This window comes from Trichomycterus rosablanca, chromosome 16 (genome assembly GCF_030014385.1).
Source record: "Trichomycterus rosablanca isolate fTriRos1 chromosome 16, fTriRos1.hap1, whole genome shotgun sequence".
Lineage (NCBI taxonomy): Eukaryota > Metazoa > Chordata > Actinopteri > Siluriformes > Trichomycteridae > Trichomycterus > Trichomycterus rosablanca.
Window position 1 is genome coordinate 12,159,976 of NC_086003.1, and position 137,182 is coordinate 12,297,157.

At 40.0% G+C, this 137,182-nt stretch overlaps 2 protein-coding genes across 2 annotated transcripts; both read left to right on the top strand.

Annotated features, from left to right (window-relative positions):
• The first annotated feature begins 10,824 nt into the window (after positions 1–10,824).
• Positions 10,825–87,178, top strand: pdlim4 (PDZ and LIM domain 4). The gene is made up of 7 exons (XM_063011267.1): positions 10,825–10,993; positions 41,998–42,149; positions 63,001–63,085; positions 73,760–73,953; positions 75,829–75,983; positions 81,262–81,391; positions 86,431–87,178. Exons 1-7 carry the CDS (start codon positions 10,901–10,903, stop codon positions 86,633–86,635), a joined length of 1,014 nt encoding a protein of 337 aa, XP_062867337.1. The 5' UTR covers positions 10,825–10,900; the 3' UTR covers positions 86,636–87,178.
• A 15,949-nt stretch (positions 87,179–103,127) lies between these two features.
• LOC134330357 (prenylcysteine oxidase-like) lies at positions 103,128–117,333 on the top strand. Its single transcript, XM_063011450.1, has 6 exons — positions 103,128–103,520; positions 108,093–108,299; positions 109,201–109,375; positions 109,958–110,169; positions 112,118–112,258; positions 116,307–117,333. Exons 1-6 carry the CDS (start codon positions 103,415–103,417, stop codon positions 116,969–116,971), a joined length of 1,506 nt encoding a protein of 501 aa, XP_062867520.1. The 5' UTR covers positions 103,128–103,414; the 3' UTR covers positions 116,972–117,333.
• The last annotated feature ends 19,849 nt before the right edge of the window (positions 117,334–137,182 follow it).

Below are 137,182 nucleotides of genomic sequence, written 5' to 3' on the forward strand. Positions count from 1 at the left end.
CCACCTGAGTGCCCGCCTCTTTTTTTTTAAACATATACACCGATCAGCCATAACATTAAAACCAGTGGTGTATAGTAACGAAGTAATAATACTTCGTTACAGTACTTAAGTAGTTTTTTGAAGTACTTGTACTTTACTGGAGTATAAAAATTTTCGGCAACTTTTACTTTTACTCCACTACATTTTCTAAAGAAATTGTGTACTTTTACTCTGTTACATTCGCTGTATGTAAATTCGTTACTCGTTACTACAGAATGAAGGTAAATGATGTGAGATGTGTGACGGACTGCACGCTGGTTTGGTGAATCTGCACGTGTGAGTAAGACGGTGGTTAAACACATTAATGCGCATGTGCAAACGTTCTCTAAACGCTATCGGAGTTTTCTAAAAGTGCATCGTTCACCTAAAGACACGCAAATATGGAGAGTTCAGAAGTCCAACACACTGATGTAAGTTAACAATGATTAACAAAGTAAAGCTGCAGAATCAGCGTTTTTTAATATTATTAGCATTAACATTGTTCAGATATCTACCTACCATTTTTACCTATTACATTCGAACCACAAATAAAACGTTTCATAAATCATTACATTTGTTTGGAATTCATTGACTGCAAAACTCATGAAGACACGTCCATTATTTTTAAAAACTCACCTACAGACAGATATATCCTCAGATAACTTCTGTATTAGACCAGTAGAGGAGAGATTCATGGTGCTGAGGAACATGCAGCACATCTTTAACCCTTTAATGATCTCAACAAGAACTCAACTTATCCAACTTATTATTAATGATTTTTCAGCTGTTGGCTTCAAGTTAGAAATGGTGTTTTCTTAAAGTAAGAATACCAATATTTTTTTAGTTTAACACTTGCCATTCAGTGAGTAGATACAGCCCAAAAAAGATTATTTAAATACAGCTTATTTTACTCAAATATTTTGATTTAAAATAATGGTTGAACAGATCATTAAAGGGATAAAAGTGCCACACGTTTTGTTAAACTCTCTTGAGTTTTGCTTTAGATTAATTATGCCAAAATTATTTTTTTTTGTTATTGTAATATACTACCCAAATAAAAAAATGGGACAGTATAGAAAATGCAAATAAAACAGATGCATCTTCCATTTACATCGACTCACATTCTAAAAACGCTGGAACAGGAACATTTAGGGCTCATAATAAGTTAAAAAAACAACTAAATAATGTCATGATTTCAAACAGGTAATGTCAACAGTTGATTATGATCATGAATTGGCACAAATCATGTTCAGATGAAAGGAAGAAAACTCTTCTAGACCTTCATCTAGCGCTGTTGACTGGATATATTTTTGGTTGGTGGACTATTCTCAGTCCAGCAGTGACAGTGAGGTGTTTAAAAACTCCATCAGCATTGCTGTGTCTGATCCACTCATACCAGCACAATACACACTAACACACCACCACCATGTCAGTGTTACTGCAGTTCTGAGAATGACCCACCACCCAAATAATACCTGCTTTGTAGTGGTCCTGTGGCTGTCCTGACCATTGAAGAACAGGGTGAAAGCAGGCTTAAAAAGTATGTAGAAAATCTAATGGACTACAGTCAGTAATTGTAGAACTACAAAGTGCTTTTATATGGTAAGTGGAGCTGATAAAATGGATAGTGAGTGTAGTGTAGTGGCTGATCGGTGTATATTGCCTAAGCAATAGTTAGGGGTCTTGCACAAGGTCCAACAATGGCAACCTGGCAGTTGGCTTGAACCAGCGACCTTTTGACTACTAGTTTAGTACCTTAAAGGTGTTTTAGCCTTTCATTTTACAGGTGTAAAAATAATTCTACAAAATAAATAAATTGTATGCTTCAAACTTTGAGGCAACAAGCTGGGAAAGGTCCTGGTTATGTTCCTAGATATGGTTTTACAAGTTTGATGAGAACTCCAGTGGCCTCTACAGCACCCTGATCTCAACAAAACTGAACACCATTGAGATCATTTGGAATGTTCATTGTGAGCCAAACCTTCTCATCCAACATCAATGCCTTACCTCACAAATACTCTTTTGATTGAAAGGGCACAAATTCCCACTAACACACTTGTTAAAGCTGCAAAGTAGAGGGAGGGGCAACCCTTGCTTATCACCCTTGCTTTTTTATTAGCACACAAAGCCTGTTTAGCTTAAAGAAAAGAATTGTAATCCACTTCCTGAATCACTTTCTCAACAGTGCACTAACATGGCCTTGAGTCCCCCGCAGCCATTCGTCTGTTTACTTTCACCTGGATACCAACATGTCACTGTTTGCACTTCAGGTAAAAAAAACCTTCCTGCTTAGATTACATTTGTTCTCAGGACGAAACTTGCTGGGCACACCCTCCTCAGTCAGCTATATGTAAGTGTGTATAAAAATGGCTACAGTGGGCTTTTGAATGAGTTTAAAATATGGATTTAAAAGCTATTTTATTGGAATTTCATGCAGGGTTGAAGGGTTCATCTCTATCATATGCCCTTGATATGTGGACAAATGTATCTTTCATTTACCAGAACGAAAGCATTATTTCTTCTAATCCCATATCTTAGCTTGAAAGCTGAAAGCAGCGTATTGGCTGCATTTGTTGTGCCTTATTTAGTGAATGGATATGGGAGCATTTGGGACCACACTGGGAATTCTTCCATCCTTGTGAGTCAATACTAATAAAAATTTATACATTTATGCATGTTTATAACCCCAAAAATGTGCAGAAGCAAAAATCTGGTTTACTACTGTTATTAGACATGCAATTAATAATATTTTGGGTTAAATTATCAGCTAGGTTGTCAAATTCTGATTTCAAACATGTTATTAAAATGTTAGTTTGTAAGTAGTCTATTAGCCTGCTTTTTAAATCCATTTGTGCTTGTTTTTTTTAGATTTTACTCTGTTCTTCAATGGTCAGGACCCCCACAAGACCACCACAGAGTAGGTATTATTTAGGTGGTGGATCATTCTCAGTACTGCAGTGACAATGACATGGTGGTGGTGTGTTAGTGTGTGTTGTGCTGGTATGAGTGGATCAGGCACAGCAGCGCTGCTGGAGTTTTTAAATACCGTGTCCAATCACTGTCCACTCTATTAGACACTCCTACCTAGTTGGTCCACCTTGTAAATGTAAAGTCAGAGACGATCGCTCATCTATTGCTGCTGTTTGAGTTGGTCATCTTCTAGACCTTCATCAGTGGTCACAGGACGCTGCCCACGGGGCGCTGTTGGCTGGATATTTTTGGTTGGTGGACTATTCTCAGTCCAGCAGTGACAGTGAGGTGTTTAAAAACTCCATCAGCATTGCTTTGTCTGATCCACTCATATCAGCACAACACACACTAACACACCAACCAAATATAATAATACCTACTCTGTAGTTGTCCTGACCACTGAAAAACAGCATGTAAGGGGGCTGACAAAGCATGCAGAGAAACAGATGAACTACAGTCAGTAATTGTAGAACTGCAAAGTGCCTCTATATGGTAAGTGGATAAAATGGACAGTGAGTGTAGAAACAAGGAGGTGGTTTTAATGTTATGGCTGATCAGTGTATTTCTCCAAATGCTGTAACAAAGTTTCCTTTCAATGATCATTAAAGTAATCAATCAATCAATCATTCTTTAATAAAACAGACTCATTTTATAGTATAGGGCACATCTACAATGAATTTCTCTAATCTTATTTATTGAAACATTTGAGACAAGAGGTCCAGCTACATTTTTTACCCTGAATAATCAGTGTTCTATTACAGCAAAAAAAGTGTGTTTGTGAGTTAGTAGTTTATGCAGAATTTGATTGTCTACGATTGACTTAGATTATGAGACTTATTTAGAATTTATGAGTAATACATTTCTTTTAAAGTTGTTTCAGTTGTTTCGTAAATTGTAATTGTAATTTTAGATGCTTTTTAATTGGTTTAAATAGTGCCAAATGGTCATGCATAGCAAAGGCCATGGGGGCCACCACTTTTAGATCATATAGCCAGCCATATAGCCAGTCATCATAGAAACAAAATAAAACTGTAATCCGTCAGGTTTTTACTGTTTAGACTGAACTGTGGATCATTATGACCGATAACTGGTATCATTGGTACAGAGTCTTAACGTCAGTCTTTTTAATGACACCAGTGTAGTGTTTTAGAGATTCAGAGCCTTGATAAAGTACAAAGAACTAAGAACACAACAATGCCCAATTTGCTTCTTATCTGATGGAGAGGTAATCAAACACCACTCAGTAAGGTCCATAAACACATGGGTTGACATGTTTGGTGTGGAGAATCTCCAGTCGCATGCACAGAGCTCAGGCTTCAAGCCTTAGAGATAAACTAAACACTTCACGAAGGCTCTTTACTAAGGGAAAACAAATTCTCAAAGACACCCTCCAAAATCTTGTGAAAAGCATGTCTAGAAGAGTGGAGGCTGTTAGTGACATAAGGGGGTTAAGGGCACAAATCCATATTAATGACCATGAAAATGGGACCTCCAGCAAGCTCATGTTCCACATTGTTGGACATTTAGTGTAGCTAAAGCCAGATTTTACTGCTGCAGGCAAAAGCAAATCATAAAAGCATTTGTAACAACTCACAGCATTGGATTTTTAGACATTGTTAATACTCCCCACTAGTTACATGCTTAAAACAAAGCTGCATATAATGACATCCCAAACTTTAAGCCAACCTTTACTATGGCATAGACACAAGGCTACTTACACACCTATTGACTATTCCACATGCCCCTAGTTTTCCTTACATATACTTGCTTATAACTCTTCCATATGGTGGGGTGATACAGTTAATGTTCCCTTTCTGATGTCCTCTGGTCTTTATCACACTGAATGATTTAATTCATTCATTAATTGTCTCTTTTCCCACCACTTTATCTTGGTCAGGGTCATGGTGGGTCTGATTCATTGGCCAAAAGGTAGAAAACATCCCAGGCAATCCATTACAGGTCAGGCACACACACAATTGGCCTGACTGCAAATCTATGGATTTGTAAGAGGAAACTAGAGCTTTGTACTTTGTACATAAAGGACCCTTGCTGTCCAGCTGGGTAATCGAACCCAGGCTCTTCTTGATGTTAGGCAAAAGAGCCACCCACTGTGCCACCGTGCCCCCTAAATGACTTGAGATAAAAAAAAAACATAACATGACATAGCATAAAGGGAATTTACTATAATTAATAATAATAATTATAGGAAGAGGTGGCAGTGTGGCTCAGTGGGTAGCACTGTCACCTCACAGTCAAGGGTTCAATTTCCAGGTGAAGTGGTCCGGATCCTATGTTCCCCACACCATGTAGGCATAGGCTCCGTCTAGGTGCTTCAGTTTCTCCTCAGAGTCCAAAGGCATGCAGTCAGGTTAATTGGAGATACAAACTTGCGTGTGTTTTTACCCCATGATAGACTGGTGATTTATGATTTATTTATCATTATATGGAGCATATAACAAGATTATGTTGGCTATCCCAAGGTGCAAACAGTTAAAGACAAACATAAGAGTGCAATAGTGCAGACGGACATTCAGACATGTAACAGACAGACCATGTGATACGTGCAAGGACAGACAATAGATTACAATAATTACAATGATACACCTATAGCAGCAGTTTGACCAGGAGACACATTGTTGCACACTGTTCAAACAGCTACTATGTTGTGGGGTTATTACTCAGTAAGCTTATTTGGTTTTGCATATTTAGTGTTCTTATGGCCCATGGGAAAAAAACTGTTCGAGAGTCTGGTGGTCCACGTTCTCAGTGACCTGTAGCGCCTGCCTGAGGGCAACAGATCGAAGAGGTGATGTGCTGGGTGGGAGGAGTCACTGAGGATGGCTGAGCACCATCTGAGGCAGCGGGAGCCGGAGATGTCCTCCAGTGAGGGCAGGGGGCATCCAATAATTCTCTGGGCAGTGTTGATGACCCTCTGCAGTGACTTCCTCCTGGTGACGGTGCACCCAGCATACCATGCAGTGATGCTTGGTATCACACTTTCGAAAGCGGCCCTGTAAAAGGCCGTCAGCAGCCTCAGGTTCAGTTTATTTTTCCTCAGGGTTCGTAAGAAGTACAGTCGCTGAATTAGACACACCGCGACCCTGAATAGGATAAAGCAGTGGTAAAACAGACAGTTAATGAATATATAATTATAGAGTAAAAGAGTTACCCAGTTCTATTTATTTATGGAACAGAGTTGCAATAATTGCTGCCTTAACTTCATAACTGGTTGCACTACGTTAAGACTAATTTGATATTAGTCTTTTCATTGGGACATTCTAGCCTACTCTGTTTTGCAGAAATGTTTGAAATCACACTTATGCCTAGTTTACACTACACAACTTTTGCCCTGATTTTCGCTCGCCAACTGGTCGGCGCTAGATTTGCTGACTCGGGAGCAACTCGGCATTCGCTCGGCGATCGAAACTTGGCTCTCGATTGCTATGTGTGAACTGCTCAACAACTCGATCCGAGCGAGAGTTACATGCGAGAAGCGAGATTTCTAGCATGTCAGATGTCTGGATCTGAGTTGCCCGACTGGCAATGAGTGCTATGTCGAACAGCCAATAAGAATGCAAGATACGGTGTGGGGGGAAACGCAGGGGAGAAGTTGTAAACAGGTGGGACAAGGGCATAATATAGTTTATAGTTATCAGAAAACATCGGAACACACACAAGTTTTACAGTATTTCTGACCTTATCGTTCTCTACAAAACATAACACCAACGCTGCATTGCAAAAAATATTTATTAATCTCCAACTCACTTTAGAACAATCCAAGCCAAATCCACCCAGATTAATTTATTTTCTTTTTGTTATTACGCTGCACATCAGCGCACTAACTTTGATTGCTCGCTACTTGTTGACATGCATTTTTTGAACGTGGTATTATTAAACCCCTCGTCACTTCTCGCGTTTGTTTTCGTGACAAAACGTAGTTTGGGAGACCAGAGAAGCTCGCCTGCAATTCCAGTTGGTGATAGATGGTTTAGTGTGAAACCCCCTATCGTCGATCAGCCGTGTAGTGTGAAATACACACTGACTTGAAAGAATCCCGATCCAGTTGTGTAGTGTGAACTGAACAGCGACCTGACGACTTGGAAAGACGTGTAGTGTGAACTTGGCATTAATAAAACCCTATCTTCAGCTTAGAGACTGACAATCCTACAGTCTCCTCAATAATCTTTGATAGAAAAGTAAAATTCATTTTCCATAATGGCACATTGTTGCAACAAAGCAACCCCACACCATCACACTAACACTGCCATGTTGGACTGTTGGTTTAATACTTACTATCAAATGCTGTACTTGCTTTTTACCAGACCAAAGCATCAAATTAAAGCTCCAAAATTCTCCCTAGAGCATTATCCAAAAGGTGGAAAAATCAGACAAGCAAGTTTTTAGTTAGCAGTGGTTTCCTGCTGCTAATGTCTCATGAGATGCATTTTTGAACTTCTTTCATTTTTTGAAGCCATGACCATTGACCCAGAACAAGGCTAAAGACATCTGCAGTTTTGACCTTCAAAATTATTTGTCTCTAAGGCTTTTAAAGAATTTCGCAGACCAGCCAATCATGTGTAGATTCACTATTGTTCTACTTGTCTTTTATTTGGTGTCCTTTATATGGCTAACTTATTGGCTCTTACTATTGTTCAGTGACATCCCTGTGACATAGATATATATGGTAAACCAAGCTGTTTCCTAGCTTTTCTGGTATTTCCTACAAGTCTAACACATTGTTACTTTAAAGTGACAGCTTAACTTTAACAATAATTCAGGATGAGTGTGTGTTTATTCTGCAGAGCTGGCTAATATTAAGTTTGTCTGTGTTAATAATAAAATTTTGTGATGATTAAGTAATCGAGGGAATAACAAATGAAACTTGTAATTTGTTTGTTTTGTTAATCCTTAAATAAATTAAATAAATGATTTATATAATGACATAAATTAATTCAGTGTTGCAGATTTGCAATAACAACGAAAATACCAATATGGTCCTGGGAACACTTAAATCCATAAATGTTTTTTTTATCCTTGCCCTAATCTATGCCTTGCCGCAATTTGATCTCAAAGATCTACAGACCGTTCCTTAGACTTTATGACTTGTTTTTGTCCTAGCAAAGCAATGTTAATTCAGTGCCTTTATAGTTCAAGTTGTGTGCCTTCCTAAACTATGCCCAATTCATTTGACCATGACCCTCCCCCTACAGACACAGTCCCGAATCTCAGACCACTGATCCATCTGAGCACCAATGGATGCTCCAAAGCCTACAGTACTAATTCATTACATGTCAGAGAGGGAAACATGAATGACAATGAAAGTATCTACAAATAATCCTTGTGTACCTGTTGATTTATCCACTTCTGGCTAATACTGTTTACTGAACGACAGAATATGATTCTGGATATACTACACTACACCACTTATGCCTTGGATAAGTGCAGCGATGAGTGACTTGGCTTATTTACATTTGCAACTGTGTCATGTCTAAACATAACATTGCCTCTGTTCTACCAAGGGCTTGTTTTTACCCTAAAGCCCTAAAATGCGCTGATTCATCTGATTCTATTTTTATTACATTGTAGACCCATTGTTAAACATAACTGCCATATGCTATGATTTTAAAAAGATTTTACTACCGTCATCTCATAATGTGAGTGTAATAATCCTATAAATCTGCCTTTAGGAGGCTTAATATATAAACCAGATGTTTTTACACCAGGCAATCATTCAAATTGTTAATTAAATGTAGTAAATTGTTTTAATAAGTAATATATGAATAGTGCTGTTCCTACAATGATTATACCTATAAATAAGGCAGGGAAAGTGGTCTACTTCCATATTAAAAGGCATGACATGTTTTGGTTCTTTTTTTAAGCACTGGTGGAAGTTATGAGTCTGAGGACACATGAAATATGTGGAACGTTTTTTGTAAAAATCTGTTTTTCTCTTGCAGTGATTCGTGTTCAGTTTTTGACACTGACTACGGTTTTCTTGGAATGCTTGGAGTGCAGGAGCTACAAACTGGAAATGATAAAGTGTGGAGAGTGCCAAAGATTACTTGAGTGGTGACCTGCTTTTACCTCAGGATAATAACAACATACAGCTGAAATGAATGTAAATACTGTTTAATGCTGTATGAATTTTGTTGAAAGTTGTTTTATTGCTGACTAAATGCTAAATAGTAAAATAGCTAAAGTTAACACTTTGTCAGTATCAAACTGCTTTAATTTTACTCCTCTTCAGTCTTTTGAGACAGTAGTCATTACATATGTGCTTGTTTTCTTCTCTGCTTTATTGGAATTGTTTAGGACGAACAAAACGTTATTTTTTATTGACCAATTTAGTTAGTAAGCATGTATAGTAACACACCTTATCCAGGGTGTCACACTGTTGTAGGTTCAACACCGTTCCATGGCTCACCAAAACATTAACCCAACTGTGAAAGATACTGGTTGGGAGGTAAGTAGCATCATGGACTGGGGCTGCTTTGCTGTCAAAGGGGCTTTAATTTTTCTGGAAAACGTTGGAGAAATAGTCTATAATCTGATGCCCAGACCTTAATTTAATTGAGTAACATTACTGGTACATTTTCTTCTTGATGGGGTGGTACCTCAGTGGTACAAAGTCTGAGACGTAGTTACATAAACACATTTGTATTATAGATACCACCTTTTAGTACTTCTATTTCTAAGGTCCTGTAAGTTAATATATACAAATGATCACATAGTCTACCTTTCAAACTTGGACTGTAAATAATTGATCAGTGTGTTCAAAAAGACCTAATAGAGAACAGTTTTGAGGTGTTATTAAGGCAAAATGTGTAAGTCTGACCTGAATAAAGAGCCGACCACATACATAATTAATGCAAATTAATGCACCGATTCCAATTGGTGATTCTTTCTAAACTGTTAAGATTTACAATAAACCGTTTATTGTATTATTATTATTAATAATGATAATAATAATAATAACAATAATAAAAATATGCACTACATTTGGCACAATAACAATTTATTATTATTATTTGCTAACAACGCTGCTAAATAATTGCGTCAGAGTCGAGTCGAGAGTCAACTTTCGAATATTAATTTATGCCTATTCAAATGTTTTATACTGTTTAAAAAATAAAGTAAAAAGTCACAAGGTATAAACGTTTAAACATGGCATAAAAGCTCTAAATCGTGGAAAACACTGTGGTTGTTTAATGAGTAGATTATAATTAAATAAAGCCTGTGATTCATTTGTAGTGTGAGTCGATTCCTCAGAGTTGTTAAATGAAAGAATTGTTCAGTAACGCACGAATAACTATTACATAACTGTTAAAACTGTATATTTACATTATATGATAGACACACATGTTAATGTTTCTGCTGCGGTTTAACATTGCTTATCTCTCTTAAAGGATTTAAATCAGTTATCAATTCATCATTCATTTATTCGTCCATTTATTCATTCATTTATTTAGTCCATAAATCTTTAATCATAAGCAGTCATCAGGTAAAAATATAAAACGCTTTATTGTGCAATCTTAGTCTATAATCCATTTATCACGTAAAAGCCTAGGTATTTAACTGCGTCTACTTCACACGAGTCGATTCTTAATGTTTTAAGCGGACGACTCAAAAGAGCCGACTCTTAATGTTTAAGGGGACGACTCAAACGAGCCGACTCTTAATGTTTAAGGGGACGACTCAAACGAGCCGACTCGTTCGCGAACTGCATCTCTAGCATGCCCGCTCTCCTCTACGTGTATGAAAGGGGCTGTAGAGTTCAGCTCCTCCTCATTCATCAGGTTCGTCTTATTGAAACATAGAACCGACCGAGAAAGGAGAAACACATTGTCCACTTTCTGTTAAGTCGCTGCAAACTCCTCTCACTCTGTGTATCGGATAATTGTATTGGTCAGTTATGCCCATAACTGTAACTTTGAACGGACCCTCGCCTTGGGGTTTTCGGCTCGTGGGCGGACGGGATTTTAGTACACCGCTGACCATTTCGAGGGTAAGCGTTCATGTGTTTAATATGATATTTATTATATTTCTTCAACTTTTTATTTTGTTGCTTATGAGCAGAAATGAGTTGGTTAGTTTAAAACGTGCTTGCTGAAGGAGCGTGTCCGTTAGGCTTGTATGTTTAACCTGAGTCAAATATTGACCAGCAGTTTGAACCGCATGTTCATTTACATTTACATTTACATTTACATTTTCAGCATTTAGCAGACGCTTTTATCCAAAGCGACTTACACAATGAGCAATTGAGGGTTAAGGGCCTTGCTCAGGGACCCAACAGTGGCAACTTGGTGGTGGCGGGGCTTGAACCGGCAATCTTCTGTTTACTAGTCCAGTACCTTAACCACTGAGCTATCACTGGCCTATCATTTCTCGTCGTTGCTTTCTTACTACAACATAAACACAGTTACATATATTTACTCCTTAAATTATATGAGGTATGTAGAGAATTTGTTTTAAATTGAAGTGTTGTTTCTACTAATACCTTCAAAATAACAACAAAATAACAACGTCTATACAGTAGGCTACGTTTACAACCCGGTGTTCCATTCAACCGAAATGAAACGGTGTTACTCAGTTCTGGTATAACAATAACTATATATGAATTACATTCAAGTAAATAAAACAAATAAATACTTCTGCAAATCTCTAAAAACACTAGATAATCATATCAGTCTTACATTTTATGACGTTTTGATGGCATTTGTTTTTGTTAATCTGAATCTATGCTGTGATTAAATGACCTCAGACTGTATGACCTTATGATAGAAATAAGATTAAATTATAGCATAAGATCATAAGACATTTTCCCACAGCCAGATGTAGTTTTCATACAGACTTCTTTGTATTTTTTTTGTTGTCATTATATCCAGATTTACAAAACAAATACCACTTTGACAGCTCCTTTGTATTTACAAAAGCTAGAAACAAAGTTTCACTCAGATCAGTCCTAAACTTTCTAGTGAAATGTACTTTATGGAGTAGAATGGAATGCCTTTATTTGTCATATATACATATACACATGTAAAGTACAACAAAATTCTTTCTTTGCATATCCCAGCTTGTTTGGAGCAGAGAGGGTTAAGGGCCTTGCTCAAGAGCCCAGCAGTGGCTGCAGTGACCTTACTATATGTTTGGGATTGTTGTTCATGTTGTGTAGAAAAATAAAAAGATTTAAAATCTCTGGTGGTGCAGCAGTGTTTTACGCTACCCCACCAGCGCTCCTGGTTAGGGCATCTATACAGACATGATGGGCTATGTCAGACAGGAGATGGCCGAAGCCCTGCGATGGATTGGCACCCTGTTAAAAGTATTCCTGCCTTGCACCCAGCATTTCCAGGTGAAACTGGACCTGCCGCGACTGACCAGGATCAAGTGCTTGATGACAATGAAATGAAAGGTTGCATTAGTGTTTGTTTTACTTATTTAATGTTAGTGTTTTAAAGTTAGAGTAACAGTTAAATGTATGAAAGACTTGCATCACAGTTTGCAATGTACTGTAGAATACATTGTATATAAATCATACCTAGATCAAGACTCATGCAAAATCTTCTCCTCTTTGTTCTCTAGAAAAGATGACAAACAGTTTTACGTACAGCTCAATAGTAACTGTATTAATCAGATCCAACTCCGAATGTACAAAGCACTTATTTTATATTTGGAATTTCTGTTTGTGTGGTTGTGAACGAAGATGAAGAGAGGGAGTTTACAGTGGTATTAGTTTGTTTTTGTTTACCTGTAAATATTCAGTATAAAACTCATATTAAGTCAGTTTTATGTGATTTTTCAAATGGAATATAAAGCAACAGTTCTCCTATATGGTTGAGTTTATTATTTACTTAAATACAAAGAAATATCACTGCAATCTGTTTGTGTCTACTTTCACTGTATTATACAACCCAATGATAAAGTTAAACTGTTTGAAACATTGTCACCCTTATGTACATAATTATCCCATTATATACAGAGCCCCATGAGTTTACTCTATTCTGAGGACAAAAAGAAAGAGACAGTTTGCAGTGGTATTTTTACTGCCCTGGATGTAAATACTACAAAGCTCATGGCTGTATGAAGCATTGTAATGTAAAGAGCATCGTTATGTACACTGATCAGCCATAACATTAAAACCACCTCCTTGTTTCCACACTTTATCAGCTCCACTTACCATATAAAAGCACTTTGTAGTTCTACAATTACTGACTGTAGTCCATCTGTTTCTCTACATACATTTTTGGCCTGCTTTCATTCTGTTCTTTAATGGTCAGGACCGCCACAGAGTAGGTACTATTTGGGTGGTGGATCATTCTCAGCACTGCAGTGACACTGACATGGTGGTGGTGTGTTAGTGTGTGTTGTGCTGGTATGAGTGGATCAGACACAGCAGCGCTGCTGGAGTTTTTAAATACCGTGTCCACTCACTGTCCACTCTATTAGACACTCCTGCCTAGTTGGTCCACCTTCTAGATGTAAAGTCAGAGACGATCACTCATCTAATGCTGCTGTTTGAGTTGGTCATCTTCTAGGCCTTCATCAGTGGTCACAGGACGCTGCCAACGGGGTGCTGTTGGCTGGATATTTTTGGTTGGTGGACTATTCACAGTCCAGCAGTGACAGTGAGGTGTTTAAAAACTCCATCAGCATTGCGGTGTCTTATCCACGCATACAGGCACAACACACACTAGCACACCACCACAATGTCAGTGTCACTGCAGTGCTGAGAATGAACCACCACCCAAATAATACCTACTCTGTAGTGGTCCTGGGAGAGTCCTGACCATTGAAGAACAGCATGAAAGGGGGATAACAAAGCATGCAGAGAAACAGATGGACTACAGTCAGTAATTGTGGTTCTATATGATAAGTGGAAACAAGAAGGTGGTTTTAATGTTATGGCTGATCAGTGTAACACTGCACCATTAGATCTGTTGAGTCATTTTTCCAGCACCAAAATGTGGAAAGTCAGTAGTGTTCCAAACATTTCTTGGCCAGTACAGACTATTCTTCTGTGTTTTCCAAAATGAAGCTGACACCCTATTGTCTACTTATTCTATTAAGACACTTTATGCTGTTTTTCCTTTTAAATGGTCATCAGTCTATATAAGCACATTGAGCATAAAGAGTTACTGACGATCAATCTAAAATGAACTCATATTAACTGTATGGCAGAATGTTATCTACATCATATGGTGACGTTACTGTTGTAAAACGGGAATTAAACAGCAACAATGTGACACCCTTTGTTAAGCCAAAAGCTGTTTGGCGTAAATGAAATGCTGATGCAGAATGAAACAGCTAAGCTTCGTAAACCCTACAATTTTCTTTCCCATTGTGGTTGGTGAAAACAATCCCAGTCTCAGTAAAAAAAAATCTACTTGCAGTTTCAGGTCTGGAGAAGAGGAGCTTTGCTTCTTGGTTCTCAGTTGTAAGAATTAACCTACTGACCTAGTGTTCATGGAAAAGTCAAACCTTAAGTCTGGAGTGTTAGTCCGAACTGCCCCAGAGGGACCACAAACCAGTCACTGAGGTAGACTCAGATATTTACAATGTTTATAAGGAAAACAATCTCAGTACAGTTTATGCTGGGGAAAAAATGTCTGATACACGTTTTTATGACCTGGAACTGTTTGGTAAGAGTCCTTTATTTATTATAAAAATTTGTCTTATAGTCATAATATAAAAATAAAAATTTGGAAATAAACATTGCATACTACAACATGCTATAAAAACATTCATTTATGAATGTATAATTCATTATTTTCTACTGACCATCCAAAATCACTAGTAGTATTCTGTTATCTTGCACAATTTGGCCCCCTGTCTATGAAGAGTTAAAAGAACCCATCGTTGGACCAGAACTAATTAGACATTTCAGTAGTGGAGGACTATTCTCAACACAGCAGACACGATAATGGTCTATTGGTGAGTGCTGTGTTCTTCTAGCTCCTGTGAGCTTTGTGTGCTTCTCCCTCATCATTCAGCTCTACATGAATGCCATCCTAATCCCCAGGGTTGTGGTGTAACTCTACACACTTTCTGTAGTGATTTAAGCGTCTCGCTTACTCCCACTTCACTTTTAGACTGATGACATGTATTAAATTACTCCGTTTTCAGAATGTAGGATTTAAAAGCAAGGAATTCACTTCACGTGGGAATTCATTCATTCATTGTCTGTTTTACCACTGCTTTATCTTGGTCAGGTTGCGGTGGGTCTGAATTATTGGGCAAAGGGCAGGAAACACCCTAGACAGGTCGCCAGTACATCACAGGCACACACACACACACTTAGGGCCTTTTTTTTAGTAGCTCCAGTTAGCTTGACTACACGCTGACTCACACAGACACAGGGAAAACATGCAAACTCCACACAGAAAGGAATTGGCTTCCAGTCTGCTGGGTGGGAAAGACCGGACTAAGGGATGGGGTTGTCAGTGCTGTGTAAGGACCTTGGTTGCCTAGCGTGCTTGTACAGAAGTGGAGCAGCGCAGAGATCAGGGCCGTGGCTCTCCATACGCGAAGCCGACCTCACGCGTATGGGAGAATGAGAAGGAATTGGTAGACTGCGAACACATTGGACGGAGTGTGTGTCAGGCAAACTGATCAGCCATAACATTAAAACCACCTCATTGTTTCTACACTCACTGTCCATTTTATCAGCTCCACTTACCATATAGGAGCGCTTTGTGGTTCTACAATTACTGACTGTAGTCCATCTGTTTCTCTGCATGCTTTGTTAGCCGCCTTTCATGCTGTTATTCAATGGTCAGGACTCCTAGGATCACTACAGAGCAGGTATTATTTGGGTGGTGGATCATTCTCAGCACTGCAGTGACACTGACATGGTGGTGGTGTGTTAGTGTGTGTTGTGCTGGTATGAGTGGATCAGACACAGCAGCGCTGATGGAATTTTTAAACACCTCACTGTCACTGCTGGATTGAGAATAGCCCACCAACCAAAAACATCCAGCCAACAGCATCCCATGGGCAGCGTCCTGTGACCATTGATGAAGGTCTAGAAGATGACCAACTCAAACAGCAGCAATAGATGAGCGATCATCTCTGACTTTACGTCTACAAGGTGAACCAAACAGGTAGGAGTGTCTAATAGAGTGGACAGTGAGCGGCAGCGCTGCTGTGTCTTATCCACTCATACCAGCACAACACACACTAACACACCACCACCATGTCATTGTCACTGCAGTGCATAGAATGATCCACCACCCAAATAATACCTTCTCTGTGGTGGTCCTGTGGGGGTCCTGACCATTGAAGAACAGGGTGAAAGCAGGTCAAAAAGATATGTAGAGAAATAGATGGACTACAGTAGGGCTGGGCGATTTTGCCAAAAAAAAAAAATCTCGATTATTTTAAAATTATAACCGATTGTCGATTACGATTACGATTTTTTTTTTTTTTTTGTATAATGCAATTGAAATAAGACTTAAATTTCTTTTTTTGCATTGTAATTTAAAAGACTGCAGAAGTGCAAAAATAGTAACAGCACCACCTATAATTATCCTTGTAAGGGACTCAAACTTTATAACAATAACGATATCACAATAATTAAAACAAAATAGAAATCTAAATTATCTATATGCTTTATAAGAACAGCTCACAAACAACTCTTGTTTTAAATATTGTGCAGCAGAACCACCTTACAAAAAGTTCTTTACAGGTTTCTTAAAAGGAACACAAGCCTGTACTGTGCTGTTTCCACCACTAAGTGAGTCTGTATCAGTATCTACATTGGGGGGCATCAAGTAATCACTCAGCTCAGCTTTTGTCCTCTTGTGATTGGGGGGTGGATGGAGGGGGCCAGTTCTGCTTCTAACAATATGGACTACAAATCCCAAGCTCTCACGGACTGTCACGTGACTGTCACATGTCCCGGTCAGCCAATCCTGATCGGGCTCACTGTCTCCGGAGTTTTGATTCAGTTCAGCGGTGTTTGATTCAGTGAATCTTAATTAAACTCTTCTGTTTGTGTCTCATTTTGCCGATCATGTTTGCGCTCTTTATTTCTAAATCTAACCGTTACCGTGTATAATCCTTGTTGTCTTCCGTTTACTGTTTTAGTTTATCCACTTGTTTTGGACTTTACCTGATTTTGTACACTGTTTTTGCCCTTTTGATATTAAACTTTCTCTGATTTATATTACGCGGGCGTCTGGTCAGTTTCTGCCTCGTGACATGTTGGTATTTTAATTAAAATATAAAGTATGTAAACAATCACGATTGTCACATTCTAACATCGGGTGAAAACGTTCATGCGAATTAACCGAATTAATCGTGAAAATCGCCCAGCCCTAGACTACAGTCAGTAATTGTAGAACTATAAAGTGCTTCTATTTGGTAAGTGGAGCTGATAAAATGGATAGTGAGTGTAGAAACAAGGAGGTGGTTTTAATGTTATGGATGATCAGTTTACACCCTCCTTGGACGCCGTTGGGGTCCCCAGCAGCGGATTGGCTACGCTAAATTGGGAGAAAAAGGAGGTAAAATACTCAAGAAAGGACCAGGGAATCGAACACAGGCCTTTTTTGCTGTGAGACGACAGCGCTACCCACTGCACCATTGGAATTCAATAAAGCCATAGTGGTAGCGCATGGTATTAGCAAGTAAAAAATATTACAGATTTTCTTTGTTATGCTGGCCTTCCAATTTTAGAGACCTTAAAAGTAAGACATTATTTTGACCTACACACTTCTAAACACCTCCAGGTAGTTATTTCTACCCATTGATGACCAAACCGATGCTATCTGTTTAAACAGGAAGACATCTATTAAGCAAAAACTGTAAAACAAAACAGATGTTTCAGTACCATATTTAAAATTCCTGCTTTGCTATTAACTGTGCACCCAAATTTCTCCCCAATTTCTTCCTTAGTGCACAGAATTGGATCCAACGTATTGTGCCATACATAGAGCAGTTTGTAGCCAGTGTGAAGTCAGTTAGGATTCCCTCAATTGGCTCTATATTAGCTAGAGTTGAGTGGGCGGCACGGTGGCTCAGTGGGTAGCACTGTCGCCTCACAGCAAGAAGGTCCTGGGTTCAATCCCCAGGTGGGGCGGCCTGGGTCCTTTCTGTGTGGAGTTTGCATGTTCTCCCCGTGTCTGCGTGGGTTTCCTCCGGGTGCTCCGGTTTCCTCCCACAGTCCAAAGACATGCAAGTGAGGTGAATTGGAGACACTAAATTGTCCATGACTGTTCGATATAACCTTGTGAACTGATTAACCTCTTGTGTAATGAGTAACTACCGTTTCTGTCATGAATGTAACCAAAGTGTAAAACATGACATTAAAATCCTAATAAACAAACAAACAGCTAGTTTAGCAGTGTTAAACTGAAAATTAGGGACTGCATTTGTAATGAGGCAGGTCATCAGTGGTGATGTGCCAGAAGCTACAAGGTAAAACAAACATAAAAGCATTGGCCAAAATGCAGCCTGCAACAGGGAAAGTGGATAGGAAAGGGATAGCATAGACATTAAAACTGGTTGTCACAATATAGCAAGCTGGTGAGACCATTTGCAACAATTTAGTTGGAAAACGAGGACAGGAAAACAAAACCCTGAACAAGCAATGCATGTGCAGAACCCCACCCGACCAAGTGACACAGCCTTAGCCCAGAGTGAGTTTAAAAGTAGGGTTCAATCCAGAAAAGGGCCATCATGCACCCTCTGGGGCAGCTCTCACGGCGTCTCTTGTGACTCATGCAGAGTGCTACAATACGGCTGAGTTCCCAGAAAAAGACAAAAGTGTGTTAGCAGAAAACCAGACCAGATTGAACACGGCATCATGGTTCCAAGCGAAAACGAGTTTTTCAACAAAGGAACCGTGACAAACAGAAATACTGCCACCTGCATAGAATTAACGCTCAGTGAGATGCAGGTTATAGTCAGTTACGAGGAACTGAAATGTCAAATTGCCTCCATACCGCTCTGCCAGAAATATTTGGCAGGGCAGGAGGACATAATGTGTAACCAAGCTACACTGCCAATCTGTACAATATGTGGGCTCTTTACACTTTTTGAAATTTTAGCTATGCGTTTTTTCCTTCTCCCAATCTAGTTGTATACAGCAGTGGTCCCCAACCACCGGTACCAGTCCACGGGCTATTTATTACCAGACTGCACAGTAAGAATAAATAATTAGAGATTGCTAGAAAGGCAGTTTCACTGCTTCTATTTTGGGTGTTATTGTCTTATTGTCACCCCTAGGTGGGAGCAGCGTCTCGTTGCTGCAAAAACAGCTCATTTTACATCTTTTGTGAGGAATATTATTAAATCGTCTCTCCCCCGCCGGTCCGTGAAATGATATCTTATATGAAACCGGTCCGTGGTGCAAAAAAGGTTGGGAAACACTGGTACACAGTTACCCTCCTCAACTGCTGCAGACCCCTACCCTGGCCGAGAAGGGCCATACCTAACACATGCCCCCCCTGACATAAGTGCAGTTGACAACTGCTTCTTTTTACCTGCACAAGGTGTACCAGTGTTGTGTACGGGGAGTCACGCACTGCGCTACATTATTCTCCATCTCAAACAGCCAGCAAGGCCTTAGCTGCAGCAGTGATGAGGAATTCATCCAGCAGATGTCAGCCAATCATGTCTGTGGCAGACATTAACGTCAAGTGTAGGTGCCCAGCTGGCGGGCCGTTATACTTTTAAGAACATTGACATCTATGTGGTGGCTACAGCAGCTAGACATACATTTTTGTCTATAGCTACAGTACAAAAATAAAATGCAACAAATGAGTTTCTGTATGTTATAAAAAATTAACTGCTTTAAAAAGAGGGGTTTTACACTTACTACTGGCAGCATGAATGGGAAAATCAATTAAATTAATTAAATTAGGTTTTTTAATTCAGGGTAAAGTAATAGCAATTGACTCCATTCTGTAATAAAAACATGATGAAATAAACACTCTTAAATGTTTCACTTTATTACAATCAGTTTATGTTTACTTTTATTGAGCTATAATACCAGAAGACAACAAGTCTAAGTCTTTCATGCCCAAGAAAATTATATTTTATTTACCTCTAGTTTATGTAACAGTTCCTTTATGGTCAATAAATCCTTATTTTATCGATATGACTGGAGTGAGGCAGTGTATGTTTCATTAAATAAAATAGACAGATCAGCCATAACATTAAAACCACCTCCTTGTTTCTACACTCACTGTCCATTTTATCAGCTCCACTTACCATATAGAAGCACTTTTTATGGCTACAATTACTGACTGTAGTCCATCTGTTTCTCTACATACTTTTTTTAACCTACTATTCTGTTCTTCAATGGTCAGGACCCTCACAGAGTAGGTATTATTTGGGTGGTGGATCATTCTCAGCACTAGAGATGGGACGATCGATCGGCTATGAATCGGTATCGGCCGATTTTTAATCAAAATATGCTATCGGCGATCGGCGATATTTCCTAAAAGTAGCCGATCCGATCGTGTGATATATAAAGACCACGTTAAGTTAACAGCTCAGTGGATTGATCCAGACTTTGAGCTACGAAGCGCCAACCATCACATCACCATTCATCAACCATCGTACAGAAACCATCGTGAAAGCTCTTCATGACCTAAAATAACATCATTAACATACGATGTAATTTTGCTGATTGTAATATTTACTTTAAATAGATAATTCAACCCGGTCACATCTGAGTCGATTCTATCAGCACATTATATAAACTCCTGGTTCACTTTGGTAAATCGTAAGCGGTTCTTACTTGTGATGTAGATGAGAACAGAAAACGTTACAGAGCCAATCGGAGGCAAAAGTTTATTCATTAGCAAATTCGTTAGTTCAGGATCATCTGCTGAACTTTTAGGATCAGAACACTTTTAGCTCCTTAGACGGAACGAGTCTGACGGTCGGTTACAGATCTGTGGTAATAGCAGTTTAATTAAGCTTTTTAATTAAGCTTTTTAATGTAAGAGAGTCACACAGAATGTTCTGTAGTAGCTGGTGTTTATTTAAAACCACGACATTTAATTAATAACAGTAAACACGGAGAGATAACTGAGAAGAGAAACTTACACTTCACATAAAAACGAATCAACTCATGAATCAATGAATCACTTATAGCGATACTGTGAACAAAGCGTCTCTTCTAAAGGCACAAACACACACACACGCGCTGCTCTGGTTTATCTTCACTGTGAGGCTCTTTTTAAGTTTATTTATTTTATTTACTTCTAAACCCCCCCCCCCCCCCCCCCCACCCCCCGATCGGAATCGGCTATTGGCCGATGTCCCTGAAAGGAGATCAGAGATCGGAATCGGTGCCAAAAACCCCGATCGGTACATCTCTACTCAGCACTGCAGTGACAATGACATGGTGGTGGGGTGTTAGTGTGTGTTGTGCTGGTATGAGTGGATCAGACACAGCAGCGCTGCTGGAGTTTTTAAATACTGTGTCCACTCACTGTCCACTCTATTAGACACTCTTATCTAGTTGGTCCACCTTGTAGATGTAAAGTCAGAGACGATCGCTCATCTATTGCTGCTGTTTGATCTTTTAAACCTTCATCAGTGGTCACAGGACGCTGCCCACGGGGCACTGTTGGCTGGATATATTTTTGGTTGGTGGACTATTCTCAGTCCAGCAGTGACCGTGAGGTGTTTAAAAACAACATCAGCGCTGCTGTGTCTTATCCACTCATACCAGCACAACACACACTAACACACCACCACCATGTCAGTGTCACTGCAGTGCTGAGAATGATCCACCACCTAAATAATACCTGCTCTGTGGTGGTCCTGGGAGAGTAACAAGGTATGCAGAGAAACAGATGGACTACAGTCAGTAATTGTAGAACTACTTAGTGCTTCTATATGGTAAGTGGAGCTGATATAATGGACAGTGAATTTAGAAACAAGGAGGTGGTTTTAATGTTATGACTGATCAGTGTATAACTGCCAGATTATCAATTTTTTTATTACATTTAACATAATGTTACAAAAATTCACTCACAGTCTCATACACATTTTTATTCAGTACATTTACACCGTTCCCACCACTGAAATAAGCATAGTTGAGAAATTTTGGAACACTTTGTTATTCCCGTGATAACTGAAATAGCTGGCTAGACGGGTTCTTCATCACTTATCTTCCCTGAAACGTAATTCCCCCTCCTGTATTCACTCTTTTTGCTTTTTCCTGTGAAAGTCACAGTGCCAATTTACTGCATCCAAACTTGTCCTCTGCTTGCCCTGGCTTAACATAAATAATCATTTGGATACCCTCTGCAGAATAAATAGAACAGAACACAGGCCTCCTCTGACAGCTTTGAATAGCATTTCCCACTTACAATCTTCTGCTGTTTAGCCCATGTAGATCCAACAATGCTGCAGTGTATGGCCAAAAGTATGTGGACGTCTGTGGGCAAGCCGTAGCCTAGTGGTTAAGGTACTGGACTAGTAATCAGAAGGTTGCTGGTTCAAGCCCCACCCCTGCCTGGTTGCTGCTGTTGGGCCCTTGAGCAAGGCCCTTAACCCTCAATTGCTCAGACTGTATACTGAAACTGTATACTGAAACAAATCGCTTTGGATAAAGGCGTCTGCTAAATGCCGAAAACGTAAACGTAAACGTCTCTTATAATTGTAATGTTTAACCAGACCTATTGCTGATAGGTGTAAAAAAATTAGATGTGCTACCAACTCTGTGGCAACAGTTTGGCCCCCTTGCATTAAGTGTGGCCTGCACTCCTGCTAATGCTCTGAGCATATAAGCAAGTAGCTGGGGATCATTGGAGACTATTTTGATATGATGTGGTCATATGGGGTGTGGGGTGTGGGGTTTCTTGCTCATTTTGTCAGTTTGGTCCAGTTAGCTTGTTTGTTCATGTTCATGTTCTTGTTCGTTTATTCTTAGAAGTCTAGTTCAGTCATGTTCATGTCTTGTCCTAGTCTAGTTTGTTTATCTTTGTTAATGTATGTTTAGTGTTTAGCATTTAGTTTAGCTTTAGTTAGGTTCCTTGTATGTTTAGATTAAAGCTGTGTGATATGACTAAAAAAACTAATATCTCGGTATGCTTTTGAGAAGTGGCGATATACGATATGATATAATGTAAACTTAAAGTACAGTGGCAGACCACTGCCTGTATTTTAGCTTATGACAGAATTACATTGTTTATATTTTGTATTATTACAGGCTATACTTGTATTAATATTAACAATATTTATATTAAACAAACCAGCAGAATCTCACAATCACATTTATGCTGTCCGCTTTACTTTAAATAAATGAGCATTAAAAAAAATCCTGAAAAAGTTCAGTATTTAATAATGCTTTGCTATCATTGCAAAATAAAAGCGCATGTTAAACAACCCAGATCAACCACACAGCAGCATAAAATCATAACCGCTGCGTACCTGAGCTTCTGTTCCTCAAATTGCGTATCAAATTTATTTCCGTGTGTTGTTCCATTAGGGATATAATCACCTTGTTTTTCTTCTTGAAGGCCACCTTATATGTTTCCAGAATATTTCCAGAATATATAAATACATTTTCAACTGTGTTTATCCTCCTATAGGGTAAAAAACTGAAACCAATGAAGAGGGAGATTGAAATTCTGCCCAAAATCTGAATTCGGAAGCTCTAATTGGTTTATACATCTGTTTTTCAAGGCTTGAACCACGAATGAATCTCTTTCACAAATTAACTGATTAATTTGTGTAAGCATAACGAATGACTCTTTACCATAGATAAGAGCACAGCTCCCTGATTTGATTCCAGTGAATAATTCGTTTGAAAAGAGTCGTTTCTGACTCTTTACTCAGTGATTCAGTTTGCATGTGTGTGCGTGCCATTAGCATTTAGTTTAGCAGTTAGCTTAGCAGTTAGCATAGGTCATGTGGTTGTCTTGTGTACCACGTCTTGTTTTGTTCTTACCAATAAATGTTTGTTTGACATCTCTGCGTGTGTCCGCCCCCTCTTGTTTCGTCCTAGCCCTAATACCTTACACTGGCAGTAGTTGGGCTTGAACCACTAATTATCCACTGAGCTGCTGCTCATGGAATGGACTATCCAACAAGCTCAAGGTCAGGTGTCCACAAACTTTTTTTCTACATAGTGTATTTGCACTTGTGTATTCATTTAACTAGGAGAGTCTTCACGTTTTTTTAGTAAAACACAAAATAAATGTCACATAGTGAAGTAGCAGAGAGCATTCCTGGTTTAAAAGGATCTGTGTTGCATTTACTTTTATGTATAATCATCTTACCTGTAACTGACAAGAACAAAGTACTTGTTTTTGTTCTTAACGGCCTATCAAAGTGGTTTTTAACCTGTAGGCCAAGACGTAAATTCCTTTAACCACGGTGACCTGTAACTGTTTCGTTCAACCTTAGAAGTAATGGCACATAAAACTGTTTGTGTTACTGCATTATGGCTGTCACTGGATACAATTTAGATGCAGGTATATTGTTCATAGCATTTACAGTAATCATTAGCATAGCAAAGTCCATGTACCTTGAAATTTAATTTGGGTAGTAAAGTAGAGTTCTTATTTCACCTTATTTATAAGGACATTAAGAGGCACTCTCTAGGCATGGCTGCACAAGGCACATTTTAAAATCTCTGTTTTTGTGGTTGTCAGAAGCTACATGCACAGGTTTCTAACTCCATGTGTTATAAATTGTAAATAGATGCAAACAATTATTATGGGTTTAGAAAACGTGTGGGTGTCACAACAATTCATGAGCAACTTTTGAAAGATATACTACAGATCTTATGAGATCATGTCTGGGTCCACAAGAATAAAGTGAGTGTATGCTTGCTAACATACACTTTACTGTTGTTGTAACTGTAGCAAAGATGAAATCTTCAGAATTGATGGTGATAAAACAAGTTTACAAAGAAGACTTACATGGACACAGGTCAAATATTCATCTTCTTACTGACAGTGACCAGATGTCTTTATATAAACTGTAATGTTAGGTGCCATTAGCTATTAAAATGCATTATTTAAACAATTGCTGTTATTTGGAAACCCAACAGTAAATAACATTTGAATTTGTAGATCTACTTCTTAGTCAGTGTCTATGTTCCATATAACTAGGTAGGGCCTTAGTTATACACTGATCAGCCATAACATTAAAACCACCTCCTTGTTTCTACACTCACTGTCCATTTTATCAGCTCCACTTACCATATACAAGCACTTTGTAGTTCTACAATTACTGACTGTAGTCCATCTGTTTCTCTGCATGCTTTGTTAGCCCCCTTATATGCTGTTATTCAATGGTCAGGACTCTCCTAGGACCACTACAGAGCAGGTATTATCTGGGTGGTGGATCATCGTCACCACTGCAGTGTTACTGACATGGTGGTGGTGTGTTAGTGTGTGTTGTGCTGGTATGAGTGGATCAGACACAGCAACGCTGCTGGAGTTTTTAAATACCGTTTGAGTTGGTCACCTTCTAGACCGTCATCAGTGGTCACAGGACGCTGCCCACAAGGTGCTGTTGGCTGGATATTTTTGGTTGGTGGACTATTCTCAGTCCAGCAGGGTTAGTGAGGTGTTTAAAAACTCCATCAGCATTGCTGTGTCTTATCCACTCATTCCAGCACAACACACACTAACACACCACCACCATGTCAGTGTCACTGCAGTGCTGAGAATGATCCACCACCCAAATAATACCTGCTCTGTGGGGGTCCTGGGAGAGTCCTGACTATTGAAGAACAGCATGAAAGGAGGCTAACAAAGCATGCAGAGAAACAGATGGACTACAGTCAGTAATTGTAAAACTACAAAGTACTTCTATATGGTAAGTGGAGCTGATAAAATGGACAGTTAGTGTAGATTGAGGTGGTTTAAATGTTATGGCTGATCGGTGTAGGTCTGCCTTCTTTATGAAGGATGCATCCAGTCGTGCGATGAAATGTAACCATAACATTATTAGTATGTTGCTTTCAAAACACACTGATTATTCATTTTGGCACTAAAGTAAAAGTATAAACATGGCTTTATTCCAAAGACATAATGAATGCCATTAGTGAAAGAAAATCACATTTCATCACTAATAATCCGTAGCACAAAGGTTTTGGTTTTCATTAGTTGTTTACCATTACAAACTCTTCATTACAAATATTAAACGTTTTTCATATTTTAGTAGCTTTAGTTTTTTTGTTTTTTTTTTAGCTTGGAGGCTCATCATGGTCATTATCTAAAGCAGGCGTCAGTACGCCGGCACACAGGGTCAAACAAGACATATGCATAATTGGAAACAGGGAAATACAAGGCAAAGGTCACAACCAGGGGAGTCTCAGAAAGAGAGAAAACAAGCAACTAGGAGAAGATTGTTCAAAATTTTCCCATGAAAAATCACAGCAGAACTCTGAAAACACAGAGGGTTCAAATACACAGATTGATAGTAGGAAATGAGACACAGGTGAACACAATTTATGGAAAGAAATGCAAACGAATGACAAGGTCCAGATACAAGACCCACATGGCTTAGTTCCATCTGTACCTAGATGTTGTCTTTAAACACTTTCAGATACAAAAAAGTGTTACGATAACTTTTAAAATGTAATAAAAGTATTGATGATGTTAACATTGGGTCTGAATATTATTTACATACCTAAGTAGTTCATCCCATCCAGTGTTGATCTTCAAGAGTCCCTGCGTCCTCTTCCCAGTTGGGTTTGTTCCAATGTTTTTCTCTGGTGGCCGTTGTTTTTCTGCCACAAATAGTGATTGGGTTATTATGGGGCTGGGGTTCTGGTACCGCCCAGCCCTCCCTTATTTTGCAGCCCATGCTTTGGACCGTCCTTGACTAAATTCTGCAGGATTGACAGACAGTACAAGTCAGATTAACAAACATAACACCGCTAAGCTATAACATTAGAACTCCCCAAAATGTGTTTGGGTCTAAACAGTTGCAGGCTTTAACGGTCTGACGAATCCTATTTTTCCCAAGGTCATGTAGACAGCCAGGCACTTGTACTTTGTTTACCCACTGAAGACATGGCAGCATACACCGATCAGCCATAACATTTAAACCACCTCCTTGTTTCTACACTTACTGTCCATTTTATCAGCTCCACTTACCATATAGAAGCACTTTGTAGTTCTACAACTACTGACTGTACTCCATGTTTCTCTACATACTTTTTTAGCTTGCTTTCATGCTGTTCTTCAATGGTCAGGACCCCCACAGAGCAGGTATTATTTAGGTGGTGGATCATTCTCAGCACTGCAGTGACGTGGTGGTGGTGTGTTAGCACTGCAGTTTTTAAATACCGTGTCCACTCACTGTCCATTCTATTAGACACTCTTACCTAGTTGGTCCACCTTGTAGATGTAAAGTCAGAGACGATCGCTCATCTATTGCTGCTGTTTGAGTTGGTCATCTTCTAGACCTTCATCAGTGGTCACAGGACGCTGCCAATGGGGCGCTGTTGGCTGGATATTTTTGGTTGGTGGACTATTCTCAGTCCAGCAGTGACAGTGAGGTGTTTAAAAACTCCATCAGCATTGCTGTGTCGTATCCACTCATACCAGCACAATACACACTAACACACCACCCCCATGTCAGTGTCACTGCAGTGCTGAGAATGATCCACCACCCAAATAATACCTGCTCTGTGGTGGTCCTGTGGGAGTCCTGACCATTGAAGAACAGCATGAAAGCAGGGTAAAAAAGTATGTAGAGAAACAAAAGGACTACAGTCAGTAATTGTAGAACTACAAAGTGCTTCTATATGGTAAGTGGAGCTGATAAAATGAACAGTGAGTGTAGAAACAAGGAGGTGGTTTTAATGTTATGGCTGATCCTTAAAAATCAAGGAGGAAAAAACAAAGGGAGAGATTCAAGAGCAAATAAAAGAAGCAGTTTGGCACAAATTAATCAGCTACTTGATCCTTTGGCAAGATGGAACCCAAAGGCTTTAATGCAATAAAAGTTGTCACAGCAACCATAGAAGCTCAAGAAAGAAGAATCTGTGTCAACTGGAGATTGCTCAAGAAAATATTGCTTACAAGCTGGGTCAGAGAAAACTAAATAGATAGTAGATTTGGAGTCAGAGGTTAGAGTATTTTACAGCTCAGCGAATGTTGTAAAGTGCAGCTCTAAGAATATTTGCCAAGTTCTGATAACCAGTACTCAACTGTTATTAGTCAAAGGTTCATCGTCAACTTATAACAATGCATACAAATGTTACACACACTGAATTTCATTTCATAAAGGCTTTTGGCATTATTGCATCCAAAGTTATGTGGCAGTGATGTAGAAAAAACATTAGCATTTACAATGATCTTTTTAACCAAAGTTTAATATTACTTAATTACTCTGGCAGCGTGGTCTTCCTACAGTAGATGCACCTGAGAGTAGGGATGTAACGATACACTCTACCCATGATGCGATGCGATTCACGATACTGAGTTCACTATACGATTTTTTCAATGAAATTGAAGACTAATTATGACAAAGTTTCCTTTTATTATTTCTCTTAAAAAAATAAAATACAATACTGTATTTGTTCTTATCTTTTATTTATCTAAACTTTAATTCTGAGGTAGGTACAAACTATGCAAAACAATGCTGCACATTCACTGTTTGTCTAAAAAAGAAACTGAAATAAAATTTTAAAATGAACCTCACATACATAAATGAATAATACAAATAAAGAGAGTATCCTGCTGCTCAGGTGGCGCAGCGGTAAAAACATACATCGTTTTGAATCTTGGCTCTGCCTGCCGGCTTAGGCTGAGCGGCTACATGAATAACAATTGGCCTGTTGTTCAGATAGAGGCGGGATTAAGCCGGATGGGGACTCTCTCTCAGACTAGTGCGATTACGACCTCTGCTGGCTGGTTGGTGGCGCCCGCACGGAGATGGGAAAGGAGTGCGGTAGAGGGTGTGGCTTTCTGTACACAGCGCTGTACTGCACTACACTCGTCAAGTGTAGGTGATAAGATGTTCGATTGCTGTGCACGTGTCGGAGGGGGCGTGGAGCAGCCTCGTCCTCCCCAATCAGGAGCAGGAACCAGCATTAGTGAGAGGATGATTGACGGGCACAAATGGGATGCACTAAAGTGGGAGAAAAAAAAAAAAAAAAAAAAAAGTATCCTCACATAAATAAATTTGGCTGGAAAATTTTGAACCTGGCAACCCTGTAGTGACGTCAACCAGGCGAGGTGAATAGAGCCAGTGCCCTCTGCTGTTTAAAGTAAATATCTATTCATTACACATGTAAACCGATTTGAATCGTTACACATGTGAATCGATTTTTAACTGTCTTGTGGTGCATCGTTACATTCCTACCTGAGAGGCATGCACACATCAGCATAACACCATACTGGTAACATACTGTGTATGCACACCTAGGGGTGTCAAATTTTTATCTGGCCAAATTTGATTGGAGCACCGATGCAATAAAAGTGGCAGTAAAATATGTGCGAGATGTCCAGCTTTGCTCCTGATTCACATATGAACTGCCAGCTGTTGAAAATGAAGTCAATTAACCTTTTAACCGACAGTGTTAATCAAACAATAGTCTCTGTGTTGGTAAGGGGTTAATTGATTGATTATTAACAGCCCTACTCATTACTAGGGATGCACCGATCCGAAATTAAGATCGGATATCGGTGCCGATATTACCAAAATGATATAGATCGGGTATCGGATAATTAGGCCGATCCATGGGGCTGATACGCTGCCTCAGTAGAGAGGATTCTAATAAGTCAATATTATTCGAACGCGCTACTTAGACAGTGCTTCCATCGGGTTTCGCGTTTAGCATCTTGCCATTAAAACCAATGAATTGAGGTAGCACAGCACGCTAACGTCAATATAACACCTCCCTTCAGGTACCGATAACGGTTAGATTTCCTGACAAGCCCGAACTTGCAAATAAAAACACTCACAGGTTAAAAATCAGTAATATTTTATTTACGTTTGATAATAACTCCATTCGTTTGTCCGCCCCGTCAGCCATGTTTATTTTTCTGTGAGAGAAAGAGAGAAGAATTCGAACAGCCTCCTTCTCGGGAGCGCGCACAGGATGACGTAAAATGCGTCTGTGTAGAGAGAGAGCTAGCTTTTCGAACACACCCTATATGTTGAATTGCACTAGATGTTTGCTTGTTTACAGTGTTTGATTACTGATTGTATTGTACCAAGGTATTCGTTTATTCTCAGGTTCTTCTTCCGCTGCTAGATTTTGAATTACTGTTTACACTACATATTTAAAAAATAAGATTGATTACTGTTTGTGTAACTACTTCAGTTTCAGCTGATACATTTAATTTATTTTAAAATATTTGAAGAAGTTTGCCTTTTTTATTTTGAATTTGAATGCTGTGCCAAGGTCCTGCACAATTGTTTATTATTTTATTGACAAATAGCAGTTCAGTACATTTATATCTGTGTTAATTATATTTTGTTTTGCAAACTTAGTAATGTTTAAGTCAATCCTGATGCCTTAAGTCTTTCCCACATGATAAAGTATACGGTTTATTAATTCAACAATGGTATCGGATCGGTATCGGGTATCGACCGATATGCAAAGTATATGTATCGGATCGGTATCGGAACTGAAAAAGTTAGATCGGTGCATCCCTACTCATTACATCTACAGAATATGTTGGTCAGAAACCACATACAGCTATACTAAATAGCATGTCAAATTAGTGCACTGTTGGTGAATCGAGTACTGATCTGTAAGTACAGAGTATGTGATCAGACACAGCCGATCAACGTTTCGTCATATAAGCCTACCAAACTAAGCTGTATTAGAGAGACATTTGAGTTCAACTTGCCTGGCAGATAGAATCAGCTTAAAATTGTGTAACTAATTGGATCCAGGGCAGCATGGTGGCTCTGTGGGTAGCATTGTTGCCTCACTGCAAGACGGTCCTGTGTTTGATTCCCAGGTGGAACAGAGCAAGTCTTTTCTGTGTGGAGTTTGCATGTATTTCATGTGTCTGTGTGGGTTTCCTCCAGGTGCTCTGGTTTCCTCCACAGTCCAAAGACATGCAGTCAGGTTAATTGAAGTCCCACTAAGTATGAGTGTATGTGCGTTTGCCCTGTGATAGACTGGGTATTTCAGACATAGTATTTCATATTTAGTTTCTCCTCTCTTCTGTTTGTGTTTTGGTGTAATATTTGGAGTTTTGGACCCATATGTTTTATTTAAATTAATCATAACACTGTCTAACCCTCATGTTTAGTTATTAGTTTATTTTTTATCCCTCTGTAAGAGCTGTTTTTGAAATATAGGAGCATACATGACTAATTGGCAACTAGAAAAACACTTTTTTAGTTAGTCATCTATTTTGCAGTAATTAAAGCTGGAAGCCTAGTGGGTAGAGCTTTGGGCTATCAGTCAGAAGATTGTCGGTTCAAATCCAGCCTCTGCTATGCAGCTACTCTTGGGCCCTTGAGCAAGGCCTATAACCCTGTCTGCTTAATTTCATTTATTAATAAACATCCATTCCTGCATTTCAGGCCTGCAACACATTACGAAAAAAAGTTGGGATGGTAAAGCATTTACCACTTTGTAAAGCTGCCATTACTTTTTACCACACTTAAAAGACAATATGGCCCTGATGATACCAAGTGATTTAGTGTTTCAGCTTTTATTTTGTCCCATTCTCCTTGATTCTCTTGATTTCATTTATTAATAAACATCCATTCCTGTATTTCATGCCTGAAACACATTCCATTCCTTTTCACCACACTTAAAAGACGTTTTGGCACCGAGGATACCAAGTGATTTAGTGCTTTTATTTTGTCCCATTCTTCCTGCAAACACGTCTTAAGATGTGCAACAGTACGGAGTCGTCGTTGTCGCATTTTTTATTTTAAAATTCTCCACACATTCTCTATTGGGGACAGGTCAGGACTGCAGGCAGGCCAGTCCAGTACCCGTACCCTCTTCTTCCACAGCCATGCCTCTGTAATGTGTGCAGCATGTGGTTTTGCATTGTCTTGTTGAAAAATGCATCTTGAAGGCAGCATATGTTGCTCTAAGATCTCAATGTATTTTTTTTGCATTAATGCTGCCATTACAGAAGTGTAAATTACCTTTGCCAAGGGCACGGACACAGCCCCATACCATGACAGACCCTGGCTTTTGGACTTGTTGCTGATAACAGTCTGGATGGTTCTTTTTGCCTGTGGTCTGGAGCACACAGCGTCCTGGAATACTGATTCAGCTGACCACAATACACATTTCCACTGTGTGATGGTCCATTCTAGATGCCTACGAACCCAGAGAAGTTGACGCCGCTTCTGGACATGGTTAACATAAGGCTTCTTTTTTGCACAGTAAAGGTTTAAGTGGTATTTGTGCATGTAACTCTGTATTGTAGTGCTTGACAAAGGTTTGCCAAAGTAATCCCTCACCCATGTGGTTATATCAGCATCAGCTATTGTTGAGTGGTGGTTCTTGATGCAGTGCCGTCTGAGGGAAGGAAGATCACAGGTGTTTAGCTTAAGCTTGCGCCCTTGGCCTTTACGCACTGAAATTCCTTCAGATTTCTTGAATCGTTTAATGATATTATGCACTGTAGAGGGAGAAATATGCAAATCCCTTCCAATCTTTATTTGAGGTACATTGTTTTTAAACATTTCACATTTGTTGATGAACTGGAGATCCTCTGATCATCTTTGCTAATCAATGACTCAGCATTTCCTGGATGCAGCTTTTGTACCAAATCATGATTCAGGGCTCTAGAGTGCGACCAATTTGGTCGCACATGCGACCTAATTTCTCAATGGTGCGACTAAAAAAAATCTCAGGTCGCACCGGTGCGACCAGGCTTCCGAAGGAAAAAAAACAGACACACATTAGGCCAATAACATGGTCTAAACCAGACCTGGGCATTGTACGGCCCGCGGGCCACATCCGGCCCGCGAGACATCCCCAACCGGCCCGCATGAGGTTCGAGGCAATTAAAAATTAGATGTAAATAAATGTACATCAAACATGCAGTATAACAGGATTGATTTTGACGGGAGCGCTGTGTCTTTAAATATCCGTAAATTTCGTTTTCGTGTGTGCGAGTGTATCAGCTTCACCGTAATGCGAACACAACTGAGTGTGACTGACGGTGGAGTTTTTAACAAGACATGAACTTCCGAAGTATTTATTTACTGAAGTCAGGTGTAAAGCTGTTTAACGATCACACTTTAGGCTCTAAATCGCTGTTGCGGTACTAAACAGAGAAATACAACAATATGAACGATCGTCACACCTGAAGCTTCTCTATCTAAACTGCAAAAGCAACAAAGACTTTTTATAAAGTTTAACACATCCAGAACTGAAGCAGTTAGCACCAGCTTTGTGATTTTAAAAAGAATATCCAACAATAACAAAGGACTGAAAAACAAATGTGGTAATTAGACTCCAAACAAAATAGTTTAAAAATCTGCACATTTGTTCACATTAGTTTTTTTGCTTTTTATTTGTTTAAATAGTAAAATAATGTTGATGTTTTTTCTCTGCCTACTTCTAATTTTCTGATTGTAACATCTAAACATTAACAGCTTATTAGAACTGCACAATTTACTGCTTCTCATAGAGTGGGCAGTTGTAGCCTAGTGCTTAAGGTACTGGACTAGTAAATACAAGGTCGCTGGTTCAAGCCCCTCCACTGCCAGGTTGCTGCTTTTGGGCCCTTGAGCAAGGCCCTTAACCCTCAATTGCTCAGACTGTATAGTGTAACTGTAATGTAAGTCACTTTGGATAAAGACGTAAACGCTAAATGCTGAAAATGTAATGTAAATGTAAATAAAGAGATCAAATTAATATTGAGCAGAATTAAGTTCACCTTATTGGTCCGGCCCTCCACAACAGTCCCAGTTTCTTATGTGGCCCCTTGGAAAATTTAATTGCCCACCCCTGGTCTAAACCAATCAGAGATAGTGAAGGGCGGGACAATATTCTAGCGGCGATATGTAAGCAACATTCAGCTCAGCCAATCAGAATGCAGCACCAGGTTTATACACGTGCGTTCGGATGTTCTGCAGTTAATTTAGTTTTGTATATGAGACTCGCTGGATGTCCCCAGAATGGAAGTTCGGATTCTGGAGCTAGGCAGTCTAAAGTGTTGTAATGCTCACCGAAGTCCTGACTAAACAGTTAAAGTGACTCTACCCTGTTGTGTGCCTTTATTCCCACACCTCCACCACCGCACAGCAAAAGACCCGCAGCATCCCCACCGGACAGCGGCTAGGTGAGCCGACCCTCTAGTAGCAAGTGGCTAATGCTAGCGAGTAAAAGTAAAAACGCAATATTTTCGTTAATAAAATATAAAAATAACTAAAAGACCATAATATATTAGAATACATGTAGTCAAAATACACAGTGAGTGCACCGCAAGCGATTTTGGGAATCTGTAAAAGATTCAGTAAAGCAGATAATATAATGCACTGCATTTAAGATTACACTAACACTCTAGAGCCCCATACACACACACACACAAACCCACACATACAGTATATATATATACATAAAATAGGTATTTTGTCCAACCCCTGTATATATATATATATATACATAAAATTTTAAATATACACACGCACATAAATAGATATACTCACATACATACACATTTACTCTATTATTATAATTTTTATAAAAAATAATTGCTATAATTAGACTATAATACTATAATTAACTGTAAAGAGCATGGGAAGACCATGGCCAGCAATAGTGTATTTGTGACTGGTTCTAATACATTTTGAATTGAAAGGCTGAAAAAACCCAATGCATCTATAAAACACATTACATGCGGCGATAAATGCACTGCCCGAGTGTCCCCCTCTCCCCACTGCCTTTCAGCGGCAGGCAGTAGCAAACAGATCATCAGACGAGGCCATGTTGACCAGATTGTTAGTTAATTACAAGTCAATATTGCCTGTATGGACAGTGATAAAAAAGAAAAAAGAAAAAAAGTGAACCTGTAAAACTGCGGTGTTAAATGCGATGCAGTCCAAAATTTGGGTGCACCTAACTTTTGTGCTGGTGCACCTAAGAAAAAAAGTTAGGCGCACCAGTGCAAAAAGTTAGTCTAGAGCCCTGTGATTACAATCACCTGCTGACATAACCTGTTTAAAATCGCATCATTATTTAGTTTTTTCACCTTATTACTAGCCCTAAATTGCCCCTGTCCCAACTTTTTTTGGAATTTGTTGCAAGCCTGAAATGCAGGAATGGATGTTTATTAATAAATGAAATGAAGTTGAGCAGGTAAAACATGAAATATCTCAGGTTCAAACTGTCTGCAATCAAATAATAGTCAAAGTAAATGTAAGAAACACTGCATTTTTATTTTATTTGCATTTTCCATTCTGTCCCAACTTTTTTGATTTGGGGTCGTAGAAAGGCTGCGTAATGCCAAAGCTTTGAATTAAATTTGCATAATTTTTTTTGCAAACAAACTCCTAGTTCTTCTTCCTCAAACCATGAGAATTAAGCTAGAACAAAACTGAACTAAAAACCCACAGTGTAGTAATAAATCATGCCATTCTGGTTTGTACCAATAAATAAATTTTTGCAAGTTGTCAGATAGTCATCATTTTCTTTCTTCATGCTACAGGCACAGTAAAGCAGACGGTGTAGTTTTTTCAGGTTCATAAAAAACTATGCAAATTTTCTGGCATTAAACATCCATTTCTTCGATTCAGAAAACAGCCAAACTTACTGCTCTCTTTTTAGAATATCAATTAGAAGGTTTTAATACTGTAAAAACAAGTGAAAACTGAAGAAAGAGTTCATGTAATGGCAGTCAGTCTATGTACTAAGACGTTCTTAGCGTGTGGAAACAGCTGCTTTGTGGGTGGTAATTATAAGGTGAAGATGTGACAGGATGGATCGTGGTATCTCTGTTAAAGGCTTCCAGAGCTTTATCAGCTCACTGTTTTACAGTGGCATTGTTTTCTTGGCACAAAGGACGTTGTATAATGGCTACACAGACATTTTAAGAAGGCCTTATGTAAACAGCTTGTAACCAGGACACCACAGTATGCAAACAATGTGATCTCCGCCTGAATTAATTCTAAATAACATTGACAGCCAGCAGTAATTCTGTCAATGAAAAATAAAATAAATAAGATTTATTAGTTACTTGTTTTTCATTGACATAATAAAATACAGTACCAGCCACAATCATTGCCACCTCTGGTAAAGATGATTAAAAAGGGTTATTAGAAATTCACCATTTGGTGTAAAAAATTAGAAAAATCAAAGACCTCATAAATAACTAATTACATGTGCCACAATCTTTGGCACCCTTGCATTTAATACATGAACAACTTCCTGTTGACAAGAGAACAGCACTTAGTCTTCTTATATAACTAGGGCCCTACTAAATTCACTGTGCTGGTATGAGTGGATCAGACACAGCAGTGCTGTTGGAGTTTTTGAATACCGTGTCCACTCACTGTCCACTCTATTAGACACTCCTACCTAGCTGGTCCACCTTGTAGATGTAAAATCAGAAACAATCGCTCATCTATTGCTGCTGTTTGAGTTGGTCATCTTCAAGACCTCCATCAGTGGTCACAGGACGCTGCCCACGGGGCGCTGTTGGCTGGATATTTTTGGTTGGTGGACTATTCTCAGTTCAGCAGTGACAGTGAGGTGTTTAAAAACTCCATCAGCATTGCTGTGTCTTATCCAGTCATACCAGCACAACACACACTAACACTAACTCAAACCACAGCAGTAGATGAGGGAATCTGACTTTACATCTACAAGGTGGACCAACTAGGTAGGAGTGTCTAGAGTGGACAGTGAGTGGACACGGTATTTAAAACCTCCAGCAGCGCTACTGTGTATGATACACTCATACCAGCACAACACACACTAACACACCACCACCATGTCAGTGTCACTTCAGTGCTGAGAATGATCCATCACCTAAATAATACCTGCACAGACTAAAGAGAGATGATCACGTGTGTCGAGAAGCACACTTTATGGAATCTCCAAAGGGACAATATATCTTCTAACTTTGGATAATATAGAACAGAGACTTTTAAACCATTCCTCTTTACAATTCTCTCAAAGTCACCCAGGGTCCTAGATCCTCTCTTGTGCGCACTCCTCTTTATCTCACCCCACAGGTTTTCTACAGGGTTATGATCAGAGAACTGAGATGTCCATGGCAGAAGCTTGATTTTGTGTTCAGTAAACTTTTTTGGTGTTGATCTGGACATGTTTTGGATCTGACCCATGGTACATGCTACATGGAGTTTGTGATGTCATGTACTTTACAAAGGTTATAGTGACACTTAAAGGACAAACGGCCCCACAACATCACAGACACTTCACCATGCTTAATAATGGCTTGGCCATCAGGTTATTTTCAGTGCAGCCATCCGTCTTTTTACACCAAACCCACCTTCAGTGATCATCAGACCATAAAACATGCTTCCAGAGTCCCAGCAGCATTTAGCAAACACCAGGTGCTTATGTTTGTGGTTAGATGACAGGAAAAGCTTTTTCCTGGCAAAGGTTCCAAATATTCTGTTGGCATGGATGTGACATCTGATAGTGTTTTTAGATACTTGTTGACTCCAGGATGCTACTTTTTTTTTTACTTTTTAACACTGATACCTCTCCTGCCATTTTTCCCACTGTGTTGAGGCAAATAACCTTGTCCTCATCCAGTAAGTTTGTAACATTGGTTGACTGAAACTTTTTTGATTATTGCCCTAGACAAGTAGCTATTTTTCTAACCATTCTGTGACTTATAAAAGTCAACACACTTTTCTTGTAATGACCCCCTTGCTGTATAGATCAGTACCATGCCCGGATCAGTATTATAGAACAGCAGGAGGCATGGAGGCACAGATAATGACAGTGCAGGTTTCTTCAATCTGCAGTTTCTGCACCTTATTAAGTGTTAATTCGCTGTAGCTGGGGAAGACCTTTATTAATGGGCTCAGTTGGCCTACTCATCGTTGGCCTATTGACTCATTTCCAGTGTTTTGCTGATGCTGAGATGCTTGTCTTTGTCTCTATCCGGTTCTTTTTGATCTCTGGAAACTCACCCTGTGGTCTTTTTCGTTTTGAATGTTTGTCTAAGGAGATTGCATGACTGTGTGCTTGATTTTATACAGCAGTTAGCAATAGGTGAGATTAAAACACTTAACTCAACATATTTTTGACCATATATTTTATAGAAATGACACAAAAAAGTCTTTCTTTCAGCTTGCAAAATAAATAATAACTAATTTTAAGCTAATACAAGAGAGAGACAGTTAACTGTTCAGTTTTTCCAGATATGGATGCATTCAAGTCATTGGGAAAGAGATTAAAATATACTACAACCATTATTTCAAGCATTACATGAGTGGAATTCTGCACAGTACAAAATACAAAGACACTATCATGCCATGACCTCTTGTGCTAATTTACACCAAAGTGGCAGAAAAACTGGAAACCAGTCTATTACTTGGTAGGTTCCCCAAGGGAGTATAGCACTACAGAAATACGACAAGGCATGGACTCCAGGAGCTTGTGCAAATATTCTGTAGGCAATAAATACCATACTTGCATACTTGTATGCACACAGCTCACAATTCTGTTGTATTCTGAGGTGTAGGATTTCTGTGTTCCAGAAGTAGCATATTCAAGGATCTCTGTGAGATATGATGGCTTAGGCGGGAATGACAAAACCACAAACTCAAATGAGTGTTCTGTCCTGTTGGACAAAGGCCAAAACCAATCAGAATGAATGCTGGACATGAATGGGTGTAACTCGCCAGAAAGGATGCACACATAATGTTCACCTGTCAGAGACATACTGGGCTTCCATGGAATACCAGCTAAACAAACCCCATACCCTTATGGAGCCACCGCCAGCCACTACAGTCCACTGTTGTACCAGTTTGTTGACACTTGGCAGTTTTTCAGGCATTAATGTGCAAATTGCTATACCGTGATAAGTGAAAATTCTAAGACAAAGGTTAAAAGCTAACAACGAACTAGGTTAATGTCTAAACTAATAAATAATACACAATATTAAAGACTAAGCTAAATGATATATTAAATAAACAAACTAACAAACTAGGAAATGCTAAAGATTAAACTAAGGTTGACTATATACTGTAAACAGGCAAAACCAACTCTAAAAGGCTATACTAAATGTTATGCTAACGCCAAACTAACAGAAGCAAAAAGGACTACACCAAATACAAAACAGAGAAGCAAACATATAATCATGAGCATATGGATGAAGCAATTCTGTGCCAGGAGGATGAGGTGGGGATGATCAGGTGATGGGCCTTGTAGTTTGTTACAAATATGTCTTCTTTTTTTCTAACTATGGGTGAAGTATTGCTATAAATACTGTACATTTTTTGCTTGTGAATTCTGAGTGCTGGAACAGACGTGTTAATTCTGTCATCCGATAAACAGTCTTGTTGGGAGGCGTGGTAATCCTGTCTCCCTGTCAATCATACGACGCCATCCGTTGCCTGGGAGCTCATGTCTATGGATGAGGGCGAGTTAATGCTCTTCATTTTTCATGAGCTATATCTTGAAAAAAGAGAGATTACTTCATTTGTCTTGCAGGGGGTACTCTGTGGGTGGAAATGTATTTCATTTGTCTCTAAACTGAGTGTAAAATATGGGTCTGATCGTATTTGTTTTATTTATTGTATAAATAGCTCAATAAATAAATATTGAGCAGTGATAGCTCAGTGGTTAAGGTGCTGGACTAGTAATCAAATAGTTGCCGTTTCAAGCCTCACCACCGCCAAGTTGCCACTGTTGGGCCCCTGAGCAAGGCCCTTAACCCTCAATTGCTCAAAAAAATGTGTTCAGTCATAATTGTAAGTCGCTTTGGATAAAAGCGTCTGCTAAATGCCGAAAATGTAAATGTAGCCCTACTAGCTTTTGTTAAAAGGTGGAACACAGTGAAAATTACCTTTACATTTAACAACCAAGAATACACATGTGATCATTTTATGTTAGAAATATAAAAATCAAATTGGCTACATTTAACAGTACTCGTGATGTACAGTACATGGACTGTCTTCTAATGTGTCGGAAAAGGAATTTAAAACTTACTAAAATTAGTAAACTTAGTAAGATTATTTAGTAAAAAAAAAGTGGAACAGTTGCAAATTGAAAGCAAATATTTTAGATGTTATTTTACTGTTTTACATTAAAGAAATGTGGAAGTCTACCAAACAACTTTTTTTGTGGGTTCACATTAATGTTTTATGGTTTACAAAACAGGTTCTCACCACTTTTAAATAAAACATTTATGAATTGATTTGTTCTTTCTTAATGTAAAATATTTTGACATGCCTCTTTTGGCATAAGCTGTGTGGCTACAATAATTGTAAAAGTATTTCCTGCTGAATTACAATTTTACCACAACAGTAGTGCATTGCTTGGAAGTATAACAATATAACAAACTGACTGTACTGAGCCAAAACTTTAGGATCAGCTTGTTTTTGGGGAAAAAAAACATTGGATTCTACAAACTCTATTTTCAAAAGAAGTTGGAACATTGTGTAGAATTCAGTAAAATGAAGTCTCTATGATGTATTTATTCTCTTAAGCTTTTATTTAACTGACAATAGTTTAAAGAAAAGATTTCCAATATTTTTACTGATCAACTTCACCTTTATTTGTCATATGTTCAGGTGTACAGTACAATAAAAGTATTTTTATCGCATAAGGGCCATGCTCAAGGACCCAACAGTGGCTGCATGGCAGAGCTGGGATTCATTTACATTTACATTTTCAGCATTTAGCAGACGCCTTTTATCCAAAGCGACTTACAATTAAGACTGTATACATTGCAAGCAGTTGAGGGTTAAGGGCCTTGCTCAAGGGCCCAGCAGTGGCAAGCTGACAGATGTGGGGCTTGAACCAGTGACCTTTCAGTTAATAGTCCTGTACTTTAACCGCTGGACTACCACTGGGATTCAAACTCTCAACCTTTCAATGATTGCCCAAAGCTCTAGCCACTAGGCTACCACCGTCCCAAGAGAGGGAATTATAATTGGGTATAAAAGTAGGATCCACCAAAGACTTAGTCTTTACAAGCAATAATGGGTCATGACTCACAACTTTGTGCCAAACCTTTAGGAAATATTTACCAATCTTTCCAGTCTTTCACTGTCTACTATTCATAATATTGTGAAAAGATTTAGGGAATTTGGAGAGAACTCAGTCTGTGTAGGGCAAAACCAGAAACTATGTACCACATAGGCTCAGAGGTACCTCAGAGAACCATTGTCACTTAACATACAAAAAAAACCATACAATGAGAAAGCCATACATCAATTCTATGCAGAATCCCCTCTGTTCCCAAGCTCATCTTAGATGGTCCTAAAGACAGTGGAAACATGCTGTTGTCAGATGAGTCCACAGTTGTTTTTGGAAAAAAACGGACCCTAGTTCTTGGTATGGGGGTGCATCTGTGTGAAAATACCATTGATGTGGAGGCGTGTATTGGTATTTTGGCGAGACAAATGTGACCCAGTGGTTTATATTTAACAACTTTTCTCTATTAAATAAAGGTTCTAATGAATTAACAAATAAAAGATTTTAGTTTTTATTGCATTTTTAGAGAGTGTTCCCACTCTTCTGGAAGGGGGGCTTGTATTACTTTTTTTTTGCTGAGAAATTGTACAGTGGCTTTGAGAAGCTAAAAGGGAAATACATAAAAAAACAATTGTAACCTAATGACTGAAATATGGTGAGCTAATGCATATTGTTGCCAAAGGTAAAACAGTTTTTAGCCTGAGAAATCAATTATCTCTCCTCAGGTAAAAAGTTCAAGCAGAGTATCAGTTACTGATACTGAAATTAATCAGAATTGACACGACGGAATTGCGCAATATCCACATCTCCCATAATCACTGTGCTTGAATGTTTTTCAATTCAGGTATTGAATCAAAGGCTCGTTTATAGTTACTGCAGCTATGGGCTTAAGGCTCAGAGGAGTTAAACAAAGATGTGGCATCTCTCCTGTAACTCAACTTTCTTTTTGTTTTTTTTTATAGATAACACCGGGAAGTAAAGCAGCTCTGAGTGACCTGTGCCCCGGAGACACAATCTTGGCTATTAATGGGGACAGCACAGAGTCTATGACACACATGGAGGCCCAGAACAGAATCAAAACCTCCACGAAGCAGCTCGTCTTAAACATCAGCAGGTAAATAATCCTAAACTAGTCACACCAATATTAGGTCAAGTTTCTGTAATACAGTGGCCTCACCTGATGATCTTATTTTAACATTATGTTTTACACACTTTGGTTACATTCATGACAGGACAGGCAGTTACTTTTTACACAAGCTTCATCAGTTCAAGTCTTTAATGTCAAACACAGTCATGGACAATTTTGCATCTCCAATTTACCTCACTTGCATTTCTTTGGAAACCAAAGCTCCCGGAGGAAACCCCCTTAGACACGGGGAGAACATGCAAACTCCACACAGAAAGGACCTGAATTGTTCCACCTGGGAATCCAACCCAGGACCTTCTTGCTGTGAGGCAACTGTGCTACCCACTGAGCCTCTGTGCCACCCATCTGATGATCATGCTGTCGAAAAGATTTCTATGAATGTCTTTGGGAATTTGTGCCCATTTAGTTAAAAAAAAAGCATCGGTCAGCCACTGATGTTAGCCACTGATATTAGACTTATCATTTATTACTTACCATTTACTGAGTATCATGTACTGGCCAACACTACACTTCTCCCTAGTCTCGTCCCCCTCAACTCCTTTAGATTAGAAATGTCTCTTGTATTTATTGTAGGTCTTTGTATTTATTGTACTGTTTTTTATCTGCATTGTGTATGTTGCATTGTCTTGCACTTGTGTTCTGTGTTGACAGTAAAGCCTCTTTTGAGCTTGATCTTGACAAGAAGTCAAGATGTAAAATGGGGTTAAAGTCTGGGCTCTTTGCAAGGCACCAGAGGTCCTCCACACCTAATTAGTTAAAACAAATCTTTACAGAACTTACTTCATGCACAGGAGCAGTCATGCTGGAACAGGAAAGGGCTTTTTCCAGGGTAGCTGAAATTTCTTAATCTAATGTAAATTGACATGAATGAGCCCGTTGTGAGGCTTTAACTGTGTACAATTGTTCAAACACAACCTTGTTCTTAACAACTAGTTTCCATATTCTGGCTATGTGTATTTAACAGGAATATTCCTCAAATGACCCCTTAGTGGTTGCTCTAGTGAAGAAATGAAACTGAATCTAACAGTAATCCCATTCCTTTTTTGTAAATATTGCATGTTTCATAGATCACGTGTAGGAACCACATTACCATATTTGGTATGTGTTTTCTGACCAAGCTATCCTCTGCACATAAATGTACCTTGACCTCTCAGGACCTCATATATCACACTCAGACACCAAGTCATACTTTCACATAGCAGTACAATGTTTCACAAAGACTAACATCTCACTGAAACTGAAAAGTCTGGGGCTGTACATCCCTGACACATCCATAGCAAACAAGTGAGCTTTCATTGTGCCTCTTATTTAGACACATATACCCGTAATCAGAACCCATTATTATTTAGGCAAGTCATACACAAATCTACCAAGCAAAATTTTATTTATTTCATTAGCATTTCATTTTCACTGATTGCTTTATCCTGGTATATCGGGGTCGTGGCGGGTCTGGTTTTGCTGGGAAACACTGGGCTCAAGGCAAATATAGCCTGGACAGGGTGCCAATCCAACCCAGGGCTCAGACATAGTCTATCATGTCAATCATAGCGAAATTGACCTCAAGCGCAAATTGTATTTATTTAATTTTTATTTTATTCTCCAGTTTTCCGGGAATCACTGGGCGCAGTGCAGAAGGCCAGTCCATCACAGGACCTTAAACAGTTCAACAAAAGTTTAACATGCAGTCTGAATCAGACTCACAGTCACAACTAGCTTCATTCTTATGATTTTATTGTGTAATAGTAAGCAAGCATAAACAACGGGTTTTTAGAAGTAGTCACCACAAATTAATTTTTATACTATGCTGCAAAGCATTGTTGATAATTACAGTTTTTAGATGCCTACGGTAAGAAATAATGAGCTACTTGTAGCAGTTAGGGCTGTGCGATATGACTAAAAAACTAATATCTCAATATGCTTTTGATATACCAAAAGTGGCGATATACAATACGATATAATGTAAACTTAAAGTACAATGGCAGGCCACTGCCCGTATTTTAGCTTATATTGTTTATAAGTTACCTTAAAAAGACAAAACACTGTAGTTCTGATACATTCTGACAGAATTGTGTTCATATTTTGTATAATTACAGGCTGTATTTGTATTCATATTGACTATATATTATATATATTGACAATATTAAACAAACCAGCAGAATCGTACAATTACATTTATGATGACCATTTTACTTCAAATAAATGAGCATAAAAAAAATCCTGAAAAAGTTCAATATTTAATAATATTTTGCTAGCAAAGTGAAAGCCACGGTAAACAGCAGCACTGCAATCCACACAGCAGCATAAAATCATAACCGCTGTTTACCTGAGCTTCTCTTCTTCAAATCTGTATCGGTGTGTTGTTCCATTAGGGATATAATCCACTTGTTTTTCTTCTTGGAGGCCATCTTGTATGTTTCCCAGAATATTTCCAGAATATATAAATCCATTTCCAACTGTTTGTCCTCCTAACTAACATCGGCTTTTGCGGTTAAAAGCTGAGACTTATACAACAACTTATACGACACTTATACAACAACAAGAGAGAGATTTAAATTCTACTAAAAATCTGAATTCGGAAGCTCTGATTGGTGTATACAGCTGTTTTTTAAGGCCTGACCCATGACTGAATCTCTTTAACAAATGAACTGATTAATGGAGTTGTTTACGCATGACATTTTAATGAAACAGAGTGAGCAAATGAATGAATCTTTACCATAGATAAGAGCACATCTCCCTGATTCGATTCCAATGAATAATTTGTTTGAAAAGAGTCGTTTCTGACACTTTACACAGTGATTCAGTTTGCACTGCATTCTGCGCAGTGCTTTTGTGCTGTTTTAAACGTTATCAAATGGTAACCTGTGTATCCTAGGCATACTTGATATATCGAATATGGTCATTTTCAACATAGTGTAAAAAGTAATATCAAATATATCGATATTTGCGACATACCGCCCAGCCCTAGTAGCAGTGTTAAATCTTGATCCTGAGGTAACATGGGTCTCTCTGATGGACTCCTTCATAATTCACCTCCTTCATAATTTTTTTTATTTATTAAGATTCAAGTCAGGGACTTTCAATCAGTCTTGTTTATTTTTGGCTTATTGTTTAAAACCACTGTTTTGTTACGCACATCTTCTATCCAAATTTAGTTTCTGGGCCAAGCATCTCAGTGTTTGGTTTGGAATGTAGGGACTGAGATGATTGTGTTGTAGTTAATTGCTTCTGTTTCTTTGTGTAACTATTGTGAAATAGTTTTGAACCACATGCTAAATGCTTTCACTAAAATATGCACATACACATTGTCTGAAGAAAAACAGCTGTAAACAGCAATCCCACAGTTTTTCTAAAACTCATCCAACTCTGAAGAAGTTTAATTCACAAAACACGAACAATGTGTTCAGACTTACATGGAAAAGCCCAGTGTTTAAAGCGAATATTTAAATATAGAATTACTATTTTCCCTTAACTGTAACATTGTTTAGCTCCAATTCACTGTTACTTATTTTTACCTCCTGTAGAGAGATTTCTTCTAATATTAAAGCATCCTCATGGTATTATTTTCACATGCTAAATCTGAACTTACATTCAAATGGGCATGTTATCTAGTGATCTTTTTAGAACTAAGGGGCTGAGCCCAACTCCTGAAAAACAACCCCACACCATAATCCCCCCTCCACCAAACTTTACACTTGGCACAATGCAGTCAAACAAGTACCGTTCTCCTGGCAACCGCCAAACCCAGACTCGTCCATCGGATTGCCAGACGGAGAAGCGTCATTCGTCACTCCAGAGTCCACACTGCTCTAGAGTCCAGTGGCGGCGTGCTTTACACCACTGCATCCGACGCTTTGCATTGCGCTTGGTGATGTAAGGCTTGGATGCAGCAGCTCGGCAATGGAAACCCATTCCATGAAGCTCTCTATGCACTGTTCCTGAGCTAGTCTGAAGGCCACATGAAGTTTGGAGGTCTGTAGCGATTGACTCTGCAGAAAGTTGGCGACCTCTGCGCACTATGCACCTCAGCATCCACTTACCCCACTCTGTCATTTTACGTGACCTACCACTTCGTGGCTGAGTTTCTGTCATTCCCAATCGCTTCCACTTTGTTATAATACCACTGACAGTTGACTGTGGAATATTTAATAGCGAGGAAATTTCACGACTGGACTTGTTGCACAGGTGGCATCCTATCACGATACCACGCTGGAATTCACTGAGCTTCTGAGAGCGACCCATTCTGTCACAAATGTTTGTAGAAGCAGTCTGCATGCCTAGGTGCTTGGTTTTATACACCTGTGGCCATGGAAGTGATTGGAACACCTGAATTCAATGATTTGGATGGGTGAGTGAATACTTTTGGCAATATAGTGTATGTGGTTATAGTGTGTAACTATACCATTTTAAGTGCACTACTTAGACACACTGCCTTTAGGAGGCATTTAAACTTTATTTCCTACTAAGTCTTTGTTCCCAACCTCTTTTAAGCCCAAATTACAGACAGACTTTCCAGACCTTTTTACTGTCATAAAAAAGTATGGTCAGGCAAGATAAAGCTGTCTGGGGTTTCATTCCTACCTCAAACTACTGTCTAAGTTTATGTTTCCCTTGTCTCCTTGTGGGTATTCTGGTTTCCTTTCACTATTTAAAGACATTGAAGTGGGTGGGTTGTCTACTGCTAAGTATGTTAGTGAATGGGTAGTGATGCTATCTAAGGGATTGATATTTCTGCCTCGTTCCTAGTGATTCTGGAGAGGCCATGATGACACTAATAAAGATGACTTGGTAACTTACTTAAATAATTAAATATGCTGGCTGAAATGATGAGGAGAATTCACTGTATTGCTTTCAAAGAATATTGGTGCAATTAGACCTCATGTTTTAGATTAGATTATATTTTATGTGCAGAGTAATATATTGTACTACTATACTTATAATACTACTAGTCTTAAAGTACAAATTCCATTTATGTACAAGCTGAGCAACTTAATTGTATTTTGAAACTGTAAACACATTTTGAATTTTATGTCTAGTACAGACTCAAAAAGTTGGGACAGGGGCATGGACACTGTTTCATCACCTTTTCTATTTTGTGAATTGAAAGGTGATCATTTTACTTTTTGCTTCTTAAATTATGCACAGGAATTCTGTATCTACGATGCCACAAATTATGCAGTGTGTCTAGAATAAGGCCTGGCATTGTCTTGTCTAGGAAAAGCTTATGGCAGGATATGTCTCTCTTAAATCCAGTGCCTTCTAAAGTATGTGTCTTTGCCCCAGTGGTCAAAGTGTCATCAGTGAACATCTGTAATCACTGATGCACGTTCATACCATGACAGATGTTGGCCTTTGCACCTCATTGATTTAACCGGAGGGTCATTTTCATCTTCATCTAGTTTCAGGTTGACAATGGTTTTCTGAAGTACATCTGAGTTTGTGTGGCTATATTTAACAGAGTAGCATCACTGCATGTTTTGCATGCAGTGCCATCTTAGGGCTGAGGTCACACACATTCAACTATTTGCACAGACTGAGATATATATATATATATACAGTGTATCACAAAAGTGAGTACACCCCTCACATTTCTGCAGATATTTAAGTATATCTTTTCATGGGACAACACTGACAAAATGACACTTTGACACAATGAAAAGTAGTCTGTGTGCAGCTTATATAACAGTGTAAATTTATTCTTCCCTCAAAATAACTCAATATACAGCCATTAATGTCTAAACCACCGGCAACAAAAGTGAGTACACCCCTTAGTGAAAGTTCCTGAAGTGTCAATATTTTGTGTGGCCACCATTATTTCCCAGAACTGCCTTAACTCTCCTGGGCATGGAGTTTACCAGAGCTTCACAGGTTGCCACTGGAATGCTTTTCCACTCCTCCATGACGACATCACGGAGCTGGCGGATATACGAGACTTTGCACTCCTCCACCTTCCGCTTGAGGATGCCCCAAAAATGTTCGATTGGGTTTAGGTCTGGAGACATGCTTGGCCAGTCCATCACCTTTACCCTCAGCCTCTTCAATAAAGCAGTGGTCGTCTTAGAGGTGTGTTTGGGGTCATTATCATGCTGGAACACTGCCCTGCGACCCAGTTTCCGGAGGGAGGGGATCATGCTCTGCTTCAGTATTTCACAGTACATATTGGAGTTCATGTGTCCCTCAATGAAATGTAACTCCCCAACACCTGCTGCACTCATGCAGCCCCAGACCATGGCATTCCCACCACCATGCTTGACTGTAGGCATGACACACTTATCTTTGTACTCCTCACCTGATTGCCGCCACACATGCTTGAGACCATCTGAACCAAACAAATTAATCTTGGTCTCATCAGACCATAGGACATGGTTCCAGTAATCCATGTCCTTTGTTGACATGTCTTCAGCAAACTGTTTGCGGGCTTTCTTGTGTAGAGACTTCAGAAGAGGCTTCCTTCTGGGGTGACAGCCATGCAGACCAATTCGATGTAGTGTGCGGCGTATGGTCTGAGCACTGACAGGCTGACCCCCCACCTTTTCAATCTCTGCAGCAATGCTGACAGCACTCCTGCGCCTATCTTTCGAAGACAGCAGTTGGATGTGACGCTGAGCACGTGCACTCAGCTTCTTTGGACGACCAACGCGAGGTCTGTTCTGAGTGGACCCTGCTCTTTTAAAACGCTGGATGATCTTGGCCACTGTGCTGCAGCTCAGTTTCAGGGTGTTGGCAATCTTCTTGTAGCCTTGGCCATCTTCATGTAGCGCAACAATTCGTCTTTTAAGATCCTCAGAGAGTTCTTTGCCATGAGGTGCCATGTTGGAACTTTCAGTGACCAGTATGAGAGAGTGTGAGAGCTGTACTACTAAATTGAACACACCTGCTCCCTATGCACACCTGAGACCTAGTAACACTAACAAATCACATGACATTTTGGAGGGAAAATTACAAGCAGTGCTCAATTTGGACATTTAGGGGTGTAGTCTCTTAGGGGTGTACTCACTTTTGTTGCCGGTGGTTTAGACATTAATGGCTGTATATTGAGTTATTTTGAGGGAAGAATAAATTTACACTGTTATATAAGCTGCACACAGACTACTTTTCATTGTGTCAAAGTGTCATTTTGTCAGTGTTGTCCCATGAAAAGATATACTTAAATATCTGCAGAAATGTGAGGGGTGTACTCACTTTTGTGATACACTGTATATATATATATATAATGCATTTTCTCCCCATTTTCCTCCCAATTTAGCACATTCAATTTGTCTTCCGCTGCTGCCTCTTCCGACATGTGCACAGCAGTTCTCTTCTCGCCCCTGCATTCTGCACAGGCGTCTCCTCTGCCAATCAGGGTCCTTACGCAGCTTATAAAGATCCCACTCACCCACACATAGTCCAGTCCTCACCCGGTGGCCAATTAGTATCTGCTGCAGGCACTGCCAATTATGCCCGCCAGATGTCGCCCAGCCAATCGGTGGCAACGTTTCGAACCAAGGAGCTCAGAATCTCGTGCTGGTGTGCTAGCGGAATATCCCGCTGCGCCAACTGGGATATTTTTCTGGATTCCCTGAATCTTTTTACAATATTATGTACAGTAGATGGTAAACGATTTAACACAGTAGCCCAACTGCTTTGCATGCAGTGCCATCTGAGGGCTTGAGGTCACACACATTTAACTATTTGTACAGACTGTTACTTTTCTGGATTCCCTGAATCTTTTCAGAATGTTATGTACTGTAGATGGTAAAGTTTGGAACAAAGGGGTTTTTGCAATGACTTTGGTGGATCTTTCTTTTATACCCAGTCATGATACTTTGACCAGTTATTAATTCACCTGCATATTGTGGAATGTTTTAAAATGATGTACCTTAAATATTCTAAAAACTTTTCACTTATATTTTGCCCCTGATCTAACTTTTTTAAGTATATTGCAAAAATCCAAATAATAATGTCTACTATGGGGGCTAGAGCTTTTAGCTACTCTGCCCCACATCTCTGGAACTCTCTCCCTCCTGACATTTGCACCATTGATTCTTTCCCTAGTTTCAAAACACGCCCTAAAACGTACTTCTTTAAACTTGCCTATCCTTAATCTGTGTAATTAATTATGTACTGATGTTTATCTATAAGTATTGTAAGGTGTCCTTGAGTGTTTTGAAAGGCACCCATAAATAAAATGTATTATTATTATTAGGGCTGGCACCGATCCGATACTCTGTATCGGTCTGATATTGGCCCAAATCACTGAATCGGAAATCGGAAGGAAAACAACTTGTAATCCGATCTGGTACTGTTGCTTAATGTAAATAACACAATGTAAATAACACTTAATTTAAATAAGGCCATTGTTTGTGTGTAAAGCAATTAACACACGAAGATACAGGGGTTGGACAATGAAACTGAAACACCTGGTTTTAGACCACAATAATTTATTAGTATGGTGTAGGGCCTCCTTTTGCGGCCAATACAGCGTCAATTCGTCTTGGAAATGACATATACAAGTCCTGCACAGTGGTCAGAGGGATTTTAAGCCATTCTTCTTGCAGGATAGTGGCCAAGTCACTACGTGATGCTGGTGGAGGAAAACGCTTCCTGACTCGCTTCTCCAAAACACCCCAAAGTGGCTCAATAATATTTAGATCTGGTGACTGTGCAGGCCATGGGAGATGTTCAACTTCACTTTCATGTTCATCAAACCAATCTTTCACCAGTCTTGCTGTGTGTATTGGTGCATTGTCATCCTGATACACGGCACCGCCTTCAGGATACAATGTTTGAACCATTGGATGCACATGGTCCTCCGGAATGGTTCGGTAGTCCTTGGCAGTGACGCGGCCATCTAGCACAAGTATTGGGCCAAGGGAATGCCCAATACTTATATGATATGGCAGCCCAAACCATCACTGATCCACCCCCATGCTTCACTCTGGGCATGCAACAGTCTGGGTGGTACGCTTCTTTGGGGCTTCTCCACACCGTAACTCTCCCGGATGTGGGGAAAACAGTAAAGGTGGACTCATCAGAGAACAATACATGTTTCACATTGTCCACAGCTCAAGATTTGCGCTCCTTGCACCATTGAAACCGACGTTTGGCATTGGCACGAGTGACCAAAGGTTTGGCTATAGCAGCCCGGCCGTGTATATTGACCCTGTGGAGCTCCCGACGGACAGTTCTGGTGGAAACAGGAGAGTTGAGGTGCACATTTAATTCTGCCGTGATTTGGGCAGCCGTGGTTTTATGTTTTTTGGATACAATCCGGGTTAGCACCCGAACATCCCTTTCAGACAGCTTCCTCTTGCGTCCACAGTTAATCCTGTTGGATGTGGTTTGTCCTTCTTGGTGGTATGCTGACATTACCCTGGATACCGTGGCTCTTGATACATCACAAAGACTTGCTGTCTTGGTCACAGATGTGCCAGCAAGACGTGCACCAACAATTTGTCCTCTTTTGAACTCTGGTATGTCACCCATAATGTTGTGTGCATTGCAATATTTTGAGCAAAACTGTGCTCTTACCCTGCTAATTGAACCTTCACACTCTGCTCTTACTGGTGCAATGTGCAATTAATGAAGATTGGCCACCAGACTGGTCCAATTTAGCCATGAAACCTCCCACACTAAAATGACAGGTGTTTCAGTTTCATTGTCCAACCCCTGTATATTTCAACAGTGCCGTTTATTGCCACTCACTCTTGATGACATCATTAACATGTGCCACTGATCTACAACTCATCTGCAACAGCCATTCATAAATTTAAACACAGTGATCTACTTAAACTTTTAGCATTTTAAAAAAATCATCTCCTACTACCACATCTAAAAACACTGTTTAAACACAATAAAAATCACTTTATAAATGATAAATTGCTCACCTGAAATAAAGAAAACCTTTCTTGTCCCGGCTTGGAGATCTCTCACATCCTCAACGATTAATCCATTAGTGTATATAATAGTGTTGAAATAAAACAAACTACACCGTTTCCCATTTGTCCTTTTAAAAATCCGGCAGGGTTTAATAATAAGCGCGCTTTGGTTTTTAATAATCTAAAAACGTGACAGAACTTTAACTGAAAATCTCAACTCAATTCTAATTGGTCCATCGCGTTTGATTGGCATCCACATCTTCCAATTGTAGACACTTTTGTTAAACAAGCCAAAAATGCTGCTAAATGTTCTGTGTGTAAAAGTTAAAATAAAAACAGCAGTTTTGCAGAAGTGTGATGTTGTAGGTTCTATATTTATTCCTTTAGAATATTTGTTTCACACTCTGAGCATTGTTATTTAGATAGCTAGTTTAACCATGGTGCATTGAGACATGTATTATTACTGCTTAGTTGTTTGAGAGGAGAAATTACGGTATCGGATTGGTATCGGTATCGGCAGATACTCAATTTGCAGTATCGTTATCAGACATAAAAAAGTGGTATCGAGCCAGCCCTAATTATTATTATTAATAATTTGTTCATATTTACAAAACACAATCAAGTTGGTCAGCCAAAACATTAACATTTCTTTTACTTTTGTCAGTTGTTTTGTCACTTCTTGTTTTTTACTGCATTTTTCAAAATATCCCATCGTTTTTAAAAATAGGGTTTGTATCTTTTTTTCCATGGATTTTTTCAGCCTCTGTGCTCAATTATGGCTGCTTGTTCATATGATTATTAATAGTGTAGACTATTATTCATAAGCACATTTTTACAGTCTTTTGTCACAACCTTGGCGGCTTTTGCAGCTAACCGGAGAAAATGATTCTCCACAAATTCTTACCAGAACTGAGAATGGACCTTTGAGTTATTTTGGAAACCACTCTGTTTCAAAATCCAGGAATGTGTTACTAATACTTTGTGTCCCACACTCAAGAGAGGGGAAAGCAGCAGTGGGTCAGCATTTTTGTAGGGATGAGGTCATGATTTTAGCTTGACGGCTCCATTTCCAAAAGAGCTTTTATATCACCTCTCAATGCAACAGTGCTTCGTCATGTGCTCTTCGTTTTCTGTGACTTTCAGACAATCCATCTCCCTGACTAGTCCCCTTTCTCAATCCTCAATTTCCCCTCAGTGTTCCCTCTCTTATAATTTAATTCACTTAGGAAAAAATTTGTTTGCGAGGAGGCAGATGTCACACAATAAGGACGTTCTTCTACATCAGTGGCGCTGTTGGAAAATCTGTTGGCTCTCCAGTGAGTGACTCATAAGACTTGGAACATGAAAATGCAGTAGCGTAAAGAAAAAAGACAAAACAAGAGGACAACACTGTCCTTCTGAGAAGTCGATGACTCCCAGATGAGAAATCAAAAGTGTGGGTTTAAAGCAGTGAAAGGCCACATAGTGAGATAGCTAGATAGCAATAAATAACTGAAAGAGCTTTTCACTTACATTGTGCAAGACTTATCTAAGAAGTTGTGAAACCAGTAGAAAGGTCACAGCTGGGCTGTTGATGATACTCTAGACGTACTTGCTAGATGCCAAATTTTGGAACATCAATAAATTTACATTGAACATTATTCATATTCAGGCCTTCGGTGCATACCTGCATAGTGTGTGACCTATTAAAATGATGGAAACTACCCTGCATGTACCTAATATCTAAAAGTATTTCCTGTGTAGCCTTCTTGAGAAATAAGTTGCTTTCATTTGTTATTGATCTTTAACAAACAAATCGGCCCAGCATAATATGACTTAATAAAGCGGATTGCATTTAATGGGTTAATATTGTTGGTTCTATCATTAGCACTCACCAGTAAGTGTAGAGCAAAAGTGTGGACAATTCTTACCACCATTTATTTTCTATTTTTACATATAATGTTTTTTAATATCCGCATCAAGAATTGCAGTTCTATCAATAGAACCAACCACTTGTATCATGTTTAAACAAAGCTTGGTATCAACATTACCATTCATTTCATTTTCATTAACCGTTTTATCCTGCCCAGGGTTGCAGCAGGTCTAGTTTTACCAGGAGACATCAGGAGACATAGCCAATTATGTCTGTGTTGTGCCTGGCTGGCTGATAGCATAATAGGCCGCTTTTAGTTTTTGTTCACTGACTAACCATCATAGTGCAAAATCACAAGATCAGCTTTCAGCCTTTTTATAAGTGCTTTCCATAGCCAGTCACGTTTGCCCAGATGTAAGTGTTTAAACTGCCAGTCAGCATCGGGACAGATACCACAGTTTACAGTCTGCAGTACCCTATTCTTATATAGTCAAGCAGAGCTTCAGAACCACAGAGCAACCCACACCTCTGCAGCTGTTTCTGAGGCGTTGCAGTGCCTGCTAGGAATGGAGTGACTTCATACACTGATGGCGAAGTTTCCACCACGAGTGGGTTCATAGTGGCTTCTTTGTCTTTATGTCTGTTTGGTTATAGTAGTAAATGAGTTGGTGGTGACAGATGGTCAATAAGAGTTGCTGTTGTTCACTACAGATGCTGATGTTCTGAGGGGTCACAAAAAAGGATGATGTGATGTCACTGACCTTTGCAAAACCTACTCCAAATAATTCACATTTTGTAGATCAAAAGCTATTAAATGTCACCTCATACACTTATCAGCCATACCATTAAAACCACCTTCTTGTTTCTACACACACTGTCCATTTTATCAGCTCCACATATCATATAGAAGCACTTTTACTGACTGTAGTCCATCTGTTTGTGTACATGCCTTTTTAGCCTGCTTTCATGCTGTTCTTTAATGGTCAGGACCACCACAGAGCAGGTATTATTTAGGTGGTGGATCATTCTCAGCACTGCAGTGACAATGACATGGTGGTGGTGTGTTAGTGTGTGTTGTGCTGGTATGAGTGGATCAGACACAGTAGCGCTGCTGGAGTGTTCACTCACTGTCCACTCTTACCTAGTTGGTCCACCTTGTAGATGTAAAGTCAGTGACGATCGCTCATTTATTGCTGCTGTTTGAGTTGCTCCTCTTCTAGACCTTCATCAGTGGTCACAGGACACTGCCCACAGGGTGCTGTTGACTGGATATTTTTGGTTGGTGGACTATTCTCAGTCCAGCAGTGACAGTGAGGTGTTTAAATTTCCATCAGCGCTGCTGTGTCTTATCCACTCATACCAGCACAACACACACTAACACACCACCACCATGTCAGTGTCACTGCAGTGCTGAGAATGATCCACCACCCAAATAATACCTGCTCTGTGGTGGTCCTTTGGGGGTCCTTGTTTTACTTCAACTGCATCAGCCTTTGAGAATAAAGACATTGATTTATTGATGCGCTAATACATGTACTGAGAGTCAACAAAGTAATGGAAACCCATTACAATAGATTAGACATCAAACGTCTTTAATCCTTTTTGGAATGCTGTCATACAACTGGATTATCTGTGGTGGGATGTTGGACCAGGAGGAAAGTCTTCCAGCTTTTTATGGGATTATGAAGGTGAATATCTACTTTTGGGATCTGCTCAACACAGTTTGGTCATGTTTACTCCTGTGAGGTTTGACATAACATGCTAAAACAGTTGGTATGGTGACTCAAAAATTATGTTTCGTATTGCCTGGGTTAAAAATGGGCGGCACGGTGGCTTCGTGGGTAGCACTGTCACCTCACAGCAAGAAGGTCCTGGGTTCGATCCCCAGGTGGGGCGGTCCGGGTCCTTTCTGTGCGGAGTTTGCATGTTCTCCCCGTGTCCGCGTGGGTTTCCTCCAGGTGCTCCGGTTTCCTCCCACAGTCCAAAAACATGCCACCAGGCTAATTGAAAACACTGAATTGTCCTATAGATACCTAGCCGCTAGATGCACAAACCAGTGCATTGTAGTGCCAGTCCCAAGCCCGGATAAAATAGGGAGGGTTGTGTCAGGAAGGGCATCCGGCGTAAAAATTGTGCCAAATCAGAGCCGACCCCACAACCGAACGGGACAAAAGGCCATGGAAAAGAAGAAGATTGCCTGGGTTAAAAGACCACAGGGGCAGAATAGTATTTCAACTTTAAAATTAGGAGCTGAAATATTCCTTTTAAGCCTAAATATTGCTTTTAGATCTTTTTAAGCCCGGATCTAAGGTTTAGCTAGTATATTGCAGTAATTGACATTAATGGTTTGCTTCAACTGCATTAGCCTTTGAGAATAAAGACATTGACTTATTGATGCACTAATACATGTACTTAGAGTCAACAAAGTAATGAAAACCCATTACAATAGATTAGACATCAGAATATATTTAATCCTTTTAGGAATGCTGTCATACAACTGACTTATCTGTGGTGGTCTTCCAGCTTTTTACAGGATTATAAAGGTGGATATCTAGTTTTGAACCTGCCTTACTTTAATAACATTTAAATCTAATGATTAGGAGGTAATTAAAGACACTAAATTTAACAGCTCTTATTCTATCAGTGTTTGTGGAGACATTATGCTGAAAGGGCACTTGGGTGGCACAGTGTCTGTTACACTAGCCCACCAAGGCTGAGATCTAGGTTTAAATCATGGCAGTGTTATCGGCCAGCCGATTGGCTGTGCCCTTGGGTATACAGGGGTTGGGGGAATGACTGGGGGATACCCTGTCCAGGTATTCTTGCCTTGCGCCCAGTGTTTTCCAGTGGAACCAGACTTGCCACAACCTTGACCATGATAAATTGGTTAATTAAAATGAAAAATCAATTAAAGATCATCCCAGAATACACAGACTGTATGAAGAAAGAGTGTTGGGTCTTGTACATGACCTTATATCTGTTTACTGTTATATGACCATGCAGTGCATTCACTGGACCTCAGGATTTCCACATGATGGTTGTCAACAACATTTAAATCTCCAAAAGGTTTTTTAATTAAATTAAAATCTCCTGACCACAGCTTATTATTATTATCATCATCATTCTCAGCACTGCAGTGACAATGACATGGTGGTTGTGTATTAGTGTGTGTTGTGCTGGTACGAGTGGATAAGACACAGCAGCGCTGCTGGAGGTTTTAAATACTGTGTCCCTCACTGTCCACTCCATTAGACACTCCTACCTAATTGGTCTACTGTGTAGATGTAAAGTCAGAGCTGCTGTTTGAGTTGGTCATCTTCTAGACCTTCATCAGTGGTCACAGGACGCTGCCCACAGGGCGCTGTTGGCTGGATATTTTTGGTTGGTGGACTATTCTCAGTTCAGCAGGGACAGTTAAAAAACTCCAGCAGCGCTGCTGTGTCTTATTCACTAATACCAGCACAACACACACTAACACACCACCACCATGTCAGTGTCACTGCAGTCCTGAGAATGATCCACCACCTAAATAATACCTACTCTGTGGTGGTCCTGTGGGGTTCCTGACCATTGAAGAACAGGTTGAAAGCAGGCTAAAAAAGTATGTAGAGAAACAGATGGACTACAGTCAGTAATTGTAGAACTACAAAGTGCTCTTATATGGTAAGTGGAGCTGATAAAATGGACAGTGAGTGTAGAAACAAGAAGGTGGTTTTAATGTTATGGCCGATCAGTGTATGTAAAAAATAAGTGAATTTGAAAAGGTAAAATGACAGTATAATTTACTGTCTTAACATATTATTGGTGCTAAAAGCTGCTTTCCTGGTCACTGTGTATAATATCAGAGAGGCAGCACTTAACCAGACAGTACTTTTATTTCATAAGGGCTGGCTATACTAAATCTGCTTTCAGCTGCAGTAAAACTTTCATCAACTGTTTTATCCTGCCCAGGATTACTTAGAATACTTAGGTATTATGTGTGAACCAGGCACATAAACATGCTCGGCATTTCCCCCATTTGTAGTGCAAATAACAATCATGCAAAGAGTCGAGCAAAAACAGTAGACGCTGGAACTGTGCCTCATTACACATTCTGTTTGATGTACTTAAGTTAGGGCAATCAGTAACAGCTGCTTTTGTTTTTGTTTTTTTCCACCTTCGATAATCAGGTCTTTTTTTTTTCTTTTTTTTTTCGGGGCTTTATTTTTATAAAAAATTACAGATTAAAAACATGAACATAGTCCCACACCCACGTGATCACTCCTTTACATCTCTGTTAATCCTACTTCTATATATTTGGTAATTACATGTTTTATTCATGTAGATATTTTATTTCTGAGAAAATATTAATATTTTTTTTGTTATTTTCAACTATTTCCATGGTTTACCACTGCTTTATCCCGGTCAGGGTCACAGTGGGTCAAGTTTTGCAGACAGTAGGGCTGGGCGATATGGATCAAAAGTAATATCTCGATATTTTTTCGCTGAACCACGATATACGATATATATCTCGATATTTTTTCATCCCATAAGGTAATAACAAAAAGACACTTCTGAGACAAAGCTATGTTCCAAATTTTTTACAGGCACTTTTATTAACATTCATGCTGGGGAAGCTTCACACAAGAACTATTTTTCCTTAATAAAAAAAAAAAAAATTTGTGAATTACAAATATATTGTCTGGCCCTTTAAGAATGTTAAGTGCACTATAGGGCGCAGGGAGCGAGTGTGTAGGGAAGGTGTCGGAATTTATCGTTTCCCTCTTTGCTCGTGTTCTTCTGTTGTTTTGCACTGAGCTTGTGTGACATTAAATATAGTGTTCTCGTTAAACCCCCCTCACATGTTTGAACTTTATACATTATTTTATGTATATGTCGCCACAACATTAACATTTACATTAATATTTTTTTTTACCATATAGAACTCAGTTCTGTAATACAGGCAGAACTAATCCTTCATGTTACTATGTAACTATTACAACATTTCATGCATTTTAATCAGCGTTCTGCTTCATGCACTTTATTATTATTTAACAGATTTATTTGTTGTTTAATTGCTGTTTGCTCCTTGTTTACTGCTGAGTTAGTACATGCAATTTTATTAATTTTTGGTTGTTTAATGGCCAAGAACAAGAAATACTATAATACATGATAAATAAATAAATGAGTCTCGGACATCGGACGAATAAACTAACACGTCCACGTACAACATCCAGTACAGAAATCACACCCCATAATGTTTGTATTTTACAGATATAGCAAATATCTATACATGCACATCACATATACAAACACAAGAGTCAGAACAACAGGAGATGCACCGTTACGTTATTATTACTGTTTATAACACTTGTGCATAATTTACACTGTTTATATATGAAGTAAACATGTGCATGTCAGCGCGTGCATGTGCTTGTATGTATTTCCGTTTTCCAATAGTGGTTTTTGAAACGAATAACGACTCGTTTTCTTGTTTATCAACTTTGGGATTTGAAGTAAAAAACGAATGATCAAAGGTACATGGAGCTGGAACCTTTTGTCTGGACTTGTTTTCGGCATTCTCTACAGAATACATTATTCCGCTGCTCATCTGACACTTCTTCACCACTGAATGCGAACCATCTCCAAATAACTGAGCCATTATTATGGCAGAAAGAATTGGCGGTGGGGAGGGGCGAGTTGTGTTCAGTGAGGGAGAGAGGCGGGGCAGGTGAACATGTGCAGAGACAAACTGGGAGAAGAGAAAGTCGAACTGTCGGATCTAATTGGAACGCAACATCTATATCGATATACGCGATATTGTCTTATCTTATATCGCGTATGAAAATATATCGATATTTTATAAAATCTCGATATATCGCCCAGCCCTACCAGACAGGATGCCAGTCTGACTCAGAGATAGCCCAGACGCCCCTGAGACAAAGCCAATCTTGCTTGTATTTGGGCAACCGAATGGTCGATAGCGTCACTGGGGTGGCCCCACAGGACCACCACAGAGCAGATATTATTTAGGTGTTGGATCATTCTCAGCACAGCACTGACAATGACACGGTGGTGGTGTGTTAAAGTGGACAGTGAGTGGACAGTGAGTGGACATGGTATTTAAAAACTCCAGCAGCACTGCTCTGTCTGATCCACTCATACAGTTCAGCAGTGACAGTGAGGTGTTTAAAAACTCTATCAGCACCACCATGTTAGTGTCACTGCAGTGCTGAGAATGATCCACCACCCAAATAATACCTACTCTGTAGTGGTCGTGTGAAAGTTCTGACCATTGAAGAACAGCATGAAAGGGGGATAACAAAGCATGCAGAGAAACAGATGGACTACAGTCAGTAACTGTAGAACTACAAAGTGCTTCTATATAGTAAGTGGAGCTGATAAAATGAACAGTGAGTGCACCATACACCAACACATATAGATTCTGACAATCATGGTTAATCATACACACTCAAGCATATATACACATGCTCACTCACAAGTACGCACACACACACAAACACACATACACTCACATACTTAATTGCACACATACTTACACTGTGACACAATTACTCACATATACATACACACTCATATGAACACACACACTCACTACAATGCACATACACTCACTCACACTCGCACACATGCACATACACTCACTCACACCTTCACACGCACTTGCACATGCACACACATACACACACTCGCACACACGACCACACACACAACCAACACAGCCTTGATCCCTGGACTCCTAAAACTACTTAGTGACTGTATTACTTGCATCTTTGCACAATATTGCATTTAGTTGCATTTTGCAACTTACTCTTTTTATATCTATGTTTTTATACAAACCCCTATGCTGCTAACTGTACAGTATATTAGAATATGTTTTTACCTCACTTATCATTTACTCAGTACCATGTACTGGCCATCACTACCTTTTGTCTCTAGTCTAGTCTCCTTTAATTGCTTTTTAGATTAGAAATGGCTTTTGTATTTATTGTAGGCCTTACAATATGTACTTGTGTATAGCTGAAATGACAATAAAGCCTCTCTTGAACTCTTGAACTCCTACATCTAGCCCTACTTATCAATGCCTGTTTCAGTCCTCTGCCATGTTGGCTCACTAAGATGTGCTGTTTACTCAGATGACACATTTTGGTCATGTTTACACTCATCAGGTTTGACATACCGTGCTTAAAGAGGTTTGGTGACTAACATGACATGTTCTCTATTGCCTTTAAAATTGAAAAATAAAACCCATACGATGGATTAGTACTTAGCCTTTGGGTTAAATGATCTCAGGGGCACAACAGTATCTCAACTTTAAAAGTAAGGCAAGCAGCAAATTAAATTAGTAGCTAAAATTCCCCCCTAAAGCCAACATAATGCTTTTTGGATCTTCTGTAAGCCCAGATCTAACTTCTGTTTCTTTTAATAAGCACAACATTCCATGCAGCCAATTAAATTCCTGCTGCTGCCACTCAGACTCCTGTCTCTGGGTCTTAACTCTGCTTGCAGCTTGTAAAACATGCTGGTCTGAAATTAAGTTTGGCAGCAGGCCAGTGTTTTCAGTGCTTTCTTTAGGGGCCTTGTAGGTGTAGTGGGGCTACCCTAAACAGCTTACCTTTTATGTGACTTGTATACTAATTAGATATTTTAATAGCCTTACAATTTACAACATTACTATTAAACATCATCATCTATGTACATTCAACAAAGGTAAAACTATAACTAAACTAAAACTATAATTTCCTATTGTAGTTTGGTATTCCTGTTGGGGGCGGTGATATCTCTGCGGTTAAGATACATGACTAGTAATCAGAAGGTTGCTGCCAGGTTACCACCTATGGGCCCTAACCCTCAATTGCTTGGATTGTAAATGGCCACTTTGGATAAAAAGCATCTAGTCAATGCTGAAAATGTGCATGTAATTTATTGTAATGTGCGAAAGAGGTGGCATTAGGTGGAATTATCAGTCGTAGGGTCTGGACACACCAGACACTTCAGAATTTGTGTTGCAGAGTAGTCATGTTATCTGTGATTAGTCACAGCCTTATGAAAACTAACCAGATGATGCCTTTATTTCAAAATGTGCTTTATTGTTTTTAGTATAGGCGGCACGGTGGCTCGGTGGGTAGCACTGTCGCCTCACAGCAAGAAGGTCTTGGATTCGATCCCCAGGCGGGGCAGACAGGGTCCTTTCTGTGCGGAGTTTGCATGTTTTCCCCGTGTCCGTGTGGGTTTCCTCCAGGAGATTCAGTTTCCTCTCACAGTCCAAAAATATGCCGTCAGGTTAATTAGAGACACTGAATTGCCCTATAGGTGGATGGGTGTGTGTGTGTGTGTGTCTGCCATGTGATTGACTGGCGCCCCATCCAGGGTGTTACTGTGTGCCTTGCGCCCATTGAAAAGCTGGGATAGGCTCCAGCACCCCCATCCCCACCTCCCGCGACCCTAAGTGGATAAGTGGTTAAGAAAATGAGTGAGTGAGCCGCTCAGGTGGCGCAGCAGTAAAAACACAAGCTGGAACCAGAGCTTGGATCTCGAATACATCGTATCGAATCTCAGCTCTGCCTGCCAGCTAAGGCTGAGCGGCCACATGAACAACGATTGGCCTGTTGTTCAGATATGGGTGGGACTACGCCGGATGGGGTCTCTCTCCCATAACTGGTGCAATCACGACCTCTGCTGACTGATTGATGGCGCCTGCACAGGGACGAGAAAAGAGTGCTCTCAGAGTGTGTCTCTCTGTACACAACGCTGAGCTGCACTGCACTCGTCAAAAGTGTAGGTGTCTGCATAGGCATGATTGGCTATTTTGAGGTTATTTATCTTAATAGCCCTAATAAAGGGTTAAATCCATGCTACTTTTATACCAGTTCACCTCCCATCCCTAAACTGCATACATAATTACTTGGATTATAATATATTAGATTAAAATAATTGCGTATGTTTTAATGATTACAATCATCTGTTCCTAATGTTTTGAATCTTGTCAAAGACTAGATTCTTCTTACAATGCCAGTGTTTGTCATGTAACTGAATAAAGTAACAAATGTGTTTTACGAAATGGTTGACTTCTATCCTCATTTTCAAATACTGTATTGTTGTGTTTCAGATCTGAAAACAGATGCTGGTCTCCAACTATAATAGAGGAGAACAAGACAAGTTCATACAGAGGATCCCTGGAGGCTGAGTCACAGGTCTGAATACGGCTTAACTGTCATTTAAACCCAATATAATCACAGCTTATCTTTGGATTTATGACATCATGCAGTATGATGTTCGGGTGGAGCAGCGGTAATATACGCTAGTCCACTGCAAGTTTTTTCCCCACTATGAAACAATCACATTAATGTAAATATTAGTTTTATTAATTTTCATTTTTTTACAACCGCTTTATCCTGGTTAGGGTCATGATGGGTGTGATTTCTACTAAATTACTGGGTGCAGTGCAGTAACACACCCTGTACAGGACGCCAATCTCTTGCAGGGCCTCGGCCACCCCCAGACATAGCCAGTCAGGCTGATAGACGCCTGACTGGCTGATAGCACCCCTGGGGATACGAACACTGGACCCCGCAGTAGTAGGGCTAGTATAATTTACTGCTGTGCACTCTAACTCAAAGATGAGACACTCTTAGATAAAAGATAAAAGAGTGTTTAATGACTAAACTCAAATACAATGGCAAATTAGGTAAAGCTAAAGTTGGCTGGCAATACTTTGCAAAGAACCACACACATACTTTGGTAATATATACACATACACCGATCAGCCATAACATTAAAACCACCTCCTTGTTTCTACACACACTGTCCATGTTATCAGCTCCACTTACCTTATAAAAGCACTTTGTAGTTCTACAATTACTGACTGTAGTCCATCTGTTTCTCTACATACTTTTTTAACCTCCTTTTACTCTGTTCTTTAATGGTCAGGACCACAACAGAGTAGGTATTATTTGGGTGATGGATCATTCTCAGCACTGCAGTGACACTGACATGGTGGTGGTGTGTTAGTGTGTGTTGTGCTGGTATGAGTGGATCAGACACAGCAGCGCTGCTGGAGTTTTTAAACACCTCACTGTTACTGCTGGACTGAGAATAGTCCACCAACCAAAAATATCCAGCCAACAGCGCCCCGTGGGCAGCGTCCTGTGACCACTGATGAAGGTCTAGAACAGGGGTTTTCAACCTTTTTGGACATGCGCCCCCCCTTCGTGTGCCAACCGTGAACTTGCCCAACCGTGAACCTTTTTGGACTCGTGATGCCACGCCCCCCGGTCAGGCACTCGCGCCCCCCCAGACAAGTACTCATGCCCCCCAGGCTGAAAACCCCTGGTCTAGAAGATGACCAATTTAAACAGCAGCAATAGATGAGCAATCGACTCTGACTTTACATCTACAAGGTGGACCAACTAGGTAGGAGTGTCTAATAGAGTGGACAGTGAGTGGACACAGTATTTAAAAACTCCAGCGCTGCTGTGTCTGATCCACTCATACCAGCACAACACACACTTACACACCACCACCATGTCATTGTCACTGCAGTGCTGAGAATAATCCACCACCCAAATAATACCTGCTCTGTAGTGGACCTGTGGGGGTCCTGACCATTGAAGCACAGCATGAAAGGTGGCTAACAAAGCATGCAGAGAAACAGATGAACTACAGTCAGTAATTGTAGAACTACAAAGTGCTCTTATATGGTAAGTGGAGCTGATAAAGTGGACAGTGAGTGTAGAAACAAAGAGGTGGTTTTAATGTTATGGCTGATCGGTGTATAAACTAATCAGTCCCAGGTGTCACCATTAGTACTGTGGTGATGCAGAACAAAATACAGCTTGGCTACAGGCAGACATTGCGGTGCCACGTGACTTGAGTGTTTTTTGTTCAGAAGAACTCTGGTTCTTGAGCCTGTTCTGTTCGGGTTTCTTCAAACCTTGGTGTTTTAAGAGAACCGGCCCGCGTTTCCACCAGTTTTCTGAAGCCAAGCATGCGTCATCAACAGTGGGCATTGCGCAATGAAAGTAAAGGGTAGTAACACGATGGCGGAGTGTGTAGATTTACCTGCGAGCATTTGTGCTGCTGTTACAGATGTTCATTTATATGCAAAAAGCAACAATCTACTATTGGTGATAAGAAGAACTTCGTTCTTTGTGTTTGTCGCCACTGTTTCTTTCTTAGTGCATTTACGTAATAAGCGTTTCGCGCTTCGCTCTTACCGCGACCCTCGGCGCAAATAGCCGCTTTGCTCAGCGCTTGGCTTAAGCGGTGCGGTAAAACATCACTTAAGTGTTCCATGACACAAACATCCATTTGTGTAAAATAACCATCAAATTCACTCTAAAAGTGTCCACATATATAGTGGTTTTACTTTTAAACTTGGTGTTATGCAGCTCAGTGTTCTGAGAATCAGCTTTACGGTGGAGTAAAAATAAATTAACGTTAAAAAAAAGCTTAACTTGGCTTAATGTACTAAACATAGGAACACTACATTTCTCTCAGTTATTACTGGTTATAAGTGCTCTGTACTGCCGAAATTCCTTGGTTGTTGTTTTAGTACAACAAGCCACGTTAACTTTATTTTTCATGTTGAGCTTATACTTACTGTCTGGGTTGCTGTGCCACGTCATATCAAACAGTTCGTCTCATTAGAGGTGCTTTGAAAATATCAATGGCAAGCTGGCTCAAAATTAAATCAGGTGAAAAGATAAAAGTGCAGCATCAAGCTCCATGGGAAATAATGGCACAGCAGAGCAATAGCTGCTTCTCATGTGAAAGCACCCAAATCTCCACAGCTTGACACGCCCACAGATGACGTCACGGTTCACGCTAAAAAACCTAGGATTCTGTGGTGCCTCTGGAACCTCTTTTTTTTTTTGGTGGAAACACATCGAACCGGGTTAAAATCAAGTTTGTGAACTTGACTTCTGGGACGTGTGGTTCAAAGCTTATTTCAGTAATTCAAGTGAGTCAGCGGAGAGAGTAGAATTAAAGAACTGGTCGAGTTCTGTGTGGGTATACTGATATAGTTCCATCAGTTCAACAGTCAGTGCCAGTCAAAACCCCTGTGTTGAATTAAATGGGGAATCTGTTCGAAAACAGATAAACTGAACAAATAGTAGCAACTGATAGTGCAGGAAAAGCTTGAACTGTACTATGCCAAAAATGGTGGTGGCACCACTGTTGGTAATTCCTGCAGAGGGTGGTCAAAGCAGCCTGAATATTACAGGGTGGCATTTCCATCCATACAGCACATTTACTATAAGAGATGTGTAAAGAAACACACCATAATTTTAGACCGGGCACACCCCAACCATGTGCTTTTTGATTCTGTGCCATACAGAAAGTGGTAGCAGAGCATCAGCACTGGAGTTCCAGATTAAAGAACAGTTTATTAAGCTGTCACAATTGCTTACATTTACACTCACTCATTTATTTAAAAGTATAGATCTCAACACACTTAACAGTCATGCAGACAAAACCTTGATCCTGGCTTATTTCATAACTCTATGGTTTATTACTGAGTGGCATAAACTGTAATTTTGCTGACTCCACATGTGAAATGTTCAGTTTAGGAAAAGCCAAGTCTTTCAGTGATTAGATAAAAGATTGTTCTGAACATTTAGGCTGTGTTTAGACTTGTAGTTTGGTGCTCTTGGTCCGGACCAACCAAGAAGATGATACATTGTTACATTTTAGTCCTGGTTTGCTTAAAGTTCACACTCACAAATTCCCATTCAAACCAAAAAAAACCAAAAAAAAAAAACAGGGATATATGACGCACGTCTTTGGTCGTGTCTGAGAGAGAGCTTATACACTATATTGCCAAAAGTATTCACTCATCTATCCAAACAATTGAATTCAGTTGTTCCAATCACTTGCATGCATGCAGACTGCTTCTACAAACATTTGTGAAAGAATGGGTCGCTCTCAGGAGCTCCAGCGTGGTACCGTGATAGGATGCCACCTGTGCAACGAGTTCAGTCATGAAATTTTCTTGCTACTAAATATTCCACAGTCAACTGTCAGTGGTATTATAACAAAGTGGAAGCGACTGGGAACGACACTCAGCCACGAAGTGGTAGCCACGTAAATGACAGAGCAGATGCTGAAGCGCATAGTGCGCAGAGGTCGCCAACTTTCTGCAGAGTCAATCACTACAGACCTCCAAACTTCATGTGGCCTTCAGATTAGCTCAAGAACAGTGTGTAGAGAGCTTCATGGAATGGGTTTCCATGGCCGAGCAGCTGCATCCAAGCCTTACATCACCAAGCGCAATGCAAAGCGTCTGATGCAGTGGTGTAAAGCACGCCGCCACTGGACTCTAGAGCAGTGGAGACGTGTTCTCTGGAGTGACGAATCACGCTTCTCCGTCTGGCAATCCGATGGACGAGTCTGGGTTTGGCAGTTGCCAGGAGAACGGTACTTGTCTGACTGCATTGTGCCAAGTGTAAAGTTTGGTGGAGGGGGATTATGGTGTGGGGTGTTGGGCTCGGTCCCTTAGTTCCAGTGAATGAAACTCTTAATGCTTTAGCATACCAAAAGATTTTGGACAATTTCATGCCCCCAACTTTGTGGGAACAGTTTGGGGATGGCCCCTTCCTGTTCCAACATGACTGCGCACCAGTGCACAAAGCAAGGTCCATAAAGACATGGATGAGCCAGTTTGGTGTGGAAGAACTTGACTGGCCTGCACAGAGTCCTGACCTCAACCCGATAGAACACCTTTGGGATGAATGAGAGCGGAGACTGCGAGCCAGGCCTTCTCGTCCAACATCAGTGTCGGACCTCACAAATGCGCTTCTGAAAGAATGGTCAAAAATTCCCATAAACACACAAGCTTTAAAGGGAAGAAGATTTTCATGTGATGATGATGTGAAAGCAGCGGTGCATCAGTGGCTACACGCTCAACCAAAAACTTTTTTTGCTGATGGCATTAAAAAGTTGGTACGATGTGGGAAACTTTTTGAAGAACTCTCGTATTTTGTGAGCCAGTTGTCAGAACTATGCACCACTCTGGGCTAAATGCCCTTATAGCGGTTGTGTGTACCTGGTGGTCTTTGAAGCAACTGGAAGTACAACAAGAGGTGGATAAAGATGGAAAATCTTTAGGAGTCAATACAGCACCATAAATTCCGCTGCGATGCCTTCTGCTCTCTCACGGTGCGTTTAGTGTCGCATATTGTGACATCACATCCTCTGCTTGGTTTGTTCAGATGCCTTTGGCTCGTATTGTGTTCATATCTGAAATGAATCGCAACAGAATTTGTTTAGAAACAAAACGAGACCCATCTGCTTAAGCAGTCTCTGTCCGCTTATTTGGTGCGCACCAGAGATTGAACGGACTGTAAACACACCGCACTAACACAGCAATCGCACTGGGGTTCAGGGTAATCGAACCAATGCTGACAAGTATAAACACAACCTTAGAAATGTCATGTAAGGGCATTTAAAAAAAATAAAGCAACTTTAAACGTGCTTTAACATGATGCTGGACTTTTTTTTATCCAGCATCTATTTAGTCATGAGTGTCTTGTATCATGTGTCCTGGTAGCTGTTGTGTGGTTTAGCATCATTTATCATTTTCATGTTTTACCACCACTTTCTCATGGACAGGGTTGTTTAGGGACTGGGTGCAATGCAGTAACACATCCCAGGCAGGATGCCAATCCATCGTGGGGCCTCGGCCAACACTCGGTACATTTGGTTCTTCCCCTGGAGAGAATTAATCCAAACATTTTGGAAAAACAGTATTAAAACACAAATCGCAGACGCATTTTCGTATTTTGGCTTTAAGTGTTTGTGTAAATGAGTAGGCTAGCTTTGTTACAGCTGCCAAAAACTGCTACAAGCAAGCAACCGATCAAGCTTCTGGCTGTTTTTGAGAGGTGGGGATTGTTTTGTTATTGTAGATGGTCATTTTTCTTTTTTTCCCTCTCTACTGATGCTGATCTCCACTCCTGATTAAGGAGAGTGAAACTTTCACACGCCTTCTCCAACATGTGTGCAGTAGCCGACAGCATCTTTTCACCTGCTTGAGGCGAGTTCATATGCGGATCAGCTTTGTGTACGGAGAGCCACACCCTGATCAACGCATTATTCCTCGACTCTATGCAGGCGCCATCAATCAGCCAGCAGAGGTCATAATAGCATCAGTTATGAGGTCCTTACCCGGCTTCCATCCTGTATGAACAACAAGCCAATCATTGTTCATGTAGCCGTCCAGCCCAGCCAGATGGCAGAGCTGAATTTCGAACCGACGAGTTCGAAATGTCAGCTCTGGTGTGCTAGAGTATTTTTTTCGCTGTGCCTCCTGAGCAGCATAGTCATTTTTTCTAATCAGACTACCACATCTTAATGGTTTGGGTGGCTCACCTTGGCATCCAGTCATAATTCGCTACAGGTTCTTTTTTATAATTTATACTTTATTGGTTTTCTTCTCTTCATTTCACAATGTAAAACAGGACAAATACGTCTGCAGATATATGACTTATATAATGAAGAGTGAAGATTTAAGTAATAACCTGTAAAGATAACAAAACATAAACAAGCAAAAAAAAAAAAATAATTAAATAATAATTAAATAAAAAATAGCATAATGATAAGTGTGTATACGACTAGACATTAAATCCACCCCTCTTTGTTTCTACACTCACTGTCCATTTTATCAGCTCCACTTACCATATAGAAGCACTTTGTAGTTCTACAATTACTGACTGTAGTCCATCTGTTTCTCTGCATGCTTTGTTAGCCCCCTTTCATGCTGTTCTTCAATGGTCAGGACCCCCACAGGACCACCACAGAGTAGGCATTATTTGGGTGGTGGATCATTCTCAGCACTGCAGTGACACTGACATGATGGTGGTGTGTTAGTGTGTGTTGTGCTGAGTGGATCAGACACAGCAGCACTGATGAAGTTTTACGAAGCAAAAATAATCAGCCAACAGCGCCTCATGGGCAGCGTCCTGTGACCACTGATGAAGGTCTAGAAGATGACCAACTCAAACAGCAGCAATAGATGAGCGATCGTCTCTGTATTTATTTGGACACAGTATTTAAAAACTCCAGCAACACTGCTGTGTCTTATCCACTCATACCAGCACAACACACACTAACACACCACCACCATGTCAGTGTCACTGCAGTGCTGAGAATGATCCACCACCCAAATAATACCTACACTGTAGTGGTCCTGGGAGAGTCCTGACCATTGAAGAACAGCATGAAAGGGGGCTAACAAAGCATGCAGAGAAACAGATGGACTACAGTCATTAATTGTAGAACTACAAAGTGCTTCTATATGGTAAGTGGAGCTGATAAAGTGGACAGTGAGTGTAGAAACAAAGAGGTGGTTTTAACGTTATGGCTGATCGGTGTATAAATAAATATTGTTTGCAATGCACCTTTGGTGTTATGTTTTGTAGAGAACGATAAGGACAAAAATACTGTAAAACTTGAGTGTGTGTCCCTGTCCCACCTTTTTACTTCCCTCTGCGTTTACCCTCACCCCATATTTTGCGTTTTTATTGGCTGTTCGACACCGCACTAATTGCCAGTCGGCCGACTCATATCCAGATATGTAGCATGCTAGATATTTATCTTCTTCCGCTTGGATTGAGTTGTTGAGTAGTTCACACACAGCAATTGAGAGCCGAGTTTCGATCGCTGAGCAAACGCCATGTTGCTCCCGAGCCGGCAAATCTAGTGCCGACCAGCCACCAAGCAAAAATCAGGGCAAAAATCTTGTAGTGTGAACTACGCATTAGGGAATTAGCTGTTAACCTCTGATCTAAATAAAGATCTGCTTTTGATTGATAAAAATCTATCCATTAGAGAACAGGTCATGAAGCATGGCTGCTAGTATCTCTCTCTTTAATCGGTCAGTCTTGCCTCATTCTAATCTCTTTAATAAAAGTCTGGGAAATTCTAAGTAGCAATCTTTCTTTTTTTTTTTATGATTTCTCAGCAAATGTCAAAGATAATTGTGGGTTTTCTTTGTTCTGACCTTCAGCAGAAATCATATGATGTTATTTATCTCCTACCTCTAGCACATTGTTGCAAACAGTAGCAACATCAACAAATCTGGGGACTGCTTACATGTAGTCTTAATAAATCCAGACTCTACTGGAACTGTTTTGTTTTAAAGCCCCCCTGTTTTTTTCCTCCTGTAGTCTTCTGTATCAGCAAAAACAACAACAAAAAAACATTGGAATTGCAATCCACAGTGGCCAAGGTCTGCAGGCAGTGACCCAGAACAAAGAGCCATGCTTGGCTAGCATTGTAAAACAGCGAAGTAAAATGTGACGATGGTTGGAATTTATGAGCACACAGATTGTCCTCATAAATACTTTCCCGTACTCCCTTTAGTTGGAGACAGGAAAAAGCTGCTTTTTCCTACAAATTTGTAGATTGTGTTGTAACACGCGACTTAAATCAGTCCCAAATGCTACAGAAAATTAATGTAATTGTAAAACAGAATAATAGCATGTGTTTAATAATTGTGCTCATATGTGTTATGTAAAACTGTGGACTGTGTATTACAATATTTCCCTTGAGCAAGGCCCTTAACCCTGTCTGCTCCAGGGGTGCCGTACAATGGCTGACCCTGTGTTCGGGCCCCAGCTTCCAAACAAGCTGGGCTTTACAGAACATACATTTCATTGTACTGTACACATGTACACTATATTGCCAAAAGTATTCACTCACCCATCCAAATAATTCAGGTGTTCCAATCACTTCCATGGCCACAGGTGTATAAAACCAAGCACCTAGGCATGCAGACTGCTTCTACAAACATTTGTGACAGAATGGGTCGCTCTCAGAAGCTCAGTGAATTCCAGCGTGGTACCGTGATAGGATGCCACCTGTGCAACAAGTCCAGTCGTGAAATTTCCTCGCTACTAAATATTCCACGGTCAACTGTCAGTGGTATTATAACAAATTGGAAGCGATTGGGAACGACAGCAACTCAGCCACGAAGTGGTAGCTACGTAAAATGACAGAGCGGGGTCAGCGGATGCTGAGTCGCATAGTGTGCAGAGGTCGCCAACTTTCTGCAGAGTCAATCACTACAGACCTCCAAACTTCATGTGGCCTTCAGACTAGCTCAAGAACAGTGTGTAGAGAGCTTCATGGAATGGGTTTCCATTGCCGAGCTGCTGCATCCAAGCCTGACATCACCAAGCGCAATGCAAAGCGTCTGATGCAGTGGTGTAAAGCACGCCGCCACTGGACTCTAGAGCAGTGGAGACATGTTCTCTGGAGTGACGAATCACGCTTCTCCGTCTGGCAATCCGATAGACGAGTCTGGGTTTGGCCATTGCCAGGAGAACGGTACTTGTCTGACTGCATTGTGCCAAGTGTAAAGTTTGGTGGAGGGGGGATTATGATGAGGGGTTGTTTTTCAAGGAACTCTTAATGCTTCAGCATACCAAAAGATTTTGGACAATTTCATGGTCCCAACTTTGTGGGAACAGTTTGGGGATGGCCCCTTCCTGTTCCAACATGACTGCGCACCAGTGCACAAAGCAAGGTCCATAAAGACATGTGGAAGAACTTGACTGTCTGAGTCCTGACCTCAACCCGATAGAACAACCTTTGGGATGAATTAGAGCGGAGACAGTGAGCCAGGCCTTCTCGTCCAACATCAGTGTCTGACATCACAAATGCGCAGATGAGCTAATACTTTTGGCAATATAGTGTATGTGTATATATGACAAATAAAGGCGTTCCATCTGCCCTAGATTCTACAGTTTATTGAGGCGCTCAGGTGGCGCAGAGGTAAAACACGCTAGCACACCAGAGCTGACATTTCGAACTCGTCCTTTCGAATCTCAGCTCGGCTATAGGGGCTATAGGGACTTCTCATAACTGAGGCTGATTGATGGTGCCTGCACTGAGACGAAGGATAATACGTTGATCAGAGTGTGGCTCTCTGTACACAAAGCTTATCTGCATATGAACTCGCCTCATGCAGGTAAAAAGATGCAGTCGGCTACTGCACACGTGTCAGAGGGGGCGTGTGTCAGTATTGGCTCTCCTCAACCAGGGTGGATCAACATCAGTAGAGAGCTAGCGTAATGCAGTCGGGTAACGCTAAAGTTGGGAGAAAAAGGGGAGAAAATGAATATCAAAATAATAATAAAAAAAAGAGATTCTACAGTTTATTATTATTATTTTAACTTTATTATTTTTGTTGTTTGGAATTTTCTGTTTATGCAATTTACCCCCAGTTACCAGGTTGTAATTTTTGATGCCTTTGGTTGATAATGGATGAACTCCAGTGGTTAAGCACAGCCAAGGTTAATCCAACATCAGTGTCTGAGCGCACAAATGCTCGTCTCTGAATAGGTACAGATTTTCTCAGACACATTCCACAATCTTGAAGGGCGTTTATATCCACCAAAGGGTGCCATTTTTACATTAGTGCCCATGGTTTTGGAATGAGATGTCCAACAGGCTTATGGTCACGTGTCCACATAGTTTTTCTATTATTTTGGCCACCTACTGGCACTTTTGATTAACCTTACTGTACAGCTCTGTCCTGTACAGCTTTTTCTCCTCTTTACAAATGGAAAAAGACAAAGAAGAGAAGGACAGTATTTTAAACATGAAATCCTGCCAAGCGTCTGTGCACATGACACAGTTTACATTAGCCGAACAGTTGTGCACTTCTTCTTTGGTTGTCACGTTTGTTTTAAACATCCACTACTACACCTTTTTTATTCTTTGATATGTTTTTAGTTAGAAATGAAAAGACTAAAAGAGTTAATGAACTAAGAGCTGATAAATTATCTCATCCTGTTTTGTTTTGTACAGTACAAATAAATCCAGTTCAATACAGTCTAATGACCCAATGTTCTTTCTTGCAGAATTTTCGCCCAATCAGCAGAGGCTACAGCCCTACTTCCAGCTCATCTTCCAAAAGCCCAACCCCAGTCACGCCTTTTAGCAATGGAAATGTGAGGCCTGTGCCACAATACAACAACCCTGTCAGCCTGTACAACAATGGCAACGGTGCCTTACCAAAACAAATGGCCGGCCTCAGCCTCAGCTCTCCCAACAGGTAACTCACAATATGTAATTTGTACAGTGTAGTAGTCCTCTTCCATCCAAGTCAAACCCGAATCTAGCGTAATAGACCGCTGCACCACCCAAACACTCCTATATAGTCAAAGGAGTTACATTTGTGAGGTCAGAAATAACTATTTTATTCACCTGGGGGGTGAATAAACATTAGGGGGTGTTTACATTCTTTTAGTCATATGTAGGGCTGCAGCTATCGATTATTCTTGTAATCGAGTATTCTATCAATTATTCCAGCGATTAATCGAATAATCAGATAAGAAATGTCTAGGACATGTCTCTTAAAATGTATACAGGCAACCTAAAACTAAGGCATAAATAATAATAAACAATAGTACATAAACATTGCCTAGAAATTGTGCAACTTTCAATACTAAAAGTTTCAGCTACAGCTCACGCAGAACATACAGCTTTAATATTTTGTTGGGAGGCTTTGTGGCATTTGTAGGAGGCAAAAAAAAGTTCTGTCAGGATTGTAGCTCCTAGATGAGGTAGATTTGGCGTTTGTGTGCATGTACGTGTGTGTTTGCCTAAGCCTTCAAAAAAGCCTGTGGTGGTTGCAATGAAGAAAAGTCAGGATATCAACAAGACACACTGATGGTGGATGTTGTACTGAGTTTTAGTTTTTTTCAGCTTAAAATGATCTAAAACTTTCTGTTGTTTTCTCTGTCTAGTTTCCTCTGTTCGCCCCTCGCTATTTTCTCTCTCTCTGCATTTTGCAGTCCGCGCTATCAAATCTCGTATATACTTAGTATTCATTAAACTGTACGCGAAAAGTACCCTGTTTAAGTACTGTTAAGTACTGTTTAAGTATGAGATTTCGGATGCAGCACTCGGCTTCTACACTTCACCTGCCTACAGCGTGAACGCGTTAAAGTAAAAGTTGTTCGTGCAAATCACCAGGAACTGTATATAGTTGTATGGATTAAACGATGCCTCGATGCGGAAAATTTGCATTGATGATTTTTAGTAATCGAATTACTCGAGTATCTCGAAGAATCGTTTCAGCCCTAGTCATATGTGTTTCATGGGGTCACAATCAGAGCTCTGACAGGATCACTCTAGTTTAGGACATGACATGGAAATTTTGGTAGGATATGTCTTTTTTTTATGAGGGAAGCAGTCTAGATCAGCAGATAATTAAAAAAAATGCTATTATATAAAATCATTTATCATATTTATCATAAAATATGATAAAAACAAGACAAAATGTGCAAGGAAGTTTACTAACTTGACTGTCTTAATTAATTGTTATGGGATGTTCTTTGACCCACATTAGAATGGTGAGTTCTTTTAAAATTAGGCTAATTTCGACAACACAGCCAGTTTCCAAACAAGCTCATGAACTCATGTTTAGCTATAAATGCAAGAGTTTCTTTTATTAGCTTAATAAAAGCAAAAAATGTATTATGTAAGATTATGTAGTCAGCATTAGAATTATAATAATGAATATGAATTGTCATGTTGTTATGGTTAAAAAGTTGAATATCACAATGACGAGGAAAAAATCTTCTTTTAATTTACTTCTTTTATTAAAGTAAATTATTTGTAAGAAAATTTCCCCTCAGGTAAAGGGGAGGACTGTGTCTTACCACTGAAGTGATGTGTAGCCCTGTACCAATATTATAGCCATGTTAGATTTTTCCTATGCTTTTACAAAACAAGCAAGAGACGTATTGTCTATAATAAATAGCCCTAAATTGTCAGTTTGTGTTGCCCATTTATGGATTTGTGCTGTGTTCTGACTTTGTACCTCATATACCTAAAAATGTTTGGCTCAGCGTGACCCTGATTAAGATCTTTACCAAGAGTGCTAATATTGAAGAAGCTGACTTTCTATCTCTTTCGTCCCAAGCCCAGAAGCCCTGCACTTTCAGGAAAACCGCAATGGGTTTGACACAGAGTCTGAAGTCTACAAGATGCTGCAAGACCCAAAAGAACCAGTTTCTGCACCTAAACAGTCTGGATCTTTCAAGTATCTACAGGAAATACTGGAGTCTGGAAACGGAGGTGAGTCCAACCGATTTTTTCTGGTCCAACTTTTTAGATGGCGACTAGTGCACCTTTACTTTCATAAGAGACTGAGTAAAACAATGTCAATGTATTTATATGTATTAGAATCATATAAATCAAACAATATTGAAAACAAACAATATTGAAAACAAACAGTTTTTAAGGCCATATTTACAGTGGGGTCAAAAAGTATTTAGTCAGCCACTGATTGTGCAGGTTCTCCTACTTAGAAAGATGAGAGAGGTCTGTAATTTTCATCATAGGTACACTTCAACTATGAGAGACAAAATGAGAAAAAAAAAATCCAGGAAATCACATTGTAGGATTTTTAAAGAATTTATCTGTAAATGATGGTGGAAAATAAGTATTTGGTCAATAACAAACAAGCATAATTTCTGGCTCTCACAGACCTGTAAATTCTTCTTTAAGAAGCTCTTCTGTCCTCCACTCGTTACCTGTATTAATGGCACCTGTTTGACCTGTTTGACCTGTTATACCTTATCTGTATAAAAGACACCTGTCCACAGCCTCAAACAGTCAGACTCCAAACTCAACCATAACCAAGACCAAAGAGCTGTCGGAGGACACCAGGAAGAAAATTGTAGACCTGCACCAGGCTGGGAAGAGTGAATCTACAATAGGCAAGCAGGTTGGTGTGAATAAATCAACTGTGGGAGCAACTGTAAGAAAATGAAAGACATAAAAGATCATTGATAATCTCCCTTGGGGTCAAGATCTCATCCCGTGGGGTCAAAATGATCATGAGAACGGTGAGCAAAAATCCCAGAACTACACGGAGGGACCTGATGAATGACCTGCAGAGAGCTGGGACCAAAGTAACAAAGGGACCATCAGTAACACACTACGCCGAGAGGGACTCAAATCCTGCAGTGCCAGGTGTGTCCCCCTGCTTAAGCCAGTACATGTCCAGGCCCGTCTGAAGTTTGCCAGAGAGCATATGGATGATCCAGAAGAGGATTGGGAGAATATCATGTGGTCAGATGAAACCAAAATGGAACTTTTTGGTAAAAACTCAACTCGTCGTGTTTGGAGGAAGAAGAAGAACCCAAGAACACCATACCTACTGTGAAGCATGGGGGTGGAAACATCATGCTTTGGGGCTGTTTTTCTGCAAAGGGGACAGGACGACTGATCTGTGTTAAGGGAAGAATGAAAGGGGCCATGTATCGTGAGATTTTAAGCCAAAACCTCCTTCCATCAGTGAGAGCATTGAAGATGGAACGTGGCTGGGTCTTCCAGCATGACAATGATACCAAACACACCGCTCGGGCAACGAAGGAGTGGCGCCGTAAAAAGCATTTCAAGGTCCTGGAGTGGCCTAGCCAGTCTCCAGACCTCAACCCCAGAGAAAATTTGTGCAGTCCGTGTTGCCCAGCAACAGCCCCAAAACATCACTGCTCTAGAGGAGATCTGCATGGAGGAATGGGCCAAAATACCAGCTACAGTGTGTGCAAACCTGGTGAAGACTTACAGGAAACGTTTGACCTCTGTCATTGCCGACAAAAGTTATGTTACAAAGTATTGAGTTGAACTTTTGTTATTGACCAAATACTTATTTTCCACCATAATTTAGAAATACATTCTTTAAAAATCCTACAATGTGATTTCCTGGATTTTTTTTTCTCATTTTGTCTCTCATAGTTGAAGTGTACCTATGATGAAAATTACAGACCTCTCTCATCTTTCTAAGTAGGAGAACTTGCACAATCAGTGGCTGACTAAATACTTTTTGGCCCCACTGTAGTTTCAACAAATAAACCGCAATTGTGCATTCATATGTGCAGAAGTTCGCTCCCTATAAAGGACGTTACCCTACTTATTTCACTTCACAACAAGCTCTGAGACTGCAAGGCAAACACGTAAGTAATCACAAATAGCTTTTTTCAAGTCAAGCCAGAGTGCCTGACCCAAATTAAACACAAATTTAATAAAAAAGTAAAGGGATCAAGTTGTTAATTATATGTACCTGGCAGCAGGCACAAGAAAAACCACATTCAGGGTTGCTCTAAGTTATATTTTCCCCTTTGGCACATTAGCCGTTGCACAAACACACTATTGTAATTCTCACTCGTTATCATTCTTTCTTTTGTGTGAAATTTTTCCTGCCAGCAGTATCGTTACTGCTTTTAATGGCTGGGGATTAAACTGCGCCAAAGTGGGCACTGCAGGCCTGCCAGCAGGTTTAATTCAAGGCTTCATATGTAATGCTGATGGGGGTAGGGGGTTCTAACAGGCACCTGCGATTTTGGATGACATTCAAAAGTTACAATGTTTCTGTAGCAATGATGATGCAAACATTGTGATTATGCTGCCATAATGTCTCAATGTTCCTTCAAGTTCTATACTGCTGAAGGACAATTTTTTAGCTTAAAAAGTAAAAAAGTTGTTAACTAGCTTGATTGTACACTGAAAATATACACCGATCATTCATAACATTAAAACCACCTTCTTGTTTCTACACTCACTGTCCATTTTATCATCTCCACTTACCATATAGAAGCACTTCATAGTTCTACAATTACTGACTGTAGTCCATCTGTTTCATGCTGTTCTTCAATGGTCAGGACTCTCCTGGGACCACTACAGAGTAGGTATTATTTGGGTGGTGGGTCATTCTCAGCACTGCAGTGACACTGACATGGTGGTGGTGTGTTAGTGTGTGTTGTGCTTGTATGAGTGGATCAGACACAGCAGCGCTGATTGAGTTTTTAAACACCTCACTGTCTTTGCTGGACTGAGAATAGTCCACCAACCAAAAATATCCAGCCAACAGCACCCTGTGGGCAGCGTCCTGTGACCACTGATGAAGGTCTAGAAGTTGATCAACTCAAACAGCAGCAATAGATGAGCGATCGTCTCTGACTTTACATCTACAAGGTGGACGAACTAGGTAGGAGTGTCTAATATAGTTGACAGTGAGCGGACGTGGTATTTAAAAACTCCAGCAGCGGTGCTGTGTCTGATCCACTCATACCAGCACAACACACACTAACACACCACCACAATGTCATTGTCACTGCAGTGCTGAGAATGATCCACCACCTAAATAATACCTGCTTTATGGTGGTCCTGTGGGGGTCCTGACCATTGAAGAACAGGGTGAAAGCAGGCTAAAAAGGTATGTAGCGAAATAGATGGACTACAGTCAGTAATTGTAGAACTACAAAGTGCTTCTATGTGGTAAGTGAAGCTGATACAATGGACAGTGAGTGTAGAAACAAGGAGGTGGTCATAATGTTATGGCTGATTGGTGTACATATAATTAAAGTTCATTTAGATTTAAAAAAAATGCTTTATCTTGTTCAGGGTTGTAGTGGGTCTAGGTGTCCTGGAATCACTGGTTGTAATGCAGTAACAGTTCCCCCTTCTCTTCCCCAGACATAGCCAATCATGCCTGTATTTAGACCTGTGGATAGGACCGGGATTTGAATCTTTAGTGCCATTGCAGCACCCATTTATACATAATGTTTAAATAATAAAAATACATGAAAACAACACAACAAAATAATGATTTAAAAATGATGTATATATGTAAGTGATGTTTATATGTATATACATTTATATGTGACTGTATAAGTGTTCTGAAACTCTTAGGTGGTCATCCTATTCAGCTGTGTTTAAATATGAAGTGACACAAATCAGATTTCCTTAGTCATTCATAAACAAGGGGAGAAATAGAGAGTGTGTTGAACTTTATTCCTCAGGCATAAATTGAATGAACACAATCAAATAAAAGAGTTGTACATCTGAAAATGCTCATATCTATTGTAATTAAACTGCCTGGAAAAAGATGAGAGGGCACCATGGTGGCTTGGTGGTAGTACTGTTGCTTTACAGCGAGACGGTCCTTTGTCTGTGTGGAGTTTGCATGCTCTCCCCATGTCTGTGTGAGTTTCCTCCTGGTGCTCTGGTTTCCTCCCACAGTCCAAAGACATGCAGTCAGGTTAATTGGAGCTACTAAAATCGCCCTAGATGTGAATGTTTGTGAGAGTGTTTGCCCTGTGATAGACTGGGGACCTGTCTGGAGTGTTTCCTACCCTTTGTCTGGTGATTTGTACCCAACACTAAAGTGGTAGAAAAACAGACAATGAGTGAATGAATGGTAATGCATAATTATAAGGACACATCAGCTAATAAACAAAAGATGGCAACATTTGGTATCTCCTAAGTTGCCACAGTCTACAATTAGAACATTTAAAAGGTGTGCCAGAAAAAAGCTTTACCTTTTACTTATCAACAAACTTCTATGTGTTTTGTAGGCACTTCCAGAACTGGATAAAATGTGACAAATAAAGCATTTACAAATAAAACAAACACTCAAGGTGCATTTGACATAAAAAGTGGATCATGTTATTACAGTTCCCACTCTTAACTATGATGGAAGTTCTATAATGTTTTGGGGCTGTTTTTTGTTAGGATACATGGCATCAATGACTCCCATGACTTAACAGGAGATTTAAAAATCTTGCTGCGTCTGTCAAAAATTCTGACTTTGAGACTTTTAAAAGGTTTGATGTCTATGGAATTGTGTTTTGGTTATGGCCATATTTTTGACGTAAACTTTATTAAAAAAGTGAGGTGAGCTAAAGAATAAACTCCACAAAAGACCACTTCCTAAGATCTTAAGATATTCTGTATTAAGGAGTGCTCTATGATTGACCAATCTCTTCTAGCATTATTAGGAGGAGATTGTGCTGTTACGTTAGGGGGGTTGTTAAACATGCTAAATGCATTGGTGCCAAAAATTGTGAAATATAAGGTTTTGTTCACACCAAAAAGCACTTAATTCAGTTATATTTTGGGTTTTTAGCTCGATAATTGTACTAACTGACCAAGTGGTTATTTTTCAAAAACATTTTCATCTCCCTTGGGATAAATAAAGTATCTATCTGTCTGTCTGTCTGTCCGTCCGTCCGTCCGTCTGTGCTTACCAGGAGTTCCAGTATGTTGACCAGCACTAGCTCAGTGGGGGCAGCAGTTGCTCTGCAGTTAAGCAGCTAGTAATTAGAAGGGTGCAACTGTTGGGCCCAACAGTTGCTCAAATTGTATTCTTTCACAATTGTAAGTTGCTTTGGATGAAAGTGTCTGTTAAATGTATGTAAATATTGAAGCAGGTAAATTATATAACCTTCACCTTTCTGGATTCATGTACTTGTGGGAATCAAACCTTATAACAACAAGTGTTAAGAAAAGATAAAGTAAAATAGACTTTGATGCTTATTTCTCCTGTTTTCTTATCTTCTTGTGTCTTCAGTTACTTCTCCAACAAAATCTCCAGTGCGGTCCCCACTGCCTAAGCTGGGAAGCCCTATTCCCAGTCCCATCACTCCCCTCGCTGGATTGCAGAAACTGACGCAGTGCACACGCTGTGGAATTGGCATTGTGTAAGTATTTCGTTGAGTATGTATATCAGTGAGTATGCTTCAGTTAGTGTGTTTGTTTCGAAACGGTTAGAGAGAGGATTCAGTGCTTTTTCTTAGACGTTCAAATAATGTAAAATTTATCAAACCTTTACTTTACCAAAAAGAATATCAACTGGGTTGATTTAGGTTTAATTGATTATTGAAAATGTATTAACTCACTATTACATATTGAAATGCGCCCATCTACCATGGAGATTTGTGGGGTGCTTGGTTACAGAATCATGACTTTCTATCTTGCCATTTATAGCGTTGATGATTGATGTGTCAGTCTCCAGTGTCTCATTGAGCATTAATTAGCTCTAGGTGGAAGTGTTTTTATTTATCCTTTGTTGGCAACCTACTTTCTTTCGGAAACTTGATACTGGGCTTGATCTGCTCCGGTTTCCTACCAGCGCAGATGTTTATTTTTTCTTGGGGGCTCAGCCAGTGTTGCGGCACTTTTTAACCGACATGATAGAATGGCCCAGGATGAGCGAGCTGTCCCAGAGACATTGAATTGCCCCTTTCTTACACATTTGGACCCACACTGAGTGCAGGCTGCTTGTCACAGGCACTCTAAACAGCTTGCCATAATGTGGCAACCAGTTTTTTTTATTTATTTGTGTGCTATGCCAGTTTGATCTGTTTCCAGTTGTTTCTGGTATTTTGGCCACCTCATTTATTTTTATTACCCAATTTGTTTGGTTAAGCATCCTGCATATATTGGGGTTTTTTTTCTTGAAGGTGGTGGGCTACACTTGGCACCTTAGAGGTATGGAATGACCACCTTCCTAATATTGTGTTGGTCCCCCTTTTGCTGCCCCATACCAGCATTAGCTTCTTCAGCAGTTTGAGCTACAGTAGCTAGTCTGTTGGATCGGACCACACTGGCCAGCCTTCTCTCCCCATGTGCATCAGTGAACCTTGGCAGCCCATGACCCTGTCGCACCACTCTTCCTTCCTTTCTTGGACCACTGCAGACCGGGAACACCCCACAAGAGCTGCAGTTTTGGAGATGCTCTGATTCAGTCATCTAGCCATCACAATTTGGCCCTTGTCAGACTCGCTCAAATCCTTACGCTTGCTGCCTAATATATCCCATCCATTAACAGGTGCCATGATGAAGAGAATTAGTGTTATTCACGTCACCTGTTAGTGGTCATAATGTTATGCCTGGTCGGTGTATTAATAATAATAAAACGAATCCCTTAACTGTTTACTGTTTTTGCTATAAAACAACTCACTCCTGTCACTTTATATTTTATTGTAGTTGATTACAACTGAGACAAAAGTTCATGCACATAGTGTGTTTTGGAGATAAGGATTACAGTATCATACTTTCAAACACAATAATCATAGTAATCTGAGCTGTGTCTATGGGAACGTATGCCCTTTCTTTCAAAGGCATTTGTGGGGTCAGACAAGATGTCGGACGAGGGTCCTCAGAGATTCAAGGCTCTGTGCTGGCTATAGAGTTCTCCCAAAACAAATTTGTCAAAACATGTCTTTATAGATCTTGTATTGTGCACTGGGGGAAAGTTAAGCTGGAACAGGAAAGGGGCTTTTTCCAAAGTGTTGCTACAAAGTCTGAAAAAACTAAATTAGTATTAGTAGTGGTGTCATACATAACATTAAAACCACCTCCTCGTTTCTACACTCACTGTCCATTTTATCAGCTCCACTTACCATATAGAAGCACTTTGTAGTTCTACAATTACTGACTGTAATCCATCTGTTTCTCTACATACTTTTTAGCTTGCTTTCACCCTGTTCTTCAATGATAAGTACCCCCTACAGGACCACCACAGAGCAGGTATTATTTGGGTGGTGGATCATTCTCAGCACTGCAGTGACACTGACATGGTGGTGGTGTGTTAGTGTGTGTTGTGCTGGTATGAGTGGATCAGACACAGCAGCACTGCTGGAGTTTTTAATACTGTGTTTACTCATTGTATACTCTATTAGACACTCCTACCTAGTTGGTCAACCTTGTAGATGTAAAGTAAGAGATGATCGCTCATCTGTTGCTGCTGTTTGAGTTGGTCATCTTCTAAACCTTCATCAGTGGTCATAGGACGCTGCCCATGGGGCGCTGTTGGCTGGATGTTTTTGGTTGGTGGACTATTCTCTAGCAGTGACAGTCAGGTGTTTAAAAACTCCAGCAGCGCTGCTGTGTCTTATCAACTCATACCAGTACAACACACACTAACACACCATCACCATGTCAGTGTCACTGCAGTGCTGAGAATGACCCACCACCCAAATAATACCTGCTCTGTAGTGGTCGTGTGAGAGTCCTGACCATTGAAGAACAGGGTGAAGGGGGCTAACAAAGCATGCAGAGAAACAGATGGACTACAGCCAGTAGTTGTAGAACTACAAAGTGCTTCTATGTGGTAAGTGGAGCTGATAAAATGGACAATGTGTGTAGAAACAAGGAGGTGGTTTTAATGTTATGGCTGATCAGTGTACTTCTGTAGTTCTATAGATTATATAGTTATGAGTAGGGCCCTACCTGCTGAGTTTCACAGACCTCGTTTTTCAAGAGTCACAGATTTCATAGATTTTTAAAGAAAGGTTCCACATTTCTTGACAGTCATTTAATTACACAGCACAGCCCACCTTAATGGTTAAATGTAAACCTCGAACATTCAGTGATGGTGCGAGGCTTCCTGTTCTGTCTCAAAGACGAACCTTCTCATCAGCATCCACAGAATTGGTTGGGAGTTTTCTAAACTCAGTTATTCGATTAGTGTTTTTAGCTGCTTTAGACTTTAGACATCTTGGACATTTTGGCTAACCGATTGCTAACTTAATTGCCGTAGGATTGCTAGGACCGCCTCATAGTTCAAATTAACTAGTAAACGTAAGGAAACATATTACACAGAAAAAGGCTCTTTTGACGATCCGTGATGCAATTCTCACAGCCGGGAATTAGGTAGGACCTTAGTTATGAACAAATGGTGACAAAATGAACACAAGTGAAGTAATAATGAAGTAATAATCGTTTAAAACCACACAAACATGAACTTGTATGGACACCTCCATCCACCCTCATGTCAGTGAAGGAAAGTAATTCTGATATCATTTCTACTCATTACTCATAGTCTTGTCCATGCTTGCTTACAGAAACTAAGAGTTACAGGGTATTCCCACTCACATCAGGCCATGTCATTTTAGGAGTAACTACCAGGGAAGTGAAACACAATGTGGTCACTGTGGAGTTTTATGAGAATACAGGCAGACCATTGGAATATGCCTGCAATGACAGTGTGGGAATCAAACAAAACTGGTAACCGGTGTCTGTTCAGTATGTGTGGTCTGTGTCACCTAGCCTTTCAGATACCGAAAGGGGAATAAGGGCTGCTTATTGTGCAGGACTAAATAAAGGGTTTTTCCAACATTTTTGTTAGCAGTTTATTTCCTGGTGTTAGCCGCTTGCTGCAGTAATCTAGATGTGGAATGAAATGCAGGGCTGTATGTAGGTCAAGATCTACAAACAAAGCAAACTGCTTGTTTAGCTATTCCTTAAAGCAGGGCTTTTCAAACTTTTTTCAAGTGACCTACACCGCTCCTTGTTTCTACACTCACTGTCTATTTTATCAGCTTACCATATAGAAGCACTTTGTAGTTCTACAATTACTGACTTTAGTCCATCTGTTTCTCTGCATACTTTGTTAGCTGTTCTTCAATGGTCAGGACTCTCCCAGGACCACTACAGTGCAGGTATAATTTGGGTGGTGGGTCATTCCCAGCACTGCAGTGACATTGACATGGTGGTGGTGTGTTAGTGTGTGTTGTGCTGGTATGAGAATAGTCCACCAATCCAGCCAACAGCGCCCGTGGGCAGCATCCTGTGACCACTGATGAAGGTCTAGAAGATGACCAACTCAAACAGCAGCAATAGATGAGCAATCGTCTCTGACTTTACATCTATAAGGTGGACCAACTAGGAAGGAGTGTCTGATAGAGTGTACAGTGAGTGGACATGGTTTTAAAGAGTCCAGCAGCGCTGCTGTGTCTGATCCACTCATACAAGCACAACACACACTAACACACCACCACCATGTCAGTGTCACTGCAGTGCTGGGAATGATCCACCACCAAAATCGTACCTACTCTGTGGTGGTCCTGGGAGAGTCCTGACCATTGAAGAACAGGATGAAAGCAGGCTAAAAAAGTATGTAGAGAAACAGATGGACTACAGTCAGTAATTGTAGAACTACAAAGTGCTTCTATATGGTAAGTGGAGCTGATAAACTGGACAGTGAATGTAGAAACAAGGAGGTGGTTTTAATGTTATGGCTGATCAGTGTACATTTTCTCTATGATTTCTTTACGCGACCCAGGCAACACAAACAATGCATCTTACCTCTTTTTTTCTATGTATTTATGCATTTTTCTCCCGATTTAGCTTAGTCAATTTGTGTTCCGCTGCTGGGGATCTCTGATTGCATTCGAGGAAGGTATATTTCTTGCTCATGCCTCCTCTGACCCGTGCACAGTCCTTCTTTTCGCCAATGCATTCTTCACAGGCGCCTCTGTCTGCTAATTAGGGTCCTTGCACCCCACCCACATAGTCCGGACATCCCGCCCTAGCAGACACGGTGGCCAATTAGTGTTTTCTTCAGGCACTGCCAATTATGCCCGCTAGATGGCTCCCAGCCGACCAGTGGCAACGGCAAGTTTCGAATCTAGGAGTTCAGAATCTTAGTGATGGTGTGCTAGCGGAATATACGGCTGCGCCACCTGGGCGCCCGCACCTTACTCTTTTTGCTCTGCTCTGTACTGTACAATGTGGTCACACTGTGGTTTACACGATGTAACATAAAGCCTCCACAAGGGGGCGTTTGTGTACAAGTTCACTTTGTGTTTATGTGCCTGTTAAAAGTTGAATTTATTTAATTTAATTATTATTTAATTATAATGTCATTATTATTTATTATTTACACAGCAGAATTTATATGGTCCGTTACATCACATTGATCTGATATCTGTTCATCTCACCTGTCGTTTGACAGCGGGACCATTGTAAAGGCCAGAGACAAGCTTTACCACCCAGAGTGCTTCATGTGCGACGACTGCGGCCTGAACCTAAAGAAGCGAGGCTACTTCTTCATCGAGGAAAACCTGTACTGCGAGAATCATGCCAAAGCGAGAGTGCAGCCTCCTGAGGGCTACGACGTGGTGGCTGTCTACCCCAACTCTAAAGTGGAACTGTTGTAATCACTCCAAACATAACCTAACATCTTTCTCAGATCTAAGGTCTCGACCACAACTAATTCTACTCATCCACTTATCAGTTAACCAGGATTGAGAATCACTAACTAATACGTGTATGAATATTTACACACTTACATAAAAACACATAAATACAGATACATACACTTTCAATATCTGAGCTTTTTCTTCACTTGTAACCGTGGCTCAAGCAGTTCATTTCTGTTTGTCCAATAGAGGTGTTGAAAAGGTGACATTTGACAAAGTTCTTTGTCAGCTACGTCATGATTACGGTTAGGCGGTAACGAAATAAACTACTTCTATTCAGTCCAAGATACGATAAAAAAACTGTATTATGAATACAGTTCAGTTTTAAAAATGTAGCTTTTTCATTGGATGATACACTTTGTGTTCAAATCCAGAACTATCTGTGACGTGCCTTAGGTGTTGTGTTATTGTTTCCAATTATACAAAGCTCGTCACCTTGCCAGCTGACTAAAAGCAGGTCTCAAAATGAATAATCAAAAACAATAAAAAAAGCAGCGCTAAACACACATATGTTACCAATATTTGTTCAGTACTTTTGGCTTTTTCATGTTCATGTTTTTGCTCTTTTGTCCAGATCTAAAACCAATGATAAAAAAAGTCATATTAAACAGCCCACTACCGCTGAGATCAGGGTTTGAATCTCCTGATTGGCTATGTCTGGGGGGATGGGGATCTATTGCTATTTTCATTTCGAATGCCAGCCCTGAGATCTCATTGTACTTTCCTCTTCTGATCACACGCCCAAAGCTCATCACCTCGTCAGCTGACCATAAGCAGTTCTCAACATGTTTAATGTTTCTGGTGTATAACACTAAATCTATTTAAAGCTCCGTCACACCAGTCATATAAACACAATTTTTAATATGACGCTTGTCATATTCCAGTTGCGATTCTGTGATGATTGCATTTTTGACCAATCAACAGTAGGTGCTGTTTTTTGCTCCACCCATGCAGGCCGTTCCAGAAGAGTAACCAAATTCAGGACAGATAATTGAGGACAGTACAGGTCACCTGGCAATGAAAACAACTACTAAATGTAGGTTTGTGGATCATTTAATAATGTACTGTGCAATGGGAAAGGGACAGAATTTGTTTGGCTGTCATGTGCATTTCTTTTACACAGTATTGGGCTACATCTGAACTTTTTTTTTGCATACGCTACATAAATTTTTGTAAACCTTTTAAAGTTGTTCTTTTTTGCCTGCCCCTTCTTTTCCTATTCCCAAAATTAGCTATAAATGCTGTGTCTGGTAAATGTTTGACTTATTTTTATAGCAATTCGTCATTTATTACTCGACATTAATAAAGCGATATTATGTCAGACCTTGTTGGAATAACGATGCTGGATTACGGCCTGATTTAATATTGCTTGTGTAAAATTTGGCTGGTTATTAAATGGCTTTTGGGCTGCTTTTTACTTGCAGACCCTTTCAATTATACATTCTGAGCTCAACAGCCTTTCCCATCACAAGCATGCAGTTTAAAGAGAATTGCCATAGTGACAGCCCCCATACACAGGCATTCAGGCGTAGTCTAATGTGCTAGCCCTCCATTGCAGAGAATTAGGTTTGAGTCTCAGTGCTGTCACCAGTTTGGCACTCCTCCTGTAAGAGGAGAGATCAGATAGGGAGTCACCTTCCTGCTTCTGCAGCAGCAACACCTACTGTCTGGTTGTGGTGCTGCCAGAATGGCAGAGAAATACGGAAAGTATAATGTGTAGTAATCTAGTCAAAGGAGGTACGTAATAAAATAAAATTTAGAATCAGCATGCAGGATAGAGAGCTATCTAGACACGGGGCAATTTAGTTCAGCTAATTCATCTTATGCATGTTTTGGAAGGTAGAAGGTAAACAACAGGACCTAGAGAAACTCCACAGAGACATAGGGATAACATGCAAAACTCTTCACACGCAGTAACCAGAGACAAAGTTGATCCTTCCTTATAAACCTTATGATTCCATATATTACTCACTCTACCCACCATGCCACTCCTAGTACTGAAGTGTGTGTCTTAAGTACAAAATTAAGGACTCTGTGTTTAATAATAAGTATAAAGGCCCAAGCTTGAGCATAACTTCTGTACAGTGGTGTAAAGAAGTAATGTTTTGATAGCCTGTGTTACTGTATATTTGTCACACTGAATGATTTCAGATCAAACTAAACATAGTATTATAGTATTATGCAAAATTAGATATAAGTACAATGTATAACTGCTCAACATATTTAGTGTAGGGGGACTTTGACTGAATACTGTACAGTACCTGGACAACTTTCTATTTTAGTCTCTTTATTAGAAAATTTGGGGCACTCGGGTGGCCCAGTGTTAAATCACAGATCCAGGGTTCCAATCCCCAGCCTGTTATTGGTTTAGTGATTGGCTAAAGGAAGGGGGGGTTGATTTAGGGCAACAATAGATTAGCCATTTGTCTGTTGCGTGTTACTGCATTTGTACCCAGTGCATTGAAAACAGACCCACTAGGACTATGACCAGGATAAAGACAAGACATGAATATGGAATTAAATAAATATATATATATATATATATATATATATATATATATATATATATATATATATATATTTTTTTTTTTTTTTTTTTTTTTTTTTTTTTTTTTTTTTGGTAAGATTACAAAATGTAATGTAAAAAATTTAACATTATGTTGCTGTGACAAAAATCCAAACTACAAAAGCAATTTCTTTATTTTGCTGGACTAAAAAGAATTGCACTGGCCTGGTAAAAGTCTTAACTTCAACCCAGCAGAGATGCTGAATTAAGAAGATCATGTCTGAATTCAACAGTATGTCCAGTTTAAAGCAGTTTCCCAAGGAAAAGTGGGCTCAAATTTTTACACATTGATGACAAATACTAACAAGAAAGAGATTTACATTTTTGGCATTTAGCCGACGCTTTTATCCAAAGCGACTTACAGTACTGTGACAGTACTGTATATTGTATTAGCAGTTGAGGGTTATGCCTAGTTCACACTACACAATTTTTGCCCTGATTTTCGGGGCTCGAAACTCAGCTCTCGATCACCGTGTGAACTGTTCAACAACTCGATCCGAGCAGCTCTCCGAGTGCTCGGCGACTGAAGAAAAATATCTAGCATGTTAAATATCTGGATACCAGTCTGCGATTCAAAAACCCTGTAGTGTGAAAGACGTTGCGAGCAGGTTGCAAGTGCTATGACGAATTACAGCCAATGAGAACGCAAGATACGGGGTGAGGGGAAACCCGGGGGAGGAGTTGTAAAAACGTGGGACAGGGGCATAATATAGTTTCTATCAGAATGCAGTACATCGGCACACACAGACGCTAAACCATAATACCAACAGTGCATTGCAAGAAATATTTATTAACCTCCAACTTACTACAGAACAGACAATCCCTGCTGGTCATGTTGCCCAATCCATGATCGATTACATGAGATCCAGTAGTGCAGTGTGAAGTGTACAGCGATCTGACGACTTGGAAAGTCATGTAGTGTGAACTTGGCATTAAGGACTTTGCTCAAGTGCCCAACATTGGCAACCTGACAGTGGTAGGGCTTGAACCAGCGACTTTTAGATTACTGGTCTGGTACCTTAACCGCTAGGCTACAACTGCCCTGCCCTGCCCTACCCTGCCTTGCCCTACCCTACCCTACCCTACCCTGCCCTGCCCTACCCTGCCCTGAGATGATAAAATGTGTTTATTTGTAGCCAATGCTGGTAACGGTAAAGCAGTTAGAAAAAGAGCTATTAATTAGTTACATATGATGCAGGTCTTCCCTTTATGTAGTATCATGTTTTGTTTATTGATCCAAAATCATTCAGTATGAACAATATTTCATACTATAAGAATTACTTATTGGCGACACTACCTGCTTTTTGTTCTGAAGCTTTTCTGTAATCGAGCAGTTATCTGTTCTTTATATGTTCACCAGTCATCTGCAGCTTCAAGATTTGTGCCTAATTCTCTGTGTTTAATGGCATAGAATGAAAGTTGAATGGTTAAAATGGCAAAAGAAATAATGGAAACAATAAGAAACAGTGCTAAACATATGAATGTTAACAATGTTTGTTCAATGGTTTTGGCTTTTTCATGTTCATGTTTGAGCCAATGTAAAACTATCATGTTAAACACTGTTTCACCAGCCCTCAACCGCTGAGATCCGGGTTCAAATCTCAGCACTAATATCACCAGCTGGGCATCTACACAGACATTATTGGCTATGTCTTGGGGGTATGGGTGGCTGTGGTGCTGCAGTGGATTGGCACCATGTCCAGGGTATTTCTGCCAGTGCTTCCCATTGGAACCAGACCTGGCACGACCCTGACCAAAATGATGAATCAGTTTGCAGGTTTATTATCTAATAATGTTACTATATGGTGTGTTACAGCTTCACATTTGGTTATTGTGTATTTATTAGGTTGGTTAAGCAAGGCTTTACATTATAATCTACATAAAAATAACAATCAGATCTGATCTACAAATAGTATGTAAAACTAACTTGCATTTTTATTTTACTTTAATTCAGTACTACACCGCTGTCATATTTGTCAGTACTTATTATGTAAATGATGTGTACGGTTGAAAATGTTGTTGGTTTTTCTACTTTGGTACGAATTGTATATATGTGTCTTTTTCAACTCTTATTAACACGATATAGATTTGCATCTTCCACTAATGCTAACTCGCAAAAGATCATTTCTTCAAAATCCTTTAACTTATTGTTACGCTGTCATCGCTTGTTTTGTTCTTCTGTCATGTTTGAATATAAATAAAGTGATGAGAAATTAAACCAGGATTTATTTCTGTAATTTTAAGTGACAGAAAGAGAGAAATACTCTAGCAACTCTACAATGTTTGTTCATATTTGATGTGGCCCAGCGGGGCAGATGTGTGCCAATTCTGTGCCAAAGGAGCCATTGTTGATTTAGAACATAATGTTAAAATTTGATGCTCCTACTGGCCTGGTGAGACAGAAATGTTCGTTGTTCCCTGAAAGACCGTTAATGCTCATGCCAGTTGGCCTCTTACCAGATTTATGTAAAACCATCTTTAGTGGTGAAAGTCTTTAGCTTTTAAATGAAGTGTTACCGAGCGTAAAATCGGACATTTTTCGGTGGATACTGAATTCTGCTGTAGATCACTTTTTCCAAAAGCTTGAATATGTTTGCCTTTGCTAAAGTCTGCTCTTCTGTCATCAGAGCCATGCCATCAGAGGCTTGTGGTTTGAGAACAGACTGTCAAAGTCAGCACCGGTTATGATTCATGGCTCTTAATCAGAGCCAAAAAGCATGTACTATAACTATTTCTTTTTTCTCTTTTAACCTAACCACTTTAACCAATGTTAAAATGAGAGACGTTTAATAAAATCAAATTAGTTTTGGCTTAATATTCCATGGTCAGTACTGGGACTGGGACTCATTCTCAATCATTTCTGTCTCTTTGGTTTTCCGGTCAATTGAAACTGCTTACACGTTTGCTTAAAAATCTGAGCTTGTGTTTTTGGCTACCTGTGGACACTGTGTGGTAATTTGTTGCTTTTACTGTCCTGATTTCTTGAGAAACAGCTGGGGACGTGAAATCTGACCCTCGACTTGAAAAAAATCCGCTTTTTAAACACATTTCAAATTCCTTTGTAAACACTCAACCCTGGTAGGAGGCAAATATTTAGTTCTTTCTCATAACAGTGAGCCTTCAGCTGGCAGCGGACGATGCTAACCTCTTGGGTTTATTGGTTAAAAATATCTTTGAACTTTTATTCCGCTGGAGCATGTAATAAAATCAGAAAAAGTTTGAACTGTGTAGGAGTCTTGTGCAGAGATGTCTCTGCTTCGACCTATCTTATCATCACTTCAAACACCGAAGAGCAGATAAAAACCCACGTCTGGAAAGTATCCACTTGTGGCTTGGCTTTACTCATTTCATGTTGTGTAATTGTTAAAGTTTTAGATGTTTAGAACAGATTTATAAATCAGTTATATTTTTTATGCCTTAACACTATGAAAAATCAAACCCTCACTCCAGCAGTATTATTAGTAATACAGTGGTACCTTGTAATTTGACTTCCCTAAACTCGAAATCTTTGAATTGACGTGTGTGTGACTGCGGCTTTGTTTAGCGCTTCATTTGCATGGTGCAGTAAAACATCATCAAAGTGCGCATATGAGACATCTGCATTTATGTGGAATAACCATCAAATTCACTCTGAAAGCTCCACATGTATCTGTGTTTATCTGGATTTTTCCCTTTTAAACTTGTGTTATAGCTCGGGGTGCTGAGAAATTGTAAGAATCAGCTTTTCTGAGAGTCTATAATGCTTATCGTTAAAAATGTGATTTAATGTATTAAAAGAACGACACAGAAACACTAAACCTCTCTTATTACTGCTTATAAGTTCCCTCCACTAATGAAATTCCTCGCTCATTGTTTTAGTACAATAAGTCAACTTAAGCCACACTCCATAGGAAATAACAGCACAGCAGCGCAAAAGCTATTTTGCTGCTTCTCACGTGAACGCGCCTTTACTGAACAGAATACGGTATTCCAGGATCAAGCATCTCCATGATTAAGAAGCATAAGGAAACAATAAAGAAGTAAAGGTTTTATTGTAATTTTATTGATTATGCAATTGTTATCAGTTTTTTTTATTATTATATATGTGTTATTTTCAGTGTATAAGTGTCAAAAACAACCCCATTATTTTACATTAGCCTAAGATATATGCAGTTCCTCTCGACCATGGAACACATTAACAGGTTTCCCCATAAACCCTTATGGGAAGAAATACCTCAAAACTCAACGGCTTTTAAACTCCGCACTACTCCCTCCTAGAACCAATTTACATTGAGTTACAAGGTACCACTGTACCTGCATTTTCATGTTCTGCTGTTATGAAGTTTTTAAAAAGGGGTGTCATATCCGATTTTGTACAGAATGTTCATTGGTCATCTATGACAAGCCAGCGCTCAAAAGAAGACAGATATGGGAGCCTGTTGGACGGTCCACCTTGCAACATATTGAACTTATGCAGAAGTTAAGGTACTATTCTGTTAACAGATACCATAGAACCTCTTCAGTCTTTTGGAGTCCATGTCTCGGCAGGTCAGAGCTGTTTTGACAGAACATAATCTGGGTGGTCCTTTTGTTTCGTCTCATAGGTGTTTATTCTGAAGATTAAAATAGATCTTATAAAGAACTGTTTAAAGCAGGGACTGTGTACATTTTGTCAACCAAAAAATATCAGTTTTTAGATAGTATAATAGAATATGATCAGATGGCAGCTGCTTCTTAAAACACTAAGCTGAAATTAAACCAGTATATTAACCTCACATTTAATACCAAAATATTCCATGTAGAGTTCTGAAAAAGTATTTGTCTCTCATCAGAGTTTTTAATTTTTGCTAATCTATCACATTTCAATGTCTCAGATTGTTTAACTGGGCGGCACGGTGGCTCGGTGGGTAGCACTGTCGCCTCACAGCAAGAAGGTCCTGGGTTTGATCCCCAGGTGGGGCGGTCCGGGTCCTTTCTGTGCAGAGTTTGCATGTTCTCCCCGTGTCTGTGTGGGTTTCCTCAGGGAGCTCCGGTTTCCTCCCACAGTTTAAAAACAGGTTAATTGGAGACACTGAATTGCCCTATAGGTGAATGTGTGTGTGTGTGTATGTGTGTCCACCCTGCGATGGACTGGCGGCCCGTCCAGGGTGTTACTATGTGCCTTGCACCCATTGAAAAGCTGGGATAGACTCCAGCATCCCTAATTGGATAAGCAGTTAAGAAAGTGAGTGAGATTGTTTAACTAATTTTTATATAAGATAAAGACAACATGAGTAAACAAAATTGCAGCTTTTAGATGATCATTCCATTTGTTAAAGATAAAGATTTATTTAATAATAAGTGGTTGTGCCAACCTTGGCAGTAAATGTTACAGGTTACTGTAAGCAATGGCTTCATAACTCTTTCCAGATTGGTAGATTTAAATGACTTGGTTTCATATCTGTATTTGAATCTCTTTAACATGTGGAGGGCGGCACGGTGGCTAGGTGGATAGCACTGTCGCCTCACAGCAAGAAGGTCCTGGGTTCGATCCCCAGGTGGGGTGGTCCGGGTCCTTTCTGTGTGGAGTTTGCATGTTCTCCCCGTGTCTGCGTGGGTTTCCTCCGGGAGCTCCAGTTTCCTCCCACAGTCCAAAGACATGCAAGTGAGGTGAATTACTGTTCCTGTCATGAATGTAACCAAAAGTATAAAACATGACGTTAAAATCCTAATAAATAAACAAACTTTAAAATGCTGCATCATGTGCTGTTGTTTGAGACCTTCTATCCTGCTTCACATTGCCAGGCGTTTTAATAAAGGGATGTTTATATTCAACAGGTCTGGCAGTAATCGTCTTTGGGTGTGGCTAGTGGAACTGATTTAGTAGCTAAAAGGGCAGTTGCCTTTTTACAAAGGACCAGCATTTATCTTCAATAAACAAAATCTTAATTTAGTGTTTTTTGGATTATCTAATATTGTCTAATATTAAAAGTAGAAACGTGCGACAGAGATGCAGAAATGGAAGAAATTGGAAAACAGTGCACATACTATAAGTGTGCTGTATTTGGACTAAGGTAACTTGAGGCTTTTTAATAAGGTTTATCTTATCTGTGGTCCTGTTCATCTATAAAAGTCACCTCATGTACAGCTTTTAAGTTTTAATACATGCAGTAAATAATCATTCTATTCTGGGTTCAGTTTGGTTTTAGTAACAGTGCTGGAAAAGTCCCCCACCCCTCTCTGTGCTTAGATTCTAGTTAACACAAATCATAAGACAAGACCATCTATGGAAAGTAAGGATGATTGAACGATGTTATGGTTTGGATTAACTGTTTCGTGTATTAAAAATAGTTCAGCTATTAGACACTTCATCTGGGTGCATCTGGGAAACGAGCCAGTGGAACGAGCTGCTAATCCTGAACAGTAAACAATTTTGCTTGATGTTGGTCTAATCCAAACACGATGGGTTCTGGAAACTGTTAAAATGCTAATTGTTAAAAGCCTATGGAATAAGCAATTTTCTTGATTGCATGACGCTTGTTGATTTTACATTTTATTTTTATGTAAATATATGTTTTTGTTTTATTATTTTCTGCTGTTTTATTATTTTTATTTACTGTAAAATGTGGCTTGTGTATAAGTTTTTAATCTGACAAACAGTTTTTAAATAGCAACCCTTCTAAGCTGGACTGTGACACTGCTCTCTGTGTGGACCTGCCTCGCACAGGTGAAAAGAAGCGGTGTACACAACATACATGTTGAAGAGGGCGGATGCTAGGTACAGGCCCCCTCCAAGGTCAGAGTAGGTCTGCAGCAAGGGAAGAGATACAACTGTGGTAATTACACATTGCTAGATTGGAAGAAAAATTTATAATTATACATACATAAAAAAGCAACAACTTATACTACATGAATGCCAGGGGTGGTTCGTTCCTTAAGGCAATCGGGCGACGCACCACCAAAGGGTGAAAGGGAAGAAATTTTTCTATCACAGCTGTGACTCGTCTCTGAATATCGTAGTCCAATCAGCGTCGAGTTGTGTTCCGTACAGTACCGCCCCTTTTGGGGCAATTTTAGTCTGACTGAAAATCGCCTCGGATTGCCATTCAGTTGTCGTAGTAATCAGGATAAATGAGCAACTAAAGAATTAGGACCACCCAGACCAAATTCAAACATCAAGCAAGTATCTGCAAAGGGGGGGAAATCATATAAGTTACAAGTACATAACAAGTAAGTAATGTCATTTTTAAATTGTGAATTGTGATTGCATTGAATTGTGATTGCATTGTATCTCCCCAATTGTTTAATTGTACTTCTTTATTCATTGCATATCAGCCCCGATGCCAATCTTTATTCAGGATCTGCTGCACCTAAAATAAAATGCTGATGAAGACTGAATTAAATTGTTAGTGTGAAGGTTTTACTTAATTTTATGATTAATGGTAAAGCTGGTCTCTCTCCATGTTCAAAGTTATTTGCGAGGGCAAACTGACAGATGACTTAAGATGTTCATTATTCAAGCTTTAATTTACCCATTGAACGGGTCACCTTGGCCATCATCACAACAATTATTCCCCCTGAGAGATTGGGCAAGAGCCGCCACTGCTGAATGCATACTTATTAAATGCATACTTATACAAACAATATATAGCGCTCATTAATGATATAGCATTATTGCGTTTGCAGCTCTATGCTTGGAGTTTAACCTAAGTGTTTGCTCATGTACAGAAGTTGTTTCTTTATAGTCATAAACTGCAGTATAAAGTTCAAGCTGGAAATCATGAAAGACTCATATTCGCTTTAGAGCTAATGTGAATCTCTAGCGTGATCTGGTGGTTGATAGTGAAAGGGCATGTCCAACATCACATTTAACTGTAGCGGCCTTATAGCCTAAATTCTATAATAAGATATGATTGTAAAACTAGTGGAGAACTTAGTGGTTAGAGATTAGAGAACAAAAGTAGCATTTCGCTGGCACAGTTTGACAGCAGGTAGTGTGTTAGGCAGTGATAGCTCAGTGGTTAAGGTACTGGACTAGTAAACAGAAGGTTGCTGGTTCAAGACCCACCACCACCAAGTTGCCACTGTTGGGTCCCTGAGCAAGGCCCTTAACCCTCAATTGCTCATTGTGTTCAGCTCATCGTGTAAGTCGCTTTGGATAAAAGCGTCTGCTAAATGCTGAAAATGTAAATGTGTTAAATCAGAATAGATACAGAGCCCACTTCTCATCTTTTCCCCTTTGGTGTGTTCTCTTATACCCCTGTCCATAGAAAAGAAACATCAAGTGTGTTTGTACAGTAGGGTGTAACTAGCCATTTCAACACTCTTTATATCATTGGCTGTTATTAATGAATCAGTTGTTGATGATGTTAGTAGGACACATTGCAGCTTAATAGCATTTTATATATACGTATATAGCACCTGGATTTAACTAAGCAACTAGGTAAGAGCCTCCCATTGGATAATTACTGCATGTGTGATTATGATTCAGCTGGCAACAAGTTATTTAACCCTAACTGATGCAGTGAGTAGCTTCTTACAACCATGTCGAAAGACACATCCTGTGGTCGTGGAAAAAATTTTAATCTGTTTCAGAAGGGTCAAATTATTGGCATGCATCAAGCAGAGAAAACATCTAAGGAGATTGCTGAAACTACTAAAATCAGGTTAAGAACTGTCCAACACATTATTAAAAAGTGGAAGGACAGTGGGGAAACATCATCTTCGAGGAAGGAATGTGGTCAGAAAAAAAATCTTGAATGATCGTGATCGGCGATCACTTAAACGTTTGGTGAAATCAAATGGTAGAAATACTACAGTAGAACTCAGGGATATGTTTAATAGTGAAAGTAAGAGCATTTCCACACACACAATGCGAAGGGAACTCAAGGGACTGGGACTAAACAGCTGTGTAGCCTTAAGAAAACCACTTGTCAGTGAGGCTAACCGGCAAAAATGGCTTCAGTTTGCTAGGGAGCGTAAAGATTGGACTCTGGAGCAATGGAAGAAGGTCATGTGGTCTGATGAGTCCAGATTTACCCTGTTCCAGAGTGATGGGTGCATCAGGGTAAGAAGAGAGGCGGCTGAAGTGATGCACCCATCATGCCTAGTGCCTACCGTACAAGCCTGTGGGGGCAGTGCTATGATCTGGGGTTGCTGCAGTTGGTCAGGTCTAGGTTCAGCAACGTTATGTGCCCAAAGAATGAGGTCAGCTGACCACCTGAATATACTGAACCACCAGGTTATTCCATCAATGGATTTTTTCTTCCCTGATGGCATGGGCATATTCCAAGATGACAGTGCCAGGATTCATCAGGCTCAAATTGTGAAAGAGTGGTTCAGGGAGCACGAGACATCATTTTCACACATGGATTGGCCACCACAGAGTCCAGACCTGAACCCCATTGAGAATCTTTGGGATGGGCTGGAGAAGACTTTGCGCAGTGGTCCAAATCTCCCATCATCAATACAAGATCTTGGGGGGAAAATTAATGCAACTCTGGACAGAAATAAATGTTGTGACATTGCAGAAGCTTGTGGAAACGATGCCACAGCGAATGCGTGCCGTAATCAAAGCTAAAGGCGGTCCAAACAAATATTAGTGTGTGACCTTTTTTTTGGCCAGGCAGTGTGTATATACATATATATTACTGAATGATACACCAGCAGTAAAGACATTTGGTCTCATTGGAAGTTGCTCACTCACTTTCTTAACCACTTATCCGATTAGGGTCATGGGGGGGGAGGGGGGAGGGGGGGTTCTGGAGGCGCAAGGCACACAGTAACACCCTGGAAGGGGCACCAATCCATCGCAGGGCAGACACACATACACACACCTACACACACCCATTCACCTATAATGCAATTCAGTGTCTCCAATTAACCTGACTACATGTTTTTGGACTATTGGAGGAAACCCACGCAGACACAGGGAGAACATGCAAACTCCACACAGAAAGGACCCAAGGTTGACTTTTAATTGTCTATAAGAATAGTCTTTATAGAATGTTTTATATAAAATGCTGTATTTTTTTTTTTTTGTCATACATAATGAAACCCTTGTCAAAAAAGAACTTTAATCAAAAAAAATGAAAATTACACAGGTCCTTATTTTTGCAAATGTAAGACAATCACAGTTGTTTCTCTCCTGCTTCCATCTAATTTTGTAAAGTCACTTTTGTATGTGGGAGTCTTAAACACTGACATCAATCAAGGAATCAAGGAGGGTTTATTGTCATTCACATCACATGTGGTACATGAGGTGGAACGAAATTATGACCCAAGGTCCCAGTTACACCCAATAAAATATCTAATATATACAATACAAAAGAATAATCATAGTATGAAAAATATTTACAAATATAAAAAGTAGAAGTAAATGTAGCAATGTAAAAATGTAGAAATGTAAAAATGTAGAAATGTAAAAATGTAGAAATGTAGCAGCAACATGAACAATAAGAGTGCATTTAACTTATAAGCATGGGTAGTAGAACTGAGTAGCAGCATAATAAAATGACCAAGTGCAAGGTGCAAAGACAGTGTCTTATTGTGCGTAAATGTAAGGTGTCCAAGTGTACTCTGAAAGTGTCAGTGCAGAGTGTTTGGCGAGGTGGAGTTTGAGAGTCTTACAGCTTCGGGAATGAAGCTGTTTCTCAGTCTTGTTGTTCTACACTTAATGCTCCGCAGCCTCCTGCCTGAGGGGAGCGGGACAAAAAGTGAGTGTGCTGGGTGAGTGGGGTCCTTCATGATGCAGGTGGCCCTTTTCCTGCATCTGGAGGTGTAGATGTCGGTGGTGGTGGGGAGGCTGACTCCGACCGTCCTCTGTGCCGCCTTCACCACTCTCTGCAGAGCTTTCCTGTCTGCAGCCGAGCAGCTTCCATGCCACACGTTGATGCTGGAGCACAGGACGCTCTCCACCACACATCTGTAGAAGGAGGTGAGGACTGAGCTCCCGAGTCCGGCTCGCCTCAGCCGCCTGAGGAAGTAGAGCCGCTGATGTGCCTTCTTGACCAGACAGGAAGTGTTGTTGCTCCAGGTGAGGTTGTTACTCAGGTGCACACCTAAGTACCTGTAGCTGGAGACCACTTCCACCTCAGATCCTCCGACGTGCAGGGGGAGGTGGGCGTGTCTGCTCCTTCTGAAGTCCACGATCATCTCCTTCGTCTTCTTCGTGTTGATGCAGAGGTTGTTCTTTCTGCACCAGTCCTCCAGGTGTTCCACCTCCTGTCTGTAGTTGGACTCATCATTGTTTGTGATGTATACAACCACTGCTGTGTCGTCCGCAAACTTCACAATATGACAGCCCGGATGGAGAGGTGAGCAGTCATATGTGAGCAGTGTGAACAGGAGGGGGCTCAACACGCAGCCCTGAGGGGAGCCAGTGCTGAGGATAGTGGTGGAGGAGGAGATGTCATGGATCTTCACCGACTGCGGCCTGTTGGTCAGGAAGTCCAAGACCCAGTTGCAAAGGGAAATGCTCAGTCCAAGTGAGAAGAGTTTGTTTGTTAGGGTCTGGGGAATCATGGTGTTGAAAGCAGATGTAAAGTCCACAAAGAGCAAACGGACATAAGAATCCTTCTGCTCCAGGTGGGTGAGTGCAGTGTGGACCACAGAAGAAATGGCATCTTCTGTGGAGCGGTTCTGTCTGTATGCGTACTGGTGTGGGTCCACAGTGATGTCGATGGTGGCTTTGATGTGGGTCATAACCAGTCTTTCAAAGCACTTTGTAACTATCGGCGTGAGGGCTATTGGCCGGTAGTCATTCAGACCAGTCACTGTGGAACTCTTGGGGACCGGGATGATGGTGGCGGTCTTCAGGCAGGTGGGAACAGCTGCTTGGATGAGGGAGACGTTGTAAATGTCCGCCAGGACCTCGCAGAGCTGATCCGCACATTCCTTTAGCACCCGCCCGGGAATGTTGTCCGGGCCAGCAGCTTTCCGTGGGTTGATCTTTTTAAGAGTCTTCCTCACTTCTGCTGGTGTAACGCTGAGGGGCTTTTCTCCAGGTGGGGGGGTGAGTCTGGTGCTGGGGGGGGGTGTCAGGGTCCTCAAAGCGGGCGTAGAATTTGTTGAGGGCTTCGGGCAGGGACGGGTCTTTGGGGCATTGTGCATCACTGGATTTGTAGTCTGTGATGCACTTAATGCCCTTCCACATGCTCCGTGGATCCTGGGAGGAGAAGTGTCCCTGGATTTTCTGAGCATATGCAGCTTTTGCTCTTTTTACCCCTGCAGTCAGCTCTCTTCTAGCCCTCCTGAGCTCTTGTGAGTCACCAGACCTGAAGGCAGCATCCCTGGCTTTCAGCAGAGCACGCACCTCTGCATTCAGCCAGGGTTTCTGGTTCGGGTAGCAAGTCACAGTCTTGGTGGTGGTGACATCCTCCACACACTTGCTGATGTACCCCAGAACAGAAGATGTGTAGTCCTCCAGATCCAGCTCCCCCTCACACTCAGCAGCCTCCCTGAAGATCTGCCAGTCTGTGCAGCCAAAGCAGTCCTGCAGCACCGCGTCGCCGTCGCTGGGCCACACAGTGATGGTCTTCTGTGTGGGTTTGGAGCGTCGCAGCGGGGGGTGGTATGCAGGGACCATCAGGATGGAGATGTGGTCAGAGAGCCCGAGGTGGGGGGCTTAGGCTTAGGCTGGTGACCTTTTGGCAAGACAGTTTTTTTCTGAGATTTGCTGTGGCTTCCTGGATAAGTTATCCATGACTTATTTTTTAGCCAGCCACTTATTAATCTTGAGTAAAGTTGCCACTGATTCTTCCATTTGAATGTAATCTCTCTCTGTGCTATGGTTGAGCACTACTGTACTTTTGCTCTCAGCTCTTCTAAAGTTTTTCTAGGTCATAGCTTGTTGGCTGCTAGATTATGATTGTAGGGTTCACAGTATGATTCATATTGTACAGGACTGACTGTAATTAGGGAATATTTCATTTAGTATTGTAATTAATTATTAATGTATTTAATAATTAATCTACAACCCCAAATCAGAAGAAGTTGGGACAGTATGGAAAATGCAAATAAAATAAAAATGCAGAGTTTCTTACATTTACTTTGACTTTTATTTAATTACAGACAGGATGAACCTTAGATATTTCATGTTTTATCTGCTGAACTTCATTTCGTTTATTAATAAACCTTCATTCTTGCATTTTAGGCCTGCAACACATCCCAACTTTCTGATCTGGGGTTGTATTATTCTTGTTAATTTAATATGATACAAATAAAACAATAAATACATTAAATTGCTCAGTATTTAATTAGGCTTATAACTTAGCTAAAGCCCTGCAAGTGATGGCACCTCATCCAGGGGGTTCCTGCTTTGTGCCCACTGACTGGACCCGCCGGGATCCTGACCAGATACAGTTTTTATTGAAAATGAATTGAATTGAAAACTATGCATAAAAATTAAACAAATAAGAGCTTTTCGTGAAATATAAGAAGCAGAATATACAGTTTAATACAGCACGTGATCAGGGCTGAAATGTCTTAAAAGTCCGAGTGAATAAACTGTCATAATAATAATGAACTGTGAATAAACAAAATAATCAAAATAAAATCCTCAAAGAATAATGAGTATTATACAGAATGCATACACTAACTTAACGAATAATAAATTGATTATAATAACCAAAAACTATTCGGCTGCACACGCAGCAGATTGCTGTAGCCGACAGGTGGAGGGCTGTGTCTCGATCCGCATACAATATCCTATACAGTGTGCTTCGTATAGTAGCTTAGTCATTGGTCAAAATCTATGATTGGAACACTATTTAGCGTATAGGGTAGTATTTGGAACACAGCGCTCTTCTCCTCAGAGTGAAGCCTGATACAGCGGATTTCGTGCTTTTGTATTATTTAAATTTGTATCACATTTTCACTCTCTTTTGTCCTTCAAGCGTTAAATTAATGGCTGTTTAATGTCCTGCAGCCCCAAAAGTTCCTGCGTTCGCCGTATTATTGAAGCAGTATGATGTCATGTCAGCGTGGGCACGTCATTTCTATACGGAACTAATGCGATGTGTGCAACGATATTCAGAGAGTAATAATGCTGTTTATGTAATATTATAAACACAGATGTGTAAATGCAGTGCGGTTAAATAGAACCGTCTGTGTCGCTGTACTGCAGTTTACTCTAGCTAACGAGGCACTACTAAACTGATGGACTATTACGTTAACATTAGCTCTGCTTGTTAATATACCCGAAGCTCATCAACATGTCACTGTGTGTTCTGATCGCGTTTTTCTACCTAATCTGCGCACCACCGACACTTGCAGATTCAGGATTTGATCACCTGGACGGTGCACCGCCTTCCAAAATCGGTAGGATTTCATTGATGTACTGCACAGTGTTTAGATAATGCAGCTAGCTACATTAGCCATGGCTGCATCCTAAACTGCTGCCTGTTAGAACTGTAGTGCACTACATAGGGCTTTGGACTCAATAGCGTAGACATGCAGTGTAAAGAGTGTATTTTGTGATTTGACATTCAATTAGGCCTGACACAATGATTGAATATTTACCTCATAAAAAGTATGTCCTGATTATTTATCGTTGGGTTCCACAATCATTTATTTTTTATATACGTTCTTTATCAGTTGTAGCAATATTAGCTGTAATTTTATAAAGAATTTTAGTTTTGTGTAACCCTTGTGTTTATCAGTTGATAAGGTTTATGAGTATCAGTACCTAGTATTACAGTACTACATTAAATAACGTATGACCAAATGACATCTTGTTGTTTTTTTTACTTAGCAAACTATTATTATTTCTTTATATCTATCAATTATTGTTTCTTTATATCTATCAAACTTAAACCCACTAAAATAGTAAGTGTGATATGTGCAATGTTTGCCTCTGTCAGCGAACATATCGCCACAGATGTGTATTTCAGTTGTATGTGGCCGCTAACATTAATGAACATCTCCTTGTATGCAGCGTTCTTAGTTATATCACAAATAACGTTTTAATAACAGACATCCCAAGTTGCAAAAACTCATTTCATATGGGTGATAACAGAACTTTAAGGAGCTGCTAATTGAGCTAACTGTTCGCGTCACAAACACATTAATGTGTACTGCATAGTGCACTAGATAGTGTGAAAGATAATAGATTTATGTTCCCTACATAGTGCACTAGATTGTATATTAGAAATGAATTTATGTTCCTTAGTGCATTAGATAGTGTACTAGATAATAGACTTATGTTTCTTACATAATGCTTTAGGTAGCGTATTAGTTAACGGATTTAGGTTCCCTACATAGTGCACTAGATAGTATTTTAGATATGAATTTATGTTCCCTACGTAGTGCACTAGATAGTGAATTAGACAATTGGTTTATGTTCCCTACACAGTGCACTAGATTTTATATCAGATCACGGATTTATGTTCCCTACATAATTAACTAGATAGTGTATTAGATAATGCATTCATGTTCACTACATAGTGCACTAGATAGTGTATTAGATAACGCATTCATGTTCACTACATAGTGCACTAGAAAGTATAACTAGATGATGATTTGTGTTCCTTTCATAGTGCACTAGATAGTGTATTACATAATTAATTATGTTCCCTACATAGTGCACTAGACAGTATATTAGACAATTGATTTATGTTCCCTACACAGTGCACTAGATTGTATATCAGATAACGGAGTTAATACGCGATCGGGAATAAAGTCTGTGTCGCCTGCGTGCGCGTGCGCTCTTGGACTAGATTCCGGGAGATTTTATCTGACTTGTGGGCATCAGGGAGCCGCTATGTACAGTGGGGGAAATAAGTATTGAACGCATCAACATTTTTCTCAGTAAATATATTTCTGATGGGACTATTGACATGAAATTTTCACCAGATGTTGGTAACAACCCAAGTAATCCACACATATAAAGCAGTCAAAACAAATAAGTCCAAAAATTAAGTTATGTGTAATAAAGGGAAATGACACAGGGAAAAAGTATTGAACACACTTACTGAAATTTATTTAATATTTAGTAGAAAAGCCTTTGTTGGTAATGACAGCTTCAAGACGCCTTCTGTATGGAGAAACTAGTCGCATGCATTGTTCAGGTGTGATTTTGGCCCATTCTTCCACACAAACTGTCTTCAGATCATGACTGTTCCGGGGGCCTCTTCTATGAACTCTGATTTTCAGTTCTTTCCATAGATTTTCTATTAGATTCAAGTCGGATGATTGACTGGGCCATTCTAGCAGCTTTATTTTCTTTCTCTGAAACCACTTGAGAGTTTCCTTGGCTGTGTGTTTAGGATCATTGTCTTGCTGAAATGTCCACCCTCGTTTCATCTTCAGCGTCCTGGTAGATGGCAGCAGATTCTTATCAGGAATGTCTCGGTACATTTCTCCATTCATCCTTTCTTCAATTACATGAAGTCTACCAGTACCATATGCTGAGAAACAGCCCCACACCATGATGTTCCCACCTCCAAACTTCACTGTTGGTATGGTGTTATTGGGGTGATGTGCAGTGCCTTTTCTCCTCCAAACATGGTGTGTGCTATGACATCCAAAGAGTTCAATTTTGGTCTCATCTGACCAGACTATATTCTCCCAGTATTTTATAGGCCTGTCCAAATGTTGTGCAGCAAACTTTAAATGAGCTTTAACATGCTTTTTCTTCAGAAATTGAGTCTTGCGTGGTGAGTGTGCATAAAGGCCATGGCGGTTGAGTGCATTACTTATACTTTTCTTTGAAACAACTGTACCTGCTAATTCCAGGTCTTTCTGAAGCTCTCCGCGAGTGGTCCTTGGCTCTTGGACAACTCTTCTGATTATTCTTTTGACTCCTCTGTCAGAAATCTTGCGAGGAGCACCTGGCCGTGGCCGGTTTATGGTGAAATGATGTTCTTTCCACTTCCGGACAATGGCCCCAACGGTGCTCACTGGAACATTCAGAAGTTTAGAAATACGTCTGTAACCAATACCATCAGTATGTTTTGCAACAATAAGGTTGCGAAGGTCTTGAGAGAGCTCTTTGCTTTTACCCATCACGAGATGCTTCTTGTGTGACACCTTGGTAATGAGAAACCTTTTGGTAGGCAATCAATTAGGACTAAACCAACTGATATTAATTTGCACTGATAGGGGCAGGATTGCTTTCTAAATAGTGATAGATTTCAGCTGGTGTTTTGGCTTTCCATGCCTTTTTGCACCTCCTTTTCTTCATGTGTTCAATACTTTTTCCCTGTGTCATTTCACTTTATTACACATAACTTAATTTTTGGACTTATTTGTTTTGACTGCTTTATATGTGTGGATTACTTGGGTTGTTACCAACATCTGGTGAAAATTTCATGTGAATAGTCCCATTAGAAATTTATTTACTGAGAAAAATGTTGATGCATTCAATACTTATTTCCCCCGCTGTATATGCGGGAGACTCCCGGAACCTCCGGGGCACTTGGGATGTCTGTAATAACATTTTATTTTACTTAGTGTTGTTTTAACTTTGTGTCCTCATGTCTCAAACAGCGTTTTTATTTAATAAGCACCAGATAAATGAAAATTTTGTCCATAATTTGTACACAATTTGGGTGCCTTAAAACAATACACGGATTAAAACTGCGTAGCTGGAAAATGGCTAAACAATAACTATGAAAATTATTATATCTATCTGCACATTGTTATTTATGTTAATTAATCTTTTATATTGTAATGGTATAGGCACTTAATAAAAAGTTAAACTCCTAACTTTCGGTACATTACAGCCTAGTAAATATTGGGTGTGTTCGAAAACCTAGTGAGCTGCCTTGCTGTCTTACTGTCTACATAGGCAGCTGCCTCAGTAGAGAGGATTCTAATAAGTCAGTGACTTATAAGGCAGGTTATTCAAACGCGCTACTTAGACAGCGATTCCATCGGGTTTAGCATTTCGCGTTTAGCCATTAAAACCAATGGATTGAGATAGCACAGCACGCTAACGTCAATATAACATCTTCCTTCATGTATCGATAACGGTTAAATTTCCTGACAAGCCTGAACTTGCAAATAAAAACACTCGATACAAGTTTATACAAGTTAAAAATCAGTAATATTTTATTTACGTTTAAAAATAACTCCATTCGTTTCTCCGCCCCGTCAGCCATGTTTATCTTTCTGTGAGAGAAGAACGCCCGACCCGCAATGAATGCTGGGATTGCCTTGATCACTAAGGCAGCGTCGGATGCTCACTCGTTCTTGAGCCAAAATAACATTGAAATATGAAGATACCTCAGAAGTGAGGATATTAAGGCATCTAGGATTTCGAACAGCCTCCTTCTCGGGAGCGCGCACAGGATGACGTAAAATGCTGCCTATGTAGACAGCACACACTAGCTTTTCGAACACACCCATAGTGAAAGCTTATTTAGCTAAACTAAATGCTAAAGCTATGCTGAGTTACATTTTACATTTGTTAACGTATTATTAAACACCAAAATATACATTTACTACGATCTTTAAATAACAGATAGTGGCGGCACCATGGCTCAGTGGGTAGCACTGCTCTTGACTCACAGCAAGAAGTCCTGGGTTTGATTCCCAGGTGGAGCGGTACGGGTCCTTTCTGTGTGGAGTTTGCATGTTCTCCCCGTGTCCACGTGGGTTTCCTTCAGGAGCTCAGGTTTCCTCTCACAGCCCAAAGACATTCAAATGAGGTGAATTGGAGATACAAAATTGTCCATGACTGTGTTTGTCATTTAAAACTTGAACTGAATCTTGTGTAACCACTAATGACCTGTCCTGTCATGAATGTAACCAAAGTGTGTAAAACATAACGTTAAAATCCTAATAACTAAATACATAACAAATAGTGGAAGTAATTTGGTCCCAAAAATCAATAACCACTGTAACAGTCGAATCTCCTCTCATAATCTATGTTTTTGTGTTGTGTTTTAGCTATTATTGGTGCTGGAATTGGCGGAACCGCAACTGCACATTTTTTGCGACAGCATTTTGGACCAGAAGTGGCCATTGATGTGTTTGAGAAAGGTGTGGTCGGGGGTCGCCTGGCAACCGTTACCGTTAACAACCAAGACTATGAATCCGGTGGCTCTATTATCCATTCCCTCAACCTTCATATGCAGGACTTCATGAAGCAGCTGGGTTTGTACCAAATCTCCTACAAAATAAAATTTCATAAATGTTGGGACAGTATGTGAATTGGTAATAAAAACAAAGCATTTATTTGTAAATTCAGTCCAATCTGACCAAGATGGTTTAATGTTTTACTTTATCAACATGTTAATGCAGTTATGCATTGGTATAAGGTATAAAAAGGCATCCAAGTAAGACCTTGTACCTTTTGAAAAGTAATGGGTCAAGCTTGACCCTGCCAATTTATGTCTTGACCACATTTTAATGTGGCTTAATGTAGATTTTCTTGAACAGTTGTTCTCAACCTTTTTTTATCTCTTAGAACCCCTGTGTTTTAAAAAAAACTTATAATGTTATTCTTGTTTAATTAATCAATGATCTCAAAAGGTTTTGTGGGAAATTTTATGAATCCACGATAACGGTTTTATTATCTTGGAATCTTCTGATTTTAATTGATGATGTGAGTTTATTTCTGGTTAACTGGTGGTGGGAGCTTCCTTACTTTGGTCAACTTTAAAGAGATCTGCATTAACAGCTGAATCAGAATCTTTCATAGTCGCTGTCCGTTGACCTTTGTGGCGGGCAAATCAAATTTGTCCATTCTCCAAATCCCAACTTAACAGGCAGTTTAAAATTCTATGTGACATCACAAGAAATCTCCCATATGCCAATAGCTTCTTGATTAACCCATCCCATCTCATGTGATTCTTTTTTACTTTTTTCAATCAAATGCAACAGGACCCCCCTCTAGGCTTACTGAGGCCCCCTGGTTGGGAACCACTGTTCTAGAAAACAATCCTTGTTTTTCCATGTTGCTTTCTATCTTATATCTATTATAGGTCCTAGTCCTTCCAAGTTAGTTCCCATTGGGGATTGTTATCCTTCTTGATTTTGGCCTCTCTTTTGGCAGGACTGAAATATCGAAAAAGCATTGCTGGCAAGACTGCTGTATTTAACGGCAAGGAATTCATCCTGGAAGAGACTGACTGGTACTTGCTGGATCTTTTTCGCCTGTGGTGGCGCTATGGCATCAGCTTCATTCGCCTTCAGATGTGGGTGGAGGAGATCATGGAGAAGTTCATGAGGTGAGTAGATTCAAGAAACGATCAGAAGTCATAGTGATTCGACTGAACTGAAGCTTAGGTTTCTTAAAACAATCTGGTTAGTGTAATGGTCCTATAAAATCTGGCCTGCCATTGTACTTTTACGTTTACATTATATCTCAAAAGCATATCGAGATATGAGTTTTTAGTCATATCGTGCAGCCCTATTTACCACTGTTCCTCCTAGATACTGACCACTGCAGACCGGGAACACCCCACAAGAGCTGCAGTTTTGGAGATGCTCTGACCCAGTCATCCAGCCATTACAATTTGGCCCTTGTCAAACTCACTCAAATCCTTACACTTGCACATTTTTCCTGCTTCTAACACACCAACTTTGAGGATAAAATGTTCACTCACTGCCTAACATATCCCACTCACTAACAGGTGCCTTGATGAAGAGATAATCAGTGTTATTCACTTCACCTGTCAGTGGTCATAATGTTATGCCTGGTCGGTGTACTGTGCTGTATGTATATGTTTGACCCAACAGATGCAGTTTCATTTCATCATAGAACCTGATGTATTATGTACATTTTGTATTATTGTGTGTGTTTCTATTAGAATCTACAAATACCAGGCTCATGGCTATGCCTTTACTTCAGTGGATGAGTTGCTGCACTCTCTTGGTGGTTCAGGATTTCTCAACATGACCCGTCGCTCCCTGTCAGATTATCTGTTGGAGTTGGGTGTGTCCCAGCGCTTCATTGATGAAGTTGTCGCTCCAGTCATGTGGGTCAACTACGGCCAGAACGTCAGCATACCTGCATTTGTTGGTGGGTTTGTTTAACGTTTGCTTTAGGTCCTACATTCCACTATATTCTTTAGAGGTAAATGATCTCATAGGCCTGGCTTACAACTCAGTTACTTTTAATAAGTAGCATATTTATTGACAGTGTTTTTTTATATGTGTTGGGTGAGTAGTCACATCGGTGCTTTGCATCAGTGACACTGTGTTGTTGTTAATATGCCCTTTTTGGCTTTTACCTTAATTAATGATTCTTTACATTATAAGAGAAGAAGAGGAGCAAGCACATGTGTTGATGAGGCATGACTTTAAAAAGTTAAGCATATGTTAGGACATATACTTCATGTGTAACAGTACACTGTGACACAATCTATTGAGGTACAGTGATGTTACTGTCTGCATAGTGAAGTTCAATATTAAGTCTATTCTCTATGCCAGTGTTTCTCAACCTTTTTTCAGTCACGGCACCCTTTAAAAGTATGCAAAATCTCAAGTCACCCCAGTCTAAAATGTATAAAAAAACTTACACTCTGCATCCTTCGGACTGCTAACACACACACACCATAAGGTGTCATTTAGGGAGGGAGGGGTAAACGTGACTTACTTTTAATGAGAAACCTGAGCCTGGGATGATGCTCACAATCGCCCTATTCTGGCAGGGATGGATGAGAGGCAGACATGGAGCTCCTGGTCCAGAGCCCTCAGTCGCTCCCTGTACTTGTTCTTGATGTAAGTTAGGCTTGAAAAGCTCAGTACGCGCCATGAACGAATCAGATTTAACATAATTAAACAAGTTTATAGTTTATTTCTCAATTATTTGTCATTATACTAAGAGCACTGCTTCTTTTCTGCATGTTCTCTCTGTAGCTCGGTTACGGCTCTCTCAACTCAAACTCAAAAGAAGCTTTATTGGCATGACAAATAAAGACATTCGTATTGCCAAAGCTCAGTTACAGAGAAATAATAAAAAAATAACAGTAAGAAAGAACAAATATATACAAAACAGTTACATGTGCAAAAAATATAAAATAGAATAAAATATTAATAAAAACAGTGCACAATAATAACAATAAAGCTTAATATAATATTTACAGTAATGAGGTAGTAATAACGATCAGTGTGTGTGTGTGTGTGTGTGTGTGTGTGTGTGTGTCTCTCTCTCGCGCGCGTGCGCTGTGTGTGTGTGTGTGTGTGTGTGTGTGTGTGTGTGTCTCTCTCTCGCGCGCGTGCGCTGTGTGTGTGTGTGTGTGTGTCTCTCTCTCGCGCGCGTGCGCTGTGTGTGTGTGTGTGTGTGTGTGTGTGTGTGTGTGTGTGTGTGTGTGTGTGTGTGTGTGTGTGTGTGTGTGTGTGTGTGTGTGTGTGTGTGTGTGTGTGCGTGCGTGCGTAGAAATAAATATATATAGCGGCTCCCAGAGGCGCGACTCGGTTCCTTTTGTTTATTTTAAAGAGCCGTTCAATAGAATCGGATCGTTCGCGAACGGCCCATCATGCTCTATGCAATTTAATGTAATTACAGTTTTAGAACACTAGAGGGCATTATAACCAACTCACTACATCATCACTCGGTCTCATTTATCCAAAGTTATCCAGGTTAAGTGCCATGCTCATGGGCCCAACAGTGGCAACTTGGTGGTGATGGAGCTCAAACTGGCAACATTTTAATTACTAGTCCAGTACCCTAACCACTGAGCTACCGCTGTCGCTACAATAACACAAGACAAAAAGAGACAAAGAGAGATGCTTTGGCAGTACTGTAACTACTGCAACAGTCATGCTCAGTCATAACAGTCATAATAAAGCTGTTTGAATTAAAAAAATGAGAGAGTATGTGTGTGTGAGAGAGAGGTGAATGCTGGGTTCTTTTTTGAAATGCTACAAAAGTACCTAGTGCTAATAATTTTCTTTTGTTGTTTCTACATCTGCTTGTTTCACAATTTGGTAATGATCTGTCATTTGTGTCGTACTTCTGTTTACAGGTGCTGTATCCCTGGCTGGTGCACAGGCCAATCTGTGGGCAGTGGAGGGAGGGAACAAACTGGTCGCTTCAGGACTGCTAAAACTAGCCAAGGCCAATCTCATCCAGGCCCAAGTTAACACAGTTTCTCTTCTCTCAAATGGTAATAATTCAATTTAAATCAACCTTTGTACTGTAGAGCACTTTATATTCTATATCAAGTTACATGTCCATGTGTACCCACAGACCCTTAATGATGTAGAAGGTTATTATGCAGGTAATTGTTTGTCTACTGTGGATCTTTGTAGTGTGTACTGTGTGCACTTAAATAGTATTTGAATATCTTCTGAACAAGAAGTAGTTTATATGAAAATGATACTACTAAAAAAAACAAAGTAGGGGTGGCGGAGCAGTCTGTTATGCCAGCTAACCACAAGTAAGACCTGGGTTTGATTCTTTAAGTGTGTTATGGCTTTATAGGTATTCATCTCTGAGTGATAAAGCACACAGGTCTCTGTGGCTCTCTTCAGCCTACAGGGATGTTAGGCACCACCTAAAGCTGCCACTACCTCTACTGCATGAACATCAATCACTTGGAAAGATAGATTTCTTTCACTGGTCAGTGGTGGATTCCTGCAGAGAGCTTTATCGTGTACAGTGGAACACTATGCTCTCTGTATTCATCTGCCGCTTAGGCCAAAACTTTGACCAGACAGGTCAACAGCGATGTTGTGCATGATCACGTTTATGCTGAAACATGAAAGGGTCTTTCCCAAACTAATGCATGTAATTTGATTTTTACACGTGTTTGTAATAGTGTGGCTGAAACAAGAACTCTATCATTATTAAGGGTGTCCACATACTTTTGGCCCTATGGCATACCTTTTAATTTAGATAGAATCAAGCGTAGTGCCATTTCTTCTCTGTGGCAAAAAATGTCTAGTACCAAAGAGTTTAGTTGTCATAGAATGCCACTTTTCCATCAAGACAGTATCTCTAGCACTTTACCATCTGGCAGTATGACTGATGAACCAGGGTTTAACAGATGGCAGAAGAATGTTGCCTGTCCAAGTGCCAAGTAGAAAGTTTGGTGGAGGAGCAATAAGGATCTTCACCAGTGGAAGTGAAATATATATTTTTTATAAATCTAGATGTATGTCATGTGTTCCAATTTATTAACAACATGTTAATGCATCAGTGTATAGTGAGCTGTGGTGAGCCAGGAAAACTAGTGTTCACTTTTCCTTTTTTGTAGTTCTGTCTGCTCGTTGTGCAGTTTTTAAGGTACTGACACCAAAGCAATTTAGGGTTTGTTTGGTCTGATTGTGAGATTTGAACTTGGATACAGCTTTTTAAATGCTGGTTTTTGCATAGCAACTTCAGGGAGTTACACTAGTAACACCCTAGTAACTGCCTGTAATAGCCTAATAACTGTCTGTAATCACCCTAACAACCACATAGCAAAGCCATAGCAACCATCTAGCAACACCCTAGGAATACCTAAGTAATTATGCTGTGCACTGCATTTTGCCCTTGCATTAAAAATCCACTAAGGGTCACAATGATCAATGTCGTGGGACAAAATTTATTTTGTATGGACGAATATTTAAAATATAAACATACATATTCATACATGAACGTGCACACTGGACACTTTACATTACTTTGCATTACTAAAGATGTAATGCTTACTTAACTGTACACAGTGCTTTATGTGTCTAGCAGATTCATGGCAGACCTGTTGATTTGTAGATTACATCTGACCTTTTAGACCTCCTCTGCATGTGGTGACAGGTTTAGTTTTATTATCGACATTAGCAAAGAGATCATTGTTCCATGTTCTTAGTACCTACAGACAGTTGTTTGTACAGATGAATGCATGGCCTGAAATTGCTCTAAGTGAATGTTATCAGTCTTTCCGGGATCTCTACAGAGACTCTGCTGTTGTGATTTTTGTTGTGGCTCGGTCTGATTGCGGTAGATAGACTATTTATATGGGCAGACAGAAGTAACCAGCTGTAGTGAATTACACTGCCTGGTCAAAAAAAAGGTCACACACTAATATTCGGTTGGACCGCCATTTGCTTTGATTACGGCACACATTCGCTGTGGCATCGTTTCCACAAGCTTCTGCAATGTCACAACATTTATTTCTGTCCAGACTTGCATTAATTTCTCCCCAAGGTCTTGGACCACTGCACAAAGTCTTCTCCAGCACATCCCAAAGATTCTCAATGGGGTTCAGGTCTGGACTCTGTGGTGGCCAATCCATGCCAATCCTCTTTCACAATTTGAGCCCGATGAATCCTGGCATTGTCATCTTGGAACATGCCCGTGCCATCAGGGAAGAAAAAATCCATTGATGGAATAACCTGGTGGTTCAGTATGTTCAGGTAGTCAGCTGACCTCATTCTTTGGGCACATAACGTTGCTGAACCTAGACCTGACCAACTGCAGCAACCCCAGATCATAGCACTGCCCCCACAGGCTTGTACGGTAGGCACTAGGCATGATGGGTGCATCACTTCAGCCGCCTCTCTTCTTACCCTGATGCGCCCATCACTCTGGAACAGGGTACATCTGGACTCATCAGACCACATGACCTTCTTCCATTGCTCCAGAGTCCAATCTTTACGCTCCCTAGCAAATTGAAGCCAATTCTGCCGGTTAGCCTCACTGACAAGTGGTTTTCTTAAGGCTACACAGCTGTTTAGTCCCAATCCCTTGAGTTCCCTTCACATTGTGTGTGTGGAAATGCTCTTACTTTCACTATTAAACATTTCCCTGAGTTCTACTGTAGTTTTTCTACCATTTGATTTCACCAAACGTTTAAGTGATCGCCGATCACAATCATTCAAGACTTTTTTTCCAACCACATTCCTTCCTCGAAGATGATGTTTCCCCACTGTCCTTCCACTTTGTAATAATGCGTTGGACAGTTCTTAACCCGATTTTAGTAGTTTCAGCAATCTCCTTAGATGTTTTCTCTGCTTGATGCATGCCAATAATTTGACCCTTCTGAAACAGATTAACATCTATTCCACGACCACAGGATGTGTCTTTTTGACATGGTTGTTTAACAAATGAGAAGCTACTCACTGCATCAGTTAGGGTTAAATAACTTGTTGCCAGCTAAAACATAATCACCCATGCAGTAATTATCCAATGGGAGGCTCTTACCTATTTGCTTAGTTAAATCCAGGTGGTGACCTTTTTTTTGGGCAGGCAGTGTATAATTACTAACATGAGGTTAATTTATAAAATGATCTGCACGTCCAAACTGATCAACTAATTTGCTTTATGCACAAGAAAGAACGTAAGTTTGTGGATTTATTTGGACAAAGAAGTATGTGTTCCACAGATGTTGACTTTTGCACCTTTTATTGATAACAGTCTGGATGGTTATTTCCACCTTTGACAAAAAACTCAATGTCTAAAACATAGACTCATCTGAGAACAGAACACATTTCTATTGTCTTTTGGTCCATATGAGATTAGCTTACACCCAGAAAACTCAGCTGTGTTTCTGCATAGAATTGATGTAAGACTTTGTTTTTGCAGAATAGAGTTTATACGGTTTATAGTGCAATGTTGTTTAAGGGCTTATGGACTGAGATTTATATGGATTTACTGAATCTTTTCGCAATATTATGTATTGTAGATGGTTAAAGACAAATTATTTGCAGTTTTGAATTGAGAAATGTCCTTTTAACTGACAATTCTTTTACAAAGTTTGGCACAATGTAGTGAGCCCCCAACCCATATTTGCTTGCAAAGTCTGTGATTGATCCTGGGACCAATGGGGCCACCCTTTAGGCTCACTGTGGCCCCCTAGGGAACTGCAGCTCCTGGTTGAGAACACCCTGTTTTAGATACTTTGACAACATTTAGCACATCTGTTTCACCGACAGATTCAACTACAGTTTATTGCCTGGATGTATTGCTCACGTAAATTGCTGTTGATCGTAGTGCATACCACAAGATTAATAGTGACAGACAATAGATGAAAACATAAAACAACAAGCAACAAAAGATATGATAAAGTGCAACATATGATAAATATGGTTTTTGTACATTAGACATAACATACATTTCCTCTATATGTGTATGTAAAATTTTGAACTTGGCCATACATAATAGTCCACTTTGACATTAATAATGTAACATTAATGTGAATTTAACATCTGGCTGCAATAATCTTTTGTTTTCAGGTGATGCCCACCAGTACAAGCTCAGTTATTCTTCTACCACCTTTAATGGATCTGATGATGTCTACGATATAGTCGTCATAGCCACTCCTCTCCAGAAAAATGTCAAAGCTGACATCTCCTTTGAAGGTTTTGAGCCCCAGCTACCAGATATACCTGGTTCTTACCACCAGACAGTGGCCTCCATCATTCATGGTTACCTGAACTGCAGCTACTTTGGCTTCTCTGACCCCAAGCTTTTCCCTTTCACAAGTGTCCTGACCACTGGAGCAGCTGATCTCTTCTTCAACAGCGTCGCCAGCATCTGCCCCGTCAACATCACCGCAAGCTTCCGCCGTAAGCAGCCACATGAAGCCAGAGTCTATAAGGTCTTCTCCCCTGAACCGCTGGAAAGGAATGAGCTAAAAACCCTCTTTAAGTCTTACTACTCAGTGCAAGTTACAGAATGGCAGGCGTATCCTCAATACGGAAGCTCTCAGGAGATGCCACCCATGATCCTGCACGACAACCTGTACTACCTTAATGGAATCGAATGGGCAGCGAGCGCCATGGAGATGAGCTCTGTGGCAGCCAAGAACATTGCACTGCTGGCGTACCATCGATGGACCAGGCAGCTGGAGATGATTGACCAAAAGGACCTCATGCACAAGATAAAAATGGAACTGTGACTTTGTTGTGATTCTTTGATTGTATTGTTGAGAAAATCAGCAAGCATTAGCTGAATATCTTGAACTGTGATGTGAGAGAAAGCAGTGATGTTAGTGGTATTTTGATCTCATTTTTAAAAAGTGGGTGGCAAATGGTATACAACTTTAAACATTACATTTAAAAAAGCACGCTATTGTTTCTGTCTTAGTCATGGCATTTTGCATCTACATCTGCTTAAAAAGAAATATGATTTCTTTTTTAAATTGTCACTTAAACTGGTCATTGTTGTAATTAAGAGAACACATTTGGCAAATCTTCATTCTGGGGTTTTGCAGACCTAACTGCTAGTGCTTGAATAAAGGTTTGTTTTGTTTTTGTTAAATGTTCTGAGTCTTTTTAGATCAGCAGTTCTCAATATTTTTGTCTCCAAGACACCCTGGTCTTCAAAAAAAATCATGACAAAAGATGTGTTCTTGCTCAAAGGAAATTTGATGAATCCATGATGAAGGTACATTATCTTGTATTTTCTGATTTTGGTTAATATAGTGGGTTTATTTCTGTTGAACTGGTGGTGGGAGCTTCCGTTGGTCTACGTCAGCGGGCTTTGCATCACTAACTGAATCAGAATCTTTTGTTTACATTTACATTTAGCAGACACTCTTATCCAGAGTGACTTACAGAAGTGCTTCCATAGTAGACCTTACCTTACTCTAGTTTAAGTAGACAACAGTCCAAGAACACAAATCTGCTAAAAATCTGCTTAATCAAAGTTACTGGGTTTTTTTTGTTTTTTGTTTTGGACAAGAAATAAGAGCGTTAGTAAGTAAGTACAAGTCAGCTTAAGTGCTTAGTAAAGAGGTGGGTTTTTAATTGTTTTTTTAAACACAGCAAGAGACTCAGATGTTCGGACAGACAGGGGAAGACCAAGTTCCACCACTTGGGTGCAAGAACAGAGAAGAGCTTTGATGCTTGTCTTCCTTGAGTCCTGGGTGGAGGATTAAGTTTTGTTGTGGCCATTTGTTGACTTTTGCACTTTTGTGGTGGGCAAATCACATATGTGTCCATTCTCAAAGACTCATTTCAATGGGACCGCCCTTTAGGCTCACTGTGGCCCTCTAGGGGGCTGCGGCTCCTGGTTGTGAACACACAACTAATGACTTTTAGCACATCTGTTTCACTGACAGATTCAACTACAGTTTATTGCCTGGATGTATTATTCACTTGAATTGCTGTTGATTGTAGTGCAAGATTAATAGCGACAGACAATAGATGAAAACAAGGGCAGGGCAGCTGACGAACAGTGAATACACAGTGGACAGTAGTTGACCTTAAGCAGTACAAAACCAAAGACGGACAATAAGGTGAGACAATGTAGTGAATGTGCATACAGATGTGGGCAAAAATATTGGCAACCTTTCACTTTTCTCTGAATGCAAAATTGGATAGAACCAAAACTTTCCTTTTGATATCTATAAGACAAAGCCTATGAGTTTAAAGTAAAAATGGCATGGGTAAAATATTGTGGTAAATTACTCTAGCCACGACCATCGGAATTCAAGGTCTGTCTTTTTCTCCATTCTTGCTTGATACGAGACTTCAGCTGCTCACCAGTTCGTGGTTGCCATTGTCAGATTCTCCTCTTTATGATGCTCCATGCATTTGTATAGGAGACAGATCTGGACTGCAGGCAGGCCAGTGAAGCACATGCATTCTGTACAGAATGAGGTTTGGCATTGTCTTGCTGAAATAACTGCAGACTTCCCAGGAAAAGCTGTCACCTTGATGGCAGCTCGTCTCTAAAATGGAAATATACATCTTTGCGTCAATGGTACCTCCACACATATGCCAGTTTTCATCCATTTTTTTGATAATGCCACTGCCGTTCCATATTTTATTCGCTTGTTGATGACTGTCTTTACTGTGTTCCATGGTATATGTAATGCCTTGGAAAAGTTTTAGTACCTTCCTCCTGACTGACTCCTGACACAGCCACATGTCCAATTATAGAAGGGTGTGCACACTTATGCAACCACATTATTGTAGTTTTTCTTCTCAATGATTTTAGGTAGTTTTTCAATTTAATTGCAGTTGAAAGTGGAAATAAATCAGAAATGATCTACCGACCTATCTATTTATCTATCTTTGTATCTAACGGCCGACCGACCCACCCAGTCTGTCTGATATTTTTAAATCCACTGTATAGACACACAGCCAAAAGATAAATTCTGCTATTACTCCACCACCCACCATCTCATTTCTATACTTTACTTACTACTAAGCTCCCAACTCATAGCTTTCATTTTCATTATTACATCTGCTTGTGAGTGCTTGTGAACATGGAGGCCGTCTTCAATGCTGCTATCTTGGATTCAACTTTAGCTTTTCAAATGGGAAGGTAAGTGTTGACCATAAGAAATACAGAATGTGTTTGATATGCTGGCATTCATTTGTGAGAGCTAAGGCTTTTCCTTTTTTCCATACCCAAACTTTTACCAAAACATCTGGCTGAATGTGAGCACAAGCATCAACAATTTTGTCTTTAAGATGAATAACATTTTGCATCTTCATAAAATAAATTAGGAGGATGTGGTGGCCACTCAATTGGACCTTTATGACCAATCCACTTTTGGGGAAACTGCTGACAATGTGTCTGTTCTGAAGCAGGCGTCATCCTGTAAGAAATCAGGAAATGTTCCAACCTCTGACAACAATGAAAGAAACATGTCTTTATCTAAAAAGCCATGTGTAAAGGTCTGCACTTAATGTTCCGTTCATGAGGAAAGAAAGGTCCTACAATTCAGGTACCCCATACACCACACAATACCATGACGTAACCATGAGGCAACCTTGTTGGATGATCCATCCACTTAGGGTTTTTGTCAGAACAGCTTTGTTGATTCTGTTTGTTGCCAAAAGTATGCCAACATCTCATCATGAGCTTGTTGGACATCCCACTTGGAAGCCACTCTTTTAAAATGGCTTTCCACAAGACTTTGAAATCTGAATAATGTTTAATTTCATTCCAAGGTTGAGGTCAAGCCTCAGTGCAGGAAACTGGAGTTCCTTCCACCAAACTTACCGCACCATGTAATTACCCTAATCTGTGCTCAAGGGTTATGGGCAGTTATACTGAAACAGAAAAGGTCCTTTCTCTTTCAGTTTCTGTTGCCACAAAATTAAAGGATACAATTTATATAATTAAATTGATTGTAGCAGAAACACTTAAACTCATTAATCTTTAAATTGTACATTTGATGCGCCTATCCAAATTGACTTAAAAGCGAGGCAGAATCAAATTTAAGAATCAAGCTGAGAAATAAACACATACAGCCCAAACTGGAACTGATATTTCAACTGATGCTTACACCTTGGATTCTGTGACAGCTAATGAATGCTAAAAGCTGTGAGCCGTAGACTTGGCATCATACTCGAAGTATGTAAGTCTAACACTGGTTAGGCCAAGAGATAATAATACAGTAACAGTTTATCTTTGTATTTAGTAGCTTTTAACTCTAAGCCTGAGGATGCTTTGGGCATTAACATTAACTCCTAGAGATTTCAATAGTTTCTTACAAATAAAACCGCAGGCTAAGTACTGATTCATAACACTTACAGTATTCTTAGATACATTTTTGATCCAGGGGTCTCTGGATGTTGTACGGATAATACTATGCAGGGATTAAAGGGAAAATAAATAATTGGGTGACTACAGCCCACCCCCAGAACATGAATTTAAACAAATTAATTGGAATTTAATATTGGACCTGGCTGCTCTGGTGGCTGCTTACTTACTGTAAGGCCTGGTGGCAAAGCAGTATATAATGCTAACCCACTACCCCTGGGATTCATGGTTCTAATCCCAGCATTTCTGTCGGGTGGTTAGGCGTCCACATACAGACATGACCGGCTGTGTCTGTGGAGGGTTGGTTTTGGGGGATGGCTGGGCCCTGTGATGGATTGATGTCCTGTTCCGGGAAAACCGGATCTAACATGACCCTGACCTGGATAGAGCAGTAGTAAAACATTAAAATAAATGTTTTTGCCGCTCAGGTGGCGCAGCGGTAAAAACACACGCTGGAACCAGAGCTGGGATCTCGAATACATCGTATCGAATCTCAGCTCTGCCTGCCGGCTAAAGCTGAGCGGCCACATGAACAATGATTGGCTTGTTTTTCCGATACGGGTGGGACTAAAATGCACCATTTACAGTATATATTCTTGGTTTTCTGCTTTTATAAAAAAAAGCGTATAAGATGATTGATAATAAATCTTAAGTCCGATTAAACCAGATCTGAAACACCCTAGTTCTTTAACCCAGTCTCAGTCATGGGTAGATTGGCAATTTGATTAATTTATTAGGGCATGTCATACATTCATGTAAGTGCATCGGTGTGTTTTTGGTGTAGTGGGATAGCAAAATAATTGTAGAGAAGATTGCATTTTAGAAAATGTTAAAATAAAGTTAAAATTAATGTTTTTTTTTCTCTTTTTCTCCGATCCCCCCTCAATTTTCTCCCCTAATCTAGTCTTATCCAATGACCCTGACTGCGTTACGCTTCACCTCTACCGATACAACCCTCCACTGCTGACTGAGGAGCTTCGCAACTGAAACACGCCCCCTCCGACAGGTGCCCAGTACCGACTGCCTTTTTTCACCTGCAAGAGGTGAGTTCATATGCGGATCAGCCTTGTGCACGGAGAGCCACACCCTGATCAGCATTATTCCCCAAACTCTGCGCAGGTACCATCAATTAGCCAGCAGAGGTCGTAATTGCACCAGTTATGAGGAACCCTGGTCCGGCTCATCCCACCCTGAACAACAGCCAATCGTTGTTCATGTAGCCGCCCAGCCGCTTGGCAGAGCTAAGATTAAAATTAATGTTTAATTTAGCAACAAAACTATTGCTGACAATTATGGGCTGTTTCTAAAATGACATACTATAATATTACATATTACAGTAATGAAAGTGATGATTTACTAATTACACATACACCGATTAAGCATAACATTATGACCACCTTCCTAACTGACTGGTCTGCGGCTATGCAGCACCATACTCAACAAACTGTGATGCACTGTGTATTCTGACACCTTTCTATCAGAACCAGCATTAACTTCTTCAGCAATTTGAGCTACAGTAGGCCGTCTGTTGGATCGGAGCACACGGGCCAGCCTTCACTCCCCACGTGCATCAATGAGCCTTGGCCGCCCATGTGCCTGTCGCTGGTTTACCACTGTTACTACCTTGGACCACTTTTGATAGATACTGACCACTGCAGACTGGGAACACCCCAACTGTAGTGGAGCTGTAGTTTTGGAGATGCTCTGACCCAGTCGTCTAGCCATCACAATTTGGTCCTTGTCAAACTCACTCAAATCCTTGATAGATAGATCCGTAGATAGATAGAGATGGATGGATGGATAGATAGATAGATAGACAGACAGACAGACAGACAGACAGAGACAGGTAGATAGATAGATAGATAGATAGATAGATAGATAGATAGATAGATAGATAGATAGATAGATAGATAGATAGATAGATAGATAGATAGATAGATAGATAGATAGATAGATGGATGGATGGATGGATGGATGGATGGATGGATGGATGGATGGATAGAGACAGGTAGATAGATAGATAGATAGATAGATAGATAGATAGATAGATAGATAGATAGATAGATAGATAGATAGACAGACAGACAGACAGACAGACAGACAGACAGACAGACAGACAGACAGACAGATAGATAGGTAACATTGTCACCTCACTGCAAGAAGGTTCTGGGTTTGATTTCCAGGCGGGGCGGTCCAGAGTTTGCATATTCTCCATGTGTCTGTGTGGGTTTCTTCCGGGAGCTCCGGTTTCCTCCCACAGTCCAAAGACATGCAGTCAGGTTAATTGGAGACATTGAATTGCCCTATAGGTGAGTGTGTGTGTGTGTGTGTGTGTGTGTGTGTGTCTGCCCTGCGATTGACTGATGCCCTGTCCAGGGTGTTACAATGTGCCTTGCGCCCATTAAAAAGCTGGGATAGGCTCCAGCACCCCACGACCCTAATTGGATAAGCGGTTAAGAAAGTGAGTGCGTCAGTGAGATAGATAGATAGACAAGATCATTTGCTGTTGTTCTTTGATTGATTCATATTTTCTCATCAAAGTATGTATGTTCATCTCTAGAAGAAACACTCCTTCCTTAATGATTTGATGGCTGCATGGTCACATGGTGTTTAAACATGCGTATTATCATTTGAACAGATAAACAAGGTACCTTCAGGCATTTGGAAATTGCTTCCAAGAATGTACGTTTGGACTTGTGGAGGTCCACCAGTTTTTTTTGGTTTTTTGCTGTCTTGGCTGATTTTCTTATGATGTCAACAAATAGGCAAGTAGCCCTTTAAGGTAGGCTTAAAATATTGCCACAGGAACACGTCCAATTAACTCAAATGATGCCAATTAGCAGAATTATCAGAAGCTTCTAAAGCCATGATTTAATTTTCGAGAATTTTCCAAGCTAGAGGTCACAGTCAGTTGGCGTATGTGATCTTCTGACCAAATGAAAATTTTATATAATAAATTACAACTTGCTAGAACTATAGTTTGTTTGTTGACATCTGGAGTGGAAACTGGGGATAAATATGAATTTGGGTTTTAATCACTTTAACTCAAGTGTAAGTAAACACATGACTTCAACTGTAACTGATCCACAACGTTTGCTTGTGCTTCTTTTAAGTAATTAAGCAAAGCTGCGATGCTTTTATATAATCTGTTTAGTTACAGTTTGTTCTGCCATATGCTGGCAATATTTTTGCATTAAAGAAGACAGCAGTCACTAACTTTAATTATCCTTTAAAAAGGAGTGTGCGTGAATCTAGGAAACAGGAGAAACAAACAGCACAGCCGCTGTCCCTTTTCAGGGATTGTTTGCAGAATCTATTTACATAGCAACCCATTCATAATCATTGAGCCCATTTTTGTGTCACTGTATCACTGTGTTCCTCTTCGTGGATGAGTTCAGCTGCAAGCCGCATAGTTTAAAATGCTGTCAGAGCTCCAGGATAAATGGCTATCATTGGAAAATCATAGTTCTCAGAACAGTATCTGGTGAACTGGCCTATTTTGTGCAGAAGAACTGACCGTTCATTTTAGGAATTTATTTAGATAAGGCATGTTATAACCAAAAGCTGGCTAAATGTGGTATCATACTTTGTTTTACTGATGGCCCCTTTACTCACTTTTGGTCTATTTTACAGGACCAAAGAGGAATGGACACACATTAAAGTACTCAGGTCAATTGCCCACCTCGCAACAGAAACCTATTACAAACAAATTATTACAATCACAACATACAATAGTTTTGTCTCTAGTGCTGTTTTGTTAACTGGTTGGTGATGCCCATAGTGATTGGGTTGGCAGTGCATGAACAGTTTAATTTCTGTTGTACCAACCCCCCAAAAATCCGGATATTCATTTGATCTTGCATGACTTATTTCTGTTAAGAAACTTGACTACATTTTATATAAAATAAATTATCACTAGCTTAATTTTATTTTTCATTTAATCCATCTGTTGTAGGGCATTGGTCAACCGCCATAAGACATAGCCAATTACATCTTTAGGATGTCCAGCCACCTAACGGCTCCACTGAGATTTGAACCTGGATTCCAGCTATGTGGGCTACAATAGTAATAGAGTGATTTTTTCCCCCCTTTTTCTCACGACTCCGCATATCCAATTACCCAATTGCATTATGCTTCCTCTCTACTGATGCCGATCCCCGCCTTGATTGAGGTGAGCGAGACTGACACACGCCCCCTCCGACACGTCTGCAGTAGCTGACTGCATCTTTTTACCTGCACGAGGCAAGTTCATATGTGGATCAGCTTTATGTACGGAGAGCCACACCCTGATTACACATCATTCCGACATTAGATCGACTCCATCAACCAGCCAGCAGAGGTCGTAATTGCCTCAGTTATAAGGAGTCCCTATCCAGCTCCCACCTTGTATGTACAACAGACAATCGTTGTTCATGTAGGCGCCCAGCCCAGCCGGATAGCAGAGCTGAGTTTCGAAACGATGAGTTTGAAATGTCAGCTTTGGTGTGCTAGCATGTTTAACCGCTGCGCCACCTGAGAGCTGTAATAGAGTGATTTTATCATTAATTAATATGCCAACTTGTTTTGTCTAAAAAGTGTGCAAAAAGCACTACCACTGTATCATATTTTACTAATTCTAAAATTAGTAAGAGACATTTTTGTGATTGTTCTATGCTTACAACATGACAAAGTATTTACTCAGGTTGATTTGATTAATTTTTTCCAATTTATTTTGCAATTTCTCTAATTTTTTAATGGCTTTCTTTTATGCCTTGTCTCTGTTTTTCAGGGAGCAAAAAAAAAGGGTCGCAGAGAAAAATAAATAAACACAAAATGAACTTGTACCAGAAGGCCCCCTTGTAGAGGCTTTACATTATATCTTGTAAACCACAGTGGGACCAGATTGACACCATTTTTATTTATTAAGTATATTTCGTTTTGTTTCATTTTGATGCATTGTTTGTGTTGCCTGGGTCGCAGTAAAAATCATGGACAAAATGTGGGTCACCAAGGGAGTAGGCTTCTTAATGAATTTTTTTTCCAGGGTCCAGTCAGGTCAGTAACAGATTAAAGATACCACCTACTGTGATGCTACAGAAGCCTGAATCCCCTACTGTAATAAACGGGGTTTAGCTATGTCTATAAGAAGGGATTTTTATCTTGATGTATTTTGCTAAACTAATCACTTATAAATGAATGTGTTTACAGCTTGAAAAACTAATTTAGTGTATTTTACCTTTTAGACATTGCTATTTCTTTTTGCAACAGCCTGGCATCTCTTATATAAAAATTTCATGACATTCAGTAAAGTCTTTGCCTTTGTTATTTCCTAGAAATAGTTTATGACAAGAAAATGCAATATTAATTTCTTTCTTCTATCAACCCAGACACAAAAGGAGACCATTTTTGTCATGTCCAGACTAATACTGAACACACTGTGGGGCTGGCTGGGTTGTGCTTGTGTTAAATTAGTAACCATGACAGAGTGGATTATGCACTTCACTGGAATGCTGAAGAATGCAGCTTTTGGCACACAAGTGATAAAATGTAATTTTTCTGTTAACATCACTGTTATTTGAACTGGCTGATAGCAATTCCGACCCAGTTAAACCTGGTGCTCTATTATCAGTATCTTATGTACAACTGACCCTACAAGGTAAAATATACAGTATGTGTGCAAAGCCCTGGACCAAGGCAGTACTGTAGTTGGATTTCATAATATTCCAAATCTAGTGCTTTATGAATGCTGTATAAAAATAATGTACCTTATACCACAGACACATCAGTTTTAGGAACTTGAGTTTAATAAAGCCTCACTCAGGCCGCTCAGGTGGCGCAGCGGTAAAAAGAGACGCGCTGCAACCAGGGCTGGATTCTGAGAACGTGGTATCGAATCCAGCCTTGCTTTACCGGCGCGTCCACTTCGTTCACAAGATGCAGGGTTACTTATAGTTCCTAAAATTAAAAAGATCACGGCTGGTGGAAGAGCGTTTTCCTACAAAGCTCCACAACTCTGGAATAATCTTCCTGCCTCTATTCGGGATTCGGACACAGTCTCAATGTTTAAGTCTAGACTGAAAACATATTTATTTTCTCAGGCTTTTGATTAGTATAGACAAAGGCGCAGAGCTTGGGGGTTCTTGGTCATAGAAACTTGTGGTGATCAGGGATGTTGGGTTGCTGTCGTTCTGCCTCTCTTGTCCGATCACTCAGGTTTGGTGACGGTGGGGAGATGGGCGCTGATGTCCTGTGAAAGCCTTCATGACCTTGTTACCTGCTTGCTCTCCCTTTTAGTTATGCTGTAATAATTAGGGCTGCCGGAGTCTAAAACTCTCTGTAAAACTGTTTGTCAACTAGCATTGTACATTATTAACTACATTCTCTGTTGTTTTACCCCGAGGGCATTCTGATGGAAACCTGTTTACCCGCCGAGGTTAAGGATTGAAGTCGAGACTGCCGGGACAACGATGCTGCTCCTGTCAGATGTGACTGGTCTGGAGTAATTGCAACGACAAGAAATCACTACAGACTTTATTGAAGACTAGAGTGGATAACAACTCTATTATTATTTAATTGTTTATTTATCTATTTATTACCAGTTATGACTTTTAGATCATTTAATTCTGTGTTTGTATGATTTGTGTAAATCGTGTATTTATTTAAAGTATCCTCCAGGCCACCCATGAAGGATGGGCCCTGCTGAGTCTGGTTCCTCTCAAGGTTTCTTCCTGTAATTTTCAGGGAGTTTTTCCTTGCCACAGTCGCCCTCGGCTTGCTCAACAGGGGTTTTTGTATCTGTTGGTCCTGGATTTTGTAAAGTTGCTTTGAGACAATGTCTATTGTAAAAAGCGCTATATAAATAAAGTTGACTTGACTTGACTTGACCGGTTCGAAGCTGAGTGGCTATATGAGCAACGATTGGCTGGTTGCTCATATGGGGGGTGGGACAAAGAACCGGATGTGGGTCTCTCTCTGTCAGAATGCGATTACGTTCTCTGCCGGGTGCCCTTAGGGTGTGTCTCTCCGCATGCAACGCTGGGTGGCGCCAAACTCGTCAATGTGTGGGTGGCAAAGATGCATCTGGCTGCTGCTCGTGTTTCGGAGGGGATACGGGTTAGCTTCAATCACCTCCGTCGGGGCAGGGTTCGGCATAGACAGAGAGGAAGCACGATGCTAATTGAACAATTGGATTCGCTAAAAGGGGAGAAAAAGGGGTAAAATAAAAAATAAATAAAAATAAATAAAGCCTCAGTCAGGCTGTTTTAAAGTATTGGTTCTTTTTTAGAAGGCTCAGATGCTATTATTTAGTAGAGAGCTTGGCACGTGACCCTGTGCCATGAGCTAATTCAAGTGTTCAGTGTACTGAACAGAGTTGCAAACTGCCCCAGGCCTTGAACACAGCCTTGAACTGGCAGGAAGCGCCCTGCCTACTGGTGGAGTCCTGCGATTCTTTCCCTTTGAATATACCTTAAGCCTTTCTGAAGATTAATTAACAATGCAATTATAAAGGGGAAAGATCTCTTTTTATTAGAAGGCATTAGTACTCAGAAGCTGGGAAATAATCTCACTTTATTACTGAATATTTAATGTAATTAATTGCTAATTAATTTACAATAAATCTAGTTACTCATTTTTGTTTTACTTTACAAATTGCTAATGCTATTTAATGCTATTTGACAAAAAATTTAATTGTTTGTAAAACTGGTTTGAACCAGCCTTCAAAAGGTGTGACACACAGTGTGTCACTTTCTTTTTTTCTTTAGACAATACAAGCACTGTTTAAACAAAACATACTAAAGCAGGCATGTATGATGCCACTAGATTGTCACCCATGCTGGAAACAATGTATCCAATGTGTGAATAGTTGGTATTGCTAGCTTAGTGATTAAAGTTGTTGGTTCAGGCCCCACCGCTGCCAGTTTGCCATTGTTGGACCCCTAAGCAAGGCACTTAAGCTTTCATTGCTTGGATTGTTTTTAGTTATACAGTCACTTTGGATGAAAGCGTATTCTTAATACCTTAAATGAAGGTAAGTGTGTGTTTGTGTCTGTTGGTTTTATTGGGTACTTTGATTTCCTACTGTTTTCAGCAACATATGTCAATTGGCTACTATAAATTAGTTAATTAATGGTACAATCATCAATGCTCTACCTTGTTTGTTGCATTAATGCAATGCACCCAGCACCTCTGGGTATACTCCAGACCTACCATGACTCTGGAGACGTATTAAAACAAAATTAAATTGAATAAGTTGTTTTTAAATGTGTGCTTTAGAATATCACAGAATGAAAACACTGTGTGTCTCTCAAACAAACAAATATATAAATATGTAAACAATTACTCATTTTTGTAACCGCTTATCCAATTAGGGTCGTGGGGGGTGCTGAAGCCTATCACACACACACCCATTCACCTATAGGGCAATTCAGTGTCTCTAATTAACCTGGCTGCATGTCTTTGGACTGTGGGAGGAAACCGGAGCTCCCGGAGAAAACCCAATATAACCAAAATATAGGAGCCCGTTATGAATGATTTTTAAACAGTAAACATATATTAAAATAGATTGTTTAAAGAAATTGACTGCAGTGACTACAGATCTTTGTTACACATACAAATTGAAAAAGAAAATCCACTACGCAAAGTAGAAGCCATATATCAACAACCTCCTTAAATGCTCTTATCTGGGCTTAGGTCTGTTGTAGATATTAAAGTAAAAACATGTGCTGTGGTCTAATGAGTCCACCTTTAAAATTACTTTGACAAATAATGGACAGTATATTCTTTAAACCAAGAGGAAAAAGCACCATCTTAATTGAAACCCACATACCCCTCAATAGCCAGCCATTGTATAGGGGTTGTCAATGCCAGTGACAAGGGGAACTTGCACATCTCTGAGGGCACTAATAATGCCTTTAGCAAGACAATGCTTAGCCACATTCTGCATGGTTAAACTTTGAAGTAAGTGAGTGGACACACTAGACTGGCTGCAGTCCAGAACTGCAATATATGACAAAGCAGCACACACTTCTTTAACTATGATTGAAGTCCTCTGTTTCTAAATGATTAAATTGATTAAAACATGCTAGCACACCGGAGCTGACATTTCAAACTGGTTTATTCGAATCTCAGCTCTGCCATTCGGCAGGCTGGGCAGCTACATGAACCACGATTGGCTGTTATTCATACAGGGTGGGAGCCGGACAAGAGCTCATAACTGATGCATAGGTGATGTAACACAGTGGTAAACATGCCTCATGCCCCAAATAAGCATATTTGTACACACACACACACACACACAATTAGTTTAAATTGCATATATAAAAATGTACAATAATATCAGAATACTTTGCAAATTATTGATGTCTGTTTTTATTTTTTTTATTTTTTGTACTGTCAGAACTTTGTTAGATTTGGGGTTGGCTGTATGTGTAGAAATGTATTATACAGTGGTACCATGTAACTTGACGTCCCCTAAACTCAAAATCTTCCAAACTCGACGCCCTTCATCAAGACATTTGTACCTTCAAACTTGACTTTTACCTTAAACTCAAAGTGTGTGCGACTGTCGCTTTGTTCACATTTATGCTGTCCGTTTAACTTCAAATAAATGAGCATAAACATTTTTTAAAAAGTTCAATATTTGATAATTTTTGCTGTCATTGCACAATAAAAGCGCACGATAAACAGCATGGTATGGTGATTGTAAACATTTGCCACAGGAATAAATTGTTGGTAATGGAATATAATATTATTCTAGTATTATTTATATATATATATATATAATATATAATATAATATATATATATAATATAATATTATGATAGTATTATAGTATTATAGTATATACACTGATCAACTATAACATTAAAACCACCTCCTTGTTTCTCCACTCACAGTCTATTTTATCAGCTCCTCTTACCATATCGGCACTTTGTAGTTCTACAATTACTGACTGTGGTCCATCTGTTTCTCTACATACTTTTTTAGCCTGCTAAATACCGTGTCCATTCACTGTCCACTCTATTAGACACTCCTACCTAGTTGGTCCACCTTGTAGATGTAAAGTCGGAGACGATTGCTCATCTATATGGAGTTTTTAAACACCTCACTGTCACTGCTGACTGCACCAAAAATATCCAGCCAACAGCGCCCCGTGGCCAGCGTCCAGTGACCACTGATGAAGGTCTAGAAGATGACCAACTCAAACTGCAGCAATAGATGAGCGATCGTCTCCAACTTTACATCTAAAAGGTGGACCAACTAGGTAGGAGTGTCTAATAGTGAGCGTACACGGTATTTAAAAACTCCAGCAGCGCTGCTGTGTCTGATCCACTCATACCAGCACAACACACACTAACACACCACCACCATGTCATTGTCACTGCAGTGCTGAGAATGATCCACCACCCAAATAATACCTGCTCTGTAGTGGTCCTGGGAGAGTCCTGACCATTGAAGAACAGCATAAAAGGGGGCTAACAAAGCATGCAAAGAAACAGATGTAATTGTAGAGCTACAAAGTGCTTCTATATGGTAAGTGGAGCTGATAAAATGGACAGTGAGTGTAGAATGTTATGGCTGATCGGTATATATACATATAATGAAATATATGCAATTTCACAGGACCATGGAACGCACTAACAGGTTTCCCATACATCCTTATGGAGAAAAAAATACCTTGAAACTCAACATCAATTGGTTCTGGGAGCGGCGTTGAGTTTAAAAGACGTTGAGTTTCAAGGTACCACTGTATAATGAATTATATAATTACTGTTGTTGTTACTGTAACATCACTGTTGATGTAATGTTATTGTGATTGACTAAATTTTAACTGATATTCTTTATTACATAGTACTATATTCAATTCTTTCATTATTCCTTTTTGCTCTCAGTGAGGGTTTGAATGGCTTAAATGCATAGGTCTCATTTTGAGTAAATCGCGAAATGAGCGCTCTGATTGGCCGGCGTGAAACCACGTGCTCAGAGAGTCACGCGCTTTCCAGGAACCCGTCAGGAAGAAGATAAACAAAACAAACCAGAGAGCGAGCTGTGAGCGGAATAGCGGAGAAATTAATACTCAACTTCTCAGAAAGACGATTAAACACGGAGAGACGAAGCTTGTTCAGACTGCTGGAGAAGTCCTTCCACCGGTGAGTCACTCGTTAATGTGGAATTAACCCGCAAACAGCGTCGAAGTACTTGCTTTAAAAGGAACACAAACAGAGACTGAGAAGGGGAGGGACGGAGGCCATAGTTATTCAAACAGCACAGCCCAGCAAGTTTTAGTTCCGCTTTTAACAAGCGACTCTGCTCCTGTGGGCTTCTCCTATTCACATGTGTGGAGCGTTTGATGTGTCAACATGTTAGTGTGGAATCATTTCGAGTCAGTGACCCGAGACGTGAGCTGTCAGTGAAAGACACTCTCACTATAATGGCTGAATTGTTCTAGAATGTCTTGTTGTCAAGGTTAATGCTGTTGCCTGCGATCCAGATTATTAGTTAGTTGTGTATAATCTGTTTTGTGCATATTTATGATCTGTGATTTACGCTGTACATCCCAGTACAGTGATTTAATCCTGGCCTTCGATTACCCCTATCCATAGTGTTATGTTTTCCCACCTGCCAAGACACCTGATTTCATATGCACCTTACTAAAGGGTGAACTGGGTGGATTGGAGCATGGAAAAAGTTGGGTTGATGATCGAAATATTGCTCTATAGCTTTATAGTAAATGTCAGGTTTACATGTGAAATAATTGAGGTTAAATTTAAGCATATACAAGCTGATAAACATCATCATCAAGGACTAATACCAAGCACCACATATGATCAAGTTAAATCAACATTTCGATTGATCAGCATTCTAATCAATAGTAATCAAAGCACTACAGTTAAACTGCCAATAATGTCTTGTTTTATGCTTATATATGTGTAATGTTAGAAAGTATGTGTCTACTTATAGTTTAAATATTTGGTAAAAATGATGTGTTAGTCATTGAATGCAGACTTGTCAGGAAGGGTACACGCCCCCCTGGATCACAACACCAAGTGTCAGTGCCAGTAAAGTTTCTTTTGGGTTATACATACAATATCACATTCAGAGCTGTTTTGCTCATAATGTGATGCTTATATAACAGGCAATTATTTGCTTTAATAAATCATTACGATCGCGTTTTTCTGCATGTTTAGCCAACTTCCCCTTTGTTTGTTGAATAACGATCTTTATTCGACGTATGTTATGTAAACAACTGGCTAATACGGCGTTTATTAACATTAACCAGATAATGACAGCACATTATAGTAATTTGCCTTTCGTACGATAGGCCTTTAATGTTGTTTGTGTCTTGCTACTCTCAACCGAACACTATCAGCGGATCGATTGCTACGCTCTCCGGTGATTGACACACAGTCTGTCCGTTTAAGCCAGCGCAGAGGCGGGCTAAATAGTAACACTCAACCAATAGCGGGGCTGGAACGCGTGGGCGTTGGCGCAATGCGCTAGGATGTTTGGTTGACGTTTGTTTTTGATCCAGGCCTGTGCTGCGTTGAGTTGAATGTTAGTAGGTCAGAGTGAAATCGCGAAGCTTCGCCTGGTGCTCGGGCTGCACTTGCTAGTGTGGTGCACAGTTAGAGTAGTTTAATGTACCTGCACCGATCGAGTGACTTATGTTTTTATTTTCGGACACAGATCTGTAATTTTGTAGGTCACTTTTTTATGCAAGTGCAGAAGAAACTTCTGTACACGCTGTAAAAGGAACAACAGTGTAGCCTGACTGATTGTATACAAATCATGTCGAGCACGTGGCTTTTGAGTTCAAAACACATGCACTGGTGTCATTGTGAACTGACTGTAAATTGCACGTGCCTTAGATATTTTGTAAACATGCTACAATTTCACTGATTATATGAACTTTTATTAATGCAGTACTACAAGGAAAGCTGGCTGATATGGCCTAAATATTAACACAGTACTTCTTTGTCCCAGCATTATTACATTATATAATTTTGTAAACTTACCATTTTTTTATTAGATGATCACATTACTGTTTACCACATGATATATATGATATTAGGGCTGGGTGGTATGACAGTATTTTTGAAGATTCTGGTGATTTCACTGTATATCAGGGTATGTTTTTTTTTTTTTTGTATTACTGGGACTTTTTATATGTGGCTTATTTTACTGTCATAAGTACGACAGCGTATTAGGGCCACTGTTTTGTTTGTTTGTTTATTAGGGTTTTACCGTCATGTTTTACACTTTGGTTACATTCATGACAAACAGTAGTTACTCATTACACAAGATTCATCAGTTCACAAGGTTATATCGAACACAGTCATGGACAATTTAGTATCTCCAATTCACCTCACTTGCATGTCTTTGGACTGTGGGAGGAAACCGGAGCTCCCGGAGGAGACCCACACGGACACGGGGAGAACATGCAAACTCCACACAGAAAGGACCCGAACCGCCCCACCTGGGGATCAAACCCAGGACCTTTTTGCTGTGACCCACTTAGCCACTGTGCCACACTATTTATTTTCAGTATCAACTTAATTTTAACACCGAGTGCTAAACAGCACCGTACATTGGATGGGGAGACAATCCAATGCGTGACTATTTACTTGTAAATATACAAAAATATTTTTCTTTTGGCTACTCTTTTTTTTATTTTTATTTTTTTATATTAAAGGTTACCAGAGCGGATCCGGTCTGCATACCTGACTTACAGTTTTTACATGCCACAACCCTCTGACGCAGCCCTCCTATTTTTATCCAGGCTTGGGACCGGCACTGAGAGCACTCGGCCACCCCTCTCTGAAACAGCCAATCTTGTCTGTTTGGACGCCTTACTTACTTACGCCTTAAACTTATTTTGACAGTAAAAGGGATAAAAACAACAGAAAAACAGATTTTTGATATCTTGACAGATATTTAAATGAAACTAAAAAAAGTCTTATTGCATTACAAAACAGTACTACAAGGAAAGCTGGCTAATATGGCCAAAACATTAACACAATACATCTTTGTCCCAGCATTATTACATTATATAATATTGTAAGACATCACTTGCCACCATCTTTTAATAGATGATCACATGCTGTATAAGATCATATAATACATAATATACATGCACACTGTAATCAAAATATCTACAAATCTACGTTCACTGCATTATTTATTTTCAGTAACAACAAAATGTTAACATTGGGTGCTTAACAGCACCATACACCATACTGTTTCGGCCACCCCTCTCTAATACAACTGGTCGATTTATTGGTCTGCCTTACTTACTTACGTCTTAAACGTATTTTTTTTCTCTCTCTTTCTCTCTAATTTTCCCCTAATTTTCTCCCCTAATCTAGTCGTATCCAATTACCCTGATTGCGTTACACTTTACCTCTACCAATACAACCCTCCACTGCTGACTGAGGAGCTTCATAACTGACACACGCCCCCTCCGACATGTGTGCAGTAGCCGACTGCATCTTTTCACCTGCACGAGGCGAGTTCATATGTGGATCAGCCTTGTGCACGGAGAGCCACACCCTGATCAGCATTATTCCCCAGCTCTGCGCAGGCGTCATCAATCAGCCAGCAGAGGTCGTAATTGCACCATTTATGAGAAACCCTGGTCCGGCTCATCCCACCCTGCGAGCAACAGCCAATCGTTGTTCATGTAGCCACCCAGCCCAGACGGATGGCAGAGCCGAGATTCGATACGATGTATTCGAAATCCCAGCTCTGGTGTGCTAGCGTATTTTAAAAAAAAGTCTCTTGACAGATATTTAAATGAAACTAAAAAAAGTCCTATTGCATTACAAAACAGTACTACAAAGAAAACTCACTAATATGGCCAAAAGTAGGACTGAACGGTATGACCAAACATTTGTATCACAGTATTCTTTAAGATTCTGACAGTTTCACAGTATATTATGGTATGTTTTTTTTTTTTTTATGACTGGGACTTTTTATATCTCTGTGGCGTATTCTACCGTCATAAGTACATATCAGTGGCGATTTCTCTTAAGACTGCAAGGGAAGCTCAGCTTCCCCTAAAATGTCAAAAATTAAATGGTCAAATATGTACAGTTGTGTTAACATTTCATTGACTACAAATGCGTTAGAACACGTATATCTCGAAGACGAGTTCGTTCAGAATCAGCTACTTATCACAAATCGACTGACTCGAACTTCTCATACATTCCCGTAGCGTCAATGCATTTGCCCGCAGAAGCTGAGCGTCTATTCACTTCAACGGGACTGCATAGAAGGGTCTTTATCATTGCTTCGAAACTCGCCGGTCATTGGATAAATGCCTCGATTTTGTCCCGTCCCCGGACGCTGAGCATCTCTGGGGGTGAATGGAGCTGTGGGCGGGTCTGGACGCTGAGCTTCTGCAATATGATTGGAGGATCAGTCGAAAGGCTGAATCCCGTTTTGATTGACAGCTATTTTGATCTCTACACCATCACTTAATCACTGGGGGCTTCAGTCCCATCGCGGATTTTGCGAGTGAAGTCGAAAGACAAACTGCAACCCATTTCAGGCCATTTTCTTGAAAAGGAATGGAGGGCAGAATAAATAAATTATAAATATAAATAAATTGACAAATTTTATGATATAAACCGACAATGAGCTTCCCCTCTTTGAAAGACCAGCAGCCACCACTGGTACAAAAAATATAAAAATGTCACCATGTATATAGTAAAGGTTTTGAGTACTATTAGGTTTGCTTGGCCCCACAAAATGACACAATATACACTGTATTTCCAAAAGTATTCGCTCGTCTGCCATCACACGCATATGAACTTGAGTGACGTCCCATTCTTAATCCATAGGGTTTAATATGATGTCAGCCCACCCTTTTGCAGCTATAACAGCGTCAACTCTTCTGGGAAGGTTTTCCACAAGGTTTAGGAGTGTGTTAATGGGAATTTTTGACCATTCTTCCAAAAGCGCATTTGTGAGATCAGACACTGATGAAGGCCTGGCTCGCAGTCTCCGCTCTAATTCATCCCAAAGGTGTTCTATCAGGTTGAGGTCAGGACTCTGTGCAGGCCAGTCAAGTTCTTCCACAACAAACTTGCTCATCCATGTCTTTATGGACCTTGCTTTGTGCACTGGCGTGCAGTCATGTTGGAACAGGAAGGGGCCATCCCCAAACTCTTCCCACAAAGTAGCTTTACACCATTGCATCCGGCGCTTTGCATTGCGCTTGGTGATATAAGGCTTGGATGCATGAAGCTCTCAACGCACTGTTCTTGAGCTAATCTGAAGGCCACATGAAGTTTGGAGGTCTGTAGTGATAGACTCTGCAAAAAGTTGGCGACCTCTGCACACTATGTACCTCAGCTCCGCTGACCCCGCTCTGTCATTTTACGTGGCCGAACACTTTGTGGCTGAGTTGCTGTCATTCCCATCGTTTAGACGCTCTCGGAAAAGCTGAATCTCACAAATTCTCAGCACCCCAAGCTGTAACACAAGTTTAAAAGTAAAAAACAGGAGGAAAATCCAGATAAACACAGATACATGTGACGCTTTCAGAGTGGATTTGATGGTTATTCCACACAAATGCAGAGTTGTCTCGTATTCGCACTTTGATGACTTTTACCACACCGCTCAAGCC

Bases quoted from the DNA above. Each gene is read 5' to 3' on its own strand.
- LOC134330357 (XM_063011450.1), top strand. From the start codon at position 103,415: ATGTCACTGTGTGTTCTGATCGCGTTTTTCTACCTAATCTGCGCACCA. The intron at 109,376-109,957 runs GTGAGTAGATTC...TGTTTCTATTAG, and splicing joins ATCATGGAGAAGTTCATGAG to AATCTACAAATACCAGGCTC. The intron at 112,259-116,306 runs GTAATAATTCAA...TTTTGTTTTCAG, and splicing joins AGTTTCTCTTCTCTCAAATG to GTGATGCCCACCAGTACAAG.
- pdlim4 (XM_063011267.1), top strand. From the start codon at position 10,901: ATGCCCATAACTGTAACTTTGAACGGACCCTCGCCTTGGGGTTTTCGG. The intron at 73,954-75,828 runs GTAACTCACAAT...TTTCGTCCCAAG, and splicing joins AGCCTCAGCTCTCCCAACAG to CCCAGAAGCCCTGCACTTTC. The intron at 81,392-86,430 runs GTAAGTATTTCG...GTCGTTTGACAG, and splicing joins CGCTGTGGAATTGGCATTGT to CGGGACCATTGTAAAGGCCA.